This window comes from Clarias gariepinus, chromosome 2, assembly GCF_024256425.1.
Source record: "Clarias gariepinus isolate MV-2021 ecotype Netherlands chromosome 2, CGAR_prim_01v2, whole genome shotgun sequence".
Classification (NCBI taxonomy): Eukaryota; Metazoa; Chordata; class Actinopteri; order Siluriformes; family Clariidae; genus Clarias; species Clarias gariepinus.
The window spans coordinates 27,548,339-27,680,016 of record NC_071101.1 but is presented as its reverse complement, the minus strand read 5'-3'; the positions used below and the strand labels follow the sequence as shown (position 1 = coordinate 27,680,016).

Here is a 131,678-nt window from a genome sequence, read left to right as displayed (position 1 = left end):
CTTACAGGTTGACACATCAGTATTTGATATATACATATACATTTTGACTCTTTATTTCTTTTTTTTTTCTTTTTTATTTACCTGTGTGAAGCATACAAAAGCCTGTTTTAGGCATTTAACAGTAGACAATTATAATTTTAACAATTTTATTTACATGAGTTTGTGTTTATTTATTCAACTTTTTAACACCTCCAGGGTCTGGGTTTGATTCCCGGCCAGGTTCAATTCCTGTCTCTGTGTGTATGGAGTTTGCATGTTCCCCCCGTGCTTGCTGGGTTTACTCCAGGTACTCAGGTTTCCTTCCACTGTCCAAAGACATGAAGATTGGGCTAATTGCCATTCCCTAATTGCCCATGCTGTGGGAGTGAGTATCTGCAAGCTTGAGTCTTCTGCATCCCTGTACAGGATAGGGGTTATAAAGAATAAGACAGTAAGTGATACATGAGTTTTTTTCGGTTATTAAATTTTTACTTCATCTCTTATGAGGTTTAAAAAGAAAAAAAGTCTTGAAAGGAAACCATCCTTAAATAGGTGACAACAATTTTTTTTTTTATAATTGTATAATATATTTGATGCCTGAATAAACTGATTAAACAAATTACAAAAAAAGACAATGTGATGTAAACATTATTTTAAAGTTATGGTTAACTTTATGGTGCCCAAAGACCAGGTGCCCAAATAACAAAGCAGTCTAAAGTGAAAAATGGCACTGTTTGCCTTAAATAAGCTGCCTGAACCTTGGCACAAAAAGATGTGGTCACTAGAGGGAGACAATAATCTTTTCTTTGTACATTTGAATTGTGACACTCTCTGCATTGGTAATGTACAGTGGAAATTGGAAAAGTTGCTGCTTAAATTTTTATAATAGCAATTTGCATATACTCCAGAATGTTATGATGAGTGATCAGATAAATTGCATAGTCCTTCTTTGCCATAAAAATTAACTTAATCCCCCCAAAAAACTTTCCACTGCATTTCATTGCTGTCATTAAAGGACCTGCTGAGATGAGACGAGCACAAGGCTGGAGATCATTATGTCAGGCTGATTGGGTTAGAATGGCAGACTTGAGATGTTAAAAGGAGAATGATGCTTGAAATCATTGTTCTTCCATTGTTAACCATGGTGACCTGCAAAGAAACGCATGCAGCCATCATTGCGTTGCATAAAAATGGCTTTACAGGCAAGGATATTGTGGCTACTAAGATTGCACCTAAATTAACAATTTATAGAATCATCAAGAACTTCAAGGAAAGAGGTTCAATTCTTGTTAAGAAGGCTTCAGGGCGTCCAAGAAAGTCCAGCAAGCGCCAAGATCGTCTCCTAAAGAGGATTCAGCTGCAAGATCAGAGTGCCACCAGTGCAGAGCTTGCTCAGGAATGGCAGCAGGCAGGTGTGAGCGCATCTGCACGCACAGTGAGACGAAGACTTTTGGAAGATGGCCTGGTGTCAAGGAGGGCAGCAAAGAAGCCACTTCTCTCCAAAAAAAACATCAGGGACAGATTGATCTTCTGCAGAAAGTATGGTGAATGGACTGCTGAGGACTGGGCAAAGTCATATTTTCTGATGAAGCCTCTTTCCGATTGTTTGGGGCATCTGGAAGAAGGCTTGTCCGAAGAAGAAAAGGTGAGCGCTACCATCAGTCCTATGTCATGCCAACAGTAAAGCATCCTGAGACCATTCATATGTGGGGTTGCTTCTCATCCAAGGGAGTGGGCTCACTCACAATTTTGCCCAAAAACACAGCCATGAATAAAGAATGGTACCAAAACACCCTCCAACAGCAACTTCTTCCAACAATCCAACAACAGTTTGGTGAAGAACAATGCATTTTCCAGCACGATGGAGCACCGTGCCATAAGGCAAAAGTGATAACTAAGTGGTTCGGGGACCAAAACGTTGAAATTTTGGGTCCATGGCCTGGAAACTCCACAGATCTTAATCCCATTGGGAACTTGTGGTCAACCCTCAAGAGGCGAGTGGACAAAGAAAAACCCACTAATTCTGACCTACTCCAAGAAGTGATTATGAAAGAATGGGTTGCTATCAGTCAGGATTTGGCCCAGAAGTTGATTGAGAGCATGCCCAGTCAAATTGCAGAGGTCCTGAAGGGCCAACAATGCAAATACTGACTCTTTGCATAAATGACATGTAATGGTCTATAAAAGCCTTTGAAACGTATAAAGTGCTTGTAATTATATTTCAGTACATCACAGAAACAACTGAAACAAAGATCTAAAAGCAGTTTAGCAGCAAACTTTGTAAAAACTTATATTTGTGTCATTCTCAAAACTTTTGGCCACGACTTTACACTGACAGAAGACACCAAAGTCTCGCTTTTCCATGCTTGAGAGACATATGTGAAAGCCTGTTAGTCGTTAGCTATTTTGCTAATTTTGAACAGGTGCCAGTTAGCCGACCCATGAACTTTGTAATTGCTGACGTTAAACACTTGCCGGCTGCCATGACAATGATGTCAAACAAGAAAACGATCACATTTAGCCTTAATCTCGGGTCAGAATCTTTGTAATATTCTCTGATTAGACTACATTCTACAAAACTAATAAAATATTGATAACTATGAAACACAACCTTTATTACAGTGTATTATTGGATTAGTAATACAAGGTGTGGGTTCAGATTGACTTGCCATCCCGTCTGGCTCTAGACTGAAGTCTGGACTTTGAAAATCCCAGCCTTAGGGGGATTTTGTAAGTGTGATAATTTTATAGTATAGTTAATTTGGGTCCAACTGGAATTCCTGTATATAAAATTCGACTTTATCAGAGACTTGCCCTGGAGTAGACTGGAAAATTCTTTGGCATGGAAAATTGGTTTTGATCACCCTGATGTAAAAGGAAATACTTTTCTAATGTGATAAATACTTATCTGTGGCAATACAGTTTAATACAGTTTCACTTCTGAGGTCATAGTTATTACAAAGGGGTAATAAATAATAAATATCAAACCCTTTTTAAAGACTTAAATTAGCAGGAAAGTGAACGACACTGCACTCTTAAACCTTGTTCATACTGCAAGCAAATCCGATTTGTTTCACAAATTGACTATTGATGAGCATTGGTTTAGGCGGTGAGTTGGGTGGATTGGCTCTGGCCAATCAGACACGTGGAATGACGGTGCAATTCTGCAGCAAGCTCTAACTTATACAATATGTTACATTATTGATTTTACTGATGATTTTATATGTTGCAATATATTTGCCATTAAGCTTCTTACAGCCTTATTCTGTGTGGAGAGTCTTGATGTCCAGCTTGATACTGGGGTGTTTCCCTTCTGTGACACAGAATCTGAATACAAGATCTTAAACAACAGCTCTAATATTGTGGTTTTCCCTCGGGACCAGGATCTAAGAACACTGGGGCCTACACCTTTTTTTCCCAACAAGAAAAAATCCATCTAAAGCAGGTGACATATAAGGAGGAATGTAATCCTGCTGCAGGGCTTTCTTGATGTATTGATCCCTGGCTGCTTGTTCAGTCAAAGACAGAGGATAAATTACGATTTCGTGGTGGATACGTACCTGGCAGCAGGTTGATTACACACTCGTAGTCTTACTCTGGAGAAAGACCACTGGGTTTGGTCTTGCAAAAGACTTCCCTGTATCTCATATTCATAGGAGGGATTGTAACTGCTGAAATACTTTGCACTGAACTACGAGTCATTTCAATCAGGTGCTGTCTGACTGAACATAGGTAGCCTATTGCAAGTTAGTAATCAGGAGACCGTTAATGGAGAAAAGAGTGTTGTTGGGAGTTGTAGTCCATGGCTTCCATGTTTGTAGGCTGCATGGCAGTCTGGGAAATTGAGCTGCAGCGTTCTACAACATGTTTGTCAATAAGGAGAGGCCACTTTATGAGAAGAACCTACGCTGTCTATTTAAGGTTGACTTGACTGTGCACGGCAACAACAGATAAGCTGGAGAAAACATGACAATATGCTTTTTGCATGACTTGAATGTATACTAGTGACTCAGTTCTTTGAATCTCGTTATCAAAATGAGCAAATCTTTTTTTGATTCATTTAGTTGATTTTGCTCTTTTGATCAGAAATAAAATAAAATGTTAAATTTTTAATAAACAGACCCCCAATACATCTACATACTAGTGATGAGTCTTTCATGAACGATTCGTTCTTTTTGAACGAATCATCAACATGACTCAGAAGAACAAGTAGTCTCAGAGAGTGATTCGTTCATTTTCTACTGGGTGCAAAATCATCGCAAAACCACTGTAGGTTATGTACTGAAAACAGAATTGAGCCAGGGGTAGCTCAGTGGTTAAGACATTGGACTATGGTTCGGAAGATTCCAGGTTTAAACCCCACAACCACAAAGTTGCCACTGTTGGGCCCTTGAGCAAGACCCTTAACCCTCAACTGCTCAGATGTGTAATGAGATAAAAATGTAAGTCGCTCTGCCAAATGCCTAAATGTAAATTGAGCAATTCTTTCTCAATGACTCTTCTACTCCGAGTCATTTGTTCTTTTGTCACGTGACTCCATAGACGCTATGCTGAGAAATAGATTCAAAAGAACGAACAACTCAGACTGGAAGATATGAGAGGTGAGCTACTCATTTTGTTTATTATAACATGTCCTTAGCTGCATTGTAATATTTTGATTACTGAAACTATAGCCAAAATTTACTGTATTAGGGGTCTTTTTTATTGAAAATCCAACATTTTATTTTATTTCTAATCAAAAAAATGAAATTAACTAAATGACTAAAAAAAAAAGGTTCATTTATTTTGATGCACGAGATTTAAAGAACCGAGTCACAAAAATTATTAAAACCTCCCATCACTACTACATACACATATTTGACTGTAGTTCTAGTAATGAAAATATTACAGTACAGCTAAGGACATATTATAATAAATAATATCTCTCTTTTAGTCTAAGTAGTTCGTTATTTTGAATCTATTGCACTGCATAGCGTCTTTGAGAGTCACATGACAAAAAAATGAACAACTCGGACCAGAAAAGTCATTGAGAAAGAATCGCTCAACAGAGGTTTTGCGATGTTTTGCGCATGCATGCCAAGTAGAAAATGAACGAATCACTCTTCTAGACTACTCGTTCTTCTGAGTCACATTAAAGATTTGTCCAAAAAGAACGAATCGTTCACTAATGTATACTGTTTATTGCATTAGTAGTTTACTTTATTAGTTAAGCATTAGTAATCCTTTGTCAAGTACTTTATATGTACAGTACAATGATTTGTAGTCAATTTGTTGATCAGTGTTTCCCAAAGTCCAAGATGAAGTGTAAACATTTCTTGTTTTGTCATTTTGCCCACTGCTCAAAGATATTTCGTTACTATCATAAAGTAGTAAAGAAACCAGAAAATATTTACAATTAAGAAGCTTAAGTCAAAGAATCGACTTTTTCCATTAAAATGTATAGAATTATGGAAATAATTGGAGATTCATTTAATGATTCTTTAATCCAACCTACTAGTTATTTAAGTAAGATAAAATGAATACTACTAAGAACCCCTTAAATTTTTTATATATTAAGTACTTATGAAACAATATGTGTCATACCTGCACAAAAAAAAGTCATTTTAGACAAAATTTTTAAATAAGAGGCCCAAATTACAAGCTAGGTAACAGGTAACAGCGCCTAAACATCCTTGCAGAGGTAAATACCTTTCATATAATCCTCAGCCTACCCATACATAATGCTTATGACATCTCCAAGTAATATAACAAAGAAAATTATGCAGGCTCCTGGTTTTGGAGTTGTGTGAACTGTATTTGAATGTAATAGTTTACCTCACAACACTGCTGTTTCTTATTTGCTGTTGATGGTGACAACAATATGATTGGCACATTAATAGTGTAAGGATAAAAATTGTTTTGCTGGGTTTTCCAAAGTGTTTACAATGATTACAAAAAAGAATTCTTGTAATCTTTGCAGAATTTTGCTATGTGTACAAAAGGTACACATCTGGAGTGTGAGCATTAAACGCAAAACCAAACCGTAATGTTTGCACTTTTGATGGAAAACTTTTCAAGGGCAAAATACAAACCATACCAATTATGGTGGTGATAAAAGGGAGCGCTCCCTCAGATTTAGTAAACAGCAGTGACTACTGAGAGTAAAAATATGCTGCAGTGTACTGTATGTAGGCTACTGTAACAGCTTTTGAAATCCAGGACCTCCTTCCAGAGAAGAAACAGCTCCTGTTGTGCCCAGACAACAAAATGGTACTTTCCTCAGCCTGAATGATTTCTTTACAACAATGTGAAAGTGAACATAAGGAATTAACCAAATCAACACCATTGTACAGGCAATAAATTTGGAATCAATGTGGATTTGGATAAAAATATTAACAGTGAATTCATTTAGTATTTATCTACAAATGTATTAAGAGTTATGAAGAATGTGACACTCTCTCTGTTTCTTTTACAGTAGAAGGACAAAATAGCGAGGACAGGAATAAAGGTTAGATTTTAAGTTTTTTTTCTCCCTTGCTGTTGATGAAATTAGTGAAAAGTAATTGAGCCATTTTCTCATCATAAAGTGGAGAGATCCAAGATAAGATGTAACAGATCAGTGCCTCAGTTAATATTTTTAGCTTGCAATCAGTAGCCTTAGTATTGTCATTATGCAGAGCTTGTTTTATTTAATTAGTTTTTTTTTTTTAATAATAAATCCTCAGTAAATCCTTGTTTTATCTTTTCTGTCATGACACATTTGCAGAAGCATAGATTATTCTGATTACGGTTTAGTATGCACTGATCCACCATATCACAGAGGTGCTCAGGTCAATTTGTGCTTGACATCCTATTTAAGAAAGAGCTAGTATACAAAAAATATATATTATACAAATAACAAGCAAATATTAATCATTATTGTGCTATATTGTATGCCTATAATGAATTAAGGTAAATAAAATATAATTAACTTAGAGGCTTTACACAGAAATGATCAAGGTATTTATTAGAACATGTAACACGGAGGTACTAAAGGATGTTCATTAATATCTGAACAGGGTTGATTAAGTTTGTTTTAGTCCCGAAGCTCATGCAAATGCCTTTGTATTTTATACCACAGTTCTGTTAAATGCTCAATTCTGATTGAGTCTCCATGGACTATGATGCTTGCAGATGATGATTGTGCTTTGTAGCGAGAGCAGGGAACAGGTGGAAGAAAATTTGGAGAGGTGGAGGTATGCTCTGGAAAGCAGAGGAAGGAAGGTTAGCCGCAGTAAGACGGAATACATGTGTGTGAATAAGCAGAACCCGAGAGGAACGGTGAGGCTACAGGGAGCAGAGGTAAAGAAAGTGCAGCACTTTAAGTACTTGGGGTCAACGGTCCAAATCAACGGAGAGTGTGGAAAGGAGGTGAAGAGGCGGGTACAGGCAGGTTGGAATGGGTGAAGAAAAGTGTCAGGTGTGTTGTGCAATAAAAGAGTATCAGCGAGAATGAAAGGAAAGGTGTACAGGACAGTGGTGAGACCAGCAATGCTCTACAGCTTAGAGACAGTGGCACTGAGGACAGTGGACAGAAAGGACAAGAGGCAGAGTTGGAGGTAGCAGAGCTGAAGATGTTGAGGTTCTCTTTGGAAGTGACAGGGATGGAAAGGATCAAGAATGAGTTCATCAACCTATGTTAGATGTTTTGGAGATAAAGTCAGAGAGGCCGAATTGAGGTGGTTTGGACATGTTCAGAGGAGAGATTGTGAATATATCGGTAGAAGGATGCTGATGTTTGAACTGCCAGGCAGGAGGTCTAGAGGAAGACCAAAGAGGAGATTTATGGATGCAGTGAGAGAGGACATGAAGTTAGTTGGTGTGAGAGAGGAGGATGCAGAGGATAGGGTTAGATGGAGGCAGATGATTCGCTGTGGCGACCCCTGAAAGGGAACAGCCGAAAGACAAAGAAGAAGACTGAGAGGTAATATTACAAGGGTACACATTCACCAGAAATTGTTTGACAGTCCATATGTTCTATAGTTTAATAATAAGTGCTTTTATAATAAGCAAACAAATAAACAACTAAATATATGTTAGAGCACATCATTGTCAGTAAATGAGTTATCTATAAGAGGACAAGATATCCTTATCCTTATCCTTAAGAGACAGAACTCATCTCATGGACAAAAAAGACTAAATGTAACTATAAATGCCTTTATAAAGTGTCTCAATACTTAAGTAACCGCAATTTAGTTTCATTTGTACATTTAAAAAAAACACCATTAATACTTGCAGAAGCACTAATCTTATGCTTAATAGACAAGTTTATTTGGCAGTTATTGCTTTCTTAAATGAAACTTTAAAAAATGGTTTTGTAATCATGCAAACTGTACTTTGATGTTAAGACAAGAACAAAATGAAGATGAGTAATCACATTTGAACTGGCATCGATTAGACCTGGCTTATTTTAGAAGTAATCTATGTTTATCATTTCATTTCTTTGGAAGTTACATTTAAAAGTGTTCCATAAGGAAATTTGTTTATTATTTATTTTTATTTTAAATGAAATTTAAAAGTTTTTGTTAAAATGTCTTATTGCTATTATCTTTTATTTCATTTCATGTTTATTTTCTTCTTCTATGTAAAGCACTTTGAATTACCATTGTGTATGAAATGTGCTATACAAATAAACTTGCCTTGCCTTGCCTATAGGTTAGGAAATCCTGCCTTATGTTTTATTGATGGTTACAAGACAAGACAGTTTTATTTATGAATGGTTAAAATCTTTTGAGGTCAAATCACTTAGTGCTAAAATGAGAGTAAACAGATAAACATTTATTTAGTCAGTATCTTTAAAATAAAACAAGGTTCACACAGTATTCTAAAAAAATTATATTCAAAAAATACACATACACATTTTTTTGAATACAGAGTATTAAAATAATTTATTAAATTAAATTAATAAAAGTGTATTAGCTCATCAGAAGGTACATGCTTCAAAGCTTAACAATGGAGGTCCATAATAATCTTATACATAAATTTACACACTAACACAAGCAGGGCATGAACATTTTTATCTGAAATTTTTATAAATACCCAAAAAATATTTTGTCCTACAGGCTGATTTTCTTCATAAATTAACTTACCCTTACTGTGTTGTTTACAAACTAAACTGAAAAAAAAAAAAGCCAAATAGTGACTGAGCATGACACACAGCATTTGATTTAAGATTTTACATGGAGAGAGAAACGTGAACAGTTATGAGTTAAAAACATTACTATAACAATTAGAGTACATTAAATTTGTCAGTGCAGTCTTCAGAAATAAATGACAAAAATCCACATTTCCATCTTTACATGTTGCATTTAGATGCAATGCTTGATGCAATATTGCCCTTCACCAAACCATTTAGTGAGCACACGTGTACATATTTTATTTGAGCTATGAATCCTGTACTGCATACGAGTACAGATATGAACTTAAAGGCCAGAGCTAGACAGAGCTAAGCTCCAATGCTTAAACTGACCAAAAACTCAAGTCTTGCTAAACAGCATAAATAAAGATTAAATAAAAGCCTATCTAAAAATAAAACATTTCAAAATAATTTCCCGGTGTATAAGTTTTAAAAAAAATCCTTAAGATCAGTGCAGTGAACTAAAAGTACATTCAAACAGCCTACTGAATCATTATCTTATATCGACATTAGAAACTACATTAGAGTACTGAGCCATAAATGCCATCTGAGCTATTTCCAAAGTTAATAATAAATCCACAAAACACTACAAACAGGACACTGAGCCTCATTGATCAACCCTTTACTAAATCTATTTCATTCTGTCTCATTTCAAGTTACTCTAATATGTACAGTATGTTGAGTGTGTAAAGTGCACAGATCGTGCCTGACGCAGCTTGTTTATACGTAATGATGTGTTCAAAATTTTTAAGAGCACAGAAAGCCGAAATCACTAAGCCACTATTAGATGGTTAGGTAAAGACAGAAATGCAGAAATTGAGGGCATTTTATCTCACTTTTAGTTAAAAAATAAAAAATAAAAAAATAAAAATTGAAAAAATACCGGAAAGGGTCAAACTGTAGAGGAAAAAATAAATCTGAAAATCATGTCAACTGCAAAAGGGAAAAGAAAAAAAAATTACACTGTATCCAAGCAATCATGCACACCAGGCAGGCTACTTTGAAAATAATTTAACTGTCTAAGTCAATGTGCTGAAATGTTGTAAAACATTAAAAATAACTGGCAACAGCAAAGCAGATCCATCAGAAAAGTATGCACCCAAACATCAACAACTAAAACAATTATCTTTCAACATTCTCTCTCATAATGAAACAAAGCTATTCACATCTGAGCACATCCTCCATTCTTAAATTTGAACCTGCTCATTCAACACAGACTCCGGAGTACAAATACGATTGATCAATGAGGTCCATTGCAATTTTTATAGTGCCACAAGCAGCAACATCACTCACTTAAAAAGCGGCATGTGTCAAAGTTTTGGGTGTGATATCTATAAGTTATCAGAAATAAATAAAACATTGTATTTGTTTGCAGAAAAGATGCAACATGTTAACGCCTAAAAGTGTACTGCTGTACACACTCATGCAGTGAGATTATAAAATCAAAAAAGATGGCGATAATAGAAGCCATTTCATAATGACAATCCTTTTTTTTAGATTCAGTAGCAGGTAATGTCCTCTGTGTTTTTTTTTCTTTATGTATAGAATTAGTAACAACCATAATGTTGAGGCAGAAATCCTTAATGAAACATGGATCCCTTACTTTTTAGAATTTGCAAAGACTAGAACTGCATCACGGATTTGTTATTATAACTTTATAGTTAACTCCATGACAGACATTCAATTTTTTCACTTCTAGTTCATTTGATATGTCTTACTGTGACTAAAAAGTGTTTACATGAATTCAGAAAAGCTCTCTATGTTCAGTAGAATAAGAAGGAGCTCATAAGCAAAGAGATGACCATAAGCCCATGGCTAAGGGGCATGAGCTGTTCACCGCCATTATTATCGCTGCGCATCTGAGCCTGTTTCTCAGCATGTTGCTCAGCATAAACCATGTAAAGCTCGACACAACGTCGAGCTTTTAGCTGCTCAATTAGTGCAGGATAACCAATTTCTAATATGCTTACAGTATCATCATCTTCCTCTTTCATCTGATCATTCTTTTCCTCCTGAGGCTCAGTGGGTGGCTCTGTAGCACCAGTCAGCTTGGCAGCATATGGCAGAGGGTTATCTGTGGCATTGCTAGTTTTATTTCTTTCCCCGCTTTTCTCATTTTTTGTAATAAAGTCCGATTTTTGAGCCTCTGCTTCACCCAGTTGCTCATTTGTATCGTTTTCAGTGCGAATCTTTTCACTATCCTTTACCTCTGGTACCCACGAGTCCTCAGCAGCTCTCTTATTTCTGCCCTGCTCCTCTCTCAACAAATCTGTTCTCTTCATACAACTGTCCATGTACCTATCATAGGATTGCGGTGGAGGATTTTGAAAAATGTCGTGAACATTATTAGTTGAACTTGATTCAGTGTCACCTGGCCCTGCACCTGCCGAGCTGGGGTTTGTGTTACTGTCAGAAGGTCTGGTACCATAGCGTCGGTACATGTAATGGTTATAATAATATTCTTCTTGTGGGTTGTGAAACATAAAGTGTGGGCGTGGAAAACTGCCCAGGCCATAACCTACTGCCATGCCAGCCATAGCACCGACTCCAGCAGCCACCAGCGCCTGCTTACCAAATCCCTTCGATTGGATAGACGGCTTCATACCCATATTGTGCACAGACTGGGCGAATGGAGAGCCCCCTGCTCCATAACCACCATATCCATAGTTACCACCATACCGAGGACTGATGATTTTATTGTTGGGATTCCAGTAGGGGTATTGTGCTGCTCCAGGATATCCTCCTGCAGCACCATACGGGTTGGGATTGGAACCAGGATAAGATGCTCCTCGGACTGGGTACCCAGGGTAAGAACCACCTTGAGGATAAGGGTACGCTCCACTTCTTCCTGGGTAGCTATTGGGATATGAACCTGCTCCAGGATATGATCCTTGACCTGGATATGATCCTTGACCTGGATATGATCCTTGACCTGGATAGCGTCCCTGATTAGGGTATCCCCCTTGGTTAGGGTATCCCCCTTGGTTAGGGTATCCCCCTTGGTTAGGGTATCCCCCTTGGTTAGGGTATCCTCCAGCACCCCCTCTTCCTGGATAAGAGCCTGCATGTCCTCCACCAGTGCCAGGATATGGTGGAGGATTTTGGTTTGGTACTTGAGGCTGGCGAGGATAATTGGCTGGCCGGGAGTGAGTTCCTCCAGATGAGGACCCTTTGGTGTTACTGCCTCCTCGATTTCCGGTGCTGGTCCCTTTGCTGCCTGTGTTGCTGCCCTTGCCCCAGCTAAAACCCCCTTTAAAGCCACCTCCTCCTCGTCTGGCCACCACACACGCCACCAAAGCCAGACACACCCACACCACTGCAACTCGATTCATCTTTAAATAAACAGAAAGAAAAACAAAACATGTTAACGGGAACTATTAGGCCGAAGTGACAAAAGGCTGTTAAAAATGATGGCTAAAATAACCAAAATTGAAACTTTGAGGCAGCTACAACCCCTGGCTTGTAAAAAATTAAATCACACTTAGAGCATGTTCACACAGCTTGTGGAATATGACACAGATAAGACATGAAACTATATTTGTTCAATAGCTCAATAACATTCATGAACCAAAGTAATTATTTTAATTAATAGCATATTTTTTTCCAGGTCAAGAGGAAAAACTTATGGAATAATTTTATGTTGAGTAAAAATATGGAATCACATGGTTATTTAGATTTCTAAAACATATACTGGCACAGGTCTAAAAAAGGCAAACTAGTCTGCAGGTAAAGTAGAGTGCTTAGAAACCCTAACATGCTGCTAAACTACTAATTTAAAAGAAACCTGGCCAAAACAAGAAAGAGTTGTAACTGAAACAATGAAAAAATGTATAAACCTTGTTCAAGAAGGAAATTCAACAAAATCTGTAGCAAAAGATACTGATTGCTCAAAGGCTGCTCTGTCCAAAATTTAGTGCAAGTACAAACTAGGGCTGCAAGAACTAATCGATAAAATCGATAATCATCGATAATGAAATTCGTTGTCAACGAATGCCATTATCGATTAGTTGGGCTGCTCACGTCACTGAGGAGCGCGACCACAAGATGCACAAATACACCCAGATACACCCAGATACACAGCCGCTCGCGCGAAAGAGGTTACAGAAGCGTCTGCAGGAAAAAGCGCGCGCCCCTAATCCTCCAAGGTATGGGAGTGATTTACAATAAACGCCTCTAAGAAGACGGTAACCTGCACGCTATGCAAGACAGCTTTCATGGCATGTCATGCACGAACACTTAAAAAGAAAACATGTTGTTGTTATGGATGGCGAAACGTCGGTAAAAACTGTATCTCTTCATCGTGTAAAAGTTGTATAGTTTAAGTGCTTTTGTTTAAACTGTTTGCTAACCTCGGGCCAGTCGTGCTAGATCTGTTCACGTGCTACTTGCTAGCATAACATTACGCAATCACCTCATGAGCAATAGTGATTAGTTAAATGGCGATACTTTAGATTAGCTTAAATTACACGGTGCGAATAACAGTAGAATATTACATTTAGTGATTGTTGTGGTTTTCAGCGAATGCAAATAACAGTACATTTGTGACTATTAGCTTTTTGCATTTCTACAGTTTTTTTTATAGTCCACTACAAAGTTAACTTGTAACAAACGTAATTTACTGTGGTTTTACTTATGCATACATCATTTTATTATACAAAATTACATTATTTTAGCTGTTTATATCTTATCAACTGAATGTCAGTGTATATATATATATATATATATATATATATATATTTTTTTTTTTTTCAAATTTTCTCCCCAATATTAGTCATAGCCAATTCCTCCCCGTCACTAGGGGGCTCCCACATTAAGGCTACTACTACCATTCAGCCGGGAGGGCGAAGACTATCACGTGTTTCCTCCGAACCGCGTGACGTCAGCCGCATCTTTTCGAACTGCTTGCTCACGCACCGTTAGGGGCGGAGTAACACACTCGGAGGAAAGCGCTAGCCGCTCCTTCCGTGTGCGCGAGCTCACAGACGCCCCGGATACTTACATATATACTACAAGATTAATGTGGGAGCGCAAGTACCTCTCATTCCTCCCCCCTGAGAGAGCGCGGCCAATCAGCCCTCTCTGTGCCTCCGGCTGTGAGAGGAAAACAGCATCACCCAGGGTTCGAACCAGCGATCTCCGGATGATAGGGCGAGCACTTTACCACTGCGCCACTCGGAGGCCCTCAGTGTATTTTTTTAAACTATATATATATATATATATATACACACACACACACATACACACACATTACATTTCATTTAAGGTTTAAAATGTCAAAATTAAAAATCATTAAACTCTATATGTGGCATTTTTAAAAGTTTATTTTTATACATAAATAATACCCTGATTTATTTTTTTTTATAGTTATAAGCAAAACATCAAATTAAAGAAGCGTTTAGGTTTTATCTGATTAATCAAAAAAATAAAAAAATAAAAAAAAAATCGCCCAACTAATCGATTATCAAAAATAATCGTTAGTTGCAGCCCTAGTACAAACAAAATGTAAAGGTTATAAAAGGAAAACATGCGGGTAAACCAAGTAAAATGTCAAAGAGTCAGGCTAGAACAGTCACAGCAATATACCTTTAAATGCAATTATGAAACAGATGACGAACTAATGGGCAGAAGTAGGAGTCAATGCTTGTGACAAAACCTTAAAAAATCAGCTTAATGAGATGGAATTTACAGACAGAAAAGCCAAAGTAAAACTAGCACTAAAGCCTATAAAGAAGAAAACAAATATTTTGGGCTGTAGAAAATCATGGTGAGTGGCTTACTGGATGCAAGAAATGTTAAGTGATGTAAATGTACTAACCACAGAAACATCTGCGGAAACATTTGTCTGGTACTGCTCTTACGGAACATTAAAGATTTTCGCCACTTAGTAGTCTGGGGGTGTACATTGGGGTAAGAACTAGAGCGAGTTGCATTAGAATTAAAGAACGCCGACACTGCTTCCACTATCAATCATTATCATTCCACTGATAGAAAATAGGTTCAATGACGGTAAAGTAATTTATCAGGATAATAATGTATCTTGCCACAAAAAGTGTGTTGGAGCATTTCTTCAGTGACATTAACAGAGAACACTCAAGGTAATTGAAAAAAAAAATTCCATGACATGGCTCCATCCTACAAAGCTGACCTCTAAACAACTATTTGAGATTTTTTTTTTTCTATTTGTTAAGTCCATGCTTTAAAGAATTCAGCCTGATGCGGAGCAGCGGTTGCTATTGATGATTACATTTTTTTTCTTAGAATTTGGCCTGGAAAAAAAAACATTTCACTAATTAACACAATTTTATTTGTCTATATGTACACACGTCACGACTTCAAAATTGTTTTGTTGAGCTGAAGAAAAAGAAAGAGAAAAATAAAACAGGGAGAGCATCCTCTTCTAGAAGTGGTGAGCCAATCAATTCTTCCTAGAGGGTTGCACACCCAAAAGGACATCACGTGCCCTAGCTACTTATCCCTTTTAGCCGTTTAAAACCCCTATGTACTGATTACAATGTCGTTATTATATAAATTTTTTTGTTAATGTTATTTGAACAAAATTAATGTAATCACTGGAGACGGTAAACAAAATATTACACATCATGTAATGTAAAATTGCCCTTTCTTGCTCATCCACAAGTGGCTGCTAGCTCTTTAGCTAGTTCCACATCAGCAGGCCGATAATAATCAGCTACCTGTATAACTCGATAACCAAACAACTGTACAACAGCTAATAAGCAGTAAGAGAGATTAGTTTTTATTTGTGCGGGTATACCAGCCGGTAACTAACGGAACTGCGCGTTAGCACTCCTAGCTAGGCTCGCTAAGCTCATAAAGCGAGTAACGGCGTAAGGCTAGCTAGATAATAACGTCTTACCTCTGAACAAACACGTAACCCGTTTAAAATTAATTACAAACATATATCATGCTTGGAAATCAATGTCAGCCTTATTAGAAATAAATAATATAAACATATAGGCATATAGCTACCTTGTAGTGTATGCTCTGTGTTCACGCGAGAGGATGTAGTGTCAACAGTCACTCGACCACTGAACGACTACCAACACGGCTATGGGCTGGGATCCGACTCCCAAAAGAGTCGATTCACCGCTTTCAGATATTGAAGGAATCAGTCGATTCCGCCTCGTTTTATAGGACTCGTGTTCCAGAAGTGTCTGCTACATTCATTAGTGCCCAAACACTATGACTATGTCATAGCAATCGCTCTGATAATTCTATTTAATAGTGATGATGTCATAGTAATGTAAGGGCATTGCACCAATCCGGGTTTGATTCTCGGCCAGGCTTGATTCCGTCTCTGTGTGCATAGAGTTTGCATGTTCTCTCCATGCTTGGTGGGTTTCCTCCGGGTACTCCGGTTTTCTCCCACAGTCCAAAGATAGGCAAGTTAGTCTAATTGGCGTTTCCAAATTGCCCGTAGTGTGCATGCATGTGTGTGTGCCCTGCGATGGATTGGCACCCTGTTCAGGGTGTACCCTGCCTCGTGCCCTAAGCCTGCTGGGATAGGCTTCAGGTTCCAGCAACCCTGAATACAGGATAAAGTGGTTTAGAAGATGAGTGAGTGATTCGGCCCTTTTGGGTTTTTAACATGCTCAAAAACTCTTGCAAGCAACAATGATCTGCCCAAGCACCTACACCATCGCACCATCGTCGCCTAGGCACACCAGAAAGACATGTCCAGCTGTGATGAAGCATTAAACTTATGCCATATTTAGTGACATCAGCATCTAGGGCTTTTTAAATGTCTAAGAGTGCTCAAAAGGCACACAAGTTGTCCGGTGCACCCAGATGGCTTTGTCTTTTTGAAGGTCTTAACAAGTTTAAAACTCACACATATTGTGTGGTGTACCCGGTGGTAAGATTGTAACACGAGATATAAGATTATGTATATTATGTATATATTGTATATATGAGGGGCGTTCAAGTCAAACATGGGCTCAATGAAATTGCTGGTGAATTAAGGTGTGAAGACTTCAAGCACAATACACATGATGAGACTATTAGTCGTAGTAAAACCTTTGAATGGTGCAAACATTTTATAGAAGGTTGTATGTCCATGAATGGTGATCCCAGCCAGGGTGGCTCAGAGCCCACTGCAGTCGTTCCTGTGGAAGTCTGATTCTAGAAAATAAATTCTTACCAACTTGAAGAATACTTTGGAGAACTTCTTACCAACTTGCAGAAGAGATGCATGTGTGTGTGAGAACTGTACACACAATCATTTAGGAACATCAGCTGCACATAACAAAACTCGGCTAGGAATTATTGCTACATTCCCTGTACAGACCTGTACAAACGCATGTTTGGGTCATTAAAGGAGATACTGGGAGGCCAGCATTTCAGAAGTGAAGCAGGCAGTTGGATCATGCCTCTGGCATACTGAGAAAACTTTTTACCTGGTTGGTATCCAAGCACTGGTATAATGCTGGGATAAGAGCATAAGCGTAGTAGGGGAACATACTGTATAAAGAAATAAAAGTATTTTTACTCACACAACTGTGTTCCGTTATTCTGCATAATCAAAAGTTCCTGTTTGACTTAAACACCCCTTATACATGTTTATTTTATGACTTTTTAGGATTAAGACAGATGAACAGGTATATTTCCAGGCATTACAATTCCAACAAAATGTTACAAAAAAATGTTTGTATGTCAGTAAAGAAATTACCATATTTCAGATTAAAAAAACATAATAATGAATGCAAAAGAAGAAGAAAAAACACAAGTGCAATAAAGTCTCCCAAACATCTGTTGCTGACTGTCCAAAGTAAAACTCACAAGCTGATTTTGTTATAAAACTACACGAGGTGTACATCAGACTGCTAATAAACAAAACGAAAAGGACTGTCACCCCAAAGACTGATTTTTTTTTGTAGTTCTTCTTATTGTTGAGACAGTTTATTTAATTTTTATCAAAGGCATTTTTGATGAAGTTCTTTGCCTCGCCTAAAACCTTTCCTCAGTACTGTACAGTTTATGGAATCGATTCTTTGAACTGACTCCATCGATTCTTGGCTCTTGGAGCAGGAGTCGAGTCCATATTCCACAGCTTACCATAGAGACTTTACATATGACTCACCTGTCATTTTATGGCTTGAATTCATGTAGGTAACTAATCGATGGATCATACACATAGTTTCTATAAACATGTTAAACAGACAGCTGCTGTAGCATTCAATAGTAGTTGTGTATCATAGTTAATTAAAACTATGATCAAATGCAATAATCTTTCAGAAAGCTGAGATTTCGGGCGACTAAACATGCGCACGCATGCGCCGGAGTCACGTGATCATGCCATGACGTATATTTTTCCATTTGCCGCCTCAGACGAGGGCGTGTGAGGCAAGCAGGGACGGGGAAAATTTCAAGTAAAAGTTAAGTAACCATGCTTAGGGGATGATGCCCCTCCTCCTTCCCTGCAAATTCCGCTCATGCTCCTAATCGGTCTTCTGGTCCATTCTGCTATTAATACCTGCAGTAATCACTTGAACATTTCATAATCACACAAGATAAAAAATGTGTTAAGTGAAGTGATGACTCCAGTGACATACAGTAGTATCAGCTTTAACTGTTTGAGTAGCTTACAAAATTTTGGCACATATTATTAGGTACAAATAATGAGGCATATTTTACCAATTCAATTCAGCTCTGCATGGAGTTTGATTGTTCTCCCTGTGCTTTGTGGGTTATTGGTGTTTTCGAATTGTCTAGGGCACTGATGGCTCAGTGGTAGGTGAGCGGAATGTTTGAAATAAAACACTGTTCTTTAACTTAAAGTATGGAAAAATATTTTCCTAATCATAAGCAAAATCAGTTTCCCCCTCCCTACTGGCTGTGGAAGTGCAAAGGTAATACAGTGAGATTATTTTTTTATTATTTTTTTTTAATATATATTTTTAACAAGAGACTCCTGGAAATCAATTCATCTAGATAACATTTGTAATAAACTTCAAGTTTCCATACTTTGTGAAATTAAAGAAAAAGAACCAATTTAGAAACATTATTTAATGTAAAAATGCTATAATATGTGCTGTGCCAATTATGTGTGTATGTTTTATCATGGATACCCATACAGTATATCATGGACTTCAGGATATAATTTTTTCCCATCATATGCGGGTGCTGAGATAGATAAACAGATGTAAATAAAATGAATAACAATGAGCGTGGTGTCCTATAATCGCTGTACCTGTGTGTTTGATATGTACACCAGGTGGTTTAATAGAACTGGATGTTTGAGTGGGTAAAAAAAAGAGTATCGTGGGTATCACGTGTATGCACAGCTAATGTACGTGAAATAAAAGTAGTCGTGATGTCAGTACTTGCCCAGCAAACCAGCCTTTTGCAGCGGCTTAAAACGTCTGAATTATCTTCAAATATACAAAAAAAGCGAAAAGAAAATCGATTATTAACTAACATAGGTTATTTGTTTAATTCACAAAGTCCGTAAAAACACTTTAAAACGAGAGTAAAACTGTTAAAATCCTCGTTCGCCTTCTCAGCGATAGGTAGCCAGTGACGTCATGATATGATTAGGCGCGCGCCCGGGGAAAAATAGGGACACATGCCCGGATAAAATGGGAGGGTATCCGGCGTAAAAAAAAAAACCTGTGCCAAGTTGTAGTTCTTCTTATTGTAGAGACAGATTAATTTTTATCGAAGGCATTTTTGATGAAGTTCTTTGCCTCGCCTAAAACCTTTCCTCAGTACTGTACAGTTTATGGAATCGATTCTTTGAAAAAAAAAAAAAAACCTGTGCCAAGTTGTAGTGCGGACTGGATATTCCGCACAACAGGTGTCCTCGAATTGTTTGTAGTGTGCGCATGCGTGCCCTGCGATGGGCGTCTTGTGCCCCAAGTCTCCTGGGATAGACTCCAGGCAGCAGTGGCGGACTGGCCATCTGGAGCACCAGGAGGCTTCCCATTGTGGGCCGGCCCAGTCAGTACGCAAATAAATAAAAATGACGGAAACCACAATGTTCCATCTTTTTTCTACGCATATGGATGAGTGCGTCGCCGACAGAGCTTGTGTTTTTATGTTACCGCGCATGCGCATGTATCGCCCTCCCTCAATATGAATTAGTTTGGTCTGTTCCATCCGTGTTCTGAAACACGCACCCCCCGACCCCTTCACTTTTAGTTTACGGAGGGAGAGATATTGATCCTTTCTCGATTCAGCGAATTTCTCTAAGCAAATTAATAATAATTTCCATGAATGAAAAGGTGGAGCTAAAATTTACGAAAAAGCTTTAGAGGTAAATGCTGGGAAATGCTTCAAATGAACAGATTCTGCCTATAACAGGTCAGGGACAGTGAGGCTGGATCCAGCAGCCCACCACATCATAATACACTGGCTCATTAAAGTGGAGATTAATTTTTAAAACTACTTACTAGTATAAAAATATAACAAAATACAAAAACGTAAAAAAAACTATTACTGAACATTAATTTGGTCATATTTGTAAAACAAAGAAACAAAGGAAAGAACAATAAGAAACAACAAACAACATATAAAACTACTAGTAATATTTTAAGTTTCCAGTCTCACAGAGACTCAGGAGGCTTATAAACAGTTTGAGAGGAAAATAAGACATTTTGGGAGTATTGTGATTTATTTATTTATTCATTTCAAAAGATGCAAGACAATACTGCTAAAGGGTATAATTTACAGGCTGATAGAAAATATTCTTTGCATTGTCTCTTATTAAGTCACTAGTGTGTTAAAAAGCATTCATCATTCAAAGTTATTCATATCAGTGTAAAGCAAGATTTTGAAAGTGCTATAACTCCACCTGCCACAGTTTCATCCCAGTGGAACGATCTAACTACATGTGCAGTGCCATGAAAAGGTATTTGCCCCTTCCTGATTTTTTTTTCTTCTGATTTGTGGAGACCTGATCATCCCATCCATATTCTTCAGCTACAAGAGCCAGCAGGGTGCTAGGGACTGATGATGGGTGAGGCAGCCTGGAGTAGTTGGAGTACATGAACAGTAGTTGTTCTTGTTCCTCCCAAGGTATGGACAATAGTGTTGAGTTCAAGGTTATGTGCATGACACACAAGTTCTCCCACTCGCCCTTTTTTTGTAAACGGGAATCATCACACCGAACATGTTTCCAGAGAAGGAAAATTTTAAATCTACTTCATAGAACGATAGAGCGATCTAGCCTGGGGATGTGACTGAAGTTGTCTGCTTGTACTTAGATAAAAGAACTAATCAAAGCCAAGAAATAATTTAACGTTGACTTGATTGCATCATACAATTCCTGCAGATTTTTCAGGTGCACATGCACCACTGAACTTGTTCATGTTCATTTAAACCAGTTGTGGATGGATTGCACCAGTTGCATCATAGGGTACACTATTATGATCAAAGAAACTATTAGAAGATGGCTAAACTGTGGCCATGAAGAGATGCAAAACCAATGGTCAGCAAAAATACTCAATACTGTTGCATTTAAGCAATAATTACCAGGGCCAAAGTGATATCATTTTCAAATAGATCCATCAGATCAGGCTACATTTCTCTTGGTTGTCAACTGTCCAGTTTTTGTAAGTCTGTACACACTATTTTATTCCTGGCTGATAGAAGAACCTGAAATTTGTGTGGAACTTTTAACATTCGTGCAACTATAGAGTGGTTATCAGAGTAATTATAGCCTTTCTGTCAGCCTCTTAATGATGGTTTCTGTACCTGGCAGGTATTACTGCATTCTGAAAATGCCAGAGGACCAACTGTTATAGAAATATACCACAGTCAAACTCATGGGTATCTCACATTTCCTTATTCTGATGGGTGATATGGACATTACCCTATGTTGTACCTGTATGAGCTATATACTGCAGCCAAATAATTGACAGATTAGATAAATAAGAAAGTGGTGCATAAGTGTTCCTAACAAAATGATGCTAGCACATAACCCAGATAAATTGAATTTTATGATGACTCCAAAACAAATTACAAACTAATATTATTTTCACTTCAATATGGATTTCTGTTTAATTTGAAAGCCTCATTTCAGAATTAACTACCTAATTTGAGGAAAACTGTACCCTTTAAAAAAAAGTAACTTTTATTCATACTATAACTTGTGGGGAGGGATGGTCAATGCTTAAAAAAAAGGCAGCACACAGGAAAACTGCACAACATTGAAATATTTAGCCAGCAATTTTTCATGTATTTTACTAAGCATATAAAACAAACAAAAAATTATCAACCTAAAATTACCTTTTAACATAACCTTCTCCCTGGATCACTGAGAGAAATGTGGGCACTTTAAATATATTGGAAAGTTCAGAAAGAAAGTCTGAAAGTGAAAAAAAGACACAAACTGAGCAATTAAATTGCTTCATTTCAACATTAAAAAAAGGAAAAAAAGTTAAGCAGAGTTTACATTACATACATAGTGATTTTTGTAACCCATAAGATTGTATCCCAAAGACCGCATCCCTTCACACTGAAAGTGTGAAGCCTCCTTACAAACAGTACAAACAGTATTAATAAATACTGCAAATTAAAATCAAAGTAGGAAAAAAAAGGGTATGAGGGTGTACACAGCATTTTAAAGCAAAACCCTTGTGATCTTGTATTACTCTACTTCTGATACACTTTATATAGCACTTTATTTAAGTGAAATCCATGTTTTATATAAACACAAATCTAAAACGCTTACACATAAAAAGACAGAAAAAAAGAAAAGAAAAATAGACAATGCTCAGACAGTTTCCATTTAGTTGTGCAGGGCACCCATGTGTGGAGGGGAGTGCCAGACAGCAGAGCTTGTGCGCTTGAAGAAGCGTGGTTTGCTCCTTTGAAAAATCTTCTCCAGTTTGGGCTGCTCAACGTCCCCAAAGTAGGAGTGTAGATCCAGTGGGTCATAATACTGCTTCATAATAGCTTGCTGAAGCTGCATGCCTGTATACGAAAAAGAAATGTTTAATATCTAACTGCATTATAGAATTCAGTTGAAAATATAATTGCAGGCAACGATGAGCGGGCCCAAGCACCTTGCGCACAGCCTGTTTGGCCTTTGAGCGCGTTAAGACCTACACCGCACAACTTGCACACATCACACAATATGACGTAATAGGGGTGATGTCAGCTTGAGTCCTAAATATTTTTTTTATGTCAACTGTGTGTGCGCGTGCAGGGGCGTGTGTGAAAGAGTGAGAGATGTGGGTGTTAACATTTGTGATGTATGTGTAGGATGGGGGAATTTTATGTTAAGACCTCCAAAAACCTGGTGTGTGTGATCTATGGGTGGGGGTGTGTCAGAGTGTGACTGACGAGTAAATGTGTTTGTGCATGTTTGTGCGTGGTGTGAAAGTCTGTTAACGCGCGCATGTGTGTGTGAGAGTGTTAACATTTGCGTATGTGTAAGTGTGTAGAATAGGCCACAGATGCTGGTAAATAAGCATCACACTATGATGTTACTCTGAATATAAGGTCACTGAATACAAGGCCACAAAAAAGTTATTAATCACTTTTCAGCGCAAGTTCATTGCATCGTCACGGCTAACCCATTAAATATATCAAAAATCCCTCTACAATTTTGAATCCTCAATATCTTTAGATCACATTGGCCTGGTTCAGTGACAAGCGTATAAATTCTCCAGGAGGAGTAAATCAAAATCGTGCAAGCCCTATAGTGCTTGGGCTCTAATGATGAGGCAATGGTGCTATAATCTTCCAATAAATTACACTCAAGTGCTGATGTCTTACCCTCAGCCCATGAAGGGATGGGTTTCCTGGGTGCTGACTCATCGTCAGTCGAGTCATCACTGTTCTGGTCCATGCCATAGTCTTCTGGATTGACCAAAACATCAACCTTCTTGCCTTTAGGAGTAATCTGGTAGGACTGAGGAGACTTCTGTGGGGTATAAGCAATAAACATGTTATTCTTCAGTACAGAGCAACCAGACACATATCTTTATCACAGATTAGCCACAAAAATATAAATTTAAGGAAAGACGACATTGAACACATGAGGACCAAGCTCTCATTCAAGGAAAGGGTCCTTTTCATGAAGGACCCATTTTACACAGTATCAGCTATAATAGATCAGTATGGTGCTGCTAAGATGAGGTACTGAGAGAACAAAATATTTTGATATTCTACTCAAAAGAGAACCTGATCTGTCAAATAGCTCAGCAGTTCAGAAGTACAGCTTCAAGGGTATTGTGCTGTGTAAAAACATCTTAAAGTTGAATTCCATCATTAAAATCGTTAACTGCTGGGAAGCGGGAAAAAAAACAACAACCCAGCTTTCAGGTGTTATTAGCAGTCTTTTGTGAAATTCTGGTAAAGAACCCCAATGAGAGGCCTTTACCACATCAATAAATATCTTACCTCTACATCTACAGTAACATTCAGTCCTGACGCTGTATCAATGGTCTTATGAGGGGTCCCCTTGCCTGCAGGAGTATTCATGACTGATCGCTAAAGAAAGGATACCAGTAGAATGTAAACAAAAGCTGATAAGGTAGTGCATTATACGTACAAAAAGGATGAAAATCTTACCTCAATATCTACAGTAACATTTAGTGCAGGACTGTGTGTAATTGTGGTGTTAAAAGCTTTGCTGACAGGAAGGTTTACAACGGTCTGAGAAAATGGATAAAAAGTTTTATTAGAACACATAATGGCAAGGCAGCATGAAGGAATAGTTTCTAATAAAGTATTTGTAAACGAGTATTCGTACAGTGACTGTAGGGGGTGCAGCAGCAAGTTTCTGTTGGGCCATTCTCTCCTCCTCAGCCCTTTTCTGCTCCTCTTCCTTGAGAAGAAGGGGAAAAAATTATCTATCCACACACATACACACTGTATATATATTAAAAAAATGCACACCAGCAAGGACTGATTTATAACTTTTTTTGATGCCTAAAAAACTGTAAGGGTAGCTTTCGAGGAAAGACAATTTTAGACTTTTGACCTTGCTCTGACAATGACCATGCTTGAATAAATTCTAAAATCAAAATCAGATCATCTGCTGGTTACATTGATAATTTGGTATACAAACACACCAATCTTATAAAAGCCTTCTTTGTTGCAACTATAGAGTAAGGTGTATTGGCGTAGTAAATAAACGGCCACACGAAAGAAGCTTCTGAATTACACGAGTGAAGCTCACTTACTTTCCTCCTCTTTTCCTCTAGCTCTCTCCTCTCCTTTTCCTTGGCTGCTCTCTCCAGTTCTTTCTGAAGAGCTATGGCCTTCTCCTTCTCGATTCTCTCACGCTCTAATCGCTCCCTAAAACACAGTTAAATTTTTTAATATATGCTCGTTGCATTTCCCCTGTAATGTAGAAACAAAAATGAGGAACCCGACCCCTTGCCCCAAAAAAACCCACCCTTGGTCGGGTTTTCAGCACAAACCTCTCAGCAGCAGCCTGTCGCTCTCGCTCTCGCTCCTTCTCTCGCTCCCTCTCTTGCTCCTTCTTGAGCTCCAGTGCTCGAGCAGCCTCAGCTTGTTTGCGTGCTTTCTCCCGCTCCTCTTCCGCTTTACGTTTGGCCAACAGCTCCTGGTGTCGCCTCTCTTCCTCTTCCTGGGGGAAGAAGAAAAGCACTTCATTTTAGAAAGTTGGGGAAAAAGATTGTTTACACAAAAGACTAATACTGCAATAAATGTGATGCATCTAAAAACCCACATGTTTATTTGTTCCATTTTCAATATCCCTTAGTATATTAAACATTACCCAGACATTGGGATTCACGCACTGACACCAAGTCAATTTAATTCAATTGACTACGAATTATATTACAGTAAAATGACAAGTGGATCATAGACACCCGTAGCCCTTTATCCCCACAGGGACCAAAGGCTAGACTGCCTGGCCCAATCGTACAGAAAAGCCAACACAGCATAAACTGCCAGCTTTGACCCTTTTTGGTGATCACCAAATAAATTCTGGCATTTGACATGTAGGAAGCAGGGAAAATGTTCAAGCTTAAGGCTAGATGACTGGGGCTGAGCAACTCCAAACCAGCAGGTTTTGTGAGGTGTTCCTGGTATGCATTGGTTTGTAGTGCATACCAAAAGTGAAAAGTAAGGAAAACTGGTAAATTGACGACAGCATCATGGCAGCCAAGGCTCAATGATGCACGTGGGTAAGGGGTAAGGCATTAACCTACGGTTCGGAAGGCCCCAGGTTCAAAGCCGTTGACAATGTTCAAACCTCAGACCCCTGTTGGGCCCTAGACCAAGGCCCTTAACCCTCAACTGCTCAAATGTATAATGTTTATTTATATATATATATATATATATATATATATATATATATATATATATATATATATATTAATATATATATATATATATATATATATATATATAAAAAATAATAAGGAAAGTCTTCCAAACGCAGTGCCGTAATGTATGGTCTAATCTCACAGAAGAGCTACTGTAGTACAAATGGATTTAAAAAAAAAAAAAAAAAAAAAAAAGTAATGCTGGTACTGATGGAATAGGGTTAGGTCACAAAATGCATTTGTTGTGTATGACCAGTTGACTCTTGTCCACTGCCAAAAGCACCTACAATGGACACATGAGCATCAAAAATAATGCCAAGAAGGTGGTCTGATGAAACAGTTTCTTTTACATTATAAAGAATGCCAGGTACTTTCCTGGGGAAGAGAGGGCACAATAATGCACCATGTGAGAAATGCAAACTGGCAGAGGCAGTGTGATGCTTTGTGCAATGTTTTGCTGGGATACATTCAATCCTCCCATTTATGTGGATGTTAGTTTGACACACAGCACCTACCTAAACATTGGTGCAGAGCAAATACGTTCCTCCATGGCAACAATATTCCCTAATGGCAGTGCACTCTTTCAGCAGGATAATGTGCTCTGCCACACTACAAAAATTAGTTTGAAAAACATGAGAGTTCAAGATCTCAATCGGAGTAAGAATCTGTGGAAAGTGCTTGGCCATTGAGTCTGGTCCACGGAGGCCCCACCTCATATCCTGCAGGACTTGAGAGACCCACTCTTTCTGTGTGTCAGATACAATCGTACACTATGGACTTCATGCCGTGATAGAGCGGAATCTGGTTAGGTGGAACCGTTGGACACAGTACTAATGTCACTTTACCGATTCACAATTAAAAATGCTATCACAGTTGTGCTATATGAGCACTGATGAACAAACGGCCTTTAAAAGCTATAAAGACCTCATCTTGATTAGATAAAAGGCTACCTATACAAAACCTCCACAAAACCTACAAATGTAAATGACATTATGCAAGCAAATGTAATATATGCCAATAGTTACAAAATGAATTTTACAATCTTGACAGCTCAGCAGTACCAATAAAGCCCATTGGAGGGCAGCACAAAGCAGAGTTATGGCATCACTATTAGCCCAATTAGAAATACTGCACTGGTGGTCATAGTGATTGCCAAGACCAAATCAACCAAAAAAAAGAAAATACAATTTATGGAAGTACTCACAGCTTGTTGCAGCTTTTTCTTTCGTGCTGCTTCTTCCTGTTTCCTGCGAAGTTCTAATTCCTCTTGACGCTTAGTTGCCACCTTCTTTTTAGCCTTCTCCTCAGCAAGACGCTCCACACGCAGCTGAAAGCATAACAGGATAAAAGGTTACAATCCAGATTCACACAAACTGAGCTCCTCAAAAGAAAAGGTTTAACGATTAAAACTACATGCTGTACCCTTTAAGCAGTACTACAAAACCACTTCTTAATTTTATATTGAACAAACCATGTCATTTTTCTTCTCGATTTGTGCCATTTTTTCTTCTATTTTCTTTTTCTTTTCCAGCTCCTTCTCCTTCTCTCCCTTCACCCGGGCCTCCACTACTCGCTTCAAACGCTCATCCCGTTTCCTAATAAATAAATAAATAAATAAATAAATAAATAAATATCTAGTTAAACTGCTTAAACTTTTCAAACAAACACACATAGGACTTCCATACTTTTTAAGTTCTTCTTGTTTCTTCCTCCGCTCCTCTTCCAATTTTTTCTTTCTTTCATTTTCTTGTTCAATCTTCTTGTTAAGAGCATCCCATTTCTGTTTCTCCCGCTCCTGACAAAGAGAAGGCAGACCAATGAAAGTAATGAACAACAGATACACATCGCTTCATATCTGACAGCAATGGGTGACTTTAGTAAGATGTTAGTTTGGTTGGAAATAAGAGTTATTAACAAGTAAACGTCTCCCCACCAAGTGCAAGATTTTTTTGTAAAATTTTAAATTTGCAGCCACGTGTTTGAGTAGTAAAGCACAGCCGAGTATGTGTCAATCTTTCGGTAATGTGTTCTAGAAACATGAACAGAGGCCCTTTGATCCAAAACACTGGTTGAAATTCTAGTGCCTAGATTTGCACTAAAGCTTAAAGCATTTACATAACCCATTTGGAATAAGGGATAAGTTGGAATGGGATAAGATTCATTAGTACAGCATTAGGCACTGGAGTTTCAATTAATAGCATCTTTTCACTGAGCTGGTAGCATAGCACAGATGATAAATCAGAACGCTTTCTTAGCAATCTTGATTTAATGATTATTCTCACAATGACAAGGCTTTAAATTTTAGAATGGTATTCTATACTATAGATTTAGGGCACTAGGTAGGATATTCAACATCTTTATGTTAAACCTTGTTCACAAAAAAGTAAAAGGGGAGGGGAAACTAACCTGAAACTAAACCCAAATAATACAGTGAAACCTCGAATTGTGAGTAACGCCGTTTGCGAGTGTTCCGCAAGACAAAGATTTTTAATAAACTTTTTAATTCGGAAAACTAAAAAGTCTTGATTTACGAGTACCGAGTATCATGTATTACGCATGCGCTTCTTGTTTTCGTCATGTGATCACAACTGAGCCAACGTTTTTTCTCTCTTGTGCTCCGGAAGTGTGGGTAATCGTTTCCCCTGCTGGGTCTTTTACTGGTATAATCAACATCCGTGCATGCGTGTACTGTTTACTATAACACTGACCACGTGTGTGTGCACGTAAAAAAAGTTTTACTTTGTGTCTGTATGCATGTGTGTACAGCGTGCATGTAAAGCGCTCAATTAAGTGTCATTAGAAGGATTTCTTGTTTATTTTTCCGATAAACCAGCATTTTCATGGTGTGCACGCACGTGTGTGTGAGAAAAGAGTGGAGGAAGGGTAACTGTGTAAGATGAGAAGGGGGAGAGGGGAGCTTACTTTAGATTCAGACATACAGCATCTGCACGCATAAACGGAAACACTTATCTGTCAAGATTAATTTTTACTTTTTTTTTTAAGGTAAAGTGCAGGTTAATTTATTACTTTATATTTTGTGTTATGTTTATAAATTTATGTTTTGGGGCTGTGGAATGAATAATTTGAGTTTTCATTATTTCTTATGGGAAAATTCAATTTGGTTTACGAGTGTTTTGGAATACGAGCCCACTTCCGGAATGAATTATGCTCGTAATCCAAGGTTCCACTGTACATTTATAAAACAGATGTTAAATAGTGAAGTTAAGGTTAGAAATGTTAAACGTTTACTCATTACACCCAAAAACTTAACAAGTGTAAAAACTTTGCTGGATATTTACTACTATTGAAAATAAAGGTGTCACCAAAAACATAATTTTTAGGTTCATCTGCATGGTCTTAGAAGACTTTCTAGCACTTTCACCATGTATATAAACTAGTAGTGCTTAAAATGGGTGTGGAAATGTTGGCATCAAGCCATGCTGCACTGTAAAGTGAACAGGAAACCACAGGTCCGCTAGCCCAGGCACGTTTGATAATAAACAACCCGAGCTCACAACTACTTCTGATCACGCAAAAGCAATAACGTAGTCTAAAAACGAGTAGTGTGGTGTACAGAATCTGATACAGGAAGAACCCGAACTGTGCAGAATCTAGGCAGGGTCGACATGCGAGCCACAACACAAAACCCCAACCAGACTAACATCGACTGAGGACTAGACAGAACTGTGAAAAGGGTAAACCATTACACACCTAAGAGGTTAGATGACAAAATGTGAAAGCACCCGATTACATGTACATGTGCAAATACTTAGGGAGATAAAGTTACAATGGATAACACTGACATCAGAGTTTGCACTTACCACTGAGCCAGTGCTCAACTGGGGGAACAGAAAAGAGCAGGATTACTAGCTCAGCAAGCATGCGGTTTCTACTTTTAGCTGATTAACAGTGATCAAATATCTTCAACTTAAACAATTCTAATCCACACCTTGATAACCATTGTGATTTAAGCAGTGATGGTAGTGCAAGGCAAGCAGACAGTTACCTTAACGTCAAGTTTCCCACTCTGTTTAATGAAGGACTTCATGACAGAGGTACGACCAAGAGAACTTGGAGTCATCATTAGTAGCTGGTTCTTCTGCACCGTGTGCAGGAAGGAGCGCATGCCGGGTGTGATGCCCTGTAACAGCCACAATATAAAGTAAAAATTAGAATTGGGGAAAAAAACAAAAAAAAACAAAAAAAAAAACCATTTATAGAAACTGTACTGGCTTTACTGATATTTTCCCCACATGTGCAATAATTGATTAGTTATGGGAGGTATCTTACGGTCAGGCACTTCTTAGGAGGCGAGTGCTTCTTCTTGGGGGTGCTGAGTGCTTCTGTTGCTGCTTCTGCAGCTGCACGTTTCACAGCTGAGCGAGAGGCCCTGAAAACAAACCTTCATTAGAAAACAATTCTAAAAATTACCAAAATTAAACACAAGCAACGCAAACTCACCGAACATCATCCTGAGGGTTTTTCCCACCATCATCTAAAAGAAATGAAAAGAAGGGGGGGGAAAAAAAAAAAAAAAAAAAAAAACGCACTGTTACACCCCTTTCAAAAATGAAATTTACAGACATAAACTATATGCCTAAAGAAATACATTTTGTGATAGATATGCATAACTGTGTGATTCAGCTTCAGTTTTTGAAAAAAAAAAAAACGAAAAAACAAAACAAAAGAAGATCGAGACCTAGCAGTACCTGATCCTGAAAGCCGAGCCATTGAGCGTGTGAAGCGGCAGTTTTCCTGGACACTGGGAGAGGCAGTCGCCTCTTCATTCACCAGTAAGGGAACATCCTCCTCTACTGGCTTTGTGGGCTCGGGCTCCTGTTAAAGCAAAAAATAAAAATTGTAAAAATTCCGCAAATTATTCAATGGTGGGAAAAAAAAGGGTAATTGCCAAGAACGGTTTAAACAGATGTTAACTGGACAGATATATTTGTGAGCAGCTAGAACTACTTAAATAATTGCCCATTACTTACTTTGATCAACCGTTTAATATATTTGGTTTAATAAATTAATGAGGGTCATTTAGACTGCAAGTGGTAATGGACGTCTTTACCTCAGGCTGGGCTGGCGCCGTTTTACCGTTGGATTCTGCTGTGGGCTCTTCCTCAGTAACTATCCTACAAGAGATGCGGTTATTAATCTGATACATCAGCTCTGTTCACTCTGCAACATCTAGTCTTAAAAAAGGCCTGATAAACTATCAAAACAAAAGGAAAATATTTTAACTTACTCCTCCATCCTGTCCTCCACCACTTCCTCATTTTCCTCTGGTTCTATATCCACAGACATGTCCCCTAAACACAGGAAAATTTATTAATTACATACTCGTATGTACACATGTGCAAAAGTCTTGAGCCACTCATCATTTCTTCATATTGTATCTATTGTATTTATTATCTATCTATTAATCATCCAAGCAGAACCAGTGAGAAACAGGTGCAGATGATGACAGATCAGGCTGGTGATTAGTATTCTGCTGGTGCCGAGTGGTTGAAAGAGAAGAGAATTTCAGGGAGTTGAGAATGCGGCTGAGGATGCTACATAAACAACCAATTTTGAAAATGGTATCTTCAGGCACTTTGCAGCCTGGTGCAGTAAAATGTGTGTTTCCATTAATTTAAACTATATCATTCTATTTTTATGTGAAGAAATGAGGAGAAACTTCCCAATACTGTGAATATACACATTTATACTGTAGATACACAATTTTACATTAAACACAAAATCACCCTTTAAACCACAAGTAGGGATGCACCGAATGTTCGGCAACCAAAATTATTCAACCGAAAATAGCCAAAAAAAGCACTTTCGGTGCTCGGCCGAATAAGTAAAAAGGCCGAATAAATTTTGCCGAACAATGACGTTTTTAATGACGATCAAATAGTAACCCGCGTAGAGTGAGAGGCGCGCGCTTTATGCAGCAAACATGTCAGCAGTGTGGAAGCACTTTAAAGTGTCAGAGAAAGAGGCAAAAACGGCCGTTTGCAGACACTGTTCTGCTGAATTGTCCAGAGGGGGTGCATCTGCAAAAACGTACAGCACTTTAAGTTTAATTTATCACTTAAAATCAAGACACCCCGAACATCATGCAGAGTACGAGAAAGACTACGGCAACAGCAGCAGCGAATGCACATTTGTTGTTGTAGACATACAGAGTTACATTCTTTCAGCAGTCAGTTATAGGCCTAACATAGGCTATTCAAGAAGAGGAGTTTCAAAGATGGCCAAATAAAAATATTTTTTTATTTTACTAATTTATTTATTTTAAGTTATATTGTGCTTTGTTTGTATAATATCTGCTGGAATGTTAAAAAAAATGTTCAGTGTTAAATAAATATTTTGAAATTGTATTTTTGTTATTTGATTTATTTTTCTGAAAAACACAAAATAGTAAAAAGCAAATTTTTACTATTTAATAAATAATTAATATAAATTTGCAAAATAAATGGAAAAAAAAATGCGAAACACTGCGTTCGGTATTCGGTCAAGCATTTCATTTCGGTGCATCCCTAACCACAAGCATTGCTATGAATAAATGCTGCCATTTCTGTAAGTCACAACTCCTAATAATAATCATTACAAAATTCATAATTAAACTCCCACCGGCTTTAGACAAAACATGAAAGCGACAAAATGCTAATTGTTCTTTGAGGTGCTCATTTCCATCAAAAGGGCGATTTAAAAAAAAAAATGCTTTAAGCAGTGATGTCACGTACTGCAGCAATCAGCTGTCATGTATGTCCACTAAGAAAATTGTCAACTTTGCTGCCCTTTTACTCTTACCACCTGATGCAAGCAAGACCACAGATCAACGTCAGTGATTTAGATTTTTATATTTTACCAGATACTTACAGGGAATATATCAACTTGCACATATGTGCAGAGACTGAAGTTTTGACTTGACAATGATAAAATTTTTTTATAAAAATTTGAGTCGTTCCAATGTGTTCCACATTTCTATTTGTAAACTTAGCATCACGTTAAATTACTAAAATGTGATAATTTCTGACTGCGTGGGCTTACCACTGACGGTGCTGCTGCATGTAGAGTTGCCCAGCCTGGCTTTCTTCTTCAAGAATGAGCGACGAGAAGCACGGCGTACCGCTTCCTGAGTCATGCTGTGCCTTAGGCCTGCCAGAGAGCGCCGCATCACCAGTGAGTGTCGAGCCGAGTTTCGTGTCGATGCCTGACCACTTGCAGCTGCAATGGTAATCTTTTGTACAGAGCGGCCAGGAGAGCACTGAAGCATCTTATCAGCAGAAAGACGTTCAGCTGAGGGGATTTTCACCACGACCTCAGACATCAGTGCCTGGACAGGGGATGAAGAGCTGCTCAACTCCTCTACCTCATACTCCTTTTCCTGCGACACATCCTCAGGTGGCTGTGGAGCGGCTTCCAGCTCCTCCTCCACCTTCTCGGGCTGCTCTTTTGCCTTAGCAGCTGCTCTGTTGCGTGTGCTGCGCTTGACCGGCTCTGTGTCTGCAGCTACAGTGGCTTTATTACGGCGTGTGCGACGAGCAGGTTCCTCAGCCCCGCTGTCATTACTGTTACTTGGTTCATGTGTAGTAACCAACTCAGAGATTGAATTTAGAGTGAGCTGGACAGAGGAACGACGAAGGTTACTGCGTTTCCCTTTAGAAAAACTGAAGTATGAGGAGGAAAAAAGAAAAAAAGATTGTTACAGCTGACATGTAATTATTTTAAAGAGTGTCTAAGGAGGTACCAAAATAGAAATACTGGACTAATGCATAAAGTCAGATACATTTGTGATGTATAGATTGTAGAAATACCACACACAAACAAGGTAGGAATTTTAAACTGGTTGAGCTCCACCAACTGGAAAATTGTCCTTAATATATTCCTGAAGTTGTTCTTAAAATAAGATTAAAATATACTCAAACCTTGGATTGCGAGTAACTTTTTCTGCAAATGTTTTGCAAGATGAGCAAAATGCAATAATTAATTTTAACTTGCCAAGTTAAATAAACAAGCGAGGTCTTGAAATATGAGTAGTACATATGTGCTTTGTCTGCTGAGCGTCACGTGATCACAGCTGAGCTAATAGTTCTTCTCTCTCTCGTGCTGCGGGATTATGGGTAATTACTCCCATGCTTAGTGTATGTGCGTCACTCGTATAGTCAACATCCGTGTGTACGTGTACTGTTTACTATAACTGTGACTACGTGTGTGCACATTTTTGTGTCTAAGTGTAGTCAATGTTCTTTAGTAACTGTACTGCAACAAGACTTGCTACTGACTGTAGCAGTGCGAGAGAAAAATCTGTAACAGTGCAATGTCACATTTCACGAAATCCTTAAAAGGAGGCAAAAGCAAGGGTCATGAGAGAGGCTTCTTGTTAAAGATTCCAGTTTGCTGACAGTAACAAAGAGTGTGTATCCTGTTAGTGTGCAAGTCATCCTTCACAGTAGCCCGCCTCCTTCTCCTTCACTCGTTTTACTTTAGACACGATTCTTTTCAAAAGGTAAGATGCAGGTTAATTTGTTTTATTTTTACTTTACATTTTGTATTAATTTTTTTAATAAAAAAAAGGGTTGAATCATCTAAGTTTCTATTATTTTTTTATGAAGAAATTCACTTTGAATCACAAGCATGCTTTCAGAACGAATTACGCTCGCAATCCAAGGTTTAACTGTAGATACCTGTAGACCCAGATAATTACTCTAATGTCATGAGTACAACCTACATTTTGTCTTGCAGATACAGTACCAGGCAAAAGTTTGAAAACACCACCTAATTCAATGTTTTTTTGATTAGGGATTCATTTTCTACATTAAGGAACAATACTGGATTTCTTTCCCCCAAAACTATCAAACACCACATATGGCATTAGTAATTAAGTAACAAACAGTTATTATTTTAAATCACAAATATCATAGTTCTTGTAAAGCAGTATTGTCACGTGCATTAGCAAAACCCAAAAAGCTAGATCAAAAACCTCTCTGCTGCAGAGTTGTTTATTAAGGGTTACTAGGCTCAGAAATCACTAATTAACAACAACTCAGCTTAGAGCCGTTATGAATGCTTTACAGAGCATAAATAGCAAACATCTCAAGATCAACTGTTCAAAGGAGATTATTGTATATTTTAAGCACCTTCAAGTGTTGTTTTACAAAGTAGAAAAACATAAAAATTAGAAAATATCCTGGAATTAGAAGGTGTGGCTAAATTTCTCACTTGTTGTACTGTATACTGTCTGCATCAATTACATAATCTCATCACCCTCACCGTCTTTTGCTCCTAGCGTCACTGAGCTCTGTGGACACCCGTTTCCTCCGGTTTGTCTTTTTCTGTGATGGGGTTTTTGGCATAAGCTCAGGCTCGGTGCTAAAGTCACTGCAATGCAAATCAAGAGATTTAGTTCATCTTCACATAATCTGTTTCTGTCTTTACATAACTAGTCTGACAAATAAGACCCATTTAGATACGGACGTAGAACAGACGTATCAGCATTCACAGATTTTGCACAGACTCAAATCTGTGCTGTATACCTGGAGAACATGCGCTTGGCCTCTTGCTGAATCTCCTGCAGCCATACCATGTGAATGCTTTCAATCTCATTGGTGAACTCCTGCAGCTTCCCATTGAACACCTGCACGAGGGAACGTGTGGCCTCCGGCAGGGAACTCATGGCTGCGTCCCTTAAAAAAAAATTATAATAATTGAAAATAAGATAATAGTAGAAATTACTTTATTTTTTTAAACTTGTGTGTTCATTTTATACATATACGTGTGTGTGTGTGTGTGTGTATATATATATATATATATATATATATATATATATATATTATATATACATACATACATACATACATACATACACACACACTATTATAGCCAACATCTGTAGTCCAACTAGGGAGGCCAATGTCAACTACCATTGTATTTATTCTGACAACCATGGTAGGACCTTTGGCCAACATTCGCACACGCATTCACACACTATGGGCAATGTGGGAACACTAGTTAGCCTAATCTGCATGCCTCTGGACTGTAGGAGGAAACCGGAGAACCTGGAGGAAACCCATCAAGCATAGGGAGAACAAGCAAACTCCACACACACACACATCCGAGGCAGGAATCGATCCCGGACAATGAAGGTGCGAGGCCACAACGCTAACTACTAAGCTATACACATTATATATACACAAAACATACATATACATCAGCAGTAGCTACAAATTAGGGAGCTGCACAATGAAAATGATGTGCACCTGTGTGCATGTTTGTGTCTAAAAAAACATTGATTATAACTTTCAACATGAACTGTCAAGCATATGACTTGACAAAGATCAGGATTTATTATTTTCTTCCTCGATTATGCCTCGAGACCACAACACAGTATCCTCCTAGGTTTAACTACACCATTGCTTAGAAATAAGTTAAAGGTTACATTTCAAATCTACCAGATTATCTCGTTCTGGCTGCTGTCAATCTTATTCTACTGGCTAAGTAAGGGGAAGTCATATAAACTAAAACACCTCTTTCTGATTATTCAAATTATTTTGAGTTTACCGGATTTTAGTTAGCTAGTTAGCTGACAGTAGCTAGCAAAAAATCTTAGCATGGCGTTTAAACAAGATCAACAGCAGCATAGCAATCAATCATTGATGGATTACAAATAAAATATATACATCCAATTGAAATAGCATTTAGATATTTTTACTAACAACCTTTCACTTTAAACTACTGAAATTAAATTGCAAAACGCGAACGCTTTGCTAGCACTACTACAAACAAAATGCTAACACAATTAATTGCAAAGAAACCTTGAGCCATTCTACCTTTTCTTAAAAAAAAAAATGTATTAATCCAGCAGTTCACTTGACGTCTTCTTCTGACTCCGTGTCCGCTTTTATCCTAAACATCCAAATCCGACTGCGCTACGAAAACAAATAGCTAATTCCTCTCCGATATGTACGAATTCGTCTTTTCGAGCCACCCGCTCAAAACGGTTTAAGTAGTTTAAAATTCTGAGAACACCAATCAAAGTCTACGCGCCAAGCCATTGGTCGATGTTCCTGTCAGTCAGTCTCAATATGACCAATAAAACGCGAGAGAAACAAGCCGGCACAAAATAGGAGGTCCTTTTGGAGGAAGTGTACAATCGTGTAATTTGATTGCACAGCCTAGACGTCAGTCATTGATTCAAACCACCCAATCAAACGGTTGGAACCTCCTTCTGTATTTTCAGTGTTTAAAAACTGAACTTTTACAATAGATAACACTAAGCAGAAATGGCTGTCAAAACGCGGACATTTTTCATATCTATATACTGATAAACATGTTCGCAGTTGTGAACGCGTTGAATATCAAATTCTCCTCAGGGACAAATTCGAAAAGGGTTTTTCTTTTTTGGTTAATTATTATTAGTTATTGCCGCGACCAAGTCAACTGCATCCTGAAATGAGTGACCGTTTTGATTTATTGCCAAATTCAAATCGATTTCACACTAGCAGCAGATAGAATCAGATGTTCAGGCGCTGTTGCGTTGCCTTGGTTACCGAACTAGCCTAGCGTGGATTCAGCGTCCTCTTGGTTGGAATCTGCTAGCTGTTTAGCTAAGGTGGGACAATTCTAGCTGTATGCATTCTGTTAGCTAGTTAATCCGAAAACGTAACGCATTTAGTTCTTTATATTTATTCGACCTGTGAGTCTTGGTAATGAACATCCTCCCAGTGTTGCCTGTTGATCAGCGGGGTGAGTTAAGAGCTGTTTGGTTGGCAAAGAATGTTAATGCTAGCTATCACTAGCTGAACTAGCCGGTGGATTAATTGAAAGATAATCCAACAAGCCAGTTTAACCCGGCAACAAACTGAGTAGGTTAGACAAATATCTACTGACAAGTTATCTGTTACGTGTGAATGATAACATGGACGCCTGCAACTATCTAGTTCATTAGCCTGCTGGGTTGTCATTCTGCTGATTAATTAGCCACTAATACAGTGTCATGCCAATTTATTTCAAATATCACGTCAGACGAGGAAAGCTTTTCTTTTCATAAACATCATGTCTCACATGGAATTAATATAAAACCTTGTACTATGACTTGGTTTAAGAAATCCTTCTTGCTTGCACTCTGCTCACTAATGCATAATGTCCTTGCGCTTTAAATGGTTTAAAGTGAATCCTCTTAAACCTTTTATTTTTAGTAAGGCATAAAAGAGAAGATGTGATGAGCCTGAGCCTGAGGTAAGGCTGTAAGGAGAATGCAGTATTGTTCCTGTGGACTGCAGTGCTGTAAAAGATGAAGAAAATATTCAGTTTCACAAAAAGAAGAAAAGGATCTCCAAGTGCTTCAGAAACAGCCAGTGTGCTTTCTGTAGGCTATGACCTGAAGGAGAAAGACTTGGGCAAGGTGCACAAGGCTGCATTCAATGGAGATGTGGCTAAACTCAAACAGCTCGCCAAAAAGAACGATTTAAACCAGCTTGATAAAGAGAACAGGTAAGTTGTGGGTATATAACCCATCATTAAAGATGTTATAACAATACTGCGTGTGATTTATTTTTATTTTTCTTTGGTTTCAGTTTCAAGCTTAGCTAATTAGTTAAACAGGAATGAAACAGCTGTGTAATGCCATGCCTTTACTACCCAAAAGTTGATTATTTTCCATTAACAGCATGTCCTGAATATCTTATACCACAGCAACCTGTCAACCATTTATTTAAATATTATAAATTTAAATTTTCATTTATGGCATTTGGCAGAAACCCTTATCCAAAGTCACTTACATTTTTATTTCCGTATACATCTAAGGGTAAAGGGCCTTGGTCTAGAGCGCAGAAGAGGCAATTTGTTGGTGCTGGGGTTTGAACCTTCTGATCTGTATTCTGAAAGCCTAATCTACCTGACCCCTGATATAAGAAGATTACATTTTTTCCAAACACCATTGTGTTCCTGTGGTCTTATATTCTTGTAAGATTGTCATATGAGCACAATTTTGTATTACTCTTTTGCCAAACATCTTTATGATTTAGTTCATAGTTATCAAGTGCTACTAAACAGTAAAAAGAAGTTACAAGGTATAGAACAGTTGACTGTGTCCTGCTTTTTAACTATTTATGGTCACATGTACAGTAGTAACACTGTGCAGTAGGAGCAGAAGGAAACTGTCCTTCACTTAACGGGCTCTCATTTTTCTGGTTCTTAACGTTTAAAAAAGGCAAACCAGTCTTCCTTAAAAAAAAATCAAATGCTTTCTTCCCTTCTTGTCTTGTCTTATCTTGTTCTGTGTTTTAAACTTATTGTCTGCTTTTATCTGGCACTTCCACATACTATGTCTTCCACACACTCTGTGTCTTTGGTTGGAGTACTGTAAATTGCACCAACGCCACCAATAAGTCTCACTCTCCTTCATCTATCCAGTCCTTTAAAGCTGACTTTCTGGTCAGTCTTCTTCTTCAAAAAAATAATTAAATGCTTCCTTCCCTGATTTTGTCTTGTCTTGTTCTGTGATTCAACCCCTTCGTCTGCTTTTATTTGCCACTTCTCTTTATGTTCCTTCTTAGTACCGCTTTGTGCATTTGGTTGGAGTTCTGTAAGTTGCATCACTGCCATCTATAGATATCATTCTCTCTTATCATGATCTTCATTTAAAGCTGACTTTCCAGTCTTTCTAAAAAAAAAAAACATTAAATGCTTCCTTCCCCATTGTAAAAGGCTTTTAAAATTGCCTTCTAGCTGTATACCATTTCGATTCATTATCCAACTTTTGTTGCCATTGCTGTTTTGTGTTTCTCCACATTATACCTTTCCCCTCTGACTTTGATAATTTAGTATTGGCCTCAACATTTACTTTTTTTTGGTTGCTTCTCAGAAAGTTCTTTTGGAGAGTTCTGAAGATTTCTGACAACCTGAGAGTCCTTCCATAAGTGTTACATATACATATGATACACAACATGGACCAAACTATGTGGACACCTGTATAGAGTTCTTATACAATCTGAGAACAAGAGTTCAAATACTGTATTACTGTGATTTTTTCTAATTTGAACAGTAACAAAAACGATAAAATTTTTTAGTATTCACTGTAACCCAAATATGTACTGTATCCCTATGAGCTTAGCTTCGTGACAACTCTCCTCCAGCTATACTATGTGAAAAAATTTAATATTAAAAAACTCCTGTTTCCTGTTAAACACTTGCATGAGAGTAACACTTGGCCTCAGACAGGGAACTCAAGGACCCAAACATGTTCCAGCAAGACTGTATCTCTAACTGCACCCCAGGCCTTTTTGTCTGTTACCAGTGTCTGACCTCAAAAATGCTCTTGTGGTTACACAAGCCCCTGTGTGTGAGCTGTTAGTACAGGAACAATAACTTATTGAATGAGCACATTAATATAAACCTGTGATATGCATTACTGTCATTACTATTGTTGGAACTGTGTTGTAAAATGAAAGTGCCTTACTGTTGTTAGCTTTGAGACCTGCATAGTTTTGTGTAATACCATACTGTGTTTTGAGCCACATTTCTTCATATTAAATTAAAATCAGCAGATTACATTAAAGAAACTGAAGTAAGTGTTTTACTGCTGAAAGTGCTCAATGATACAATTAAAAAATTGGTTGTTTATGTAACAACCTCAGCAGCAACCTTATTTTTTCTGTCGTCTGTTCAAACCACTCAACATTCAGCCTCACCGTTAGACTAATCACCGGCCTGATCATTTGCACCTGTTTCTTAATGGTTCTTAAGTGACTTAAGTTAGATTTTTTTTTAATGTTCTAATTATCCATTGATCACTGTGTGGTGAAAAAACATTCCTCTGAAACTGGTCAGGTACAGGGCCTGGACTTATAATGAGAGCCAATAAATATGCCTAAAATTAGGGCCAATAAAGTCCTTCAGGAATCCTGTAGTTTAAGACTAAATTTCAAATACAAGAAATTTAGGCTCTTTGGAAGCAAAATATGAAGAAATGTTGTGTGGCTCATGACATTTGCACAGTAATGTATGTACACCATTACCCATGGTTCATAGCTGCAGTGCTTTTTTTAACATGCTGCAATTGCATTGTATGCAATAGCTGTATTTGTTACTGTGTCTTTGGCTTGCAGAACTGCACTACATATAGCCTGCGTTCATGGACACACAGAAGTGGTTCAGTACTTGGTGGAAAACAAAGTTAAGCTCAACCTATGTGACAATCAAAACCGCTCTGCTTTAATGAAGGTACGACCAGATGTCCTTGTGTAAAAGTGGCATTGTTCTAATTAAAAGCAAATGATTAATTCTGTTTTTCTTTAAAGGCATTAAGTTTAACGACGAGCAAAAATATATATTCACTTTATTCCATGTGCCTCCTTGAAAATTTTTGCTTTAATTTTGGGTTTCCTATGGGTTTTGTTAGGCGGTGCAATGTCAGCAGGATCGATGTGTGTCCACCCTCCTGGAGCACGAGGCAGATCCAAACTTGGTAGATATCAACGGGAACACAGCATTGCATTTGGCTGCCCGCATACCCTCGGTGCCTGTGGCGCTGAAGCTCCTTGAACACGAGGCTAACATCAATGCCCAGAACAAGGTAAAGTCACAGCATGGTTTGAAAAGCTTTTCCCCTACTTAATGTGTGAGTTGAGGGATATATTTATTTTAATACAATTTCCTATCAGCTAGTGGTGATAGGAAATTGTACTCTCACAAACTAGCTGAAAGTACAAGGAGAACTTTAGATTTCTTTCTGAAAGGTCCCTGCTTTCAGTGGATAGTATAATTACATTTTCCTTTATTCTAGGGTTCAGGTTTTAGATAGATCCATAAAATATGTTCAGGTGTTACGTAAATATGGGTAAATTTTATTCACAAATGGAAGTAAGATTATTCTGTGGTTAAACATTATGTTTATTTATAGGATGGAAATACTCCCTTGATATTGTCAGTCGAAGAAAATCATGCAGAGATGGCAGAATTTTTTTTAAAGGAGGGCGCAGATGTTAATCTCCAGAACAAGGAACAACGGTAATAATGCTAGTCTTTAAACTTAAATCTTAAGTGTAAGATCAGCTTCTTGACACACAACAGTTGCTCGGTATTATAAATAATACATATGCAATTACACTAAATTGCTAGGACCTCATTCAAATCTTTTGTATGTCTTTTTGCCAACTAGAACCCCTTTACTTATTGCTGCTTGCAATGGCCAAATCAGTATGTTGCGACTGCTCTTGCAGTATAATGCCGATATCACTGTGAAGGATAATAAAGGATGGTCATCCGACGACTATGCTGTGATGAATGGGCATCATGCGTGAGTGCTTTGTTAGTTTTCTCCACATTTCTTTGTAATTTTAGAAACAGTACTAATCCATATTGCAAATGATTTTATTTTTAGTTGTTCACATCTAATCATTGAGCATGGGGCAAAGAGAAAGCCTTTGCAGTCACCCTCCCATCTTCCCTTCAGTAAAACCAAGCAGACTTCATTACTGGCCAGTCCAAAGGCTGGCTTTGCTCTCGGAGGTCCAACTATAGGCAAAGATGGTGAGTGCTGAGCATCACATCACATCACATCTGTTAGTGATAAGGCTATAGAGATTAAGATTAAGTATTTCATATAATACACAAGGTTCAGAATGAATGAATAGCCTTCTAAAGATGTTTGGGTAGTTTTGTTATTGGCTATGGAAGATTTAACTTTGAGATTGTTGGAACTCATCTTGGATGTTGCATTTAAAGATTGAAACATTTTGCTTATTAATGCTTATATCATTGTATAGTGCAACATTCCATCTGAAGTCCTTTTATTTTCCTTTCATTCATACTGCTTACATTTGCATGTCAATGGATAACTGCAGGAAAAAGTGCAAAAGAAGGGAAAGGTATAACAAGTATGAGCAAAAATGAGGATATGCCACAGAGCAGACATTCACTGTTTACCATCAGTCAGCTGTTTAATATATAGTGGGGTTCAAAAGTCTGAGACCACTTGGAAATCTGACATGTGACATTTTACACATATTCTATATCATTTATAGATCACTATCTAAATGTAAAAAAAATATATGTTTAATGTGTTGTTTACTTTTGGCACAAAAAGTCTGATTTGTCTTTAGTCTTATCTCTTCCATTGAAGCATGTGTTCAAAAGACACTCTGATGGATTAGACAATCTTATAGAGTCCATACCAAGCTTGAATTCGTGCTGTCATTAAAGCAAAAGGCTACATACTTAAGAAATTGTAATTCTATCTTTTACTACAGAATTATTCCTGATAATATAACAAATAAGATTGTATTCTGTAAAAAAATAATAATTTTTTAAAATTACATTACAAGAAGCATTTTGGTGGTCTCAACCTTTCAGACCCCACTGAATTTATTTTGCTTAAGATAGTGAAACCACCTGAAATAGTCAAATAATAAAGTTCAAATCTTCTGTTCTACTCTGACTCTATTGCAAATTATTTCTGTATTGCATGAAAAAAACATAAATACAACAAAGTAATCAATGAAAAAACATCCACAATCTGAATAAATAGTATATAATATGTATGTAAATTGTGGTTTCTAGATACAGAGGACAATTCACATGCAGACTCTATCAGTAGGTAAGAAAATGTTCCAACGAGAATTCTGTGCCTCAAGCTGTTTAAGTATGCAATAATCTTTCCAATAAATTTAAATTTTAGAGCATCAAGAAGTGGTCCTGCTGATTCCTGGCCCTCTACAGATGATGATGATGACAATGAAGACCTTGATCTGGGCCCGAAGGTGATTATTGGTAGTGCAAAGAGATTCATATACTGGAGACAAACGGCTATAGTATGTTCTGCTATAAAGATCTTTGGTTTAAAAACTTTTAGGTCTTAAAGGGATAATGTATTATGTATTCTGCAAGTACCAACCTGATTGTAGTTAGGGAACTCAAGTTAGCTAACCTTCACACACAATTATTATCTCAGTATATTATCACTGGCTAAAAATGATGTAATGGAAAAATATTGTCCCATTATGTTTGAGGGGTCCCTGGCATTTTATACAAAATATCATTGCATAAGATTATACCTGTTTTCTTGTTATAGAAGCAGCCAAAGCTAAACTTGAAGAAACTCATGAGTGCCTCCAAAATTGAGGGGAAAGGATGTAAGTACCATGTCGAATGTTTAGAATCTCTTCTTTTAGCTTGTGATTGTGATTATGCTTTAACCTAAAACCCTTGCTCTGTAGTCGCAGTTGATCACGATCAGGATAAGTCCTGGAGTGGCACTGAGTCTGACCCTATAAGTGAAGGCAATGCAGTAGGAGGCATGGCTTTTCCCGGTAGCAGTACCTCCACCCAGCCTCCTATAACCCCTAAACCTAGCTCCTTTTCCAACCTGCCCCTGATGACCTCCACCCCCTTCATCAGCTCCCAAAAGGTAATCTTACCAGCGAGTCTTTTAGTGACCTCCTTCTAAATTCTGCTTTTCTATCCTTTTGTCTATGCATTCCATCCCATCCTTTTGGGGTAGGTGACAAGTTGCCCTGTGGCAGAAAATTGGATGTAGAAGCCAGTGAGAGTCCGGAAGAAGACTCCGTGGAAGGTGAAGATGTGGAAGACAGTGAAGATGAGGATGAAGATGAAGGTAAAGAAGATGATGAAGAGGACAATGAAGAAAGTGATGAAGATGACAGTGAAGAAGATGATGAAGAAAGTGAGGGTGAAAGTGAACAAGAGGAGGAAACTAGTGTTGTAAAAACTCGAGAAGGTTACAATGTGGGAGAAGTTCATGAGATGTCAGAGATCACAGCTATGGAGAGAACTAAGGACAGCTGTGATATTCACATGCAGGCCGATATAAACTCAGAAGTTACAGTACAGCTCAAGCCATCAAACACATTGATTTATGAGAATGATGACACTAAGGACCACTTTAGTTTGATAAAATCAAAAGCCTCAGAATCCAATGATCTTATAGAGAAGGCAGAATCAGAGTATACAGAGAGACAAAAAATAATGAATTCAGTGATTACAGATGTTGCCGTAGAGAAGAGAGGTCCAAGTATAGAAAATGATCCTCTTTTAACAGCCATTAGGGTTGAGTCTACTTTCTCTGATGAGAAAAATGAGTACAGTAACACAGGCACCTTAAATGCTTTTAGAACACCTCTCCAGATTTCAGGCACTACATCAAGTACTGAGAAGAATTATGAAGGTGATGGTGATGAGGAGAACTGGGATGAGGATGAAAACAGTGCATTGGCTTGTAAACATAGTAATTTTAATGTTTTAAAATTTGAAGAAAATACTTTAATATTTGAATCAAATATCACATTTAAACAAAGTAAGATTGATGAAATGGTATCTAAGCAACCTCATGAAATAGGTGATAAACACATTACTAATGACGTGAAGGCTTGTTGTACTGCTTCACTGGGATCACTCTATCCGTGGTCCCCGAATCAAGACAAAGCAGGTAATGATTATAATAAAGAAAATGTAACCGATGCAACAAAGCCATCAAAATTATTTTTGGACTTTCTGAGACATAAAGAAGTAAAGACACCTGAAGACACCTGGGGACCTACTGCAGTTAATGAGAAAGGATGTTCAGTGGAATGCGAACCTTCAGACACTGAACCAGTAAATCTTTTTGTATTTGACAGTAAAATTATGAGAACTGAGCACTGGACAGCGTTACATGATGAAAAAGATGATGATCATGATCATGATGATCAAGAGAATTTGCCAGTGTCCATGATCATTGGTGTTGATGACTTAGAAGATCTAGAAACTATTAACAGGTTGCCTGCGGAAACTGTTGCTAAGGATGGTGAACTTGTATGTCATGAAAAAATCCCACAGACAGTTATTGATAATATTGATGTTTCTTCTCATTCTGATAATGATGATAAAGATGGAGAACATGGAAATTCAAAGGTAGAAGAGCACGTAAACCATTCTATTCCAAAGCAAAGAACATTGCAGGTAAGGGGAAGCCTTACATAGCTTTAGATTGAGGGATTTCCTTAAGGCCTAACACTGTTTGGTGCATTAAGGTGGTGATAATTATTCGTTCCTTCGATTCTGTGTTCTTTAAGTTCTTCTAAAGATTGAACTTAACTCTTCTTAAGTTCAATGTAAAATGTTATACAATTATCGTACAAATAATAGAATTCAGCTGTTAATTCTTTGTTGAATTAGTTTATAATGTAGCGCACCACTTTTAACAAAACATTGTTCTCAGGAAAAAGTGGAAAAATCATTTTCAGAAGATGAATATGACGAAGAGGATGATGAAGAAGAAGAAGAATATGATGAAGTACAAAATGAAATAACAGCGGATGAGCAGCTACAAACTTCTAAAAAAAGGGGTAAGACTTTAAATCTTATTAAACCATGTAAAGCCTGTATAAGAAATAATGTTCATGTGTTTCATGGAAGTGTAAACAATGTTTCAGATTTTTTGTCAGAGTTAGGAATCGAAAAGGAATATGAAGAGGGGGATTCGCCTTGGGACTCAGTGGTTAGTATGGTGGCACTCCATATATTATAAAATAATATATAGTTCTATGTGCAAACCCTATTTAAACTGAATTGTAACACAGACATGACCATGGTGAGTAAGTGTTCATCTTTTCAAGCTACTCTTTTCTCTTAGTCTGGCTCAGATAGTCCGAGCAAGAAGGAGCGAAGTGGGCAGAACTCCCCAACCAAGTCACATAAACCCATGTCTAGTATTTGTCAGGAGAGCAACGAAGGTATGTAAGCTTTTGCTACTCTTACGCTTGGAGCTAGAGAAATGTTTTAACCAGGACAAGCTTTGCTTTAGTAAGCCATCTCTGCAGCCATTTCATGCCTTAAAAACATTTTAAGCTGAAAATACATATTTATTGTGGTCCGCTGCTTTTGCTTTCTATTAATTGATGCCATCCAAGCATTTTACTTTGGACTTTACTTTTACACGACTGATAACAGGTTATCAGATACGTGTTATGTTAGGATCTTTTTAATTTAAATAATACAATATAGATTTTGTAAAGGACAGTTGAGCACAATACTATTTTTAAAAAATATCTGTAATTAATTCCTTTTTTAGCCCTGCATTATATTCCATCTTTCTTAAGAGGATCGAGGCACGGTAGGGTATTCAGGAGTGTTGCTCAGTCTGGAGGCCAGAGGGCAGTGGGTATGCCAATTAAATTGCTGCATGACGTCCTGTTTTTCTCCAGGACTTAATATAGCTCATAAACCCCTGCTTATGCCATTTCACCATCACATCACGTTAGATTATTTTCTTATATCTGTTACACGTCTTTGTCCGTAAAGGTTAATTTGTTTTTTTCCGCATCTCTTGTCTGTGGCTATGTTGAACATGGTGGTATGTGCGGCTTGCATCCTCATTTATTGTGAAGAAGGCATGGGATTTACAGTTATGATAGGTTGGCTGTGTGACACATATTGATGCTTAAAATCAAGCTATAACAGCCACCTCTAATAAGCCACCCTTATCATAACACTAAACTTTAGGACAATGACCATGACAGTTATGAAGTAATAGAAGAGTCTAAGAATCTTACACTATTAATGTTTGTCTGTGATGCTTTATGAAATATCATGAAGGTGTGATCCAAGGTAACTGACACTGATAGTGACTACAGGAGATATATATACTGTGAATAGGTGGTGAGGTGGTATCAAAAGGTTTTGAGATAAGCTCTGTTTTTTCACTGTACGTACTCCCTCAGAACCTGGCAATAGAATTCACTATTGGCCCATGGGGAAAAATTCTCTATGCACAATGCCGGGAATGTCGAAAAAAGCATGCCGTTGGTCGTGCTGGGGACCTGGCTCTTAAGGTCATACCCATGCACCCAACATGCAGGAAGAGCCATCCACAGCATGCTGACGAACTTCTTGGCTGACTTATGTTGCTGGGTCAGTAGTCTTGGGAATGAACTTTGCAGCAACACAGCGCATGTTCAAGTCTCATGTGAGGATTGCCTGGACTGTTCTGTACGGTACACCGACAATAGCAGCAATGTTGTGGAGTGTTCTCCGACGATCATCATGCACAAATTGCTGAATGGTTTCAACATTTTCGGGGGCTGAGCTGGTTAAAGGTCTTCTTAATCTCTCATCATCTTCCTTTAATGATTTCCACACTTGAAGTCTGTGTCCCACTCCAAACACCTTGAATGACTTCAGCATTGCCCAGTTTCAGAATTTCATGTTTGCTCTTTTATCTAACTTGCTGTCCATGATAAAATAACAAATGTAGTAATGCATTGGATCAGAATAGCAGCAGTTGCACAGCTCCCGATGTACACAGGACAATGTCTTTTGGCACACTGACTTATGAAGATTGGTGCTCCCTGTGACTGTGCGTGCAGCCTTGTGCTGCCATCTGTTGGTGTGTTACAAAACTAGTCCCGAAATTTTGGATACCACCTCGTGTATTGTACGAGGTGGCATCAAAAAGTATATAAGTAAATATATTTACATACACACATGCTATGGCACTGTGATTTGTAGATATAAATGTAAATAAAACGACTGCAGTATCTTCCGTGCTTTGCCTGCTCACCTGCATTAAGCTCACATGCATTAAGGAAATTGCCATTTTGCATGTGCATGCCTGCAATGTAGCTGCTGTAGAGGTTTATTTATTCATTGTTGATGTGTCTTTTTATATTTATTTGGTAAATGTGTGCGTTTTTTTAGCTGTAATGTGTCAAGAGTTAAAACGTCTTTCATTTTGCAGTTTTAAGGACTGGTCAGGCAGAAGAGGATAAAAGTGATGAAGAGAAATCACAAAAGCAGGTAAGCTTTCAGTATGGCTCATGAGTGTATTTTTCTTTATTTTTCTACATTTATAAACAGAGATGTAAGGTAATCAAGTACATTTACTTTGTACTTAAGTACAGTTTTTTCGTGTATGTACCATACTTGAGTAGTTTTATTAGTGAATTTTATTTATTTATTTACTTTTTTTTTTTCTTCTACAACAAATATCAGTAGTTTCTCCTTCACTACAGTCATGTATGGTTTTGCGTTACATAACCACAGTGATCTGTAGCATTTGAAGCGGTAACATCGCCACCTGCTGATTATACTTAATCGCGTGATTTTGCTTCTCTTTGTAAAAGAAAAAACTCGATCATATAGTAGGTTTTGAAATCAGAAGCGGAAATAGTTTCAAACAGCAACTCATTCACAGTTGAGAGAGAGAGAGAAATATTTTACAACCGATATCTTTTAAAGATAAATTTATAAATTTTCTTTTCATTTTGTGAAGCTGCTTTGAGACAATGACCATTGTTAAAAGCACTATATAAATAAAATTGAATTGAATCCTCAAGTACAGGATTTGTGTCCTTTGCTCAACGCTGCTTATAAATGATTTGTTTTGTGTTTGTTCAGCAAAAAGTGCTTAATACAAAGCCATTATCAGTGCTGAATAAGCTGCTGGAGTCAAAAGAGGCTGGAAAAAAGACAGGTAATAAGAGTGATGTGTGTATATTTCAGCCTGGCTTTATGCTGTTATTTAGACATTCATAACATGTCTTTGATTACAGATGTAATGGAGGAACTTGGTTTAGGGGATGTTGGTGACCTTGAAGGTACAGTAATTTTGAACTTTGTTAAAGCGTTTATGGTATTCTCAATCAGGTTTTTTTGTAAGGATTTAAATGTTTTTGTGTATTTTTATCTTACCTAAAAGAAAATCACCAAATCCCAGCAGGTGTGATGCATTGTATTTCACTCTGCTCTGAGCTTTGTAGTGTTAGAATTATTATTATTATTTTTTGCTGTAAATGCTAAAACATTAATATGGCAATGTGTAGTCCCAGACTAAAAAGCTTATTCTTATCACAGATGCTTCAGACTGGGACTCAGCAAGTACCACCAGTAAAGCCAGTAAAAACCCGCCCGTCTACAAACACGAGGAAGAGTTAGTAAATGAAACACCAGTGTCTCTGCCAGTTGTCCAAGAGCAGGAACTGCATACATCTGTTGAAGCTGTCAAGACAAAAAAGGAAGAAGGAAAAGAATCTCCCGTTTTAAAAACTCGTCCAATGCCAAGTCCACGCTCATTCAAACCTCTTACTAGTTTACAACCTGAACCTCAACTTCAAAAAGTTACTCACATGGAGTCTGTTAAGAAACCAATAAGTGATGAAGGTGAGAGATAATTTTGCCTATTTAAATGTGTAAATGTTTATTTGTGCGATGTATACAAAGATGTTTAAATCATCAGTCAAACTAAAGTTATTAATTTTCAAATTATGTTGCAGAGTCAGACTGGGACACAGACAACACCTCCAGTCCTGCAAAGATGCCCGCTCCACTGCCAAACATATCCAAGACTGAAACAGGTATACAGGTCAACCAACTGTTAAAACATTCATGCCAACTTTACATAAACTTTGTCAACACTAATAATATCAGACATTCATGTGGTTAAAATATTATTTCTTCTGTTGCACTAGTATCACCACCTGGTGAAGAAGGAGAGAGTGATATTAGCTCACAGGCTAATGAACATCCAGAAGAGGTGAGCAGATTTCAGGGTCTATAGCTTATACACACACAATCAGTGTTTGTGGACTTGAAAATGTATGTTATAAGCTTCCCATGGCAAAATATTGTGTATCCTGCAAAAGTTAATATGGGTAAAGCACCGTTATTTCGATTGTTTTATTTTTAATGCTAATCGTATTTTTTTTTTGTCCACTTGTGCTGTCGAAGGAGAAAAACACATTAGATGTACTTGAGATAGCTCTAAGTAGTTCATATCATCTAGCCCCCTCTGAATCCCAGAACACTGTGGTAGAGGAGAAAGAAGAGGATATAGACAATACATCTTTCCATGAGACTACCTGGGAGCAACGCTATGAGAAAATCTGGGTGGAAATTGAGAAAAAGGAAACAAAATCTCAATACAAAAACGTAGCCGCTGAGCTTAAAGAAAGATTTGGCGAGCTAGAGCATAAGGAGCAAAGTGAGACTGCCAAGGACAAAAAGGCCAAAGAAGAGAAAGAAGAAACAACCGAAGGTATAAAGGAAGATACAGACATTTCTGAGGGTGCACCCGAGGAAGACTCCAGTGAAGATGAGGAAGAGTTGATAGTGCGACCCACTACACGAGCTAGAGGTGCCAGGCTGCTGCCTATTCCTGAGCAGAGAGAGTCTGGACAAGAAGAATCCTACTCTGAGGAGCTTCCCAATAATGATTTTGCCAAAAACAAAGATATCCAGCAAAATTTTTCAGAAACTCAGAATAAAATGTCTCAAGAAGCAGAAAGCAGCTCCAACCAATGGCTTGCCAGGAGTGCAGACTCTTTCTCTAGTAAAGGTGAAAATAAGGAGAATGTAAGATTGGCTCCCTTGGGTAAACTCGAAACGTCATTTGGTGTTAACCAAGAATCTTCTCAAGAAGCTGGGATTTATCAGATGCATTTAGTTAAAGAGTCAGTGGTCCTTCCCTCTGTGCCAGATGCAGGTTCTTGCAACTCAGATGAGTTGGTTGATTGGCCCAAAAAGAGGTCCATAACTGAGGTAGGGAAATGGTGAAGAAGTAAATCTCAACTGAGTAGCAGTAATCTCCTGTGTCATTTTTGTCTTTTTTCCATTTCTTTCCTTCACTAATACTGTAACTATGAGCAGGACAGATTTGGATTTAGTCATATTTCCTATTTGAATATATATATTTCCATATCTCCTATTTCTTTCAACTGTTGTAGTCTTTACAGTTCTCCAGGTTGCCGTCGCAGAATACTGTACATACACAATGATTGTTTATTACTAGTCATAACATTCCTAAAGACAATAAAACAGCAGTGAATCTGCAAAGTATAATTTGTTGTTTGTGGCTTTTGCAAAAGCCCTGATCCATGCAATGCACAACAAGTATTTATTTGTGCATCCCCAGTTACTTCTTGCCTAATTATTTAAATAGCAGAATCTGAACTGCTCATGGCTTATTCCCCATCTGGCTCAAACGGCTCAGCCATTAAAAATTGAAAGCCTAATTTTTTTGACCAGGTGTCCGGTTATCAAATTGCTCACCTTGTACCGTCTTAAGGGCCTCTCCTTACACTTCAGTGTTTGTGCCACTCATAATTTCCTTCAGCTACTTGAAGATCACATCTCACCTTTCTGTGTGTCTGTGTGGGCATTAATCATTTTTCATTATTACTGCTTCTTTTAAAATGTTTAAAAGAAGACTTCTGTCTTGTTGATTCTTGTGTTTTTTGTTGTTGTTAGTATTTACTGTATGTAATTTATGTCACTTTATGGATACACAAATGCTAAGTTCATTTAAACTAAACAAATTGCATATGCTTTTGTTTTTAGGGTGGTTTGACAGAGGCTGGTGTCATGAGAGCAGAACTTAAGTCCAGTGCCTTATGGAAGACCTGTGGTGCTGCTAAACAAACTGATGTTGACCAAGGAAAAGGCAAGAAAGCAGACACCAACCCTGACAAGCCTAACCCTAAACAGGAAGAGACATGTGATAGTGGATCTCAGAAGGATGATGCTTTAATGAAAGGGGATCATATTTCACCAAAATGGCCGACAAGGAGCCCAAGGAGGTACGTTTTTTTTTTTAAAGCCTTTACCAAGGAGGTATAAAGTTTGAAGATGTGGGGCTAAATATAAGGAAATGTTTACATTTTTTTGCATTAACAAGATTAGTTAGTCTCCACATACGGTCAATGTGGCACAATGGGATTTTATTTCAGCGACACCTCCTAGTCAGTTGGAATTTGCATGAAAAAACTAAAACAAAAATGTGTCATTAATTAAACACTGTTAAATGTAACAATTGTGTTCTTTGGTCTGTGACCCTGCTGTTACTTCATTGGAAACACTTCACTTAATAATTTATCGTAGCATGTTTGAATGAAGGCTGGTGGTGGGCAGCAAAATCTTTTCAGCCTCACGATGAATGATGAGATTTGTAATTCCCAATACTAACAGGAGGACACTACTACTTGATGTTGAGGAGAACAAAGCTGTGAGTAGCCAGGGGAACCTGCTACTTGTCCCTGCGTCAAAGCAATCTAGACATCCCTGCCCTGCGAACCACCATAATGGAGGTCCCGTGTCTGTGTTTGATGATAGTACTTTAAGTGAGGTGTCAGAAGATGAAGCAAGGTACATATGCAGTATGGCATTCTTTTCATAACATTTGGACTTCCCGGCTTGCTCATTATGCACTCAAACCTTATATACTTCTAAAAACCTGTCTGTTCTGGATGCCACAAACATGTGCGGTACAGTATAGATACTGCATTGTACCCTTTGTAGATTGTGCAACCCAGGTTGTCTTAGTGTCATTTCAATATTAAATAAGAACATTTTTTTTTTTTTATATAAATTCTGTGTAGGTCTCCAACCTCACGGCATAGGACTGAGAAAAAGGTAGGGTTGTTTATTAAATCAGCATATTCAATTTGTAATCCGCTTGTAATCTGATAATTGTTGTATTGTTCATTCTTTTTCAGTCCACAATGTGCAATGTGTATGGAGCTATACTTTAAACAGAAATATGAGACTTTGTAAAATGTTTATCCGTGCAGAATGGTGAAGAGTTGGAAATGGCGGATGACTTTGAAGACCTCACACAGTCGTCTGACACAGCTACTGAAGAGCTGGACTCTGCTACCTCAGGCTACTTTAATGCCTCTCTACTCATCAAGCAGCTGGACATCAGCACTATAGGTGGGCTGGACATTTACACATTCGTACATTTTTCATGTAGGCAATATATTAAAAATTGCTGATTTGAGCATTGAATAGATTCTGAATCATTCCTGGATGTGACTTCATTTGGTTCCTAAGGATACACTTCACGCAGTTTACGGACGCACTTCATGCAGAAAGACGGGTATTACCGCTAGTTTATCCTTAATTACCTTTTTTGTACCTGGCTCTGTAGATTCGATGAGCATGGTGAAATTGCAGAACATGTTCCATGAGTATGAGAACACAATCAAGAAAGAACGCAACAGACACAGCCGACTGGCTGATAAGATTATTAAGCTGGAGCAGGAGCGGAATGAGCTCAAACTCCTGCTGGATGAGAGCAGAGAGAGCAAGTCCAACCTGGAGCACCTCCGACTAGAGCTGGAGACAGACCTCAACAACCTCAAGTGAGTTATATTAGATGGTGTCTTCATGTATTCATGTTCATAGTCTTCATGTGTATGTGCTCACTAGAAAAGCAGGAGAGATACTGGCCTAAATATTCTGCTGTAGGTTTCTGCTGAAGCAAGAACAGGAAAAGCAACAGAGTGCGTCTATGCTGTATGATAAGACCCGAGAGCAGTTGTTTAGGAAAGAGGAACAGCACCGAGAAGAGGCAGAGGAGAGGGAGAAAGTGGAGCTCAAAATGAGGAACCTGGAACTAGAGATGAGGGCCCTGATGAACAACATGAAGCAGGTAATGATCTATGACAAGTTATACAGTTTTGTTTAAATCAGTCAGAATTGCCTGAGTTTCTGTGACAGCAGTGGTTTATTAGTCATGCTAAACTATATAGTTTAAATTGAGTGAATATGTTGTTTGAGTGCTTTCCAGTTCATTTGAGCATTTAAATATATTTGTATACATTTGTAACTCTCGCTCATACCAGCTGTGACATTTTTTTACTCTCACTGGGCTTGTTGTGATCCACTGGTTGGAAATAAACAAAAAACACTCTGTCTCATATATTTGGGTGTAAATCCAACATAACTCAAATAGCGTATACATTTGGGCTTCGACTATCTCACTTCAAAACATAAAACCCTGGACATTGGAAGAATCTGTAAGGATTTTGCACGGGCTTTTCAGCATACACTTTGATCAGCAGCAGAACTACTGTGCCTTCCAAGCCCTGAATGGCAGTAAAGCAAAACAAAAGAAAACACACTAATTCATTTCTAATGTGTTCTGATTTGTTACATTATTGTAGTACGTTTAATGTGTGTTCAATCATTTTCTAAATCAAACTCTAGAGTTTCAGTGCAATAAATGTCATTAGTTTAAGTTGATTACAGTGAACTGTATATAGCTGTATAAAGCTAGCCAAGTAAAACATATATTGACAAATTTTATTTCCTATAACAGACAGTCAGATATTCTCTATTTATTTTGACAAAGTAAGGGTACCCTGCAAATATGTGATATTGGGAAAATAGCTGGGCTTCTGGAGAGTTATTTCATACTACATTGGTACCAAAAACTGTAATAATAATAATTTCAGATTTCATGTTTTTATTTTATTCTACATTTCCTTTGAGTGATGCACATTTTTATATGCCACTGTTAATAAAAAAAGCCTATTGTGTAACACTTTCCAGACTTTTGTGTTTCAGCACATTTCTCTTGATTGTAAAGAAATAAAGTTTAATAAATAGTCAGAATTAGAGTTAATAGGGATGGATCTTCTAAAAGTAAACAAAAAAAGGGGCCAGTGAGTGACAGTTTCAAATCTGACCAAGCTGTAATCTCCCCAATAACTGCACGATTTGTGAGTAAGTTGCATTTTGTCCTAATAAGTTTATGTGGTATGCTGCATACTGTAGATGGAGGAAGACAGGAATGAAACCCAGCGTCTTTTGGCCCATGAGCAAAGTGCTCGAGCCTTACAGGAGGATCTACTGAATAGTCACCTGCGCAAGCAGCAGGACCTTGAGGAGAAGAACCTCAGGAACCTTACCAAGAGCACTGAGGTAATAGTCAAATATAAAAATCTCATGCTAATAGGGTAAGAATCATACCTGGAGGCATCGTAACACTGAGGTCACTTTTTATGGACATCATATTGTCTATATAATTGTAAGCCAGTATTAAACTAAGCCTCCTCACCATCTTGTCCAGGTTCCTTCCCACCTAACTGAAGCCAGTGAGCGTGAAAGGGAGCTGCAGCAGCAGGTCTGCACTTTGCAGGAGGAGCTGAGCTCAGTACGGGCTGAGCTAGAGCACTTTCGTTCCCTCAGTCGGCAGGAGGAGAGCAGACTGGTTGACGAAAGAGACGCACTGCGGGAAAAACTTGAGGATGCTCGACGTGATCTAAAGCTTAATGATGAGACTCTAGCCCAGACTGTCTTCCAGTACAATGGGCAGGTGAGCACCCTAAAGTCAGAGTGTGCACTGCTTAGCACGAAACTGGAGCACGAGAGACAGGTGCGCCAACAGCTGGAGGCTGAGGTTGAGACCAGCAAAACACGGCTCCAGGGAGCATTACAGGAGACCGAGAGGTGCCAGGTGACTGTGTGGGCTTTTTCTCTCTACATAAAAAAGGTGTAGAAGATGTGAATCTGTACTGCTCTTGGCTAATTCTTTCTGGCCTTGTTTTTCAGGCGGCTCGTGCAGAGACTGAGCGCATCCTACAGCGCGAGCGTGAACAGAATCAACGATCTGAAGAGAAGCGGTCATCAGAATCCAGCTCACAGCGTGACACCATCCAGTCACTTTCTCAGAAGCTGAGCGAGGCTGAGTCCCGTGTCAACAACCTGGAGAATGAGTGGCACAGAGCCACTTTAAGTTTGGCTGAGAAGAGCGTGTTGCTGGAGACAGCAGCTCGTGAACGAGAACAGGCCCGTGCACGAGTCGAGGAGCTGGAGGGGACGTTGCAGAGTGAGCGTGATCGGGTTAGCCATGCCACCGCAAGACATGATGCCATGCAGGAGAGGCTGGTACAGGCACAGACCGAGGGTGCCTTGCTCAGGCAGCACTTGGAGGAGGCGAAGAACAGAGGCGCAGCCAAGGAGCAGGCCGTTACAGATGCGCAGGAGTGCTTTGCTCAAGCTCTGAACCAGCTGCGTGCTAAAGAGGAGGAGACAGCACACATAGTTAAGGAGAGGAGTGAAGAGCTGGCAACCAAAAACGTAAAGCTCCAAGAAAAAAACTACAGACTAGAGCAAGAGAAAGCTGATCGAGAGGTGTGCATATCATAAAATTAAGATTATTTGGTCATTTAGAACATTTAAAGTCATATTAATGAAGAGTTGTGATGTGTTGATATCTCCATGGTAGAGTTCTTTAAGGGAGCTACAACAGGAGCTGGCTAACTCTCTAAAGAAGCTGTCCATGTGTGAGGCATCTCTGGAGGTAAACACTCGGTACCGCAATGGCCTGGAGGAAGAGAAAGCACGCACTCAGAAGGAAATGGACAGACTCAGGGGAGAGGTGGCCTAAGAAATCCTATTTTCTGATATATTGTGGATATATTTAGTTGTAGCATAAACTAAAGTTCAATGAGTGTTTTGAAGTGTTGTGAAATGGCTCTCGTCATAACTTTACCTCCAGTTTCAGGAGAGTGAGGAGCAGAACAAACAGGCTGAAAGGCGCATTAACAATTTGATCGGCACGCTGGCTGAGAAGGAGCGGGAGCTCATCAGCTCGGGTCAGAAACTCCAGGAAGTGCTTGCTGCTACATCACGATCAGAACAAATCATTAAACAGCTAGAGGAGGCAGTACAGAGGTATAGAATATGGAGATATTTAAATATATTTTAAGCATTTCTTTATGTACTGTACTGTTAGATAATGTTTTTTTATTGTTATTTGTAAATAAGTAAATTGTAAAAGTTTTATCAATTTGTAAAAAGTTTTACAATTGTAAAATTGTATCATTAGTTTCTAATGATTAGGATCTGTCTCCTTTAAGCCAGTGGTTCTTAAAGTGGAGAGCACTTAGGGACATAATCATTTTTTACAGCAGTGTAAAAGACAATGCACTAAAGATATTAATTAATGAGTTCTTATACTGTGATGGCCTAAGTATTAAGACCGAAGTAAAATTCTATGTTTTAATGACTTTGATTTTATGCAATGGAATTTCTCTACAACAATCAATATTTGGTAGGAAGTCCTTTATTCTATTAAACCTGCTGTATCCGACTGGCCACAGAGTCATTTTATTTATTTCCACAGATTAGAGATAGAGAATGCCGGGCTAGAGGCGACATTAAAACAACAGAATGATCGCATTGAAGCCATCCAGAAACAAGCCCAAGAAGCTACTGCTGTAAGTACAGATTATTTTATTACAGAATTTTATTAGTATATAATTAAAGTCATTTTGCATTTATTCAATTGTTTTGTATTAATGAGATTTACTGAATAAATATTAAAAAACCAAGCGGCACAGATCTGTGCCAGCAATATAGCATATATCAATGATAATTTAAAAAAAGTATACTGTTTGTACTGTACCGTCTGTGTGTGTTAATGGGGAGGCTTTAGACATCAAACTGTGCATTTGGTTTTTAGATATGTCTGGTGGAACAAGTTATCATTACTTTTATAATTTGTACATTTACAACTACCAGAATATAGGAATGATGTCGCAAAAATGTAGAACTTTCAAAATGAGCATTCTATTTATTTATTCTTGGTCACTAAAAACAACCAGTGACATTTCTTTGCCCATTTTCTATTTTTTTGCTTAGTCGTGTTTGTATATTTGGTTAAAATGAATAAAATTGATTTTCAAACTTTATATTGCCTAGGTTGTGCTGAAAAAAGGATATGTCACTGTATACTGCACAATCCTGAGCCTTATATATGTTTATCAAAAAAAGAAAAAGAAAAATGGCTAAAATGCTCTGAATTTTAAGGGCTACAGACTGCTGTATGTATTTTTATGTGAATTATACATCAACATGGGTACTCAGTCTTATTTTGGGGACCCACACAAAAATCTTTCGCTGAGTTCGCAGCTGTGATATTGAGATCCTCTGATGTAGGCCATTAAAACCGGAGTGTGCATTTATATTTATTCGGTCTTATACAGTACATACTGACCTCCATTAAGTACCTCATGCCTGCCCGTAACTGACAGTGTGAGTGTTCTTTTTACAGCCGACAGATTCATCACTAGGAGGAGGGGTTGGTATTTTACACATACGTAGCTACGATGCCTACCGCCCCTTTCACTGACTACTTGATCAACCAGTTTACTAGGTGTCCATTTACAACCCAAGCCAACATACAAACATTTAGGGTGTTAGTTTATTGTGCTTCAGTTAACACTAAAAAAGTGTTCTTGTGATTAATATTTGTATACTGTAGGTATCCCATCAGGGCTCCTGAGTTTCCATTGCTTTACACAAAATATCAAGGCCTTCCAGACAATGTGGAATAGTCAAGCGACTTATTTGGGTTGTATATGGACATTTTCTGCTCTTGGTGGTGGTATTTCTACTGGGATTTGGGCATTTTGTGTTTAGTTTGAAACAGTTAAGTTTGCTGTTACATGAAGCTTTTGTTGTATTTCTTGGGATCTGAACAGCATTTCACTGTTGGTGCGTCATAAAAGTAGTTTGAAATCTGCATGTAGGCTGTTGCTTTACTCTATCAGAGAGCTCTTTATCTTGCTGTGGAAATGCATCACATGCCTTTGCTTTAACTTTCTTTACATTAACACAGGTGCGCAATCAGTTGGAGAATATAGTAACGAATTTGCAAAGCAGCAAGATGGCTCTTGAGGATCAGCTCAGTCGTGAGGTGCGACTTTTCTCACTTTATCACATAAAAGTGTCTGGTTTAACTTTTCCTTTGCATTGCTGAGAAATAGGTTAAACTTGTGTTTATTAAAATATGTGCAACATGATTTCCATCCACACGTTGTAAAGAAAAAAAAACATGATACGTCAAACCAGGCCACCTTCACCCATTGCGCAATGGTACAATCCTGACAATTACATGCCCATTGTAGGAGCTTTCAGTAGCCAGTCAGGGGTCAGCATGGGCGCTCTGACCAGTCTGTGGCTTCACAGCCCCATATAGAGCATGGCAGTAATCTACTTGCTTCCCATGTAGATTAACGAGTCTTGTCACCAGTTCCTTGTCCTTCCTTGGACTAGTTTTGGTAGGTACTAACCACTGCATACCAGGAACACACCAAAAACCTGCCATGTTGTTGATGTCCTAACCGAGTTTTTTTAGCCATCTTAATGTGCCTCTTGTTAAAGTCACTCAGATCCTTATGCTTGCTCGTTTTCCTGCTTCTAGAGAACTGACTGCTCACTTGGTGCCTCATATATCCTGTAGGGCTCAATACAATGAGATAATCCATGTCATTCAGTTTACTTGTCATAGCATTTAATGTTATAGCTAATTGGTAAAAGTGATGCAGAGGCTAAAGACTGGAGATCTTTTTTAATATGATAGAACAGTTTTTTTTACAGGACTTAAGTACAAATGTAATACAGATTCATTTAGCAAGAATATTATACTGTTATATTATAACATATTACAACAAAATATAACAGACCTGTGCATTAATGTAAGTGCTGTTAAGGGAAATGCATTGTTTAAATAGGATGATAAAAGCAAATACTTGACTGATATTTGTTGTTGTTTCAGGTGCAGAAGCAGGGTATGCTTTCCCACAATGCCCATGACTCTCAGGCTCTGTGGGAAGAAGAGTTAAAGAATCGGTCACGGTTCGGTCTCCGACTGGCTGAACTGGAGAAAGAGAAAGGAGAGCTCAGCAGCCAGGTACACTAAAGTTCTCTACTTGGTGTAGCATGGTCATTGTATTTGTCAAAGCAATTCTGTGATTCATAGAAAATTTCCAGCATCTTTGCTGGTTTTGCTATTTTCAAAAACACATTCTCAGTATACATGCTGTCTGGTATAGTTGAAGTAACATTACTTCCTATGCCACTGCTTTCTGTGTGCTACAGGTGGAGCTAGAAAAGAAGAAAGCCAAGAAGGCAGCAGAGCAGAAGAAATCAGTGGATGTCCGATTGGACCAAGAGATTAAGAGAAACACTGAACTTCAGAAAGAAGTGTACAGGTGATGAAGTCCTTCTGTCTCTCCCTGCAGTACTGTGAGATCCAGTTATATATAGCTAGTCATGCTTTCTGTGTACAGCACTTTGTCTGTCTGTGGATGATTGGGATCGGGGAATGGGGGAGGGGTGTATTTTTATTAGATGCCAGGCCATGGTGATATACAGGGGTTGGACAATGAAACTGAAACGCCTGGTTTTAGACCACAATAATTCATTAGTATGGTGTAGGGCCTCCTTCTGCGGCCAATACAGCATCAGTACATCTTGGGAATGACAGATACTGTACAGGTCCTGCACACTGGCCAGAGGGATTTTGAGCCATTCTTCTTGCAGAATAGAGGCCAGGTCACTACGTGATGGTGGTGGAGGAAAACGATTCTTGATTCTTCGCTCTTTCAAAACACCCCAAAGTGGTTCAATAATATTTAGATCTGGTGACTGTGCAGGCCATGGGAGATGTTCAACTTCACTTTTATGTTCATCAAACCACTCTGTCATTAGTCTTGCTGTGTGTATTGGTGCACTATCATTCTGATACACGGCACCACATTCAGTATACAATAGTGCACATGGTTCTCCAGAATGGTTCGGTAGTCCTTGGCAGCGACGGGCCAATCTAGCACAACTATTGGGCCTAGGGAATGCCATGATATTCACTCTGGGCATGCAACAGTCTGGGTAGTACGCTTCTTTGCGGCTTTTTCACACCGTAACTCTCCCGGATGTGGGAAAGACAGTGAAGGTGGATTTATCAAAGAACAATATATGTTTTTTTATATGTTTTACATTGGTCACAGCCCAAGATTTTCGCTGCAGGAACATGTGAACAGGATTGAATTGAATTTAATTAAATTCAGTTAATTTTTATTTATATAGCGCTTTTAACAATGGTGATTGTAGCAAAGCAGCTTCACAAAAATGAAAGAAATAAAAAAAATTTTTTTTTTTTTTTAAAGTGTGTATGTGTGAGAAAAAAGTGTCTAGATAATAATGAGATGAATGATGAATGAAATGTCTCTGATGAGCAAATCAAGGGTGAATCTGGGAATCTGATGCTGTTTTATATACACAGAAACATTTGTTTTTTATGTTCTTGTATATGTTGAATTAAATTAAACTGTGTGTGTTTGTAGATTGCGGACTCTGGTGAAAACTGCTAAGAAGAGGCTTCGGGAGCAGGATGGAGGAGAGCTGGGTTCTCCTCTGGGGAGTCTGAGAGGAGAGACATCCTATCGACTGAATGAAAACGAGGGAGCTGTCAGCAGGATGAAGATAAAAGTATGTCTTCATGTACAAAACTGTTTATGCTCAAAAATGGCAAGGATCCTATATACACTTTACATCTTAATGATACTGTATGGGGCAATTAATGAGTTGTAGGTGGCCAACAACTTTTATTATTTTAAACTTTTAGATTTTTTTTTTTTGCTGCCAAGTAATTGGTTTTTCTTCGTCACTCATATCAGTCATCTTAACCCCTCCACTCCCTCTGCAGGTGGATGAGCTACAGGTGCAGTTGGAGCGTGAGGTGTCACGCTGCTCTAAGCTAGAGGACACAAACCGAGAGCTGAAGGAGCAGCTTAGCTCTCTGAAGAGCCTGGGTCGCAGTCATGAACGTCTGGAGCGCAGTAAGCAGCAGCTGGAGGAGGAGCTGATGGTCCTGCGCAGGAGAGTGGAGGCAGGGGTCATGGACCAGAGCCAGGCTGAGCAATTCCGTAGAGAGACAGAGGAGAGAGCCAGGCAGGAGGTCCGGCATAAACTAGATGAGATCAACCTCTTCCTGCAGGTACAAAACGAAAGGGAATTTGGTCGTAATGAGCAATGTGTTTGATGAGATTTGTCTTAGCATCTCTTGCATAATGATTGTTACAGTTGCCACACTTTTTCCATTCTCTGGCGTAAAAGTTCATATATAGTGGACTAATACATATGACAGAAGCATATGGTCAATTTGTAAACGAGTTTCCCAAACTCTTGAGGTTGTATTTAGACATCCTTAGATATTAAATCATTATTTAATTTAAAGATCAATTATACTGACACATGGATGCATTGTAAGGCTATTATTTACTGTATCTGTTGTGTTTTCAGCTCTTCAATAAGCATCTCACTGTAATGAGCACTGTTGAGTTGACCTTTTTCCCGATAATGTCAAAATTCTGTTAATTTTCCAGTTGATGGTTGTCTCTTGAACTTTTTCTTGGTCAATGATTGAAGATGTTTCTGTTCCACTGTTTACTCTCAGGTTTGTAGTGATAAATCCATGTCTCGGCACCAGTAATGATTGTCTTTAAGCTTCCTTAGAGTATTGGTCCAAATTTAGTTTGCAGATATCCAAACACTTTCTTTATACTGCACACAGTCTTCAGTAAATAACAGCACCAGCTACACCCTCAGACCACAAAAACACTTTTATGCAAAGAACAAGTGGGGCATCCAGTTTTGCTCACACTGTAGTTAAAAATGAACTGTTGTCATACGTTCACACCTGCACAGCAGTGACTGGGGAGACAGTAGCCTTAAACAGAAAGTGCTGATAAGCCATCAGAAATGTTTTATATAACCAGTGTGTGAATCTTTTTTGGCTCACCCTGGTATAATACTTTCATAATGCAGTAAGAATGCTTTATGATTCCACAATTTTGCATAAATTACACATAAAAAACTGTCTTCATGTCTCAGTAGATATTAGACTAGTCTATGTATGTGTAGTCATATTCCGTCTAGATAACAGTCTGACCAAATAAAACCTTAAACAGCTGTTCTTCCAGTCCCTTTATAACACAATAGCGTATTTATGAAAAGCGAGTAAGAAACTCTCATGTTGCCTGTTTAAGACGTCCACAATAAAGTAAAGCAATGTTTTAAAATGTCATCACAACAGCTTTATATAAACTGATTTTCATGCCATGCCTATAGTTATGTGTGGTAACAATGTGGTGACATGTTGTTGTTGGTGTTTGCAGACACAGGCAGCGTCTCAGGAAGCTCTGGAGCAGATGAAGGCTGCCAATGAGGTGAGGCAGAGAGCTGAGCTGGAGCAGCGCGTTAGGGAGCTGGAGGCCGATCTGAGCCGCGCGCACACCACTCAGCAGGACAGTCTTCTGCAGAGAGATTCCAGCCGCACAGAGCTCGAGCAATACAGACAACTCTACACTGATGAGCTGAGACTCCGGAAGAGCCTCGCTAGTAAGCTTGAGAGGTAATTCCCAAACACACACACACAGACACACACACAGACACACACACACCTGTACTGTTAGCAGGAGCCATTAGGTATTGAAATTAGTTGTCGTCATTATGATGCTTTTTTACTGTTATTGTTTTCCTTTTCAGGTCTAATGAGAGGCTAGCGGAGGCCAACGCAAAACTACTAAGTGAACGGCATCGCAGCAAGTCTCTCCTCAGCAGCAGTATAATTAATGGAAGTTTGGGAGGACCAGCTCTGGACGCACATTCCTCATTGGGCCGCCTGGGCTTGGGAGGGTCTCTGCTCAGCCCTGTGGGAGAACAGCACCCCAACCGTGTGGAGGCCTACCTGGCAAAGGTAAGCTGAAATTTACCTTGAGTCAGTGTTCGGGAGGTATGGGTTTTATCAATAGGCAGTTATCAAATATCAGCTATCTCCACTGTTCAGCAAGTAAAGCTTTCCACTCCTTTCTACATCAGCAACTAAACACTGCTCTTCCACTTTGCATCCCTTTTATATTTGTCACTCCTTCTTTTATTTTTGAGTTTCCTATAGAGTGTGCACACATAACCTCTTCTGTTTCTTACTCCTTCAGCTCCTAGCTCAAAAGTCTGTCTCTCACCTCTCTCCAGCCTGATTCATAAGCAGGTGTGTAGTTGGGTGTAACTTACTCACTCTCTCTCACTCATCTTCTATACCGCTTTATCCTGTATTCAGGGTCGCGGGGACCTGTATACAGTCTATCCCAGAAGGCTTAGGGCGCAAGGCAGGGTACACCCTGGACAGGGTGCCAATCCATTACAGGGCACACATACATACACACACTCACACATTACGGGCAATTTGTGAATGGCAATTAGCCTAACCTGCATATATTTGGACTGTGGGAGGAAACCAGAGTACCCGGAGAAACCCACCAAGCACAGGGAGAACATGCAAACTCCATGCCCACAAAGACGGGAATCGAGCCTGGCCGGGAAATGGAACCCGGACCCTGGAGGTGCAAGTGTAGCTAATATGTAGCTAACCACTACATCACCGTGCCGCCTGGGTGTAACTCGCTGGTGCAAAAAGCATGGCCTTGCTTTGAAATGAGTTCATTTACTAATCTGAACTTGAGCTGTTAAGATTGACAAAAACGCTTTTTTTTTTTTTTTTTTTTTCATCTTTCATATTGACCACTAATGGATCTTGTCATACTGCATGTACTGTGTTGTGTCCATTACATGCTTTCATTTCATAGTAATAAATTAAAATTCTTATTTTTAAGTTGAATCTTGTTTAAATTTAGTTTAATGCTGAGCATGGAAAATCTTTGAAACTTTTGTTTATAGATTATAATAGGCTTTGGAAATATGCTGTAAAGCTGTTACATTATCAAAGCTTATTACCGCAACCAAATTTTCAGCCTGCGCTTTTGCCCTGTATTATGAGGTCTGCAAAATAAGTGCTGCAGAGAAGTGATACACAAACTTTAATAATCTATTTCATCCATCCTCCTCCCCTCTGTAGATGCAGTCTGAATTGGAGAAAAACATATCAAAGGAGCTGGATCACGGTGAGCACTTCTGTCTATGTACAGACGAGAACAGTGCCCACTTTCACCATGATGCACTTCATCATAATTTAGTTATGGCTTCCTTAGTTATTACAAAAAAAAATCTGAAATTTTTTTGCTTTTTTCTGTCAGGAACAAGTGAGCTAGAGGGTGCTTCTACCAGGATGTCTCCTGTGGGTTCTGCTTGCGGATCCCAGAAGAACTTAAACCTGAATGCGGAGCAGCAAGACACACTAAGCAGAGCCACTCAACAGTACCTGGAGGTTCTCAAGAAGAACTACATGATCTGAAAACATTTCACACTAGAAATTAGGGAATTTCTTTTTAATAATGGTGGATAATTTATTTGATTAAAAAAAACAGTTGCTCCTTAATTTCTACACATGTTATCAGTCAGTTGTTGTAACATGCCCTTTATAGCCTGTAATATTGTTTTTATTTCTCCTGATGGCTCTGTACTTGTCCTGCCTGTTGTGTATATTTAATCACTCTAAGAGCTGCTTCTGCGCAAACAAGCCTTGCAAATAAGCTTTTCTATACAGTGAGCACTCACCTCACTTAATATGATGTAGGCTAGACAGGAAAAAGAGTTACATGAGGACAGTGTAGACAGCTTCAGGACAAAAAACAAAACAATTACATTACGCTACTACTAGCACCAAAAAAGGCCAAAGCCCAAACACTAACTCTCCAATATGTTATTGGTATTTTTTTTTATTTATGATGCATTGACAATGCACTTTGTACCTCACTCAGGAGCAGGAATAAAAGTAAAAAACAGTTCATATGGCAGCAAAAGCTATATCGGTTATGAAATAAATGGGTACATGCAGAGTGCTGCTAGACTTTTATACCTGTTACAGATTAATTGTATTTTGAATGTACATGATACAAGTTCATATTTGTAATTTTTAAAAATTTTATTTTGGAAGCCATGGATGTAGTACCTTGAATATTATTGCCAATTAGTCATTATGGTACGGTCCATGCTGTTGTGCAATACGTTGGTCAACATTTTTAATTTGTAAAAATTGGTTAATTTTGATAATGGTTCTTATTTTTTGAGGAAAAATAGAATAAGACCTCTTCATCATGGCATTGGGTCATCTGGTTTGTATGGTACAGTTTGATGTGTTTTTTGTGTCCATGTTAAGCATTTCAGTATTGCCATGTTTTCAAAACTGAAAAATTAAATGGAAAAAACAGGAACACTTGTTTTTTGTTTCATTAATGATCTGACTGATCTGCAAATGGAGAGAATACTTTATTATACAAAACTTTTTCAGTCAAAAGTATAGTACAAAAGATTTCATTAACTCCATTTGAAAAAAAAATAACTAAAACAGATTTCACATTTTAAAAAATGCTAGTAAAATTTCTACATGGCAAAGTACACAAATAAGTCCTCTGATGTGTATGGCTACTGTCTTACGTGTCAGGGTTATGAAATAAAGACGTAATCTTAAATTACAACCGATAAAGTCATCACTGAGTTAAATTGGTACAAGGGACAAGAATTTCCATATTTTTACATTCAGCAGAATCTCAGTTCATTCTCCTGTTCGTATATCTTTGCTTTAAGCCTTTTTAATTCATCCTGAATTTTCTTGGTGCGGGCGTTAGACTGTCGAACTTCATGCAGGATGGCCAAGTCCTGATCAGGGCCCACATTAAGAGTCACCTGAAAAACGGAAGGGATTGAATCATGATTTACATAAGAGCAAGATAATCCTCAATGGTCTACAGTTCAGCTCAAAAGCACAATGTCCATCAAATTACACAGGTTTTGTTAAAATGATAACAGTTTTATGGTTTTTATGGTCAAACACGTGCTCTTCCATACCTAACTTATTCCTTTTGTCCATAGTTTACACCACAGTGCTGCTAAATTCTCCTTTATTAGCATGGCTAACAGCAATTTAAGTCACAATTCAAATTCCTATTAATCTGCTTATTGGTATCATTATATAGCTTATAAATCATTGATACAGTAATATTTTGTCTAAGGTCTAAATTACATTAATGGAAGGAGTCAGGCGTCGGTGCTTTGTAAGTTAGTTCTATGTAAACATTTTTCCAGTAGCTACGCAATGTTTCCTCAACTCAAAAGATGTCTACATTTTTTAGTAATTTCCCCAACTGGCTAATCACCTTAAAGAGCTGCTTCTCCACATCTTTGAGTTTCTGTCGCAGATGCTTGAGGTCAGTCTTGAAGCCCTCCACCTCCATGGATCTCCTCTTCTCCAGAGCTTCATAACGCCGAGTCATTAACTGGAGACGCTTGGCCATCTTGTCTGAACGATCCTGCATGCCCAAATATACAGTACACATCACATCATACAGTGGTGTGAAAAACTATTTGCCCCCTTCCTGATTTCTTATTCTTTTGCATGTTTGTCACACAAAATGTTTCTGATCATCAAACACATTTAACTATTAGTCAAAGATAACACAAGTAAACACAAAATGCAGTTTTTAAATGATGGTTTTTATTATTTAGGGAGAAAAAAAATCCAAACTTACATGGCCCTGTGTGAAAAAGTAATTGCCCCCAGAACCTAATAACTGATTGGGCCACCCTTAGCAGCAATAACTGCAATCAAGTGTTTGCGATAACTTGCAACGAGTCTTTTACAGAGCTCTGGAGGAATTTTGGCCCACTCATCTTTGCAGAATTGTTGTAATTCAGCTTTATTTGAGAGTTTTCTAGCATGAACCGCCTTTTTAAGGTCATGCCACAACATCTCAATAGGATTCAGGTCAGGACTTTGACTGGGCCACTCCAAAGTCTTCATTTTGTTTTTCTTCAGCCATTCAGAGGTGGATTTGCTGGTGTGTTTTGGGTCATTGTCCTGCTGCAGCACCCAAGATCGCTTCAGCTTGAGTTGACGAACAGATGGCCGGACATTCTCCTTCAGGATTTTTTGGTAGACAGTAGAATTCATGGTTCCATCTGTCACAGCAAGCCTTCCAGGTCCTGAAGCAGCAAAACAACCCCAGACCATCACACTACCACCCCCATATTTTACTGTTGGTATGGTGTTCTTTTTCTGAAATGCTGTGTTACTTTTACGCCAGATGTAACGGGACACGCACCTTCCAAAAAGTTAAACTTTTGTCTCGTCGGTCCACAAGGTATTTTCCCAAAAGTCTTGGCAATCATTGAGATGTTTTTTAGCAAAATTGAGACGAGCCTTAATGTTCTTTTTGCTTAAGTGGTTTGCGCCTTGGAAATCTGCCATGCAGGCCGTTTTTGCCCAGTCTCTTTCTTTTGGTGGAGTCGTGAACACTGACCTTAATTGAGGCAAGTGAGGCCTGCAGTTCTTTAATTGTTGTCCTGGGGTCTTTTGTTGCCTCTCGGATGAGTTGTCTCTGCGCTCTTGGGGTAATTTTGGTCGGCTGGCCACTCCTGGGAAGGTTCACCACTGTTCCATGTTTTTGCCATTTGTGGATGATGGCTCTCACTGTGGTTCGCTGGAGTCCCAAGGCTTTGGAAATGGCTTTATAACCTTTACCAGCCTGATAGATCTAAATTACTTTTGTTCTCATTTTTTTCTGAATTTCTTTGGATCTTGGCATAATGTCTAGCTTTTGAGGTGCTTTTGGTCTACTTCTCTGTGTCAGGTAGCTCCTATTTAAGTGATTTTTTGATTTAAACAGGTGTGGCAGTAATCAGGCCTGGGGGTGACTACAGAAATTGAACTTTTAACTGTGATAAACCACAGTTAAGTTATTTTTTAACAAGGGGGGCAATTACTATTTCACACAGGGCCATGTAGATTTGGAGTTTTTTTTCTCCCTTAATAACATAATCTTCATTTAAAAACTGCATTTTGTGTTCAATTATGTTATCTTTGACTAATAGTTAACGGTTTTTGATGAGCAGAAACATTTAAGTGTGACAAAAATGCAAAAGAATAAGAAATCAGGAAGGGGGCAAATAGTTTTTCACACCACTGTATGTATACCATTTAGAATTTCATTGGGTGCTGTCACATTTGTCGACTTACCTTAAAGATCTCTCGGCCCACGTCTCCCTCCTCTCGCATCTGTGCCATCTCAGACTCCAGACCTACACACTGCTCTCTGTACATGTCTGCTAGCTTATGAGCTTGTTTTAACTCCTCTTGTAGCGCCTAAGAAAAAACAACAGAGCAAATTGTAATGACAACAATAACATTTATTAATTTTATATGTTATTAGCTGTTTCTACTTCGATTATTTTGTGGATAGACATATCCATGATTAAGTGAATGAACAAGGAAAGTTCAGAAAGAAAGAAAAAGCATTACAAAAAAAAATTTTTTAAATAATTTTTAGACCATACTTCTCTATACATGCTTGCTGTCTATTAGTCTTGGTAGCCTTTTTTTTTTTTTTTTTAAGTAAATGAAAATAAGATCTTCCAGACAGCTTGTGCTTCTGAATTCTTTAAAGAGTCATCTACCAAACTTCCCCAAAAATGTAACAACGGTTCCTCATGGAGTAAATCAGTGCAATCGGAAGTGGTCACTGGTATGGTAAAATAGTTTTTAAATTTCAATCAATCACAGTTTCTCTGCTCTTACCCTGATCTCATCACGATGCATCTGCCTGCTCTCTGTTGTAGGTTGTGTCAGGAGCGATGGGGTTGTGACAGCTCTTCGCTGCTCTTGGAAGCTGCATGTATCCCTCAATCTCTCCTGATACGAGTCCTTTTCTCTCAGAAGCCGGTCCTTCTCCACCATCCAGCTCTTCTCATGAGCTCGACTTTCAAACTTCAGCTGCAGGAAGTCCCGGGTGCTGTCGTAGAGCAAGTTCTGTGTGCGCTGGAGTCTGAAGAGGACAATTAGCAAGAGCGGCCTGAGTACTGTACATACAATACTGAATGTAGACAGCTGAATTTTTATTAAAATGTTAGGTCATCAGAAAATGAATAGGAGGATGTGTCGGAGTGATGTAGTTACTTCTCAGTTAATGCAGATACTCTTTCCTGGTCTCTCTGCTGCTGCACCTGCTTCTCCTCCAAGTGAATTTGCCTGTCTTCCAGCAGAGATGCCACCTGCTCTTTAGCCAGTCGTGTCTGATCTTCCAGCTGTGCCTGCAGTGCCGCCACCTAACAAGACCAATCATGACACACTTCCTATCATTAAAAACACCAATGCTTGTTTAAACTAACATTCAGTTTCCTTGACTGTGCTGGAGAACTAAATTGACAGCAGTGAGAAACAATAACCTCAATTATGAAGCACAAATGTGTGCAAGCTGCTACATTTTCTCACATTTCAACATTCTTAATAACTTTTTAAAAATTAGTTTAACACACACCTGTAGTAAAAGTGTCTGGTTATCTGCCTTATACTGCTCCGAGTTTGTGTCCTCTCCTCCACTTTTGGACAGTCTCTTACCCCCCTCTACAGGAGAAAGATTGAAGTGGTGATCTTGAACAAAATTTAGCCATAAGGTCATAAAAAGTACAACAATACCTTTAGATGATCCAGGCCTTGGCTTTGCCACATTTCCATACTCCAGATTTCTGGATTGGATTTTCTTTTGTGGAATAGTGACCTAATGAAATGTTTGGCAGGAAGCAGATGACATTTACTGTTACCAATCTGCAACAAATATCAACTAAAATAAAAAAATTAACCTTCTAACCTTGTGTGGTGGCTCTTTGTGAAAATAAGTGATCTCTCCTACATCTGGGCCAACCAGAGCCAAAAGGTGCTGAATCTTTTTCCGGTCTTCAAGCTCTCTAAATAACAAAGGCAAAAAATATTTAATTTTAGCAGTAAAAAAATTAAATACCTGATTATTAAATCTTTTTAATTTGGCAACATTACATACAGTGACAATGGATGTTTCTTGGTTCATCTTGTCACATTAAGCTTTTTACTGATTTTACAAGTTTTAAATCAAATCACTAAGTGATTAGTTTAACTCATACATTTTAGTACATTGGGTTTAACTTACTTGATCTTAAGCCGGTCGTTCTCAGCATACAGCCGAAGAACCTGTTCTCGCTCTTGAAAGAGGTAAACCTGCATGTCACTCAGAGCCTTCTGCAGTTCCGCGATCTCCTCTTCCCGCTGGCGCACTTCCCACTGCAGCCTGTGCTATAAGTTTAAACACACGTGGTTTATGTTGAGAGAACTTCATATTCATACATCAGTACAAATACAAATTCAAGGACAACACAGGAATGCATACACACTTTCAGCGACTGTTCTCACTGTCAACACTTACCTGGTCTTCTGTAGTGCTCTTGTACTTTTCAAGCAGCTGAAGAAGGTCATCGTGTTCTGCGTCAAACTGAGCCAGTTTCTGTCTGTAAAACTCCAGCAGCTCTCGAGACGGTCTCAGATAAGCCAAGCGTTCAGAGGTGGGAGGCAGCGGGGAGTCCATCTCCTGATTGTTCTCGCAGTTAACCCTGACAGAAAATTAAACAAAGAAGAGTGAGCTTTTAAAACCCAGGTTTAAACTTTCTAGATTTTTTGAAGTCTTACACTGCTTATCTACTTTATGTTCCAAATTATCATAGTCCAGATAAAAACTTTGTAAAACCAAATTTGTATAACAAATTAATAAAACAATCCAATTCAGCTTGAGACTCAGTAGTGTTTTACATTAGTGCTGCACGATTAATCGCATAAAAATTAAATTGCAATATGGACCTGTGCAATTCACAAAAGGCTGCAATTTATTACAGGTGATAGACACAGTTTGAGATTTTACATAGAGTTTTAATACTTTTGAGGTCATAAATATTTTTAATGATGCTGAAATATCAAGCTCATGATGCCATTATTTTCTGTTAGTAATACAAAATGGTACATTTAATAGTTAAACATAGCGTCTGCAATTTTCTTCAGTTAAACAAGGAGAAAACTGAGGTCATTGCATTTGGAAAAAAAGATGAGGGTCTGAAGGTGAATGCATACCTTTAGTCTAGGGGTCAAACAACTAAAAATCAAGTTAAGAATCTTGGGGTGATTCTGGAGACAGACCTTAGTTTCAGTAGCCATGTCAAAACAGTTACTAAATCAGCATACTATCATCTTAAAAACATTGCAACAATTAGAGATTTTGATTTCAGTCAAGACTTGGAGAAACTAGTCCATGCCTTTATCACCAGCAGGATGGATTATTGTAATGGTCTCCTCACCGGCCTTCCCAAGGAGACCATTAGACAGCTGCAGCTCATCCAGAACGCTGCTGCCAGGATTCTGACTAGAACCAGAAAATCTGAGCACATCACACCCGTTCTCAGGTCCTTTACACTGGCTCCCTGTAACATTTAGGATAAATTTTAAAGTACTTTTACTCGTTTATAAATCACTTCGGACTGCTACGTACGAACCGACTGCACTGTATTTCATGTTTCTTATATTTTTAACTGTTTTATTGTGACTCTAAATCTAATTTTAAGTAGTTTTAAAAGTGTCACTACAAACTGCTATTTTAAATAAAATTATAATTTTAGAGTGGATGTTTTGGTCTTAATATACACTGCATGGCCAAAATTCTGTAGACGCTAAACCTTCACACTCATGAGTGCCGCCATCCGCCCCAAGATGGCAATAGGAAAAAATCTTGAGAGAAACCAGACTCAACAGGGAACCCCTCCTGATTTGATTGATGACGGATAGCTGATTTGCAGTCATACTGAAAATTCAGTGGAACAGGAGAAGTTAACATGCAGTCCAGGTTCATCACTGGAGGCTCAGGTTATCAATGTCCCTTTTTAAAACTCCAATTAAACTATGGCAGCAATGTGTAGTATTACGTTTCATTTAAAGTAGTCGCACAATCGTTGATGCCATTCATCTGACAGTCAGAAAAGAGTAATTTATACATTATAAATATATTTTATGTTGATGTTTATGTATACATTTCTGGGACTCTCTGTATATACAGTATAAGATAAGATGTACCTTTATTCGTCCCACAAAGTAGAATTTTCCGTGGCACTACTTGGACTAAATACCTACCCTTGTCTTAAACGCTGTCGTGTTGGTGACTCCATCAAACTCCTTATTATTACCTGCAATAACAAGAAACAACACAGTCACGTAAACAGATTAAGCTGTTTGATTTGCATTAACTTAACGTACTTCACATACCAATTGCGAAACTGTTCCAGGAGCTGGTTATTAGTAAAGTACACAGAAATACCAAAATGAATATGTTCACTACATTAAGCTTTAGAGTGAAACAGTCGGAGTGAGGGTTTGTTAAATCCCGCGCGGTTGTCGGGCGGCAATGACGCAGAGCAGTGACGCGAAATTTAAACTGACAAACCGTCTGAGCTACACCGGCCAACCAGCGAGCTCAACTGTTTCAGTGAATTATATATTAAGCTTTTATGTATTTACTATGCTGACGACCTTCTTCAGTGACTATATGCTGACTATTCATTTAATCCAATCGAAAAGAAAACAAATCCCCTGACCAAATAACTGAGTTAACGTTAGCTAACTTTAAAGCTACAGTAGTACAAACAGTGGAGACCGTTATTAGAGCTGCAAACCCAACATGTTGCAATGTAATTTTGTTATATATGTTTATATACTGTTAAAATGCGTTTTAATTGCCACTATTTTTTATATATTTGCTGTATTGTTAATCGTTACCTGGTAAAGGTTGTAAAAACCTTTTGTTTTTTTGCCCGTTAATCCGGAAGTTGTTCAGTAGCATCAATACTGCGCCTTTTATGCGCAAACACGCAGACAGAGGTTGCTATCAGCTGACGTTTGTCGATGACATCTTCGCCATTCATTTGTCTTGTTTTAAATAACCGGTACTTGGAATATTGTTTGATGAACAAGACAGTCACATGTTTTCTGTAAATAAATAGTTAAAGCTGTTAGTTTCTGCATCTTGAAACGATGGTCAGGTTGTAGTAGGTAGTTAGCCGGATAAAGTGTTCAACTAGTTTAGCCAACTGTTTAGTAACTGAAACTACTACCTATGTGTCAGATACTGAATCAGGTACCTGTTTAGTTACTGCACAACAAAGAAATGGCGGAATCTATCTGGAGACTGAAGATGCTTAAATTCGGGTGGCAGGCTCTGAGATCCAGCAGAGCAGCCACTCACACACGCCGCTACAGCAGTGTAAGTTCAGCCGTTCACATCGACTTCTCGTCTTGGTGTGGAGATTATTGGAGTTGTTACTATTATTGTTATACGGAAGTTACTATTTTGTGTGAAAATAACAGTGGTGTGTGAGAGAACCAGTAATTATGTATAATGTCGATCAATTAAAGGATTGGCAGTAGTCAGGGGAACTACGGTTTCGGTTTGTTTAGTTGTTTGCTTGTACGCATGCGCATTTCACCACTACTGATATACCACGGCGGTTAGAACTAGAAAGAGCCGGCTGTGGACCAGGACGCGGCCTTTAGGCCTCGTTCACACTGTCAGCCCAAATGCGATCTTTTGGCTGATCCAGTTTGGCATCCGTTTGGAATCAGATTGTGTTCATGTAGTCTAAACAGAAAAAAAGAGACTAAATGGGTTTTTTGCAGATCCAATTTAAACCGCATGGAGAGGTGGTTTGAAATCAGATTCAGATCGTATTCCTAAATTTGTCTCAGTCTGAATGCTCTTCCCACTTAAATAGGATTTCAAAATTTTCATTAAGTCACTTGGAATGTGATGTGGAAGTTTAATTCCACATGATCATGTGGTATGGACCTGGATACATGGTTGAAGCATGGAAGAAATAGAGATGTAAATGGGGAACAGTAAGAAAAATTCCCTAGGAAGAGAATGAAATGTCTTGATAGCGCTTTAAAGGGAATGTGATATATTTTCTTCTCTTAAATGTCCAGTTGTTATCTGTCTTTTGTTATGAGTCACCAGTATTTGCTGTCACACAACACACCTGCTACAGCATACCCATGCCTCAAGTGTCATCACCACAGCAACCGATGTAGATACATTACCCTGACCGTTTGTCGGATTTAGGCTGAACAGAGCCATGTCCGTTCTGATTACTTTTAAATAATAGTGTGGACAGTCAAGAACAGATTTATGAAACAAATCGAATTTGCCTACAGTCTGAACAAGTCCTTAGTGTGCACACATGATGGTTTACATGATTTGTATAGCTACCTGTTTCTTCAAAGTACACACAGAAAAAGAAAGTAAAGTGAAACTAACACAAGATTCCTTCTACTGTTAAAAAAACATCTGAGGGATGTTTTTGCACATCAAACCACATTAACTTCATGTGTTTATTAGGAATATTTGAATATTTTAACACTTTCCAGCAACATAATTCATTGAGACTGACTGACATTTTTAAAATGCTGTTTAAGCCTTCCAGCAAATCCTTTGGTTTGCTTTTTGACATTGATGGGGTCCTGGTCCGTGGAAGAACCCCTATTCCAGCAGCCAAGAAATGCTTTAGAAATCTGGTGGATGGAAATGGAAACTATAAAGTCCCGGTGGTGTTTGTTACCAATGCAGGGAACTCAGTCCGGCAAACCAAAGCAGAGCAGCTATCTCATCTTCTAGAAGTAGAGGTCAGTCTTAATATTAACCAAAGTCTATCTTGTCTTAGAAATGAAAATACACCTCTTAATGTTTTTTTGTTTGTTTGGTTGCTATTTTAGGTGTCACCAGATCAGGTCATGTTGTCCCACAGTCCCTTACGAGTCTTTAGTCAGTTCCATGAGAAGCGAGTGCTTGTGTCCGGACAGGGGCCGGTTGTGGAAGTTGCACACAAGTATCCTTAAATATCTGTTTATTAGTAGCGGCACCCTCAAAGCTTACAAATGCACCACAGTCACTACTTTGTAAAGGAGAACCGGTACTTCACAATTTCTTAGGTTGTTGTTATCATTAAATAACCTCAGTATAAAAAAATACACTGGGAGCTTGCGCAGCAGTCATCTGAAATGAGACTTACGATTCTTTGCATTTTTTTCCCTTTGTATTATGTACATTTAGGTCATTGCATTATTGGTTGTTACTTAATGCACAACTTTGTACTCAGTGGCAGACAACTCTTTAATGTTGTGCTGCAGCTACACTGTCATAATAATTACTGTTGTTAAAACAATCCAGGCATTTTTGTTTTGTTTGGTTTGGTTGCTGACTTTAACAAAATCAACTTCAGTTTGGGCTTTCAGAATGTTGTCACTATTGATATGCTACGAGAGGCATACCCTCTACTGGATGTGGTGGATCACAATCGCAGACCCAAAGATGTGGTAAGTAACAATATATTCAAATTTATCTGATAATTTACATGATAGTTTTCACATTTTATATATATACACACAAGGTGAGACAGAATAACGGGAATTTTTGAAATGCATAATGGAGCGCCATCACACAATGCACGGCAATCAATAACCGTGTGATCTCAAGGTTCAGTAACATTCCCTGGCCCCTTAGATCGCCAGATTTATCTGTTTGTGATTTTTTTTCTTGTGGGGCTACCTCAAAAGTAAAGTGTACACGACTCGACCAAGAACCCTGGATGAGTTAAAACAGAGAATTCGGTATGAAATTCACAGTATCCCAGCTGAGATGTTGCAGCGGTCAATGAGCAATCTCAACAGCAGATTTCAAGAATGTATTCGTACAGGAGGACGCCTTCTAAAGGACGTAATTTTTAAATAATGATAAATTTCATTAATGTTTCGTAAATGGCAAGTTTTAGGTTTCAATTACTATGACCAATTTATTTCTTTTATCACTTCCAGTTTTATTGGATTGTAAAAAAGTTCCTGTTTTTTGTGTCACCTTGTTTGTGTGTATATATATATATATATATATATATATATATATATATATATATATAAGTAAATATATACACTGCATATGGTAAATATATACACTGTACACATTAAAATCCTTTAAACTACTTTTCCCATTTTTTATGGAATTCCAACTATTATGTATTCATTTAGTCTGCAGTCTACACTTAAGAAGAACAACACATTTTTAGAAGCATTAGAATAGGGAACCTGGGAAATGTCATTGTTTGCAGTTTTTTGAGCTCTAAGTGTAAATTGCACATTAAATACTTTTTAGGTTCCTCCATCTAAAGACCTTCAACCAATTGAAGGCAAGTATTACTGCACAAGTTCACTTTTCTATTTTCATGTTCATTTATTGCCTTTACCTTCAGTTCCAATTAGATTTCTCTAAACTTTTATTTTCAGCTGTCGTTCTGTTTGGGGAGCCAGTCAGGTGGGAGACTAATCTTCAGCTGATTACGGATGTTCTCTTGACCAATGGGAAGCCAGGAAATCCGGTGACATCACTGCATTACCCACATATTCCAGTTATGGCGTGCAACATGGACCTGTTGTGGATGGCAGAGGCAAAGAATCCACGGTCAGATCAGTTTCTTAGTAATAGGTTTTTTTTAATAGAAATTAAATAGGGGAAATTAAATGCAATGGCCCAGTAATTCCACCTCTGATGGGGAACCAAGGGTGGAAATTTCAGTGTGTCTATGAGCTCATGGGTAAAAGGACAGGTAGCACTTGCTTCTCAGGGTTGTATGCCACCCTGTGACGCAGCATGAGCAGCAGTTTGAAAAAATTTGGCCAGCTGGCTACACATTTCTTAGAGAAATTACATTAGTCTTCTCAATTCCTTAGAGATAAAATCTCTTGCAAAATGTTAATACAAATACAAGTCTGTGTTTGTAGTTATTATGTCTAAATATCACATTATGGATACCATTCTTATTTAAGGCATGATGGTTAAAATCAAGTAACATTCGGTTTAAATGCCAACTTAATGCAGTTTTGTCATTCCTGTCAAGATTCGGTCATGGAATGTTTCTGGTGTGTTTGGAGAGCATCTATAAGAAGATCACAGGTTGTGACCTGCAGTATGAGGCCCTGATTGGGAAGCCCAGTGTGGTGACCTACAACTACGCAGAGTTACTGATCAGACAGCATGCAGAAAACCTGGGCTGGACAGAACCTGTCCAAAGACTTTATGCCATTGGGTGAGTAGAGCCTGTTTGTGATCTAATTGCATAAAAAAAAACACAGATGATAAGCTAGGCCTTGTGCTGTGCTGATATCAGCTGTGTTGACAAATGCACCACATAACAAAACGTATCTAAAACAAAAGAGAATGCAAGTTTGTAAAAAAGCAAGAGTGGTTTCAGCATCTTCATATCTTTGAAAGAATGTCTGAGGGCCTTTAGGATTAATCATGATGTTGATCAAAATTATACTTTGTATAATTGTTTGTATAATTATATAATTTGCTTTTTGTTACTCAAAGCAGTGTTAATTTGGGTGACAACATGAATGACTGAAGAAAACATAGAGTCCATGTTTTTCTCTTTCTGATCCTTATCCTCATCACCTTATATAGTATTTTGGACCTTTAGGGATGATTTTAATCCAACAAAATTTATGTCTCCAACAGGGATAACCCTATGGCAGACATCTATGGTGCAAACCTCTACAATCGCTACTTGCAGTCAATGCACCATGCCAGAACTCAGGTACAGGCACAAGGTGGATCAGTCAGCCACGTAGCAGGTGATTTCCACTATGAAACAGTTGATGATGCAAAAAATTCAGGCAAGGTGATGGTCGGAGGCTCGTATGAGCACCGTCTACCTGAGAGCTGCAGCTCCATCCTGGTGTGCACAGGCGTCTATAACCGAGAGCAGGAGCTCTCACCTGAGCAAACAGTCACAGAGCAGCGCATCTTCCATGGTCACCGGGATTTCCGCTTCGATCCGGTCCTGACCCAGCCTTCTTTTGTAGTTCAGGATGTGCTCGAGGCAGTGGAGCTTGTCTTCCAGCTAGAGGGATCAAGTCTGGAATAAACCAGAAGCTTCTCAGGCTCCCAACAAATACATTCAGACAACTAAACAACAAAGCTGAAGATCTCATACACTGGGTACATGGCACATAAAGAATTGCAGTGCTCCTCCAGATGAAGTACAGTATACTGTACTTTAATGTATCTTACATTGACTGCCTGACATTGTAGCTACAAGATTAAATAATAATGTGCTAATTTTTCAGGATTTGTAGCAATTACATAAAAAATTGAACTTTTTATTAATAATATATTAATTAAGCCATATTTTAGTTGAAGCAGTTGTTCTTATAGTGTGTTTTAAATTAAGTGCCATGTTTACTATACTATTTTAAGTAAAGGCATTTTTACCATATAGCATTGTAACATTTCCCCTATGAATCATTGTTTTATTTTTGGATGTGAAATCTCAGTTATTTTTTGGTTTAAAAAATGCCCTTTTTTCATGTGTTGTTTAAAAATCTACAAGCTGTCTGGGTTTTATGCAAATAAATATAATAATGCACTTAAGCCTAAGGTGTTTTGTTCTAAAAGTCATCAACTTGAAAGCATAATCATCGTTTTTCCTTTTTATTATCATTAATGAACACATTTTTAAGTTAATTTTTAAGTTAAAATTTAAGTTAAACTATCATATTGCACACAATACAAAAGTGTCCCCCTGTATGCTGTATACATGTGACAGCATGCAGTATGTATGTGAAAAATGGAGTGCATCTGTAGCCATTTCTCCTCTGAAACAAACATCACTGTACTAATGCGGTTAATACTTGGGTTTAGAGAATGTTTTAAAAGTCCTAAAGTGGTCTCAAAGAAACCATTAGTTTAAACATGCAGTATTTTAGCAATCACAAGACTTCTTCTCTAGGGACTCCACTTCATCGACTGGGTGAGTCTCAGAGTATAGAAGGAGATTTGGGGAATCTTCCTGTGGGACTAAGCCTCCGTTTCGTACCATCAGCTCCCGCGCCATTAGCTCAAAGGCTTCATGTACGTTATGTTTCTCCTTAGCAGATGTCTCCAGGGCGGCCAGAGCACCCTTCTGTTCAGCCAGAGTGCAGGCATCCTCAAACAGCACCTGACGCTGGGGCTGCAGATCACATTTATTACCTGGGGAGAGAACAAAAAACAAAAAGTTGAGCCAGTTTTGTTAAGGTCATGTTACTCCAATATACTTGTATGTAACCTTAGATATTACATACAACAAAAACATGAGAAAACATTAGTACCATATACTTTTACTGGAATATGCCTATAGATAAATAAACTTATTCTGAGCTCTTGTTGTACTTGTTCATTATTTCACTCCAGATTTATTTCCCCTTTGCTGTGGTTATAATTCCCACTCTTCTGGGAAGGTGTTTGACTAAGTTGCAGTCGTTGTTCCAATTTATGCCAAAAGTGTTCATTGAGGTTGACGTTAGAGACAAACAGGTTTGGACCTCTTAGTTTCAGTGAATATAAACTTTAATCCTACAGGATATAAATTAATTCAAAACAATTGTGTGTGTTTTTTAACGTAAAAGGTTTGGATGGGGTTCAATGTTGCATCAAGACATCCTTATTCAAAAGTAAATCAAAAACGTAATTTTTTAAACAATCAACTTTTGAATGATCAAAAGAGTCTGAAGCATGACCAGAAGAGGGCAGTTCATGCAGGAAATAAAAAATTAACTGAGATTGTGTATGTGTGCCCTGTGATGGATTGGCATTCATGTTGGAACAGGAAAGGGGCCCCAAACTGTTCCCACAATGTTGGAGCACGAAATTGTCCAAAATGTCTTGGTATGCTGAAGCATTAAGAGTTCCTTTCACTGGAAGTAAAGGGCCGGCTCCTGAAAAAAACAAAAAAAAAAAAAAACACCCGTTCCAACATGACTGCACCAGTGCACAAAGCAAGGTCAAAGACATAGATGAGCGAGTTTGTGTGTTGGAGAACTTAACAGTCTTGCACAGAGTCCTGACCTCAACCAAATAGAAAACCTTTGGGATGAATTAGAGCAGAGACTTCTCGTCCAACATCAGTGTCTGACCTCACAAATGTGCTGCTGGAAAAATGGTCAAAAATTCCCATTAACACACTTTCGCTCGTGGCTCAGTGATTGGTGTCTCATCTGCCATGCAGCCCATGCCAATGGATGCCCTTACTGATGCAACCGGATAAAGTGGGAGGGTTGCATCAGTAAGGGCATCCAGCGTAAAAACCTGTGACTTGTATGTGCGAACTGGAAGGTCCGCTGTGCAACCCCATGCCGGGAGCAGCTGCAAGACCAACAACAACTCTCCTTAACTTTGTGGAAAACCTTGCCAGAAGAGTTGAAGCTGTTATAGCTGAAAAAGGTGAGCCAACATCATATTAAACCCTATGGCTTAAGAACTAGATGTTACTGAAGTTCATATGCATGTGAAGACAGACGAGCGAACACTTTTGGCAATATAGTGTACTGTATATTGGAATACACTTCTAGCTTATTTTTCCCCCCAATCTGTCAAAAGGCATCCATATCAATAAATTAAAAATATTTTTTTTTTTTCCGAAAATAAAACTCTTTGGTCTAACTACTTTTCCCCAGGTAGATTGTCCATTAAATTGTTTATTTTACCCATTTGTCTTTTTCATCATAATAATCAACCTACAGAGTCTTGTCTGTTCTATAAACCACTATTATATAAGTGTTGCTTTATGGTTTTACAAGAATTTTATTGCAGACTGTGAGATAAAAGTCAGTAATTTCCTACATATTTTATTAGCCTAATTATTCTATCTACGATTTACCTCTACTCATCATTACCAGTAACCCATTTCATACAGACTACAAAAATTAGATTTTCAAATTAATTTATCCTGTAGTGTTAGTGGTCACAAAGTGTGATCTGGGAAGCATATTTGGTGTGTATGTGGCTGCAGCAAATAATGTCTTTAAAAACAATTAACAATGACCAAGTAACTGGTTTCTCATAGCACTTATTTAAACTGGCTTCCAGCACAAGGTTCACCTGAGATAAACTTCTTAAACACATAATAATAGTAATAAAATACAATGATCCATACCTATAAGTACAAAGACTACATTGGCAACTCCATACTGTTCTACTGCATGTATCCAGTGAGGTAGCGAGTCAAAGGTGGATCGGCGTGTCAGGTCATAAGCGATCATGGCCCCATGAGCACTGCGGTAGTAATTCTGTGTGATGGTGCGGAAACGCTCCTGGCCAGCCGTGTCCCATATTTGCATCTACATTATAAATATTTAATAGGAGTAGTAAACAACATATTTGTATAGTTTTAACAACATTTTGCAAAAGAATTCTCCAAAAACAGGATCAGACGCTCATATTTCTACAATAACTAGCTAATAGCTACCAGATTCTTGGGTAGAACAAAATTAGAGCAAACTAAGTTTGCAATTTTAGTTCACAAAAACATGTATCTAACAATATAAGACTATAAGTATTCTTCTAACCATTTGCTCTAAATAACTAGAACTGAAAATACCGGACTGTTGGCTTTTAACAAGTTGCAAGCTAGTGATACAAATGCTGGACCTAAATGGTTTAAAAATTATGAATCTGCCCAAATGGAATTATTCTTCTACTTTATATAACTGCTCGAGTACAGGTTACCAAACTCTCATCATGGAGAACACCTGTCTTGTACATCTTATCAAAATAATAATAATAATAACAATAACAACAATAATAATAAACTTATTTTACTAGTAAAAAAATTAAGTAGAAAAAAAATGCTTTAGCACAAATACATTTCTAAAGACCTGGAAAACTAAAATATTGTCCAGACCACTTGCTTATATTTGGATAAGGGTCCTGTCGGCTTATATAGCCGTCTCATTTTAGCCAATCTCAGTCTGAAATCAAGAAGCTAACAATTCTAACATGCTGATATGAGAGCGACTACACTAAACTTGTTTAAACATAAATACTAATAGAGCTGAGAGCACACACGAGCTTAATATGAAAAAAGGAAATCAACAGCACTTATTATGAACCTAACTGTAAGTGTTTATAGAAGTATAATTTGGATTCCTGAAGGTAATAACTCCTGAAGAAAAATGTCTATGTACAGTATTCCTGAAATTGCTAGTTGCTACCATGGTAACCGTGGGGGGGGGGGGGGGGGGGATCACTGTAGGATCTTAAGTTGGAGCTTTGTGCACACTGACAGAAATAGAGGTGTGGGTTCAAGAAGATATGAAACAAAAACTTTATCTAAAAATCTTTTTGACAAAACCCAACACACATTTAATTAACACCGTTCTGAATAGTGTTAGAGAATTAACATGGTACAGATGTGCTATGTGCTTTGGGAAACTGAGGAGTCAGGTTTAGTCCTTATACTGTACTGTAGCCACACACACCCACTGCTAATTTCAGGTTGTGCAAATTCACTTAATGAGAAAAGATAACATGCTTAGAAATGGGCATTTGTCACTCAATGAGTTTAAGAACTCATTATTTAAAAAAATATTTAACATTCAAAAAGCTTCATATGAAATAAGTAACACAGGACTTAGATTTTGAGGAAATAGTGTAAATAGTTTAGCTCACACAAAGGCTATTACATTGCAACTTTCAGTGATGACCTGTAATCATAAGGGTACTAGAAATAAGGTAAGCGCTACTTTCCCTGAATATCTCTCTCTCTCTCCTAATCTCTTACTACTTGTCAATACATTTTCTAAAAACAATTATAACCGATTTGCTGATTAGGTACTCACCTTGACCTTCTTGCCATCTATATCCATGGTATGCACAGTGAAGTCTACACCAATAGTGTTATGCTGTTTTTCTCTGAACTCTCCAGACTTGAAGCTGTGAATGATACAAGTCTTTCCCACGTTGCTGTCTCCAATGAAAATAATTTTAAAAAGGAAATCACAGACGTCCTCTTGCTGTGCTCCTGTGGACTGTGTAGTCATGATCAAGACCAAGATTGTAACACACCAAGAGCTTACACATCTGCCTAATCCCTGTGGTTTGCTTTGAACAATTTTAATGGCTTTTTACACTTACAGTAAACACGATCATCGTTCTTATTTTAAAAAGCGATACAGTTCTCCTGTTGAAAAGTAGTTTGAAAAATTAAAAACATATTTAATTATCCGACTACTTTAAACTAAGAATAGGCTGTAAGAACTGATCACTGCTTCTCCTTTGTTCTCTTTCCTGCTTAACACAAGCTAAAATGTCAACAAACACACCCCTACCTGTCCTGGTAACTGAGATTTCCATTTGCTGGCCCATTTGCACCACTGCATTGCCTGGAATTGTTTTTAAGCAAACCTTGGTAACCAGAAAAAGAACACACAGACACCTTTTTTCTTTCATTCACTTAAACTAGCATTTAAAACATGCACGAACAACAGTCTCACCTTGCAAAGTGAAAACAAAAATACTCATACATGTTCCATATAAGTGTCTTGGGAGGTGACCTTTGGTCGGGAAAGCAGCATGTAATCATCTAGCTTAGTGACGCATGCGTTGTCTCGGTCTAACCCACATTTTCCTTATATGCTAAGTAGGAGCTCAGCTTTCACAAGAGCATTCAATACTTTCAATTACAGAGACATTCAAAGACAGAGAATTACAGCAGATCCAGACAAACTAAAGATGTTTATGCAGCTTTCTCTCCCATTGTCATCTTATACCAAGAACATTCCAGTTAACATAATAATAATAGTATCATTATCATTATTATCATTATTATTAATAACAACAATAATAATAATAATGCCTGCACTGGAAGCACTGAATATATGAAAGAAAAAAAAATAACCTTCAAGTGAGAACTGATACATTACCTTTGGTCCCAGAAAGTTTCTTTATGTAATAAATTATGATGTTAATGCTATCCGAGTGTGTATAACCCTCTTCATATTCGGTCCCCCACCCTTCCACCCACACACAGACTCGTGTCATCAGCACAGTTCACAGAGCCACAAGGCACTGCCGGGCACTGGACAGTACACAAGTGTGTGAAATGATCATCTGACATTTACTTAAAGCCAAAAGCTTTATGTTCACAGAAAAATCTAATAATAATGAAAAAAGACTTTTGTTAGGTTAAAATTTGACATAAATTTGACAAAAAATATACTGAAAATAAATAAATATCAGTCTTGCTGTATCCATGTCTGAATTATGTACTCCACTGAATACACACTGTTTAGAATACACAGGCTATTTGTTGAGACAGAGAAGTTTCTGTTCGAGTTTGTGAGACGGGTGTAGGAGTAAGCCTGTATGTAAAAACAAGAATAAAGACTCATTAATTACTAATCCCAGCAAGTCACATTCCCAGCATGTCTTGTTTTGGTTCCTTGGAAACTCCTACATTGACACATTGAACACACAAATTTCCTTTGCCTTGCTTATGCGTTAGAATTTTATTTGGAAAAAGATTGTTTAAAATATTTTCAGCACCATCAACATTTAAACGCTAAATACACTCAAGATCTGGACCGACAATAATTTCTAAATATCAGCCTAAAACCATAAAAATACCATTTGTTTGTACCGTACTTTTTTAATAAAAGTAAAAGCTCTGCATTTGTTCCATGTCTTAACCTAACAATATCAGCGTCTTTTGGTAGCAAAGCTGTTGGTGTCTTTTGGCTTGTAAGTAAGACATGGAGTTGAGTGATATTTAGGTGGACCTTGCTGTTTCTTGTGTGCGGAGCTCTTCCTGGGCGTTCTCTCATGCTGGGGAACATGAATGGGCTTCCATGGAACAGGATTCACAAAACTGGGAGCTGGATAGTTTAGATAGTCATAGCCACCTAAAAACAAGAAAAGGTTCACAACATGAAGGTGTTTTTTTACATAACTAAACTTTTAAAAAAACTAAAGATTGAGATAAAGTGATTTAAGCATTTAATTTCCAAATAAAATGTGCAGGTTGTTTTTAAAGGAAACAAAATATGCCACTTACTAGCTGAACATGCTGATGACTGACGTTTATGTCTTTCTTTGTCATTTATGCTTTTAAGCCACTCTTTAAACTTCTCATCTGCTCTCTCTTTTCGTTCTCTCTCCTCTTTCTCTCTTCTTGCAAGTTCTTCCTGTTTTTTAAAATTGATAAATATCAGCCAATTTGAAAATAAGCCCATCTTGTTTATTTTAATTAAACATACTTGCTCTTTTAATTTCTTTTCCTTTTCCTCATGCTGTTTCTTTTGGAGCCAGGCTTTATATTTTTCTTGGGCTTTTTTTTCTACCTCCAAACGTTTCCGCTCTTCAAGTAACATTTTGTTTGTTTTCTGGGACACCTGAGAAAGCTTTTCCTGTTTTTCCTGGGAAAGAAAAAATAAATTGGTTGCTTATAAGAAAGGTTTAACATAATCAAAAAAATCCACCCTGAACTTGTCAGGAAATGGAGTCACTGTTATTTTTACATTAACAATTGCATTATGGTCATGAGTGAATTCGATTCACAATACTGACTTCATTATTAAAGTCCATATCTAAAATATTTTTTTACATAATATTTAAATTTATAAAAAATAAAAAAAAAACACCATGCCCCTATTAGACAGAATAAAATTTCTCTAGGTAAGTGTTGATCCTGAGGAAAAAAATAATCTACTGTAACATTGTGAGCTCGGTGTTCAGCAAAATGACATTCTCTGTGGTCTTTGGTGTTTATCTCTACCAGTATGAACTGTTGACATAATTCAGGTTGGGTCCATTGATTCCTGCTATTGGTACCAAATTCTGACTCAATCATGTGTGCCTCAGCAGAAATCAAGATTCATCAAAACAGGCTATGTTTTTTCAATCTTTAATGAAGCAGTCTCAGCTTTCTGTTCTCAGCTGACAGAAGTGGAAAAATTACCACAATTGTACAAATTATTAGTGAGTTTCTGTAACGTTTCTGTCAGCAGCATCTAGCCTGGCCAGTCAGATGACTTCTCTCATGAAAAATATGTTACTATCAAATGTTATGGCAGGGCATACAAGCCATCACCAACTACAGGACATCATCACCTGCCTGGGATAGTGACGGCTCCCTTCCAGATGTGCTGAACAGCTTCTATGCACGGTGCATAGAAATGCGCGAGAAAACTGCGAGAAAGACCATCCCTCATCCGAACGATAAGGTGCTGTGTCTCACAACGGCTGATGAGAGGAAAACTCTACGCAGAGTCAATCCACGTAAAGCTGCTGGACCAGACAACGTCCCAGGCTGACTGCTCAGAGAATGTGCAGAACAAATGGCAGATGTTCTCGCCAACCTCTTTAACATCTCTCTAAGCAGTGCCGTTGTTCCCACATGCCTCAAGTCTACCACCATCGTCCCCGTGCTGAAAAAGTCTTCTGTGTCCTTTCTCAATGCCTACCTTCCTGTTGCACTCACACTCATCAGCATGAGCGTGTGGTCAGTCCCCTGCTGTTCACACTGCTGACTTATAAATTGTGTAGCGACACACAGCTCCAATTATATAATCAAGTTTGCTGATGACACGCCTGTGGTGGTCTCATCAGCAAGAATGACGAGTCAGCATACAGAGAGGAAGTGCAGAGGCTTACGGACTGGGTTAAGGACAATAGCCTGTCTCTGAACGTCGATAAGACAAGACATGATTGTAGACTTCAGGAGAACACGGAGCGATCACTCTCCGCTAAACATCAACAGCTCCTCTGTGGAGATTGTCCACCTGGTCCCTCAACACCAGCTCTCTGCACAAGAAAGTCCAACAACGTCTTTTCTTCATGAGAAGGCTGAGGAGGGCCCAGCTTCCAGCACCAATCCTCACCACCTTCTATAGAATCAAGAGCATCTTGAGCAGCTGCATCACTCATATGTCTGGTTTGGGAATTGTGCAATATCTGACGACGAGATCCTACAGCGGATAGTGAGGACAGCTGAGAAGATTATTGGGGTCTCTCTTCCCTCTATTGAAGACATATACCCTCCTGCCATCTGGAAAATGGTACCGAAGCATTTGGACACTCACATCCAGACTATGTAACAGTTTTTACCCACAAGCCATCAGTCTCCTTAATACAAAGGGACCGGACTGATAAAAACCCACACACACAAACACACACACAAATTACTCAGACGGTCTAAATAACATCGGGACTGAACTGATAAACACACACATGCACAAACACTCTGATCTACAACCATATCACTATTTGTTCATACCTATCTACCTGATCTTCTCTTTTTGCACTATATTGCAAAATATTTATTTTCTTGCTATTTTGTCAAATGTTCACTGTTTCTCGTCCCACTAGCTCAACTCATACCTCATTAATACAAAAGTACTGAAACGTGTTACGTTGTTGTGTTGGTCACTCATACTCTTTGTTTGCACATTTGCATGTGCACTTTGTTGTCTGTCTATTGTTTTCTCTTTTTTGTATAGAAATGAAAAAAATAAAAAATGTAAATCTGTCATATCTGAGCTAGTCACTAATTAGATCTCTTAGTTAGCTAGCGGGTTCCGGTAGAGTTGTGTTGTTAAATTATCTTGTTGCATGTATGTAGCACCTTGGTCCTGGAGAAACGTTTTTTCGTTTTAATGGGTACTGAACTGTATACGATTGAAATTACAATAAAAGCCTACTTGTTATGACAGAGCTGTCGTCCCCTAGATATTTGTTTCTTTAATGCACCATTCTAAATAAAAGCTAGAGACCAGGAGATACAACAGTTAAAACACTAAAACCTGCATGTGAAAGCTGATTTGACCACTGTTCTAAGCAAAGCTGCTGACACATACCTGCATGATTTTATGTAATACACTGCTACTGTAAGATTAACTGCTAAGATGGTTGCATGAATGAGCTGGTATGCAGGTGTTTCTAATACAGTGCTCTGTGAATGTATTTTAACTCTATGGGTTGCACAGATTGGGACCTCTAGTGTTCAAATGGTGCAATTATTTCAGATGCATACAGTAAATACCAGAATGTTGATATTGCACATTTCTATGATTTTCCTACAACAATAAATTAAGATAAGCCTTTACTTGTCACGCATACATTACTGCACAGCAAAATTCTTTTCGTCTAACATCCTAGCTTGGTGGCTGAGGTCAGAGCGCAGGGTCAGGCCTGACCCTCTGATCAATAACCTAGTGGCTTATCCTCCTGATCAACCATTGCCCCAGTATACCTTGCATTAATACACACATGTTTCATACTTGTAGTATTTTTTTTTACCCATTCAAGGGAAAGAAAGTGAAAGAAAGTGAGTGGTACCTGTTCCCTCTTCATTTGAAGCCACTCTTGGATTTTACACTCACTGACTGCTTTTTTTTGTTGCTGTTCCGTTTCTTCTTGCTCCTTTTTTTCTTTCAGAGCTTGTTCCTGGAATATAGAGTTTAAATCACAGTTTTATGATTTTGGTATAAAGCAGAACAAAAACATTTGACACAGAAATATAACATATAAACACATCACAGACAAGTCGCTCTAAAATGCTGACAATGTAGTTGCAATGTACTGTACTCGCAGCTACAATGTAGTCAATATCTTGATAACCAAAATGTACCTGGATGGATTTTTGGTGCTTTCTGATTCGCTCTTCCTTGGCTTTACTTACAAGCCACTGCTCCCATGCACTCAGATTGAGTCTTGTATTGAAGGTATCTTCTGCATGATGGGATGCATTTCTGAGGAGAAAAAAAAAGACATCACACTACATGCGGATGTAGACGAAATGTTGAATATAATACAAAACCTATTCACTAAGAATATACCTGCTTTGACTGATGGGGAATACACTTTGGTGTGCTGTAAGAGAGGGGTCTTCAGGAGGTTGACACTGTTTCAGTGCTTCATCCTTATCATCATCATCATCATCTGATAATTCAAAGCTATCGTGATAAATGGGGGACAGGAGAGAGTAGGTTGAGTCGCCTGTGGATTCCAAACTCCTGCTTCTCCTTGGAATGCTCCTTGGGACGGAGAATTGACTTTTGAGTGGAGTTGAGGTGATACTTTTCGATGAGGCAGACTTCGGGGCTGACATCTTAAACCTGACAGAAAACGGAAATATCAACAGCAAGATCACAGATCATCCTTCTCTACATCTTCAAGTCATGCAAAAGGGCTGCCACTGACTAGATGGCCCATTTAGTGTCAGGTTCTGAGCATCGAAAACACTTTTTTAAAGATTTTTGCACAATCTTGGTGTGGGACAGAGATTAAAAAAAAAAAAAATTAGATTTTGGTCTCTGCATTTTACAAGTTCTTAAAAACAACAACAACAAACTGATGTGAAATTATAACTGTTACCTCACCTAACGTTAGCTGATTAGCTTACATAACACACTAGTTTTAGCTAACGTTGAAGGTAAACTTTGATAAAAGACACGCCAGAAATGTATTCCTATAATTGTAGGAGCGGTAACTTAGTTCAAGAGCTGGACAGCATGAATAACTCACCAGTACGAGGAGAAAATCAACAGCACGTATAACTGTATAAACTGATTTTACTCAGCTTAGTTGCACTATCGGCTGCTTTTTTTTTTTAACGTCCCGCCTCCCTACGCAGAGCTCGCGCCACAGACACGTCACTCATATGATCGACCACAGTGATTGGCTGTAATTCTGAGCGTAACCACGCACGCCTTAACGGAAGCGTCTCTCATAGAAACGAAGCGTCCGTGGATGCAGCAGACCAGCAGTGTAGGGATGTTTACAGTAATGTCAAGCATAAAAGCACGAAATAAGCATGTTTGCAGTTTGAATTTAAATGAACAGAATTATATACTACCCAGAAAGGATATTAAGACAAATTATGAAAACGCGCTACAATAATTGTTCTACAATGTAAAAACCAAGCTCTAATACGCCAACTGACGTCATGCTTTTAAACTGATTTCACACCTCGCCACGTGCATATGTAGACCCATCATATACACATCATAGTGTGTGATTTTATACAAATGAGGCCATTTTATGGTGTTAAGAAGGTCTACACAGATTTTGTGCTCTAAATCTCACTTTGTAAAATGGTAAAATAAAAACATTTTTCCGAGATGTGCTGAATATACTGTTCAGTGGGTAAGCTTCTATTTTTCCTTCCTGTACTTCAAATAAAAAGGGATAAAAGTAAAATCCATATACTTAGCACATACATTTTGTTCTAATAAATATGGCATACCTCAGGTTATTATACATCCACTCACTGACCATTACACTGTTCAACTGCTTGTTAATGTTAAATCTAATTAGCCAAACACGTCACTCAAGTGACTTTGATTGTTGCCTGGTCTGGATATTTTTTAAACTCTTGATCTGCTGGGTTCTTACACACAACCATTTCTAGGGTTTACAGAAAAAGGCCTTAAAAAAAGAGGATACCCTTTTTAATGCCTTCTGAATGCACAATGTCTTAAACCTTGAAGCAGATGGACTATAGCAGCTGAAGACCATACCACATGTCACTCTTGTCAGATAACAACATGAAAGCATAGATCCATCCTGCCTTGTATCAGTTCGAATGGAGGTAGTGGTGTAATGATGTGGAAATATTTTCTTCGCACACTTTTAGATACCAAATGAGCATCATTTAAATGCCACCGCCTACCTGAGCATTGTTACTGACCATGTCCACACGCTGATTACCACACTCAGCATTTGGTCATTTCCATGGGCTCCAGACTCCAGGCAGTCATTGAATACAAATGATTTAAAACCAATTATTAAAGACAATAAAAAAAATATATATTGTGTTAGTTTGTTCCATTATTTATGAACCTCCCTAAAAAGTGATGTGTGTATGAAAATGGCTATAATTCCTGAATGGTTAATGTCAAACTTGTCAAACTCTTGAATTAGTGCTGAACGTCTTGAATCCACACAGATGTTGAGTGTTTGCAAAATGGCAAAAATGTATCTTCATATATACACCAAACAACCATAACATTAGCAGTTGTTAATGTTAATTGTGATTATATTCTCAATAACACACCAATAAACTTGTGACTGGATTATGAATACCTCATTTATGCCTTTGCTGTAATTATTTTATATATAATATAAAATATTATATCATCTTTTCAAATAATATGTGCAATGTTTTTATGTAGAAAACACTAATTCAAAATTAATTTTGTTGCGTTTTAACAGACAGTGTCACATATATTATAATAAAGGTCTGATTTTGCTCCAAGCTTCAAGTCAGAAATCTTACTTTTTGTCCTATAGCTATGGATACCTTTACAAGGTTGACCTCTTACATGTCTCCTGTTGTTGGCCTACCTACAGGTTACAGAATAACTTGCTTATCAATGGTAAAAAAAACCCAACAAATTTTCCAAAGTATTAACAGACTATTTAGTATCTTAAAATAAAGTAATATATTTTAGGAAACTAGAAATAATTTGTCTTACAATCGCAATAAAAGAAACAAACATATATTCTAAAATTTAAAACAGGTTATATTAGTAAATGATCATTGTCATTGCTTTTATTGCAAAAGCTACAGTAAGAATTTCAGTATGTATCATGGGAAAAACTACTTTGATAACAGTAAATGCACAGGTGAAGTTGGTGTTATTTTGGGATGAGGTAGCAAGATATGCTGAATCCAAGGTCTCAGTTGCTCTATAAAAGCCCTCACTCCATCCAGCTACAGCAGTGTAAAGTCATGGCTTTTCTGTGGATCCTCTCTTGCCTCGCCTTTATTGGCGCAACATATGGTATGTAATTTTTGTAATTTCGTAAATTATTTGTGTTAAAGAGTAAAACTGATGACATTTGTATATCTTATACAAGTACTGTCCTGCCTATGGATGTTTTCATTTCTAGTCTCACCAACACTGCTTGCTTTAGTTAATTTATTATTATTATTATTATTATTATAGATCAATGTGGCATGTGGACGAATTGATTGAAAAGTTTTTTAACAAGTTGTGTGTGTGATACTTTAAGGTTGTGGTGTCCCTGCCATTACTCCTGTAATTACTGGATATTCCAGGATTGTCAATGGTGAGCAGGCTGTGCCCCACTCATGGCCCTGGCAAGTGTCTCTGCAGGTGAGACTCCCCCTCTTTTAGGATCTGCAAAATGTTAAGCTCCTGTTTACAGTATAGGTGTGGATGAGCTAAATGGAGCCGGATTTAAGTTTCTTCCTTTCTCTTTTCAGGACAGTACTCGCTTCCACTTCTGTGGTGGTTCTCTGGTCAATGAGTACTGGGTGGTGACAGCTGCTCACTGCAATGTCAGGTAGGGACAGAAATCTTAGATTCAGGCTTTTGTCCTCCTTATAGTTGAAATTTAGTTCAAGAGAGTGGCCCTACACATTAGTATTAACACATAACTAAACTTAAGAAACTTTTAAGTGTGTATACATGCACACATAATACCCAGCTTTTGAAACAATTAAACAAGATGCAAATGTATATAAAAGTCAAGCCATATTTAGTTTTTTGTTTTTATTGTTGTTTTTAGCAGATAAAACTATAAACCCATCATAAATGTCATAACAGGAAGTGAAATTTTTGTTTGCAGAACTTCTCACCTTGTGGTCCTTGGAGAGCATGACCGCTCCTCTAATGCAGAGAACATCCAGGTCTTGAAAGTTGCAAAGGTTTGTATCAGGTCTATAAAATACTACTAAAAATAACTATTCTGAGTTATAGTTTTGGATCAGATTAATAACTACTTTACTTATATTAATTCTCTCTCTAACACAGTCCATCAGGCACCCCAATTACGATTCATATAAAATCAACAATGATGTTACCTTGATCAAACTGGCCACTCCTGCCCAGCTCAGCGCCCGCGTGTCCCCTGTGTGTTTGGCTGCTACCAGTGACAACTTCCAAGGTGGCATGAAGTGTGTCACAAGCGGCTGGGGCTTGACCAGATACAATGGTAATGCAAGGGTCATTATGGGTGTCTTAAACTGCATTAGGCTTTGTCTACATCACATGACATTGTAATCTTTTTAAAAACTCATATGAGAAATTGAGAAAAGGATTTATGTTTTTTATTCCTAAATTCTACATGACAAAAGAAATATCTGTCTTTAATGTTATACTCTTTTAGCTGCAAACACCCCTGCACTTCTGCAGCAGGCTGCTCTGCCTCTGCTGACTAACACCAATTGCCAGTCTTACTGGGGGAATCAAATTACTGACCTGATGATCTGCGCTGGAGCCTCTGGCGCTTCATCCTGCATGGTAACTTTGATCATCATTAATACTGTATCTTATATATATGAAATTGTATAAATATAAGCTGTAGAGGTGCACAAAGGTTTTAAAAGTTAAAGAATTAGACAAACAAAAATACAGTTAAATTTTGTAAACTTCAAATATTAATTAACTAGTCTAGTGGCTTAGTGTTTAGCACTGTTGCCTTGCACCTTCAGGGTTGGGGCAATCAAATCTCACCACTAAGCTGCGTGCAAAGATTTTGCATGCTCTGCCCATTCTTTGTTGGTTTCTTCCCACAGTCCAGATGGGTGTAGAATGTATTGTTTCCAAATGAAAATGTGGGTGTTTTTTAAATTTTGCTGTGTAAGAGTGTACTTGTTCCCTGTAATGGATTGGCACCTCATCCACTGCTCCATGTTAAAAATGCAGTCATTCATTCTGCTTGAGTTTTTTTTTTTTTTATATTAAGCCTCAGTCTACATATTTTAACAATAATAGGATAATCTCAGTAATATACAGATAACAGAGACCAACACATTATATAGAATACTTTAAAGAAAAAACTTAAACCAAACATTAAATCCATAAAAAAATTCACATATGGATATAAATTCACAATAGATTTTGTTTTCTACATTTGATTTAGTTTCTTCTTTATATTATTCTCTGTTGGGAAAATAAAATATCTTTCTGGTTAAGAATTGAAATACATTTTATTTTATTGATGTTCAGCTTTTATGTTGTATATAAATAGTTATTGTATATAGAGTTATAGAGATAGACTAATATGATCCAAATACGCAGAAATTAATGCAATTGTGTTCATTCTTTCTTCTCAGGGTGACTCTGGTGGCCCCCTGGTGTGCCAGAAATCTGGAGTTTGGACCTTGGTTGGTATTGTCTCCTGGGGCAGTGGCACCTGCAGCACTTCCATGCCTGGAGTGTACGCTCGGGTCACTATGCTTCGCTCTTGGATTGATCAGACCATCGCCTCCAACTAAAGCCTTTGCAGCCATGATGTTTTGACAAATTCTCTGACATCTTCATAAATAAAAATCGCAACAAGGCAAACCATGAATTGTTTGTTTATCTTGTCCGCTGATTTTACATGTTGCTGAAAAAATCCATCATGTCCACCATGAACATGAACATTTAAAAAAGCGTTCCCCATAACATACATTACACCTCAATTTGTTAAAGCAAAGCTTTATATGCTAACAATGTGGCGGGTAATACAAACAAAACATTTTTTATAATAAATCAATCAATCAATAAATCAATAAATTTTGCCTAAATAAAATGTCATTTTTGTGACAAGAAGAGGGTGAAATAAATTGTGAATAAAAATATAAACAAATTAAATTAAATGTCAAATGCTTAATTGAAATAGGGGTGATAAACATGTATTAATACTACACATTAAAGCATTTGGCTAATACACAGTCTTGGGGCTGATTTATTTAATTTTTTGTTTTACATATAAGAAAATATATAATACAGAATACAGAAAATGCTACTTTGTAAGTTTAAGCAATATGAAAGTGACCAATCTTGCTTCCCTAAAAAGGTTAAGTTGCTAACTTTAGCTGTTTTGGAGTGATGATTTTATATGTGCCCCACAAAACGGCTATTTTTTAGCATTGTACTGGCTTGCTTCTAAAAATAATAATTTTAAAGGCAAAGTATTCAAAGTTCTTTATGAATATAGATACGAATATTTGTGTAAGCATCTTTAGAAGCTAATAGCCTGTAAAAAATGTTGCTTAAATCAATGCAATCTGTGCAAAATGAATGCTTCCCCCTAAATTACTAACAACAGTGATTCTTTTGTTTAAATGCTCCAAATTAAACACATACCTTATGTTATGTGGCCATAAAACTTCAGTAAAAATTGCTCTTTGTAATCTGCCCAATAATTATTGTTAATACATTAACCATTAAAATTCCAGGTCTACCTCAGTGCTTTGTGTTAGAGATTTGCATAAGGTTTTTGGTAAAAGCTTAAAACGTGTTAACAATGAATTAACAGTTAAGTACTTAATGAAGAAAACACCTTTTCAGCTTTTATGTCTTTCCGTGTGAAACTTGGCCAAGTTTCATCTAAATGATAATTAAGATCGTTGGAAGATTTGATCTAAAAATAGTTTCATAAAAGGACATACAATTAGATTTAGCAAATGTTTTTCTTTTTATGTGATAACAAATATAAATGTTTGTGTATATTTACGGAAAACAAAGCATGGATCGGGAGATAAGAAGCATCAGGTATTATGGAAAAAATGTTAAACGATTCAATCTGAAAGTTCCCCTTTTCACCTACAGTGTGAGAGACCGCGGTGTAGGACCGAGACTTTTTGGCCACAATACCATGTTTTATAATGCCATCATTACATGGCATGCTGATAGAGGAAAATTTTTAAAAAAAAATCCAAACTTTGCATTTGTACTTAGCATACTAGTTTTATTACACAATTTACTACTTACTTTTATTTTAATAAATTTGACGAAAATATCGTAAACATTGGCTAACGTAATTCACGTGTTAACATCTTAAGCCAAGTCCTGGTTTCCCTCATAGTCTCTGCATACGAATAGCAATCTAATAAAACATGTGACCCGTATTAGGATATATCAATGTGATAAAACAAGGAAAGAACCCAGATCCTTTATACATTTGTTATATTTAGTGCTGATAAAGAGTACATGGCTGGAAATGAAAAAGGGTAATTTTTGACATTGGCCTCAGCGGCGCCGTGGCTTAGTTGGTTAAAGCGCCTGTCTAGTAAACAGGAGATCCTGGGTTCGAATCCCAGCGGTGCCTTTTGAGCACACAGCTGTGAAACATGGTATATTAATCACGCAAATACCCCACTGATTAACTGTGTAAATCTAAAAAAAAACAGCATTGGATTAATTATACTTTATTCACTACCAAAACTGTTAAACCATTTTATCCTTTACAAAAAGACTGACAACTGGTAATCACGAACATATTGCTTCCTCTAGAAACAAACTATACAAATAATTTACAGTTTCAAACCTCACTTCAAGACTGAAGTGAAAACTTCATTTATTTTCTACATAAGTCTACATAGGCAATATGAGCATGTGGAAACAGTAAGAGACAGTGCTCGATCTCCACATCCCTTCACTTCTTACATACTGTACTTATTCAGGACATAGGTAAAACTAAAATAAAATAGGTAATGCTATCCAGTTCAGTGGTTCTACAAAAATATTTACAGTAAACACTTTGGGACACCTTGGCTATTTCCTGAAATGTCCCAACTGTTTTTACCAATCACAAACGCACCTCAAAGTTCCACAGGATATACTGTATTTGGACAGTAATAAGGTAGGTCTGTCTGTAATGGAATAGCCTGTCAGTCGAACATAGGACAAATCAAGCTGCTCTGCATGGAGTTTTCAACCTAGGGGTTTGGAGATGTTTTAAAGACTAACTCCAAAAAACTTGCATGGCATCTGAGCATTTCCCTGGAAACACCTTTTTATTTTCCTGAAGAAAGTGTGTGCAGCTGTTAAGAGATTTTCTAAAAATTATGAACACAGTATAAAGTTTAATATATTTTTTGTTATTATAACAAATGTGGAATAAATGTAAAATATAATTTCATTTTTTAAAACCAAAACATTGTAGACAGCTTTAAGTGTCCCCAAACGTTTGATGGGAAGTGTGCAACCAAAGCATACTTTTTGCAGTATTGTAATACCCTCACGAACACTTTATTACAAACGCTTGTACAACTACTCATTCATATGATGTCTTTATACCAATCAGGTGACTGCAGTGCACTGCATAGAAATCATGCAGATACAGGCCAGCAGCTGGAGATAATGTTCACATCAGTCAGAGGAAAATTGTGATCTTAGTGATTTTCATCATGGCATGATGGTTATTGTTAGACAGACAGTGGTAGAATATTTCTATAGCCATTGATCTCCTGAGACTTTCATTGGGATTTTCATTCAACAGTCTACAGAGTTTATCCAGAATGATGCAATAAAGGTAAATCAACCAGACATCCAGTGAGTGGCAGTTGGGTGGATGGAAATGCTGTGTCGAGAAGAGAGGTCAACTGAGTATGGCCAAACTGGTTCAAGCTGTCAGAGAGGCTAACGCTAAGCTGATGGGCCACAACAGGCGAAGACCACATCAGGCTTTACTTCTGTCAACCAAGAACAGAAAGCCAAGGCTGCAGTGCGCACAGGTTCAACAAATCTGGACAATCTGAATTCAATAGAGCACCTTTGCGATGCGGTAGAGCGGGTGATTTTCAGCATGAAAGTGAGGCCCTACCTAATATTTCTCTAGTGTTTCTAATAAAGTGCTTGGTGAGTGTACACAAGGTTTACCATTTGTGTGGAGAGGAATACAGTTCACCTAAAATTAGTATAATACCAATAGTAGGTTGATGTAGTTTGTTTAGAAAACAGACAGCTTATAAAGAATACACATTAGGATACTTTATGAATTATTACAATAAAATAAAAACCTTGTATTCACAAAAAATAACATCATAACGTCTCAACAACTGAGTAATTAACAAATTGTTCTAAGATAGTGTAGAAGGTATGCAGCTTGTCCTGCATTCTACTTAGTTAATTTCTAGCTGTGCTTTAAAGAGGTAAACTACACTGCAAAAATAAAGGACTTATTTAACTGCAACTGCCAAACAGCAATAAATATATTCAGCATTAGCTCTTATGTCTCCACTGTTAGGTATTTGATGTATATTTACAGGCAACTAGCAAACGCATACCTGAAGACACTTCCTGAATTATTCCAGTTATAATATACTAAAATATTTCAGTGTATCTTTTTCATGTAAGGCACAGTATACACATAACGATAGGCAACATATTAAATAAAAGGTTAAAAATAGATAGTCCTTTTGAAATGTTAATAGTGATATTAACTTACAGTACGTTTACCAGTGAATACAAAACATAAGAGAGATACTATACAAGGCTTATAGACATTTGTGGTTGAATATTTACCCAGGAACCCTATTTTGGGGCTTTAAAATAAGAGAGAAACTACAGTTTAACAAAAACTGGATACAATTAAGGTAATAAACAAAAAAATATTAAAGTCAAACAGGTCCAGATGCCTTGCTAATCGCAGAAGACGTATCTGTCCATTCTCTTGGTGTTATGTCTTCAGTGGGGTCAACTTGGGGGAAGACCACAAAAAACACTCTCTGACCCAGATAGGTAGCCCACTCTGTAACAAACAAAAACATATGATCATTTTCTTACACTTTAAACAATCAGTACAATTTTCTTTATAAATTCTGAACAGCCGAAAGACAAAGAAGAAGATCAACAATGTTAATGAAAAGTATGTTACATTTAATATTAACAGGCATTTTATAATTTCTTAATATTTGGTGTAGCTGGCTTTTCTCTTTTTGTGACAGTAGGCGCTTGAGCTGGTATTGACTGCATAAGAAATAATAAAAATAAATTAATGCTGCATTGTGGGTAGTTAGGTAGGTAGATGCATGGTGTAGCGGGTTTGACGCACAGGTGGCACCACAGACACACGGACACGAAGCGAGTTCTTATGGAAAAAGGGTAATTTTATTTGAAAAAGCTGGGAAGAAAAGTTGTGAAAGTGTGCATGTGCGAGTCTGGAGGCAGCGGCCCGCTGGCATGGAGACACAAGGCTGGTGAGCGATGCCGGCTGGCAGAGTGGGTTCTCGTGGGCAGCAGCTCTTGCATGCTCTCTCGAATGGCTACTCTCGTTGACTGGCCAACGACCCCTTCCAGTTCTCCTTGTGTGCAACCACATACAGGAGTCCATAACTTAAAACACACAGCGGCCTTTCCCATTTCGGCGGCCAGCTCTGTGCGAGTATGAAAGTGCTGCGGGAGCTTGTGCAATTTCCTCGTGGCTTTCCTTAATTTCGACGATCAAAAGGTGGCATTCCATTCGTGCCATTAAAGATGATTATTCACCAGATTGAGACACACACCTATTACTGGCGCACGCCGTGACAATAGATAGATAGATCAGTCATAATATTACAATAAAAACATTAAGCCCAATATTGTGTAGATTCCCCTTGTGCCACCAAGTCAGCTCCGGCCCATCGTGGCATGACTCCACAAAACATTTGGGGTTTTGCTGTGGTGTCTGGCATTAGGACATTGGTAGTGGATCGTTTGGGTGCTTGCAGAACGGGGTTCTGCATAAATCTGACTTGTTTGTCCAGGGCATCCCACAGATTTATAGTTGGATTACCACAGATGCATGGTATATAGATAGCTAAGGCACAATACTGAACATTCATTATTTTGCAATGCAATTTTAAAACATTTGAATAGACTTCTAGGTAAACACATAAAATTTGAATTTCTCAATGGTTATGATTTAATTTTTCCCTTATCATATAGTTATTGGGCAATAGTTGTGTTAAAATGTAATAGGGTACTGATTTAAAAACAATCTATTATATTAAACCTACCAATGAAGTTATAGATACACTTTGGCTTATCTTTCCAGTAGACACCCAGAAAGTATACAGGTACTCCAGTGAGCATGATGACCAGTCCCACACCGCAGACCACGGGCTCTGAGTGGAGACTAAAGCCTAGCAGCAGGACCCAGAACAGGAGGTAACACACAGGAACGAATAAACTCACCTGTGCACAGGACACAATAAGAGACCCGATTTGACAGTGAAGAAATGTACATAGTTCATTAATATCCTGAAAAATAAGGGAATTTAGAGGTTGTTACAGTTATGCTCTTGTGGAAATGTTCTACTGCAGATTTTCAACTAACTTCTACTTATATAAAACTTTTAATAATAACCACTGTTACATATTTTACGGAAAGTCAGATATGAATACTTAACTGTGTATAATACCCGAGTTTTCTAATTGTAAAATGTGAAAAATTTATTTCACTGTGCTGTAAGGTATATGTGAAAAACAACTGAGTTGTAATTTATAGTATTCAGTTTACTACACTATCAACAGAAGTGAAAAATAGAAACGGGAATTTGCAATTTTTGAATTTTTTAAGAAGGAGTTGTTTTAATGATACCTTGATAGGCCTGTACAGGTTTGGCTTCTTCCATCTGTAATACAGCAAGCCAGCAATAGTGACTCCATAGGAGAGGTAGTTGATGAAGGACACGTAGTTTATAAGGTTATGTGTTTCACCGATGCACATGATTACAATTGTGGCAGTGCACTGTATAATGAGAAGGGAGAAAATGAGAGGAATGGAGACAAGGAGAAAAACACACAGACAAAGGCAGATGAGAATGATAGAACCCGCTGATGCCAGAGTTATGTTAGACGCAACCATAACAAAAATTAATAAACTTTGAAAAAAACAACATATGAAGTGTTTTGTATGTCATAAAACAACTCACACAGACAAGCAGAGCTGGAATTGGGGTACAGCTCTTAAAGTGAATCATAGCAAGTAAGCTGGGTAAATGTCCTTCTCTTGCACCAGAGAAACAAAGTCTAAAAGGGCATAAAATACATAACACTTACATGATAATAAATAAATGTTTCCCCGTCTCTCTCTCACACACACACACACACACACACTATCTACCCTAAGGCAGGCTTATTCAGGATGAGTTCTATCCTTTTTTCTGTGTGAGAGCGGAATGGATAGATTTGAATATGATTTGAGGATGATGATGCTAATGGATATTCTGTTATAATCCTTCACACCTGCTTCTTGTTGGTAATTGTGCAAATCTGTCTACTTGTTCCTTTCGTAAAATTCCTGTCAAGTTTGGACTCTTGCCCTTTTCGCCAGATATAATGAATATTTGACTTTTTAGACTGTTTATTGGAATTGGATTCTGTCTCAGCCACTGATGTAATTGTTTACCTGAAGCATAATTATCTTCTGAGACACAAAAAAGAAAAAGAAATTAGAGTGAACTGCAGGAAGAGCAATCTGGTAAAGCAGTATTTTCTAGGTTAATGTCAGCAGTGTGTATCTCTCTCACTGGCTAACCTAGCTGGGGAGTTACTTCTTGGTCTGTCTCTGTTTTATTAGAGACTGTAGCTTGCCGACCTTACCCAAACCCTATGCTTGACAAAAGTTAGGATGAACACTGTCTGTGCTTTCTGGGTTCTCTAGTTTTTGCTCTCATGTACCAAAAACCTGCTGCCTTTAGGGTTGAATGAGGAGAAATGTATCGTTCTTTTTTATCTGGACTGTATCCATGGCATATTCCTGCCTCATCCCCCAAAGGCGCTGTGATAGGCTCCATGACCCCTGATCAAGTTACTGAAGATAAATGAACAGTTATGCTGGGCGCTGATGTCCAGTCATGGTGATTAAAAAAGTACCCCAGGTATGAATCATGTTGAAAACTCACTGTACTATGCTTATGCTGAATGAAAGTCACAATACTTCCCAGAAGAGGGCAGCAATAACATTTCATTATATTCAATCACACATCTAGGAGACAGAAGTCCTGGGACGACTGAGCTGACCTGGAAGATGTGAAGAGGTAGCCGTTGATACCTCCAAATGTGGAGAGCGCCACAGAGATGGGTATGATTGTGGAAAACATTCCAAGCAGCTTCTCTCCAAAGGTCTGTTGGACACAAGCGTCAGAATGTAAGACAAGATGATTGCTAATGAAATGTCAGCTGCAAGAATGAGATGGGGAAATTATGTCAAATAATTTGGAATTTTAATTTTAACAGCTAATCTAAACAGATTGAGAGATAATGTGTACTTACTACAGCCACAGCGTTGGAGGACAACAGCTCATCTGGGGACATGGAGGAGAAGTAGGCGATGTTGGTAAGCGTGTACACAAAGGTCACCAGTGGAATGGAGATGTAAATTGCACGTGGAAGATTCCTGATGAAACAGTCATGTTGATAAGTTGCACTGCTCAGTAGAATAATGTTTAACAGCACTTACATGTGTGTTAAGTATCTCATCAAATCTCGTCTCATATCTCAAAAATACATTAAGAAATTCAGAAAATATTCATGGATTCCAGCCGTGGCACATCACACATCTCCCACTAAGAGTATGGGTAATAAAGGGAAATTGTGTTTATTCTTATATTTTTCCGTCAAACAGCTATTGGGCACATTATTATTGTATATTATTATTTCAGATAAGCCATTTCTAAGCCTATACTTTATTATTTTCTTATACTATATATATTTGCAATAACAGACTATACTGTATACTGTTTTTAAAACTGTCAATATGTAAGGAGTCCATGCTCACCTTCTGGGATCCACTACCTCTTCTGTGACATAATTGAGAAAGTTCCAGCCACTGAAGGCAAAAGAGGCCTGAAGGAACGCCAGAGCAATCTGCCCCACTGTTGGTGTCTTATAAAACTCAAATGCTACTTGTGGTGTAAGACCCTCATAATTACCTGAGGAGACAGGGCATTGTATCACTGTTCACATTTATTTGTCTGTGTCATTTAAATTAAAATGTTTTAGAATAATTATTTTCTTTAGACATTATAAATTCTGTGACCCTGACTAGAATAAAGTCCAAGAATAATCCTTGCTATGATTAAATTTTGACCTAAAACTCTGACTAAGCCAGGATTTAAATCTACCCTAAATGATTTCCATATTTTTCCTGTGTTTTACTAGTTAGACGTCAAATTGTGTCACTCTTGTGTAACTACAGTAGATATAACTCTTTCTTGTGTACAGTAACAGCATTCAATGCCAGCAATGTTTCTCATTAGGATTCATAGCTGACATGTGTTAAATGGTACCTGTCGCTATAGTGATCTCACCTTCGTAGATCTGATGCAGTCCAACAGCGATAATGAGGCCCAGGGCCAGCAGCTTCCCTACAGTAAAGACATCCTGGATACGTGTGGCCAGACGCACACTGAAGCAGTTTACCCATGTCAGAAACACTGCAAAACACAGTTACACACAAATTCACCAACACATCAGATCTCGAAGGGAAAATCAAGATAAATTCTACATTGGTCAAATAAGGGCAATATTTTTAATTACTGACTTGCATCAAGGAAAAATAAATAAATTAATAAATGAATGAATGAATGCATAAATAATTTTTTAAAAAGTTACTGGAATTGGGTTAAGAACTGTTTTATTAAAACCTAGAAGGATAGTAGTGAACTTCATCCTCAACTCACTGAAGAAATGTGGTAAAAAAAAAAAAAAGAATGACAGAGATCACTTAAACACTTAAGTTGCATTGTAAAAAATGGACAGTAGAAATCACAGCTATGCTTAGCAGTCAACGTACAGTATGTACTTGTACATGTGATAAGAACGCAAAGGATTGGGATCAAACAGTTGTGTGGCCATAAGAAAACAATTTGTTACTGAGACTTTTTAGAAAAAAAGGCTTTGGATTTGGAAGAATAGAGAAAGATCATGAGGTCCGATGAGTTCAGATTGACCCTATTCCAGGACAATGTGACCATCTTAGAAAGGAAGTTCATGAAGCGATGTACCCATCATGCATAGTGCCCACTGTACAAGCTTCTGGAGGCAGTGTTATGATCTGGGCTTGCTTCAGTTTGTGTGTAGGCTCAGCAATTTGATAACAATTTGTAATGTAACGATATGACCAGGGTAACATCAATAGAGGCGCAGCCATATTCCAGAACTCAAACTGGAAAAGAGAGGTTCTGGGAGTATAAGTAATCATTTTCATTAATCATCACTTGGACACCAAATCGCAAACCGTAATCAAAGATAAAAGGGTTGAATGAGATGCAGGGTGTGCAACTTGTTGGGAAATGTAATTTTACTTGTGCAAATTATTACAGGATGACATAGTACCTGGACACTTCAGCCACCATACATGCACCCTAAATAAGTCAGCTAGTTAACTATTTTTAGTGATAAACAAAATCATCTAGAAGCATGACGATATAACATTACAGATTTTTTTCCCCCTGTAGGTAACATCAGTGGCTCTGGGATCTTCATTTCTCCTAAAGGGATCCTAAAACATGCCTTGAGGGTTATGATATATTGTCATATTTGTAATGATTTTAAGTAAAATGCCTGTGTATGGGCTTTAAAAGTTTTAAGTAAAATGCCTGTGTATGGGCTTTAAAAGTGTGTTTCCTTTGATAGGAGTGTATAATGTCAATTAATGGCTTGACTGATTTTTGGATACAATACTTGTAGAATGCAAATACAAATGTGAATTCTCTCTTAGCTTCAATTCTATTCTGATTCAGATTTTCACACATCATTATGTCTACATCTTAAATAAACAAATTGAAATTTGGAATGACAAGAAGTGCTATCCATAGCGACAACCAGATACAAACTATCATTGTATCCTATATCTCCTATATCACTTCTATGATCACACAAGAGTCTTCTACCATCTATGGTTAGGTGCCATATAATTCAAAGGGAAAAATGCGAGAGAATAAAATGGGGTCCAGTCTGTATAAATGACTGAAATTTCATCTATCTATTTGCTTGTGCAAGTACATGAATAGCTTAAAGCCTAGACAATAAATCTTAACGTATAAAGGATCAAATTAGTTAAAATTACTTGATCTATTCCTTGTTGGAAAAGTAAACTATAAACATCACTATAATGACTGAAACTAACAAAAAAAAAAGAGGAACAACTTGAAAACAACCCAAGCACACACTCGTAGTGGGAAGGAACTGATTTGTCCTACACAAACTTTTAATATATTTAGTTTAGTATACTATTTTTAACATTAAACATCAATAATGTGGAAAGAATAAATAACACCATCTCGTACAAAATAAGCCAGTGACACACTGTGCACGGAGCACATTTATCAAGACGCACTTACAGTATACTGCTGTTCACAGAAAAATAAAAAACATTGCCATGACTAATTGTGTACACACTGTGATCATGGCATCTCTAACCATGATTAAGGTCTTAAACTAAATAGCAGTGGGTTTGTTCCAGGCAAACAGCCATTCACAAACATCTGCTAGGAAACTAGAGTGACATTAAATGGTTCATTGACTACTTACTCCAAATTCCAGTTGACCAACAGACGTTTATAATCTAATCTATGCCTTTTTCCAGGACAAGTGGGAAATGTGCCAAAAGAATTCCAAAAGCAAAAAAACAACACTATGAGAATGTGAGAATCCTCAAGAGTGGAATGGTAATTCTTTTAGCTCATCCATCACTGTCCCGGTTGCTTTTTTTTCCCTACATGTTCTCTTTATTCCCTCTGTGAAACATAAGGTCCCTTCTAACCTTGATTAACAAATTACTCTGTGGCATACTGAACAAAAACAGAGGGCAGTGAGCAGGTCTGTGAAAAGATGTAGCGCCTCGGTCTTTTACAGAACTCCTCTCGTGTGTGGGCTCCACAAACAGAAGTAAGCAATTAGAGGTTATGCAATAATCACACGCCTCGTCGTCTCCATCACCGCACAGTCAAGTGCTCAGCTGTTGTTGCTCACTGTCCCTGTGAATGCTTGGCCGAATCAAGAATGGATGTGTCCTGCATGTGACATTTTAGCCGGCTACTCTTCCTGGTTTGGTTTTTATCTTTCAGAGTGTTGTTTCTATTCACTGATCACTTTTTTGACCTCTCATTACATTGCCGCTGTTTCATGTAGAGTAGCTGCGGGAACTCTGGGAAGGTGGGTTGGCTGATTGGTCAATTAGTCAGGTTGGTATTTCTAAAGAACTGAGAGCAAAATAGAGTAAGATTTACTTCTTAGTGTTTCACAGCTTCTTAGGCTGTGCTAATGAGCCAACCCCATTAAGACACTAAAATGTGCCTTAACATCTTTGTTTGCTTCAATATTGAACAAACAGTGCAATCCTATTGTATGCAATTAATACAGCTTGTGTTAAATCCAGAATGATGCGGAGAGGTGCCTATAATTATTACATTATTGTTCTATTATTATATTGTACATACCATAAACTATACTATTAAAACCCTTACACACGTTTTGGTCTTGGTCTTAGTTAGTTTTGGTCTTGGTTAGTGTGGCTAAACTAATTAGAGCTGAAACGTTTCTTTAAAACAAATGTTAGAATCAAGTATATGTGATATCTGAAATTATCATTCCACATAATTTTATTATGAATTTTCATCAGAGCCTGAATTACTGTGACTTTTCTGTATGTGACATTCCCAGAGTTTTAACATCAGCCTGGTCCCAACAGTAATTTAATAATTTACCTCTGTTGCTGAAGAGAATTTCACCATTTATTAATAACAGTCATTAAATAAACAGTTAATAAATAAAACAATCTAAAAGACATTGCTTAACTTACATATGCAGACAGCGGAGAGCATACGTGTAGCCATATACGGGGGAACGCAGTTAGGAAAGGCTGGCTGTAAGACGTAATTAGAGAAAGTGAGAGCTATTACTGCCAGAGTAGTAGGGTACATAATCAGAACAGCACTCCATAAAAGCAGGAACCTGAAAGAAGGAAGAAGAGAAAAGGGATTGGAGACTGTGTAAGAAAAACAACAAAAAAACGGGGAGACTATAGGCATTGGTAATGCACTTCAAAACCAGAAGGTCATGAGAAAATAATTTTGAACATGACAGATGGCTTTGCTTTACATCACTAGACATATGAAGTTGTTTAAAGGAACTGTTATTTAAATATAAGAAGCCAGATACGTAGCTGACATGTGATTATATGAAAACTTCAAAAATAACCTACCCAAAAAGACCTCCAAAAATCTCTGTAACGTAGGAGTAGTCTCCCCCTGACTTAGGGATGGTGACCCCAAGTTCAGCATAACAGAGAGAGCCAAGAGCAGCAATACCACCACCTAATGTCCATACAACCAGTGCCAAGCCAACAGACCCTGAGTGCTCCAGGACCCCTTTAGGAGAAATGAAGATCCCAGAGCCAATGATGTTACCTACAGGGGAAGAAAAGCTGTAATGTCATATTGTCATTCTTCTAGAAATAGGGTGTGTGACCCGCATGGATTAGCCATAACATTAAAAACACAAAACATTATGCATAAAATTGTGTATGTCCCATTTGTGCCAACAGGGCGGCTGTAGCTCACATGACACCCTTGAGGGTATGCTCCAGTGTCTGGCACCGAGACTTTAGCACTGGATCCTTTGGGTGCCACGGGTTGGGGGCACTTGATCTTTTCTCATGCGTTCTTGTGAGATGTTACAATTGCATTGCAGTGTAATGCAGGTCAATTAAAGGAGGATCATGCTAAGCATTGTAATATAGCTGTAATTCAACACAGTTGTGGCAACTGGACAAGGGGGACACTAATTTTATGTGGAAGATGACTGCACTGTGTGTCAGCAAAGCAAACTACCACTAGCAGTAATCCATAACACAGCTTAATCAGCTCTGGGTAAACTTCGCCGATGTGTCTATACACTGACTACATGATATTATGATCAGAATAGTAATAGCATTTATCGGAAACACGGTCACTGTCTGTGTACTTAATTACTCATTTTGTAGGACTGTGGGATTATGATTCATTAACACTACCTGATTTATTGAATGATTACAATCATTTTGAATTTCGAAGCACCTTGCTGAACCAATGCTATAATTATTTTGTCTCTCTACAGCTGGCTGCTTAATTAGCATCAACAGGGATTTAAATGTCCCTTAAGAACTTAATATTTTCTTTTTGACAAAATACTCTCTCCCATATATATACTCTTTCCTGGTTATGTGTAGGCTAATATGGGCTTGTTCAATTAGTGTGGCAGTTGTTTTTATGTTACTGTCATTTGTGTTGTGAACAATTACAAAACCTAAATGGCATATAATGTTGGAAAAAAAAAATACAAATTGACAGTTGAACATGTGGGACATATGGAAACTGAGAGGAAGAGAGAGGGGGAGAGAGAGAACAAATATTTTTAAAAAGTATTTAAAGTAGGACTACAACAATTATTATTATTTTTTTTATCTGAACAGCTTGTTAGGAAGCTGTGGTTACAATATCACCATTATCTTAGAAATTTGTCAGACCTTGGGCGCCCCCTACTGGCCTGGGGCCCCTGGCAGTTGCTTGCTTTGCCTGTTGACAAGCAGCATCTCAGAAAGTGACAACTCTGGAGTGGAGATGATCAAGGACCTTGCTCAAGGGCCCAACATTGGCAGCTTAGCAGTGGTGAAGCCATGTTTGGGGCTTGAACTAATGTCCTTCTTCATCAGTAACTCACATCCTTAACTACTGATAGATTTACATTTACGCAGACACCTTCATCCAAAACGGTATGCATTTTTTTTCCTTCTCATTATACATCTGAACAGTTGAGGGTTAAAAGGGGGTTTGCTTAAGAGCCCAACATGGACAACTTGGTGGTTGTTTGATTTGAACCTGGGACCATCGGAACTGTAGTCCAATGCCTTAACCACTGAGCTACACCACTGCCCACTTCCTGCTCCGAACCCTCTGTCACTATGTACTGTATAACTAAAGGTCAGGAAGTGTTCATGTCAATGGCAGAGTAAGTATCAGAGCCTCATTCATCTCTGACACAAAACATCTCTGTGGGAAAACTTAAGTGGCATTATTCACCAATTCGACTTCTTTCACCTGATAAAGTTATGAAGTCATAAAAGAAGCAAGAAGCAAGTAGAAGAAAATAAATGCAAAAAAGAAAACAAGGAAAGAAATAACAAAAACACTCTGAAAGTTGCTGATTATTAAAGTTGTTATGTATAAACTACTATAGTCTATATATGTATATGAAATTCTTTTGTACTGCAAAATGTATTGTTTTCCAAACATCACAACGTAGTTTAGTAACCTTTTAAGAATACTTTTTTTTTTAAATTATATAATAATAATAATGTCTAAAGTAACTAAATACCTTGCCATTCCAAAGTAGTGTAAAACTTTGGCAGATGGACTTGAGCTCACCTATAATGATGGTGCAGGCGCTCAGCAGTCCTATTTCTTTTTTCAGCGTCACTCGCTCCGGGATCGTGTCGCACTTTACCTCTCCGTGTTTCATGGTGCTCGGCTGAGCCTGGGCCTTGTGCTTGGCGTTTCTCTGCCGCTCCGCTCCATGCATTTCAGCGCGCAGCCCCGAAAGCAAGCTCGACTCTCCCTCTCTTCTTGAGCTGCACTCAGAGCATTGATGCACGGTGAAAAGAAGGCGCATGCGCAGCATCCGCCGCCGTCCAGGACAGAATGCTAACGACTCCTCTCAGGAGTGAGCGAGTGGAGGGAGGACGAGTTGACTGCTCTATATAAGGAAATGGCGTGTGACTAATGGGTTTAAGATGTGTCTCAACCTTCGAGTGATTGTGTTGTGCGATAGCTCTCATCTGCAGGCAGCCCATCATGTCCAGATGGAGGTGTAGAGGAACCTGTTGAAGGGCTATTTCTGTGTATTGGTCACCCTGGAATGTCTTAGCCTCAAATTCCACTACAAGCCGTCAAAGTCTCTATTCCTGTACAACACCCACATCTACTGTTGCTCTAACTCCAACCATGTTGCCCTCATGCACTTCCTGAGAGGGGAGAACCTCATACAGGGGGCGGAGGCAAAACACACAAGATATGAATAAAGGAATTCCAAGAGCACTTAAGACGTATTTTACAATCAAACAGCTTCCTCACAACCCCTATTCACCCTTGAAGGATCTTTGGCGTGGAATTTAGTAAGTCAAGTCGTGAATTTGTGCTGTGGCTTTTCCCTGGCTAACAGCACCGGTCACACAATGAAGGGCCCTGGATTCAGTTGATCCCCGCCAGAGAGGCTGTTCAAAGTGGAACTGCTTTGTAAGCCGGCAGGAAGGCCCAAACACTGCCAGCAGTGTGCGGCCCTTAAAGGGAGAAGTCGAGCAGAAAACCAATACATCACAAGAGCCACCAAGGGAAGCAGGAGGGAGAGAGAGGGAGAGTGTGACTAAAAGTGAGGGAACGACAGATTTCTTGAATGAGAGTGTCGTTAAGAGCGTACTCACCAAATACCTTGAGAGCCTACTGGAACTCTAAGGTATCCTGAATTCATTACATTTTGAAAATAGGACACACTGAGGCTCACTGTATGTGGCATCTATCCGGACAATTCACTCTACTCATCCATCAGGCCTAATACTGTATGTGCAGAGTTCACTACATAGATGCCAATACGAGGCTAAAGTTTAAATCATAGTTAAACAATATATAATGTACATACTAGGTTGGAGTTAAATGCATTCTGCTCAATTTATCATCAGCTCCATCTGGTGGAAATGTTTGATTGCTCATGCAAGGAAAAATAACGAGATGAACCAGATACATTTACAGTACCTGGCAAAAGTGGACACACCTTCGGAATTTAGTTTTTTTGTTTTGTGATTTATTTTCTACTTTCTATAACATTACTGGAAATTTTTAAACTACTGTATAAAACAATATACGACATTAGGTATTTAAGTAACACCTCCACGAAAGTCAGCTGTTCTGGTATAACTCCTGTAAGAGCAGTATTGTCAAGAGCATTTGCAAAACCTACCTCTGATGCAGAAGAGAAGTTCATTTAGAGTTACCAGCCTCGGAAATCACAAATTCTTTCTAAATGCCTTCAGGATTGTTTTATAATGTCGAAAGAAATAAAAATCAGGGAAAAGCATGGAACTAGAATGTGTGTCCAAACCTTTGACTGTTGATGTGGATTATAAAAAAAATTATAATAAAATATCACTCTAGCAAATTGTGCCTTCCACCATGTCAGTGTTTTTTTTTAAATGTGTAGCTTCAGCAGTGTAGGTGCAGTCGATTACAACAATGAGTCAGACCTTTGCCTGTTGTGTACTGTCTGCTTCATTATAAACAGTCTACTCAGTTGATTCTGTATAACATCAGAAGATTCATTTAAAAGACTGCATTAAAAAAAAAAAAAAAAAAGACAGCATGGTGCGACAATGGCTGGTGCTGGAGCCTCACATGTTTGTAGGTGGACTAACTACTCGTTTTGCTGGTGGTCTGAGTCAATGTTCAAATGTGTGGAAATTACTCAAGATAACTTCACAGCCTACGATTTTTCTTAAATTTTATTAATCACACTGGAGAACATTTTGCTCACAAACACCAAGAAAAAAGTTTTCCTTAAATAAGAAATAATTTACATTTAATGACCTTGAGCCAATATTTAAGCTTTTTCTTTTTTTAAGTCCATAGTGAAACGTGAAAGTCTTTACATAGTGCCATGTGTCAGAATATCATGGAAGTATATCATGGAAGAAAGCCCAGATGTGCTGAGCAGTTGCCTGCCCCACAACAGGCTCCAGCTCCCCAACTGAAACATTGCTGATCTTATGGATGCTAGAGAATCGCTGCAGAAGGGCCATGGCCTTCACCTTGCCAACCCCTGGGATCTGCTGTACCAGGTTCAGCACCACTGGGTCCATCAGTCTGGCTGTGCTTCTCCTGCGGAATGGGTTCTGCTTGCTCTCTCCATGTACCTGTGGAAGAAAACAATTATAACATTCAGATTTTGACATGAGAATGACTCAAATGGCACAGCTGATATTAGTTTCCCCAGGCTGTATTTATCCATTTCTATCTCTCCCTTATTATAGCAGTGAGCTCTGTGTATAAGACAAAGCAGAAGTGCATACCAAGCTGATTTTTTTATATATATATTTGAAGTTTCCATTTAGTGACTGCCTTTCCTGTGTTATGTCAGATTTGGCACAAATAAAACACCATTAAGTTCACATTGTAGTGACATTTAAGCATGCACAACAACAAAGCCCCAGACAATAATAACCATATCATATTTTATCAGACTGGCTTTAGTTTGTGGGTTGAATTCCAGAAAGATAAGAACAGTTTGCTGGATACACTGTCAGAATCTAGTACAAAAACGTTACAAAGAAATGTAATATTACGGCCATATTATTCTGTGGGAATTGTCTTTTAATCTAAGGACAAAAACAAATGAAAGCAATGGATATATCCATTATATATATATATATATATATATATATATTTTTTTTTTTTTACAATATTAAAATAAATACTTTACTGGATTCTTAGATGGCCTCAAAGATATGCCACCCTATGCATATTTTGAGAATTAAGATCAAAGCATATTGAATTTGTTGGTGTATAAATAAAGTAGGAATGCAGTTTTATTTTAAAGTTTGATAAAGTATTACCTATTCACTCAACCTGTTGTATTAGTATTTGATCACCCCCTACTGTACAGAGTCAGAGGAGTTTCTAATGTGCAAAATTGATAAGTGTTTAAAAGGGTTTAGGGTGCTTTTAGTTAAATACTTCATATTTATGACACTCTTACTGAACGTGCACAACCTGCTGTTTGCATGGAAAACTTTTCAGTATATTTAAGTTCAGTTTAGTTATATTGATCTCCATTTTTTTAATAGTAGACCTTTAACAGTTGTGCACCACTGAGTAGCGTATTGATTACCACCATTAGAAAAAATTGGGTAGAGCTTTATGTCTGACACTGACTCACCATCTGTGCAATGAGCTGGGCTGCTTCAGCAGGACCTGGCACATGCAACAGGGTCAGGCCTAGCTCCAACACTACAAACTTCTGCAGTCCACTGAAGTACTGCTCACTGAGATGAGTCTTCTCCACCAGAACAATCCCATGGAAGTTACTATTGGCCTGCAAAATAACTGCCTAAATTAATACACAAAATTACTATTACTGTTACATACAATTTCTGTTAACAGAAAAATAAAAAAAACATTATGTTTCTAAGAGCAGAAACAATTATACACTTTCCAGTGATCTTCACTGGATGTGAGTCATAACATTAAAACCACCTGCCTAATATAGTGCAAGTCCTCCTTGAGCTGTCAAAAAACCTCTGACCTTCTAAGGCAAGGGACTTCACAAGATCTTTGATCTTTGTGCCGTGTTACTTGTCCGGTAAGTTTTGAGGTTGGGCTTTCATGGATTAGATTCGTTTATTGAGCATGTCAAACAGATGCTTGATCAGGTTAAGATCTTGAGTCCAAGTCCACACCTTAATCTCTTGGTTATATTCCTGAAACAATTCTTATTGTTTTGCAGCATGACAGGTTCATACAACTCTACTAAAATAATAAATAAATCCACCCAGCCATCCTTAAATGCAAAATAAAACATGAGTTGTCAGACCAGGCCACCTTCGCCTGTTACTCCATGGTCCAGTTCTGAAGCTCAGGTGCCCAGTGTGGGTGCATTTGGCAATGGACGAGGGTCAGCATGGGTTCACTGACTGGTCTGCAGCCCCCGGCTGAGTTGCACTACGTGCTATGATATTTTCCATGCATAACCATCATTAACCTTTTTTAGCAATGTACGCTCTTGGCGCCCATGATTAGACCAGATGAGCTAGTCTGCTTTGCACATATCTCCGCCTATAAGCCTTTAGTGCTCATGAGCCTATTGCTTGTTCACGTGTTCTCCTTCCTTGAATCACTTTTTGTAGGTGCTACAGTACCTTGGCATATGCTGAAAAAAAAAAATTTTCTTACTCATCTGCCCTGGGCCTTAGTCCAGTCTGTTCTGTTAGTTAGCAGGCCAAGTGTGTGGTTGGAACTCATACTGCAAAGCTGCTCTAATGTGTTGCTCAGGGACAATCTCTCTGTGTCTCTCACAAAAATTATAGAGCACAAAGCAGGCATTAATAACAAAGAGAAGGCCAATCATGTTTATGTTCGTATCTATGCGCAGTTCTCCAAAGTTGCTTCAAAATGGCCTTTCTTGACAAGCCAAAGCACTGTTTCTGTTGGTTTGCTCCACCACTGGAGTCATATTACATCAAGTGGGGCATTCGGGGGAACAATGCATCCGCCAGCAGAAAAACAGGAACGACATCTTCACACTTCACCACAACTTATCTCACAGGATGGATCCTCTCTTCTTTCAAGTAGCTATTGAGTTTTGCATTTGTAGAAATACAGGCATCATAAACACTGGCCCAGGCATTTCACAACAACGGCCATAAAGCAGCAATTAAGTACATGTTGCATGTATATTTAGAGAGAAGTTCCCTTCTGTTAACGTGATATGTTGAGTGTATAGTAATCTGTTTAATTTCAACATGTGTGCAATCTACTGCAACTAAACACTGAGGCATGAGTTTGGTGCAAGTTTGTAACCAGGTCTGTAAGTAACCTCTGTGCAGCCTCTGTGCTTGGGAGCTTGATATATCCTGCGCCGAGATGTACAGTGACGTCTTTGCACACTTCCCTGACTATATTTGACACTACTTGCCTTGAAAACACAAATGCAGTGGCAGTTCTCCCGAGTCTCCCCTCGTCACTGAGGTAATAAAGTGTGCACGCCCCCTTCTTCACTCCTTCCACTGGAAGCCACTTAATCAAGCCAAATAACGAGCTCCTGGACATTTTTGGACAAGTTTTCATGTCATTCTTTAGCAGAAAGTCACGAAATTGTCCCACCACATACTGGTTCTCACGGGTCTCATCCAAAACCGCCGGGATATGTTTTCTCTCGCTGATATGTGCTACGTATTCACGGTAGATAGCGACGTTTAACTGTAAAAATTCCATCAAAGCAGATAATAAAGACAGCAACAAATGCATGATGCCGCCCACCAGTGCTGTTAGGCTACTGCCACCCTCAGTTTGGTCACCGATACAACAGGGTTTATACACAAACGATTAACACAAACACTTTGGCTGCGTGTCCAGTGTTTTTCCAGCAAACTACAAATAATTTTTTTTTATGTATGTACCTATGTATGTATGTATGTATGTATGTATGTGACTGGTGTGTGTTTGTGTGTGTGTCAGAGAGGAAGAAAAGTGTTACTGGATCCCAATCTTTCTAGATCGAGCTTGAAAATACCTTAAAAAATTACACATTTAAGGAGATCCTTTTACAAATAATAGACCTACAGCAATTTTAGTCCTGACAAAACTGCCTTATTAACGTCTATTGTTTACAAGGTAAATTTAACAAAAAGTAAAAAAAAAAAAAACATAACTTTCTTAATATACAAGTAGGGATGGGAATCACCAGGGACCACACGATAAGATATCACAAAGCCTAGGTGCTGATTTGTATTGTGATCCTGCAAGTATCATGATTTTATAATGTCCTGATTCAATATTATTTGTGTTACTTGCTGAGGATGATGTGTTGTGTTAAGAGAGCACAGCCTTTGGGGAATATAGGAATGACAAAATTTCAACACCTCAAATGCAAATAAATATAAATGAAAAATTAATTTAAGAAAATTAATTTGGGATTAATAATATTACATTACAAAATATAATATTAATATTACAAAATGATCTACATACTACATATCTTTTCAGGAAGAAATTACTGGTAAAATGATCACTGGGTAGTATCTTTGGGTTATTAATTACACAATTAATGTATTAATTAATGGGAGAAAAGACCACCTAACGACTGGGGGCTTTGAAGTGGCGGTTATACTGTCAATCACAGAGAAGATGCACAAGGAAAAACTGCTGTGTTACGAATATTTGGATTGCAATGGAGTCTACAAGGACAGTCAATGAAGTGGTTGCTGACCTAACTCAAAAAAAATAAAAGATTTTTAGACCTGCTCTGACAATACCCTTGATTGCACCAAACAGAGAAGACTTCATAAGCAAACTAATGCTAAAATAAAGAAAAAGAAGAACAAACTCTCCAATTTCTTCTTTTTGATATTATACCTTCCACTACTACCTGCACTCAACAATGTGTTAGATAGCCAAAATGATGCATTTTGACAGCTTTATGTTGGCCATGACCCTAATTCATGCTGACATTATGGTATACAGGGTGAGACTAATCTTTATTGACAATGCTGGAAAAGAATCATTCCTTTTTTCATTATCAAAAGAGCAGGAACAAACCAGCTCATCTCATCTCTTAAAATGAAAAGACAATATATAAAAAAAAAAAAGTCTACACTTACATTTCTGAATCGAACAATTTTTCTCTTGTAGTCATTCCCTGCCACCAAGTCACTCTCTGAGACATACAGGACACAACTTCTGTTACTGAGATGAAGGTCCACAACACCAAGCTCCTCCTCAAAGACAGTCTTTACATGCCCTGTGAAAGAATATTAAAGCCAGTAAGCCAGTGTAGCAGAGATAACTATTAATAGTCATTCAGTCTTGATGAGAATTTCAGAACTGTAAAGACTAAAAAGTGTAAAAAAGGTTGTTGTTTTTTTTAAGTAAGACTTAACCCTCATCGCATAGAAGCAAAAGGAAGACGAGGGAGAATAAGATCTACAGTTGCCAGTAATGTAATCAAACTACTGGATTTAAACCGCCACTAAACAACGAAGAAGAAGTTAGAATTTGTACATGATTTTAAAGAAAAAACGCTAGGCTACAAGATCCAGTTCATAAAAGTCCTGTAGATAAATGTTTGGAATGTGTTTTGTGGCCTTATTTGGATGATGTAATTATTTATTTTATAACCCTACTATTATATTTTTTATACCCTCAGACCCTAGATTGTTAAATCAGAGCTCTGCCACCCTGCTCCTCAAGTACCCCAATGTCCTTCATATGTTAGAGCTCTCCTGCTCTAACAGACACACTGCTAGTTATGGTTAGTTAAGTGTGAAAAAAGGGAAAAACGCTAAGCACGTTGTAAATAACCAGTAGACACCTTTAAAATGCTGCACCAGTGTGGAGCCCCTCCACTTGGCGTTGATGAGGACATGTCCATATGGAGGTACAGCACTAACCACTGCTGCTGAGTGCTTGGGCTCCATAGCAGTTAAATAAACACCACCATGTTGATCCAGAGACAGCTATTTAGCACAAATATGACTTACACTGAGTTATTATTCATCTGTGGCACTAAACAGCTTAAACTGGCTTAATACCCGCGACAGTGCTCTAATATCAAGCTAAACTATTCTTTCGGAAAGTATTTTCAAATTAATTCTTACGAACGGTTTAAATAGGCAAATTCAGCAAAGGGGGAAAAAAGGCTAGCCAACCTGCGTTTAGCACAACAAACCTACTAAATCTCGTGCCTGTTAACTTCCCGTCAAATCTCGCGAGATTCCTGTCGCGTTCCATGCCTCCGCGGCTGTTCATTGGCTGATCCTTTTCCATTTAAATGGTTGAAGAGAAACAAAGATGCGTCTTTGAACACAGGAGTGCATTTAGGAGCCTTGCACACACTTTCAGGCAAACTGTGATTACAGCAAGACAAAAGTGGTGAGGCAACGTTCGGTGAGTGCACTGATTTGAAATGGTATTTTTGACTCAAGATTTTTATAAATCTGGCTAAATATATATATATATATATATCAAAAAAAATTTTCTACGAAAAGTGATGTTACCTGTCAAATCGGTTATTGTCAAAGCTTGAAAAGAAAAGAGCGTTAAAGAGCAGTAAATTAACTAACGCGCATGCGCACACACGCACACAGTAATTCCTGTCAGCTGTGTGAGGATCCATGCCCAGGCTTGTCCTGTACCTACATGCACCGACCCTCAGCATTAGAATTACATTTAGTTATTAAAAAATAGTAGATATGAACCGTGATCAGGTAATGTACATGAGATTTTATATATATATATATATGTATGTATGTGTGTATATGTATGTATGTATAAATAGATAAAATTAGTATTCCAATATTCATTGCATTGTAAAGTGCTTTTTTTTTGTTTTTAATTTAGTTGATTACAGTTTACAGCTTGTGTAAAAAAATAAAATAAAATCCAGATTATTAAAAGATTTAAGTTAAAGTTTGAGTGGTTTGAGACAGCTGAGATGACCGTCATCCAGAAGATGATCATGTACAGCCTCCACAAGGAGTGTAAGCTTGGAAAGGAAAAGTGTTGTAGAAAAAGCTGCACAAGCAACAAACATGACTGTAGGCTTAAGATTAGTGATTGCGGAGTAAAGCCGGTTCAAAACTTGGGAGAGCTTCACATGGAGTGGAGTGAGGCTGAAGTCAGTGCATTAACAGCCACCATGCACAGATGCTCCCAGGAATGGCCTACAACTGTTGCATTCCTAGTACTGAGGCCCTTCTGAATCAGAGACAATGTCAGAACCATCTTACCTGGGCTAAGAAGAAAAAGAACTAGACCTTTGCTCAGAGGTCCAAAGTCTCCTTTTTAGATTAAGGTAAATGTTGCATTTCATTTGAAAATCAAGGTCCTGAGTTTAAAGGAAGAGTGGAGAGAAATTTCAATTTGCTTTAAGTTTAGTGTGAAGTTCCTACAGTCTGACGATTTGGGATGACATGTCATCTAATGGTATTGGCCCACTGTGTTTTATCAGCCTACCTGAAGATTTTCATGTTCCCGTCTGCTGACAAGCCCACTGTGACAAAACCATCACCGATTTGCTGATACTGGGCTTGATTGGCCAGCCAACTCACCTGACCTGAACCCTGTAGAGAATGTATTGGTTATTGTCGAGGAAGATGAGAAACATCTAAACCAACAATACAGACCAGCTGAAGGGTGCTATAAAAGCAACCTGGCCTTCAAAACCGCCTGGATTGATGCAGTAATTCATGATAAAAGCCCTGTCTAAGTATTGAGTGCCTAAATTACCTTTTTAGAATTGATTTATTCTCTAGTTCCTTTTTTTAAATGCTATTAGGACGTATGCAAATAATTTGAGGATCTGGATTTTTGTTTTCATGAGATGTAAGCTATAATCCTCAAAATTATGAGGATTGGTTTAAAATATTTTACTATATATAATATATTTTTAGGCATTAAACCAGATAAACAGTGATGTGCCTACAGGGTATCAGTCATTCAGTTTAAAACATTAATGCCCCCCAATTTTTTTTTTCTTTTCTTTTTTTTTTCTCTTTTTAGGGCTCAAATGGTTCCGAGACATGTAATATGTTTGGATCCTTGGATGCTGCTGGTGTGTGTGTTGGCTCTCTGTGGTGAAGCTGATGCATTTTTTGAATGGATGAAGAAGCCGGCACCGGCTCCACCCTCGGTGCCTCCAGCTATCCCCAGTCATCCAACAGCTGTCCGTAGTGATGCCTCACCATTTGAGATGAGTGTTACTGATGAGAAGATCTTGGCTGAGGCAAAACTTTTGGATATAAGTCCTCTTGACAGCTGCCATTTTAGGGTACATACAGATTTCCTTGGGACATCCCATACAAGCAGGTTCATACATGAATAGCTGTAGCAAAATTTCCTTTTTTTTGTATCTTTTCTTTTTCGCTTGGCTTTGAATGATTGATTATTGGTAAATCTATTAAAGTCCTACAACAAGCTTAATTTAAATAATTTTTAACAGACTCATTTGTAATTTTCTTAATTTTTTTTTGTTCATTTGTTTTTATATTTTAGAGAATGTTTACTGTTGATTGACTTTATGACTTCTGATTACAGGTTGTCTCCCAGCTCAAGGCTACCTGCAATGGCCTTTCAGAAGAACAGCTGGCAAAACTGGGAGTGTCTTTGTTCAACTGCCAGTCAGAAGTAGAGGGACGCAGGACTTTCCTGTGCACTGAGGAAATGGTACAGTGCATAATGATTACTGTATTTAAAATTGTATGCTACAGTATTTTCATAAAGCCACTTCATAGATTTTTTTATTTATTCATTTTTGGTCAGCTTGTGCCTGATTAATCTGTGCCACTCACTTGAATGGATAGGTCTGATTTATATATAAATTTTTTTCTTTTAAAGTCTGTCTTAAATCAAATTACGTAGGTCTTGGTTGTATTGCTAGTTCTGGGGAAGGAAATGAGTTAGTTTTGTACTAAATACAATGTAACTTGATTTAGCTCTGTGGGAGTCCAGAAAAGTTAACAGAAGTCTCAGCTGAACTGGAGTTTTGCTCTGATTACTTGCACTGCACTTCCTTTCGGGTAAAAGACTTCACGGTCAAAGTGTAGAGCAGGAAAACTTAAAACTACCTATAAAACATAAAAAGACCTACATTAATGTACTTGTATGCACCATAATTTTGATTTAAGCCAGACTTAAAATGTCTGAACCATCCCTTTAAGGCACCCATTTTTGTAAGCCAGAGAAATAGCTTATGGCTTGTAAATACGTAATTCTAGGAAAATAGAAAATGCCTCTAGAAAAAAATGTCATAACAGCAGAAAAAATATCATAAAGTTAATGTCATGACATAAGTGATGTAAAACTCTAAGACTCGTTAGCATGCTCATAGAGGAAATGTATGCAAGTAAATTATAATGTCTTTGATAACTAAAATCATCACTTGAATATCAATTCAGTTCACTACTACTTCTCTTTATTATTATTATTATTTTTTGGCAGTCCATTAAAGAGTGCACAGCTGAAATGGACTCGGATACATGGAACGCATACCACATTGTCAGCAACCGTGCACGCTCCGTGTGTTACGCCACACGTCAGCAGCAGTTTCGAAAGCAGACTGAGCTTACAGTAAATGCTCTAATCTCAACAGCAACTAACCAGCTTGATGCCATGAAAGACCTGAAGGTCTGCATTCATTTATCTTTATCTGTTTAGTGTTTTTTTTTTTTTTTTTTTTTTTAAAAAATAATTGGTAAGTTGTTTACGTGACCGCTTACTTAGCTGTTTAATTAAAGCAGAGTTATCCACTTGGTCATGTATGCACAGGAGGGTCAACGTGAACTACGGGATATGACTGCAGCGTCACTGGACAGGCTGCTGGAGGGTCACAGTGCTCTTCAGCTCCAGCAGGGGGCGCTAAAAGAAGGTCAGGAGCAGTTGGATGCTTCAATCTCTGCCAATTTGCAGAGACTGGCACAGGAGAAAGCTCTAATCAGCACTGGGCAGCAGCTTGTGGCGCAACTTATCCAAGGAATTACACAGAGAATAGGTGTGTCACATGTCCTATGAATGATCGGTTTAAAAGAAAATCTCTTTTGTAGTTTTAAATCAAGATTTGGGTGTATAATTATGATGTTAATGTCTGACCTCCATTCTGTTGTGCATGCTTAGAGAATGTCAGTGAGCAGTTGAAGGGTCAAGGGACAGATGTGCAAGAAGGTCATCAGGCTATTCTGGATGACCTGGCTGAAGTCAGAGGGCGTGCACAGGAGATCTATACTAAAATGGGTAAATTTTCTTTACAACACAAACTTTTTTTTAGCATTTCTTTAAACTAAATAAAATACCTATTATTTTTAGTTAATGACTTCCATCTATTATAATCTATACTTAATTGGATATTAGTATAATTTTGCATATTTTTATTTGCTGTCTGCTTAGTAATTTCTGAAAGGCACCTTTTGTATTTAAAGGCTTACCTGCTTGTAAACGCCACTACTTTTCAATCAAACCAAGTAAATTACTTATTTAAAGTTTGCTATGTTTAATGCTCAAAGATGACTCTTTATTGTAAATCCGGTTTTGCTGTTGAGTAATTCTATCTTAAATCAATCAGTGGAAGAGAAATTTTCCACCATCACTTTTTTTTTTTTTTTTTTTTTTTTTTCCACCAATTGTTGGTATTGGCATGAGAACACAAAACCCAATTTTTTAACTCCCGCTCGTTAAAAAATGTCAGCCATCTTGATTTTTGGCCTCCATGCACTTCAAGATGTGCCCCCTTTTTGAAACCCCCTTTTCCTTGATCACTCACTTGCTTTGTCATATGGGAATAACACTAGGTGTATTTGTGTGATTTTTATTATTTATTTATTTATTTAATGTAGATTCAGATTCTGCAATCAGAATTTGGCTATCTTTTGTGGTTGTTTGTTAATTGTCCAGGTTTTGCAACATTTTATGATTTGACACACAGAAATGTACAGCAATAGCTGTAGAATACTTAGTGCATACTCATAAAATCTGCTCTTTTCAAAGTGGAAGTTACCTCAAATTCTTCTGTAATGCATATCTAGTCAAAGACTGATAATGAAGTTATTCATCTCTCAACACTGAAAGGACATTTTAGACTAAAGGGTCTGGTAGCAAAAATCACCAATCAGTTTTTGTTTCATCACCCTGGATATCTGATTCTGAATGAACAAAGTTCACAAAATGAGTTCATGGAATAGAACCAAAAGGTTACATGTACATGTAGGAGACCTGTCAAGTTGCAGTGACACAAATAATATCAACTAGGAAAGACATGCACTTTGTAGCTACCAAAGTCATTTTGCTAGGAAATGCCTCCACAAATGCTTGACCACTTAGTGGTTATAGTCATCTTTCCCTGAAAGTTTTCAAAGCATGCTTCAACGTTCTTGATATCCTAAACTGGCAATCTGTATTGTCATCCCATTCGACAGAGAGTCAGCAGTGTTGCTTCTGGGGTCCATTCTTCGTACGTCGCTTGACACATCCGAGATAAAGTGACACATCTAAGATGAGATCATTGTGCTAATTACAATCTGGCTAAGTTGGATCTTCGAGCACACCTGTTGTTGATGATTAGTATAGCTGGATTGATTTGTCTAGGATCATTGCGCGTTCGTGCGTTGGTTTAAAAGGCGATATGCATCGACAGTAGAAACACTGATCACAAGCCCTCTGATTGGTTGACGAAATGGCGGAAGAGTGGCGCAATTTTTTTTGTAACACGTGTTATGCGCTGAAATGCCCCCCTGCATGGATTGCCCCCCCCTACATAATTGCTATCAAATATTATATGAGAACATAAATTTATAGGTTAATGGTTTACAAATTACAAATCACATGAGACAATAAAATAAACAATATGAAAATAAATATGTTGTACATGAAAAAATAGAAATATTTATTTCAAATACACATATACTCTTGTATTGTTTATTTTATAATAAAATTAGTTTCGTCCAATTTTTTTATTATAAAAAATATTTATTTTTATTATATATAAATATTTATGCATATTCATGACAAACCCCTGAAAAATAAATGTTATAAAATTAACATTATACACAAATTTGTATTAATGGTCTTGGCGGCTGTCTCGTGCCTAGGGTTCATTATAATAGTAATATCGTATTTGATATTAATAAACCTATGAATTTATGTTTTAATATAATATTTGATAGCGATTGTGTGTGTATATATTTGTGTGTGTGTGTATATATATATATATATATAAGATACTTTTCCTTTCCCACGTGAGTCAGTCGTGCTCCTTAACCAATCAGATGTGACCTCGCTATTTCAACCAATCATAACCCGCCAGGAGCGCAGCCTAAATCCTGTTTACATGAAATAAACCTGCTTCCGAGCAGGTTCAAGCTTACGGATATGCTGCTATGACAGCAAATGCGAGAAGCGCATCGAAGAACGAAACAATCCAAGGTCAGGACAAATTCACAACAATCAAATCCAGCTAACTGAGTTAGCGCCATACGAAGAACGGACCCCTGTTTGTCAACAAATGTCTGTGAAACAAATTTTCTGTGAAATCCTGCAGCCGAATTAAGGGTTTTGATTTCACGTAGTGCTTTAGATGGCATTGGTTATTAAGAGCCAAGTCAATACTACATGTTCAGGTCCTTCTTCCATGACTTCCATAGAGATTGTGATTAAGACAACAAACTACATTGGAAAGATTCAGTAAACAAATTAACATGAATGAAACGGACTCACCTGCTTGTGTTTTTCTGCACTTAATTAGCGCCAAGAAAAAGATGATGCAATCACCAAGTTCCTTAAGTGCGAAGTCACTCATGGAGTTGGTTGGAGATAAATCAACTTTCTGATCAGTATGAACCTAAATGGTTCAGTTACAGGATACTGTTTTACAGTGATACATGTATCTTACATGTACCACCATAAAATTACACGTTTACAGGTAGATAAGGCCTATTGTGTAGATCCATGTACGTTCTCTGTATATAAAATGTGTATCAACTCATAAAACATTTGCAAAACCTGGATATTTAATTTTTGATGATTTCTATAAAACAGGGCATAACACACCCCTGGTTTTTATTCATTTTCAAGATGAGGTGATGTGAAGTAACCCCTTTATTTTTTAAATAACATGTATACGTACAGACCTTGGGTTCTGGGGGGTCGAAAAGGGGTACCAGAAATATCTCCATAACCACAAGAGATTGCAAAATCTGAATCTACCTGAAAAATTCCATAAATACACCCAGTTTCATCTCCATATGACATATAGCAAGTGAGTTATCAACGAAAAGAGAATTTCAAAAAGAGCGTGGCGTGTCTCGAAGCACGTTGAGGCCAAAAATCAAGATGGCTTCCATTTTTTTTTTTTAACGAACGGGAGTTGGAACAAAAAAATTGTTTTTTTTTATTTTCATGCCAATACCAACAATTATTGAAAAAATCAGCAAAATCTGTGATGTGGTGGAACCCACTAGTTGATTTTTAGATGGAATCACCCTGTTTTATAATTTTCTAGATCTGATTCTCCTTTGAATTCCATTTCAGAGCTTAATTTAAATGGGGTCCTGCAGCAGCAAAACACAACAGTCCAGTTCTACGCTGAGCTCATGAAAAAACTGGAACGCATGAATGGCACTCTGGGATACATGCTGACCTACTTGGATGGCATGCAGAGCAGGCTAGAAGATAGACTACATATGATCCAAGGCTACCTGGGATGGGCTGGTACTTAATCATATTATTTAAAGCATATTAAGGTTAAGCATATTCCGTGTTTCATGTCGCATCTGAAGCTGCATTCACAAAAGAAATGTCATTAAAAGATTGTAGCTTGAGCTCTATTAGGATGTCAAACATCTCTCTTGGGAGTGGCTAGAAAAAAATGTTGTACATCATATTTTTGTGTATTGAATGTAGAGATTGCACTATGTGACTACTGGCAAAGCCCTGGTTTCACAACTATTGCAAAACTACGTACTAGTCTAAGACTAAAAGTTCATCCAAGTGTGTATTCAAGTCTAAGAGCATCTGATTTAAACAGATATTCAGGATTGGTTCATTTTAAATGAATGAAGTAGTGCAGGCATACATGGTGCTTAGAGATTTTATCAAAGCGGTGTGATGTATCTTAATGGTTGGTTGTTCATTTGCATCAAACTTTCTGCCTCTTGCTTTCAGGACAGTTTCAAAGCTTTGATCTGTGCCATGTTGTTGCTTTTCCTCTAGTGGCATTGGCTTTGTTGGTCAACTCTGGGACTCTCTAAGGTGCTTGTGTGCTACCTGTAAAATTTCATCATAAAAATGTGAACCAATGAATGCGCAAAAAAAAGCAAGTGTTGTGACAAATTCTCAGGAAGAAAAAGTTCAAAGATCCGGCAGCAGTGTGATACAAGTGTAGACCCAAATCTGTATTGCTTGTTCATAACAAATAAATAAAAGTATCAGAGAAAGAGATGCTTGTGCTAAATTATTGGTATTATTTATTCAATACAGGTCTGAGTCTGCGTGCCGTGTGGATATGTGTGATGCATGCTGGATATTTCCTGTTCTCTGCGGTCCTGCTGTCGTTCCTGCAGTGTCCCACGTTCACCCGTGTCTCTCTTCTCATCACGGTGCCCGTCAATGCCATCGCTGAGATCAACCAGCAGTCGGCTCTCGACCTGGTCACGCTCTCTCTACTCCTCTTTACACTCTCATTAGGTTCGTTGTTGCGTGTGTGCGTGTTTACTTTCTTTGCATGGCTTCGTATTTGTGACTGTGCAATAACATGCTGTCGTGATTGTTTTCCAGCACGTTGGTTTTTGCTGCAGGTGTTCTGGACCCTGTCTAACCTTAAGGGACAGAAGTGCAGTGATGTTCATGCTGCTCTTCTAGCTCCTCCAGTTCAGAAGACTCCTGAAAAAAACCCAAGCACTGCATACAATCCAGCAACCTCCCTCATTCCAGCAACCTCCTCAACATCTCTAGAGTGAGTCCTTTGAGTGAGGGAAGAATATAACCATGGCCAAAAGATTTAAGAATGGCCTAAATATTAACTTTCACAGAGTCTGCTGCTTCAGTGTTTTTTAGATCTTTTTGACGTTACTGAAGAATAATTACAAGTAATTACAAATAATTACATTTAATGTGTGAAGGCTTTTATTGACAATTGTATTTTATACAAAGTCAATATTTGCAGTATTTTTTTTTTTTTTTTTTTGTCAATCAACTTCTGTGCCACATCTTGACTGATTGTTCCCTGGACTACTTTTGCCTTGTGGCTTTCAATGTAACTCGTGGTTCTCAATCATGCTGGGAAGGCATTATCCATCATCAAGCTGTTCTTAGATGGTTGGGAAAAGGTGCTTTTGGAGGATGTTTTTGTATCATACCTTGTGTTCTTGGACAACACTGTGAGTGAGCCTACTTCTTTGACTGAGAAGCAACCCCATGCATGAATAGTCTCAGAATGCTTTACTGTTGGCGGTATACCGTAGTAACTTTTGTTCTATGGACCAAATTTTCCGGATGCCCCAAACAAGTGGAAAGTGGATTTATCACAGAGAAAGACTTAACCCCAGTCCTCAGCAGTCCAATCCCTGGACATTTCGCAGAATATCGGTTTGTCCCTGATGTTTTCCTGGAGAGAAAATGTTCTTTGCTGCTCTTCTTGAAATCATTCCGGTCATGAAGTGCCCAGATGTTAATTGACTGCATGCCAGGGTGAATTGCGTTCTTGTGAGTTCAGTGCCATAGTAACATCTGTCAAAAAGATCTAAAAACCCAAAAATAGCAGACTTTTGTGTCATTCTCAAAACTTTTGGCCATGGCTGTACTGTAAACCTGCATGTCCTAAGAAAAGAAAAACATTAATGCAGGTAATTTGTCTGCGATTTGGCCAGGATTTCAAAATCACACTGTCCTCAGATAATATCACTTCTGTGAGAATAGGGCTAAAGTTGTGATTTCCTGATAAGACAAGCAGTTCTGTTTTGTAACTTAACCAATTTTTAACTTGTCAGTTTTAGTTTTTGTGTAAAATCTCTAAAATGAACATAATGCTCGCCTTCATTAGTATCCAAACAAATATAATTTTTACATATTTCTGCAATTTTATCAAAGTTATTTAGTTACTTGTATTTTATTTTAAATCAAAACTTTTTGTATATCATTTGTTTCTCATCTATTTTATATATATATATATATAGTGAGGATCTGGAGAGTGATTTGCCGTCAGACATGCCATGTCTTGGTCAAGACAGCTTTATGACCGGTGTGTTCTTGTCTCACACATCTACATGTTTTCATTTCTTGGTCTACATGCACATAGTGAATTATCATAGGTTTTTATCAAATGGTCTTTATTTTCTTATTCTGCATGGTGAAGGTGATCCATGTATGGTGGCTTTATCTCCTTCACACACGTATGGGCTACCCAGACATGGTCGTTTATCGCTAGGCACCCCCAGCCATTCTACACCCAGACTGAAGAGTCGACATACCATTGGAGGAGTGAGTACATTTAAAAAAAATATATATTTTTAAAGCCAGCACTGGGTGACATTTATTCAGCTGAATAGGAATGAATGAGTGGATAAATCATTAAGAATGGAATTTTTCATGCTCAGATCGTCATGAAAATTCTATGATTTCATATAGAGTTTTGCTCATGCTTGAGTCTGCGTGAATGTGCGCATAAAAGGATTAATGTACCTAATATAAAACATGATTGATTGACATGACGTTTTATTTGTTTTATGTGCAGATTATTCTGTCAAGGTAAAATGTCTTGTTTATTTACATTTGCAGGATTTGGTTTACAGAAGTGCTGGATACTAATGCCTATTTAAATTAAGTGATCTATTTCTTTTGATGCTGTGCATCACAATGTCCATAATCACCCAGGCAGTATAGATCTGTTCATGTCAAACCCTTTTCATTTACAACACCTTAAACATGTAAATTTTTAACAGTGATAGGAGTGACAAAAAAAATAAATAAATAATATATATAATATTTAATATACTTTGAGCTTGCCATTTATGGAGTTTTGTGGCCCAGCACCCACTTACCTCTCTGCGCTAATTACCCCACGCACTGCACAACGTTCCCTCCGATCCTCCAGCACTGCTCGCCTCATCCCACCATCTCTTAGGGATCGAGGGCGGCATTCATCCAGGCTCTTTTTTGTCCTGGCACCTAGGTGGTGGAATAACCTTCCTCTAGATGTCCGTACAGCAGAGACTTTGACTATCTTTAAACGACGACTCAAGACGCATCTGTTTCTCCAGTACTTGGACTAACCACCCCCCCCCCAAAAAAAACCAAAAAAAAAACCACAACCTCTTCCCAGTTGTGTTGGACTAATAGCACTTAGTTATTAACCTAGTTAACCCAGTGTAAGTATGTATCCAATGATGTAAACATTAAAGCACTTTTTGTAAGTCTGCCAAATGCCTAAATGTAAATGTGGGCGTCACCAAATGCAACTCAGCTGTGCATGCACGTTGTGATTTACAAAAGTTATTTTTTTATTTTGGTTGGTCAAATATTTACACCCATATTAAACAGCTGTATTGTAATATTTTTAGTATGGACATCAGGACACAAATTTTGAATAATTATCTTTACAGGTGCTTTTACTTCAACATGCAGTATATGCTATAAAATAATTTTTAGAATTGTACTTATTTTCCTTATTATCCTTATTTTTGTTATTCCATTTTACATAAAAATGAATAAATGATGCATGTGCTGCTTGGCAGGCTGTTCTTGAGAGCATTACCCAGAGGAACCTTGGAGGTGTCTTTGATGTAGGTAACCAGTCTCGGAGCTCCAGCCCCAATGAGTCAGTCGCAAGCAACAGGTATGCCCATTTAGAAAAACACTGTGTATGCCTTGTATTGATTACTGTGGAAATATTAATTTGAGTTCTGACTGAGTAATCTAATTGGATGAAAGGCATTCTCCAAGTGATTATGTGGAGCATAAATGCACTGGGACCTTCCACTAAGTGTCACAGGTGGTCTTGCAGTCGTTAATTACGCTAACTGTCACTCACCAGGATTGGTTTAAGTAGATTTGTGATTTAACCCCTGAAACAGGTTGTTAACGGAGCTGATATTCTAAAAGGGAATAGTTAAATAAGAGAAATCTACTAGATTTAAAGGCCTGTCTACCACCTCCATGTTTTTGCTACATAATACTGGTAAGTATTTTAAACTGTGTTTACGCCCTGTTAATTATACTAACTGATTCCCAACGGTTACGGTAGTTGATTCTGCCTGCCGTGATGTGTTGTGCTGAATATCTGTACTCTGGCTGCTCCTTCAACCATATGACTGCATCACAGCTATGCTGATATTCAGCCCGACAACACTCCATCTTGTGTGATATTACTCAAATAATGTTACTGGTCATGTAAACACTGATTTGATGACTTCTTGTCACAGCTCTTTATCAGGCCGTCCTCTGTGTAATGGCACCACCAGGTTGGGACAGCCATGTAAGAAGAGAGCAGTGGCCGGTCAGCACTTCTGTAGGGTTCATGAAGGAGGACACAACTCCTACACTCACATGTGAATCTTCACAGTGCTCCACTGATGGCACTTGCATGTGTATTGTGTTTGTATGTTTTTTCCAATATCCGCACTTCATTTGTTTTAACATTTTATCATAAAGTCCTGTTTTTATTCACCCTCTTCTATGGATATGAAATGGTCTAATGTATGCATTTATAATAAATTATTATAAAGTATAATTTGGATTTGTCTTGTAAATGTTGTGTGTAGTTTGTATGAATATAAATATTTAAAACTCTCCATCATATAAACGGAACCAAGAGTGCGTCTCACAGCCCATAATTATCAAGATTTGTAAATTTAATATTTTTAAACAGAAAAATCTCACTGTTAATATTCAGGTTCAAATTCACATTGCCTTCAAAAGGGGTTGATGTGGGAAGCCTCCCTCATTCCTTATGTTAATCATCCCATCTAGAGTTTGAGTGGCTGACTGTTACAGTACAAGTTTTTCCATGAAATAATGAAGGTGCTCTTTCACATCAGTGAAAATAAATAATTTAAGCTGCTGTACCATTTTGTTGTTTG

At 38.0% G+C, this 131,678-nt stretch overlaps 11 protein-coding genes and 1 non-coding gene across 25 annotated transcripts; 5 read left to right on the top strand and 7 right to left on the bottom strand.

Annotated features, from left to right (window-relative positions):
- Positions 1–8,765: 8,765 nt before the first annotated feature.
- Positions 8,766–16,212, bottom strand: prnprs3 (prion protein, related sequence 3). Its single transcript, XM_053489181.1, has 2 exons — positions 16,121–16,212; positions 8,766–12,465 (listed from the first exon to the last, which is right to left on the bottom strand). Exon 2 carries the CDS (start codon positions 12,463–12,465, stop codon positions 10,897–10,899), a length of 1,569 nt encoding a protein of 522 aa, XP_053345156.1. The 5' UTR covers positions 16,121–16,212; the 3' UTR covers positions 8,766–10,896.
- A 6,256-nt stretch (positions 16,213–22,468) lies between these two features.
- incenp (inner centromere protein) lies at positions 22,469–37,380 on the bottom strand. Of its 3 annotated transcripts, none has more exons than XM_053491106.1 (21): positions 37,218–37,380; positions 35,925–36,074; positions 35,662–35,769; positions 33,439–34,058; positions 31,646–31,709; positions 31,469–31,532; positions 31,107–31,233; positions 30,859–30,892; positions 30,688–30,787; positions 30,404–30,538; positions 30,219–30,236; positions 28,083–28,192; positions 27,869–27,992; positions 27,602–27,724; positions 25,525–25,694; positions 25,285–25,399; positions 24,852–24,926; positions 24,671–24,754; positions 24,500–24,589; positions 23,873–24,020; positions 22,469–23,065 (listed from the first exon to the last, which is right to left on the bottom strand). In XM_053491106.1, exons 2-21 carry the CDS (start codon positions 36,062–36,064, stop codon positions 22,881–22,883), a joined length of 2,634 nt encoding a protein of 877 aa, XP_053347081.1. In that variant the 5' UTR covers positions 36,065–36,074; positions 37,218–37,380; the 3' UTR covers positions 22,469–22,880. The 3 variants fall into 3 exon arrangements, with proteins under 3 accessions (XP_053347081.1, XP_053347082.1, XP_053347083.1); XM_053491107.1 differs by having other exon boundaries at positions 23,873–24,017; XM_053491108.1 differs by lacking the exon at positions 30,219–30,236.
- Positions 37,381–37,671: 291 nt separating this feature from the next.
- si:ch211-272n13.3 (ankyrin repeat domain-containing protein 26) lies at positions 37,672–67,115 on the top strand. Of its 2 annotated transcripts, none has more exons than XM_053488754.1 (44): positions 37,672–38,133; positions 38,586–38,880; positions 41,496–41,610; positions 41,789–41,962; positions 42,290–42,396; positions 42,548–42,685; positions 42,770–42,918; positions 43,233–43,256; positions 43,948–43,984; positions 44,066–44,147; positions 44,459–44,519; positions 44,888–46,344; positions 46,604–46,730; positions 46,818–46,882; positions 47,018–47,117; positions 47,456–47,545; positions 49,121–49,179; positions 49,780–49,855; positions 49,935–49,979; positions 50,236–50,541; positions 50,655–50,735; positions 50,850–50,914; positions 51,109–51,918; positions 52,717–52,955; positions 53,344–53,520; positions 53,754–53,787; positions 53,946–54,087; positions 54,305–54,518; positions 54,625–54,808; positions 55,936–56,082; positions 56,231–56,617; positions 56,713–57,294; positions 57,389–57,541; positions 57,662–57,837; positions 58,289–58,382; positions 59,786–59,863; positions 60,725–60,859; positions 61,048–61,160; positions 62,292–62,436; positions 62,654–62,944; positions 64,125–64,360; positions 64,495–64,705; positions 65,861–65,906; positions 66,039–67,115. In XM_053488754.1, exons 2-44 carry the CDS (start codon positions 38,681–38,683, stop codon positions 66,194–66,196), a joined length of 8,310 nt encoding a protein of 2,769 aa, XP_053344729.1. In that variant the 5' UTR covers positions 37,672–38,133; positions 38,586–38,680; the 3' UTR covers positions 66,197–67,115. The 2 variants fall into 2 exon arrangements, with proteins under 2 accessions (XP_053344729.1, XP_053344734.1); XM_053488759.1 differs by lacking the exon at positions 44,888–46,344 and adding an exon at positions 44,604–44,794.
- Positions 67,116–67,157: 42 nt separating this feature from the next.
- On the bottom strand, positions 67,158–74,654 carry ccdc77 (coiled-coil domain containing 77). 5 transcript variants are annotated; one of them, XM_053488762.1, is made up of 12 exons: positions 74,519–74,654; positions 73,877–73,929; positions 72,132–72,315; positions 71,859–72,001; positions 71,544–71,640; positions 71,372–71,453; positions 71,214–71,299; positions 70,853–71,001; positions 70,475–70,721; positions 69,917–70,042; positions 68,058–68,210; positions 67,158–67,587 (listed from the first exon to the last, which is right to left on the bottom strand). In XM_053488762.1, exons 2-12 carry the CDS (start codon positions 73,909–73,911, stop codon positions 67,441–67,443), a joined length of 1,449 nt encoding a protein of 482 aa, XP_053344737.1. In that variant the 5' UTR covers positions 73,912–73,929; positions 74,519–74,654; the 3' UTR covers positions 67,158–67,440. The 5 variants fall into 5 exon arrangements, with proteins under 5 accessions (XP_053344737.1, XP_053344743.1, XP_053344750.1 ...); XM_053488768.1 differs by having other exon boundaries at positions 73,009–73,929; positions 74,519–74,611; XM_053488775.1 differs by having other exon boundaries at positions 73,051–73,929; positions 74,519–74,611.
- Positions 74,655–74,724: 70 nt separating this feature from the next.
- Positions 74,725–80,213, top strand: hdhd5 (haloacid dehalogenase like hydrolase domain containing 5). Of its 2 annotated transcripts, XM_053488808.1 has the most exons (9): positions 74,725–75,011; positions 75,901–75,908; positions 76,219–76,417; positions 76,508–76,620; positions 77,014–77,107; positions 77,937–77,970; positions 78,068–78,242; positions 78,679–78,867; positions 79,299–80,213. In XM_053488808.1, exons 1-9 carry the CDS (start codon positions 74,907–74,909, stop codon positions 79,705–79,707), a joined length of 1,326 nt encoding a protein of 441 aa, XP_053344783.1. In that variant the 5' UTR covers positions 74,725–74,906; the 3' UTR covers positions 79,708–80,213. The 2 variants fall into 2 exon arrangements, with proteins under 2 accessions (XP_053344783.1, XP_053344773.1); XM_053488798.1 differs by lacking the exon at positions 75,901–75,908 and having other exon boundaries at positions 74,725–75,002; positions 76,211–76,417.
- A 54-nt stretch (positions 80,214–80,267) lies between these two features.
- On the bottom strand, positions 80,268–85,595 carry LOC128516344 (ras-related protein Rab-19). Of its 5 annotated transcripts, none has more exons than XM_053490550.1 (5): positions 85,523–85,595; positions 84,929–85,004; positions 84,440–84,628; positions 82,756–82,939; positions 80,268–80,813 (listed from the first exon to the last, which is right to left on the bottom strand). In XM_053490550.1, exons 2-5 carry the CDS (start codon positions 84,977–84,979, stop codon positions 80,545–80,547), a joined length of 693 nt encoding a protein of 230 aa, XP_053346525.1. In that variant the 5' UTR covers positions 84,980–85,004; positions 85,523–85,595; the 3' UTR covers positions 80,268–80,544. The 5 variants fall into 5 exon arrangements, with proteins under 5 accessions (XP_053346525.1, XP_053346527.1, XP_053346526.1 ...); XM_053490552.1 differs by having other exon boundaries at positions 84,929–84,982; positions 85,523–85,593; XM_053490551.1 differs by lacking the exon at positions 85,523–85,595 and adding an exon at positions 85,094–85,342.
- Positions 85,596–86,112: 517 nt separating this feature from the next.
- On the bottom strand, positions 86,113–91,217 carry ccdc34 (coiled-coil domain containing 34). Its single transcript, XM_053490549.1, has 7 exons — positions 91,122–91,217; positions 90,434–90,712; positions 90,226–90,346; positions 89,934–90,041; positions 86,855–87,013; positions 86,653–86,782; positions 86,113–86,500 (listed from the first exon to the last, which is right to left on the bottom strand). Exons 2-7 carry the CDS (start codon positions 90,703–90,705, stop codon positions 86,298–86,300), a joined length of 993 nt encoding a protein of 330 aa, XP_053346524.1. The 5' UTR covers positions 90,706–90,712; positions 91,122–91,217; the 3' UTR covers positions 86,113–86,297.
- Positions 91,218–93,303: 2,086 nt separating this feature from the next.
- Positions 93,304–95,921, top strand: LOC128509308 (chymotrypsin A-like). Its single transcript, XM_053480990.1, has 7 exons — positions 93,304–93,382; positions 93,615–93,718; positions 93,829–93,908; positions 94,194–94,272; positions 94,379–94,559; positions 94,734–94,867; positions 95,683–95,921. The coding sequence occupies exons 1-7, from the start codon at positions 93,331–93,333 to the stop codon at positions 95,842–95,844; spliced, it is 792 nt and encodes a 263-aa protein (XP_053336965.1). The 5' UTR covers positions 93,304–93,330; the 3' UTR covers positions 95,845–95,921.
- A 1,669-nt stretch (positions 95,922–97,590) lies between these two features.
- On the top strand, positions 97,591–97,664 carry trnat-agu (transfer RNA threonine (anticodon AGU)). The gene has a single exon. It is a non-coding gene; the product is annotated as a tRNA-Thr (tRNA).
- Positions 97,665–98,003: 339 nt separating this feature from the next.
- Positions 98,004–110,980, bottom strand: slc7a10b (solute carrier family 7 member 10b). Its single transcript, XM_053480080.1, has 11 exons — positions 110,728–110,980; positions 108,528–108,732; positions 108,126–108,277; positions 104,632–104,757; positions 104,100–104,253; positions 103,595–103,718; positions 103,343–103,446; positions 102,253–102,349; positions 101,919–102,068; positions 101,335–101,512; positions 98,004–100,088 (listed from the first exon to the last, which is right to left on the bottom strand). Exons 1-11 carry the CDS (start codon positions 110,978–110,980, stop codon positions 99,958–99,960), a joined length of 1,674 nt encoding a protein of 557 aa, XP_053336055.1. The 3' UTR covers positions 98,004–99,957.
- Positions 110,981–112,863: 1,883 nt separating this feature from the next.
- On the bottom strand, positions 112,864–118,804 carry faap24 (FA core complex associated protein 24). Its single transcript, XM_053491171.1, has 4 exons — positions 118,433–118,804; positions 117,723–117,862; positions 114,284–114,439; positions 112,864–113,261 (listed from the first exon to the last, which is right to left on the bottom strand). Exons 1-4 carry the CDS (start codon positions 118,536–118,538, stop codon positions 113,019–113,021), a joined length of 645 nt encoding a protein of 214 aa, XP_053347146.1. The 5' UTR covers positions 118,539–118,804; the 3' UTR covers positions 112,864–113,018.
- Positions 118,805–118,894: 90 nt separating this feature from the next.
- bmb (brambleberry) lies at positions 118,895–131,348 on the top strand. Of its 2 annotated transcripts, none has more exons than XM_053491168.1 (13): positions 118,895–119,007; positions 120,622–120,889; positions 121,156–121,284; positions 122,059–122,244; positions 122,386–122,608; positions 122,731–122,847; positions 126,136–126,315; positions 127,084–127,290; positions 127,381–127,558; positions 128,778–128,842; positions 128,957–129,081; positions 130,335–130,435; positions 131,022–131,348. In XM_053491168.1, exons 2-13 carry the CDS (start codon positions 120,629–120,631, stop codon positions 131,149–131,151), a joined length of 1,902 nt encoding a protein of 633 aa, XP_053347143.1. In that variant the 5' UTR covers positions 118,895–119,007; positions 120,622–120,628; the 3' UTR covers positions 131,152–131,348. The 2 variants fall into 2 exon arrangements, with proteins under 2 accessions (XP_053347143.1, XP_053347144.1); XM_053491169.1 differs by lacking the exon at positions 118,895–119,007 and adding an exon at positions 119,233–119,327.
- The last annotated feature ends 330 nt before the right edge of the window (positions 131,349–131,678 follow it).

What these genes read in the sequence shown, in the direction of transcription:
- prnprs3 (XM_053489181.1), bottom strand. Translation starts at nt 12,465, where the DNA reads ATGAATCGAGTTGCAGTGGTGTGGGTGTGTCTGGCTTTGGTGGCGTGT.
- incenp (XM_053491106.1), bottom strand. Translation starts at nt 36,064, where the DNA reads ATGAGTTCCCTGCCGGAGGCCACACGTTCCCTCGTGCAGGTGTTCAAT. An exon ending in GGCTCGGCTTTCAGGATCAG is followed by an intron (nt 30,893 to 31,106) that starts GTACTGCTAGGT and finishes CATTTCTTTTAG; the next exon opens with ATGATGGTGGGAAAAACCCT. An exon ending in AACCCTCAGGATGATGTTCG is followed by an intron (nt 30,788 to 30,858) that starts GTGAGTTTGCGT and finishes GTTTGTTTTCAG; the next exon opens with GGCCTCTCGCTCAGCTGTGA.
- si:ch211-272n13.3 (XM_053488754.1), top strand. Translation starts at nt 38,681, where the DNA reads ATGAAGAAAATATTCAGTTTCACAAAAAGAAGAAAAGGATCTCCAAGT. An exon ending in CAGCTTGATAAAGAGAACAG is followed by an intron (nt 38,881 to 41,495) that starts GTAAGTTGTGGG and finishes TTTGGCTTGCAG; the next exon opens with AACTGCACTACATATAGCCT. An exon ending in ACATCAATGCCCAGAACAAG is followed by an intron (nt 41,963 to 42,289) that starts GTAAAGTCACAG and finishes GTTTATTTATAG; the next exon opens with GATGGAAATACTCCCTTGAT.
- ccdc77 (XM_053488762.1), bottom strand. Translation starts at nt 73,911, where the DNA reads ATGGAGTCACCAACACGACAGCGTTTAAGACAAGG. An exon ending in GTATCTGCATTAACTGAGAA is followed by an intron (nt 70,722 to 70,852) that starts GTAACTACATCA and finishes TGTCCTCTTCAG; the next exon opens with ACTCCAGCGCACACAGAACT. An exon ending in TGCATCGTGATGAGATCAGG is followed by an intron (nt 70,043 to 70,474) that starts GTAAGAGCAGAG and finishes GTTTTTTCTTAG; the next exon opens with GCGCTACAAGAGGAGTTAAA.
- hdhd5 (XM_053488808.1), top strand. Translation starts at nt 74,907, where the DNA reads ATGGCGGAATCTATCTGGAGACTGAAGATGCTTAAATTCGGGTGGCAG. An exon ending in CTCATCTTCTAGAAGTAGAG is followed by an intron (nt 76,418 to 76,507) that starts GTCAGTCTTAAT and finishes TTGCTATTTTAG; the next exon opens with GTGTCACCAGATCAGGTCAT. An exon ending in CAAAGACTTTATGCCATTGG is followed by an intron (nt 78,868 to 79,298) that starts GTGAGTAGAGCC and finishes TGTCTCCAACAG; the next exon opens with GGATAACCCTATGGCAGACA.
- LOC128516344 (XM_053490554.1), bottom strand. Translation starts at nt 85,174, where the DNA reads ATGCTGCTTTCCCGACCAAAGGTCACCTCCCAAGACACTTATATGGAA. An exon ending in AATCTCAGTTACCAGGACAG is followed by an intron (nt 84,629 to 84,928) that starts GTAGGGGTGTGT and finishes ATGACTACACAG; the next exon opens with TCCACAGGAGCACAGCAAGA. An exon ending in TAGATGGCAAGAAGGTCAAG is followed by an intron (nt 82,940 to 84,439) that starts GTGAGTACCTAA and finishes TTTATAATGTAG; the next exon opens with ATGCAAATATGGGACACGGC.
- ccdc34 (XM_053490549.1), bottom strand. Translation starts at nt 90,705, where the DNA reads ATGTCAGCCCCGAAGTCTGCCTCATCGAAAAGTATCACCTCAACTCCA. An exon ending in TTCCCCATCAGTCAAAGCAG is followed by an intron (nt 90,347 to 90,433) that starts GTATATTCTTAG and finishes TTTTCTCCTCAG; the next exon opens with AAATGCATCCCATCATGCAG. An exon ending in AAAAGAAATTAAAAGAGCAA is followed by an intron (nt 86,783 to 86,854) that starts GTATGTTTAATT and finishes TTTAAAAAACAG; the next exon opens with GAAGAACTTGCAAGAAGAGA.
- LOC128509308 (XM_053480990.1), top strand. Translation starts at nt 93,331, where the DNA reads ATGGCTTTTCTGTGGATCCTCTCTTGCCTCGCCTTTATTGGCGCAACA. An exon ending in GCTGCTCACTGCAATGTCAG is followed by an intron (nt 93,909 to 94,193) that starts GTAGGGACAGAA and finishes TTTTGTTTGCAG; the next exon opens with AACTTCTCACCTTGTGGTCC. An exon ending in GGGCTTGACCAGATACAATG is followed by an intron (nt 94,560 to 94,733) that starts GTAATGCAAGGG and finishes ATACTCTTTTAG; the next exon opens with CTGCAAACACCCCTGCACTT.
- slc7a10b (XM_053480080.1), bottom strand. Translation starts at nt 110,980, where the DNA reads ATGCTGCGCATGCGCCTTCTTTTCACCGTGCATCAATGCTCTGAGTGC. An exon ending in ACTGCATCAGATCTACGAAG is followed by an intron (nt 104,254 to 104,631) that starts GTGAGATCACTA and finishes CTGTCTCCTCAG; the next exon opens with GTAATTATGAGGGTCTTACA. An exon ending in TACCTCTTCACATCTTCCAG is followed by an intron (nt 102,350 to 103,342) that starts GTCAGCTCAGTC and finishes ATGCCCTTTTAG; the next exon opens with ACTTTGTTTCTCTGGTGCAA.
- faap24 (XM_053491171.1), bottom strand. Translation starts at nt 118,538, where the DNA reads ATGGAGCCCAAGCACTCAGCAGCAGTGGTTAGTGCTGTACCTCCATAT. An exon ending in ACTGGTGCAGCATTTTAAAG is followed by an intron (nt 117,863 to 118,432) that starts GTGTCTACTGGT and finishes ATTCTTTCACAG; the next exon opens with GGCATGTAAAGACTGTCTTT. An exon ending in AAATTGTTCGATTCAGAAAT is followed by an intron (nt 114,440 to 117,722) that starts GTAAGTGTAGAC and finishes GTTATTTTGCAG; the next exon opens with GCCAATAGTAACTTCCATGG.
- bmb (XM_053491168.1), top strand. Translation starts at nt 120,629, where the DNA reads ATGGTTCCGAGACATGTAATATGTTTGGATCCTTGGATGCTGCTGGTG. An exon ending in AGGCTACCTGGGATGGGCTG is followed by an intron (nt 126,316 to 127,083) that starts GTACTTAATCAT and finishes TATTCAATACAG; the next exon opens with GTCTGAGTCTGCGTGCCGTG. An exon ending in ACCTCCTCAACATCTCTAGA is followed by an intron (nt 127,559 to 128,777) that starts GTGAGTCCTTTG and finishes ATATATATATAG; the next exon opens with TGAGGATCTGGAGAGTGATT.